This window comes from Oncorhynchus mykiss, chromosome 7, assembly GCF_013265735.2.
Source record: "Oncorhynchus mykiss isolate Arlee chromosome 7, USDA_OmykA_1.1, whole genome shotgun sequence".
NCBI classification, from domain to species: domain Eukaryota; kingdom Metazoa; phylum Chordata; class Actinopteri; order Salmoniformes; family Salmonidae; genus Oncorhynchus; species Oncorhynchus mykiss.
In genome coordinates, this window is record NC_048571.1 from 79,770,855 (window position 1) to 79,915,033 (window position 144,179).

At 42.0% G+C, this 144,179-nt stretch overlaps 2 protein-coding genes across 8 annotated transcripts; both read left to right on the forward strand.

Annotated features, from left to right (window-relative positions):
* Positions 1–15,615: 15,615 nt before the first annotated feature.
* LOC110528566 (nuclear factor of activated T-cells, cytoplasmic 2) lies at positions 15,616–50,749 on the forward strand. Of its 4 annotated transcripts, none has more exons than XM_021610697.2 (10): positions 15,616–16,167; positions 19,447–20,422; positions 22,689–22,860; positions 26,505–26,707; positions 26,948–27,120; positions 33,991–34,131; positions 37,656–37,711; positions 40,017–40,149; positions 40,394–41,083; positions 48,163–50,749. In XM_021610697.2, exons 1-10 carry the CDS (start codon positions 16,029–16,031, stop codon positions 48,210–48,212), a joined length of 2,733 nt encoding a protein of 910 aa, XP_021466372.2. In that variant the 5' UTR covers positions 15,616–16,028; the 3' UTR covers positions 48,213–50,749. The 4 variants fall into 4 exon arrangements, with proteins under 4 accessions (XP_021466372.2, XP_036840063.1, XP_036840064.1 ...); XM_021610699.2 differs by having other exon boundaries at positions 15,617–16,167; positions 49,950–50,749; XM_036984168.1 differs by lacking the exon at positions 48,163–50,749 and having other exon boundaries at positions 40,394–42,585.
* An 18,806-nt stretch (positions 50,750–69,555) lies between these two features.
* Positions 69,556–102,638, forward strand: LOC110529042 (proto-oncogene tyrosine-protein kinase Src). 4 transcript variants are annotated; one of them, XM_036984170.1, is made up of 13 exons: positions 69,556–70,019; positions 79,917–80,192; positions 87,910–88,009; positions 90,565–90,582; positions 91,041–91,139; positions 91,890–91,993; positions 92,463–92,612; positions 96,181–96,336; positions 96,569–96,748; positions 96,982–97,058; positions 97,295–97,448; positions 98,612–98,743; positions 101,375–102,638. In XM_036984170.1, exons 2-13 carry the CDS (start codon positions 79,925–79,927, stop codon positions 101,581–101,583), a joined length of 1,647 nt encoding a protein of 548 aa, XP_036840065.1. In that variant the 5' UTR covers positions 69,556–70,019; positions 79,917–79,924; the 3' UTR covers positions 101,584–102,638. The 4 variants fall into 4 exon arrangements, with proteins under 4 accessions (XP_036840065.1, XP_036840067.1, XP_036840066.1 ...); XM_036984172.1 differs by lacking the exon at positions 91,041–91,139; XM_036984171.1 differs by lacking the exon at positions 90,565–90,582.
* The last annotated feature ends 41,541 nt before the right edge of the window (positions 102,639–144,179 follow it).

Here is a 144,179-nt window from a genome sequence, read left to right on the forward strand (position 1 = left end):
ATGGCTATTGGTGGAATAGAAATTGGTGGAATGAAAATTCCATTTTGTTGAACAGACGTATGGAACATATAAGGCTTACTATAAATGATACTTTATTATAGGTGGTATTATTCACACTATGTACACATCTTGTTTAGGTAGTTTTTTCTTGTGGAGATTTAAAAAAAAAACTGAAGTCAATAGCAAAACAAAAGCTTTAAACGTAGACATCTCATAGAAACAAGACATCTCTATAAACATCTGGGCAATATTTACATCACCCTATACTGTCCATTCCAATCCAAATCAATTGTTTGGGGTTGAACAGGAGGTGAAAATATTATACTATGCTGTGAATGAAATACAATAATTTTTGTAACTACTGTGCATAGGATAGATTTATGATGGGGTCGTTTTTCTACATTTCTACAGGGGACCAGACTTGTGTTCAAATACTATTCGAAATAATTTCAAATACTTTAGCTGTGCTTGGTTGAGACAGGCCTGTTCCAATGGAACTGATAGAAAACTCCCTATTTGTCCCTAAAGCCCGTATTTGACCAATTTTACCAGCATCCAGGGTTGAATCCTTCAAGAATTATAAGATGAGTTTGGTCCCAGGTTTGATTCCAGTTGCCTATTGACTTCACTTTTATATTTGCACAGTAGGCCAATATGCTTTGGCATCTTGAGTGAATTATCTTGCTAAAGGTAGCATGCAAATGATAGGCTCATCAAAAACAAACCCGAAGACCTGAAGACAAGCACATCACTGCTCTACGCCATGTTGCTGCCCTACATTACCTGTGTAAACAGTTCAACAGATATAATCAGGTATAAACAGCAGTCACCAGGTTTGGGATCAATACCATTTCAATTCAGTCAATTCGGGAAGTAGGCTAAACTGAAAAGTCAAATTCCAATAGGCTTGGAAAGTGAAGACGTTACAAAACGTCACAAAAATAAACATTAGTGGAGACACAACTAGCGGTTTTTGAAATGTGTCCCGTTTGCTAGCGGTAGTGATGCGGTAGTAATAGACTATATATAAGTGATTTGCTTCACCCCACAGTTAGTCAAGATGCTTAGCTAGCCAGCAAATGTTGTTTACAGTTAATTAGCAACTGGTTCTACACTATTTTGCTACAGTAGCTACCGTAGCACTGCTGTGTCAATAGCATGTCTCCAAAAATGGCGAGGTGTCTGTCTTCAGTTGTGTTTACATATGTGAAGTCATCCTTTTTTCAAGTGTATTCTAAATTACCCTCATTGACAAAATGGAGGAAATGTTTAATTTCAATTTCAGTTCAGAACGGTTCAATACACATGTTGCATAAGATGTCATTTTGACAATTGGGTTTGAATCCTTGTAAATTCATTGCTTAGACTCTGTGAATTTTAGGCATTTGGCAATAGATCGCTCTTATCCAGAGTGACTTACAGGAGCAATTAGGGTTATAATAAGTGCCTTGCTCATTATCTGTGCTATCTAGGATCCTTGGGATATCCCTACCCCATTGAAGTAGAAAATGGTTAAGATAAGGGCACCAGATAGCACTGACTCAAGTGCACATCGACAGATTTTTCACCTAGTCGGCTCGGGGATTCAACCAAGCGACCTTTACTGGCCCAACTCTTTTAACCGCTAGGCTACCTGCCCGTTTTTCCCCCCTAAAACAATGATGTTTCGAGTCTTGAAGCAAACGAACAGCACATTTTTAATAGTTTGGGTTACGCCACTAACAGAATGCTGCGGAGGCATCAGTAGTAGATGGTTGATTGCATGAGGAACACCCATCAAACACTTTGCCCTTAATGACACTTTACCTCTGGCAAATGTGTTGAAGCTCTTGACCCCAGATAGACCCCTCTCTGGCAACATGGCCCAGTGGCCCCTCAACTTATCTTATCATGGCAGTAGTTGGCAAATAGTGGCTCTGTATGTCACTGTGTACCCCTGGTCATGTCGTCTGCTCTGATTGCAATAGGCCTTAGCAGAGGTGGTCACAGTGGAGTTAATCAAGGAGGGTTAAATGTCAGAGGTTATTTGGGTTTGGGTATGAGCTGATCTACTCACCGTTTTGGGAGTCAATATAGTCCTCTCAAAAAGAAGGTCCTGTAACAGTATGTATAGTATCCTTGAGATGGACGTCATCTGTTTATGTTGTGATCACACCATAGTTTTCTCTAAAGTAAAAGTCCTCCGCTACTACCGGGCTGCTAAAATGTTTCAGTTTATGTGACAAAACAAGCAATCTTAATGTTGAGAATAATTGAAACATCTAAACCGCTGTGAAATATATTTTCAATAACTGAACATTTTGTATTTTCAGCTGTTTGAAGTTGGTGTACAATACTGAAAGTAAAAAGACACAAAACATTGATCTTAAGGACGGGAAGCACAGAACTAGGACACAAATGGATCTACCCCTTATCAGACTTGCTTACAATGAGAATGACAGCTCTATAACTCACATCTCTATGTGAATTTGGTCGGGTCGCACACAATGCTACATATTGCGCCATTAAAAGTGGTATGGGACAAGGAATCAACTTGAGATTAGACCATTTTGTAGGTCTGAAAATGTCTGACATTTTTTAGAGTGAATTTTCACTTTATGTAGGCTTTATACTATTGGCTTTGAAATCCAAATGACTACATTGCTTCACTCTCAAACAACCAGGGCCTCATTTCCGAGTTGTGATGTAACTTAAGCTTTACGATGATTGTACCAGATGTAGCGTTTTTACAAGCCAACTTTCTAAGAGTGATTCCCAAACAAACACGTAGAGAGAATGTGTTGATACTGATAGGATTTAAAGAAAACAGCACTGCTCTTGGATCAGCTTTCTCCATTTGTATTTGTTATGGATCCCCATTAGTTGCTGCCAAGGCAGCAGCTACTCTTCCTGGGGTCCAACAAAATTAAGGCAGTTATAAAAATCGTAAAATATTACATTACATTTCACAACAGATTTCACAACACATTACGTGTGTGCTCTCAGGCCACTACTCTACAACCACATATCTACAACACAAAATCCATGTGTACGTGTGTGCATAGTGAGCATGTTATCATGTGTGTGTGTTTGCGTGTGTCTGTGCCTGTGTGGGTGTCTCTTCACAGTCCCCGCTCTTCAATAAGGTGTATTTTTATCTGTTTTTTTAAATCAAATTGTACTGCTTGCATGACTTATTTAATGTGTAACAGGGTTCCATGTAGTCATATATAGTACTGTGCGTCTCCTGTAGTCAATTGGTGACTGTGAAGAGACCTCTGGTGGCATGTCTTGTGGGGAATGCATGGGTGTCTGAGCTATGTGCCAGTGGTTTAAACAGACACCTCAGTGCATTCAACATGTCAATACCTCTCACAAATTAAAGTAGTGATGAAGTCAATCCCTCCTCTACTTTGAGCCAGGAGAGTCTGACATATTAATGTTAGCTCTCCATGTACATCCAAGGGCCAGCCGTGCTGCCTGGTTCTGAGCCAATTGTAATTTTCCTAAGTCCATGTTTGTGACACCTGACCACACGACTGAACAATAGTCCAGGTGCAACAAAACTAGGGCCTGTAGGACCTGTCTTGATGATAGCGTTGTTAAGAAGGCAGAGCAGTGCTTTATTATGGACAGACCTCTCTCCATCTTAGCTACTGCTGCATCAATATGTTTTGACAATGACTGTTTACAATCCAGGGTTACTCCAAACAGTTTATTCTCCTCAACTTGCTCAATTTCCACATTATTCATTACAATATTTAGTTTGTTTAGGGTTTAGTGAATGATTTCTCCCAAATACAATGGTTTTAGTTTTTTTTTTTAAATTTAGGACTAACTTATTTCTTGCCACCCATTCTAAAACTGACTTCAGCTCTTTGTTAAATGTTGCAGTGATTTCACTTGCTGTGGTTGCTGACATGTATAGTGTTGAGTCATCAGCATACATAGGCACTCAGAGCCACTGGCAGGTCATTAGCAAAGGGCAGGTCAAAAGTAAGGGGCCTAGTCAGCTGCCCTGGGGAACGCCTGACTCTATCTGGATTATCCAAAACAAAATCCTTACCCCAGGATTCTTTAACTGGTGATTATTCAACTGGACAATAAAGAAAAATGAGCACTTTGTTGCTGCATGAATCTGATAGATTATTGATGGAACAAGTAAACAATCGGCTTATGTTTCGGCGTGAATTGCCTTCATCAGAGCTGGAGAGGCTTCCATTAAAGAACACCCTCTGTGTTCTGTTAGACAGGTAATTCTCGATCCACAATACAGCAGGGCGTGTGAAGCCATAGCACTTAAGTTTATGATTGATAATGTCAAAAGCTGCACTGAAGTCTAACAAAACAACGCTCACAATCTTTTTATTATTAATTTCTCTCAGCCAATCATCAGTCAATTGTGTAAGTGATGTGCTTGTTGAATGCTCTTCCTTATAAGTGTGCTGAAAATCATAGCATTGCATCTGATCAAACACAATTATTTCCAACAGTGTTCTAGTTAGTAAGAGGCTGATTGGTTGGCTGTTTTAGCCAGTAAAGGGTGCTTTGCTATTATTTGGTAGTGGAATGACTTTTGCTTCCCTCCAGGCCTGAGGGCACACACTTTCCTGTAGGCTTAGATTGAAGCGATGGCAAATAGGAGTGGCAATAACGATATCCATCCATGTTGTCAGATCCAGGTGACTTGTCATTGTTGCTAGACATATTTTTTCACTTTACAGAATTCAAAATTAAGATGCTTGTCTTTCATAATATGGTCAGTTATGCATGGATGTGTAGTAGGATTAGAATTTGTTTTTGGCATGTCATGCCTAAATTTGCTAACCTTGCCAATGTAAAAATAATTAAAGTAGTTGGATTCGTGACAAATGAACCATTTGATTCAATGAATGATGGAGCCAAGTTAATCTTTTTTCCCAAAATTTCAAAGATTTTTAATACAATTCTTTATATAATTTATCTTCGTTTCATATTACAGTTTCTTCTTCTGTTGAGTCACATGATTTCTCAATTTACAGTATGTTTGCCAATCGGCTGTGCAGACAGATGTATTTACACATCACAGACCAGCAAATATTATTTACATCCTCAACATAGCAATCACTACAAAACATATTGTATAACCTCTTATATATCATATTAGGCCCAGCCTTTTGAACTTTGGTTTTCCTAGATATGGCTACATCTGATGGATTTGGATACTGCTTTAGAGCGGATTTCTGCAGCATTAGTAAAGATGTGATCAAAACATGTGGATTCCTGTGCTGTTTGTAAATAACCTGGTAGGTTAACTGATACGGTTGAAGGCACTGGTTAGAGTTAGGGTTAGCATTGAAATAATTCAAATCTTAGCATAGCAAAATACTGTATATTGAAGCAACATCTCAAGACATCAGTCAGGAGGTTAAAGCATGGTCGCAAATGGGTCTTCCAAATGGACAATGACCCCAAGCATACTTCCAAAGTTGTGGCAAAATGGCCATCACAAAGCCTTGACCTCAATCCTATAGAAAATTTGTGGGCAGAACTGAAAAAGCGTGTGCTAGCAAGGATGCCTACAAACCTGTCTCAGTTACACCAGCTCTGTCAGGAGGAATCGGCCAAAATTCACTCAACTTATTTTGGGAAGCTTGTGGAAGGATACCCAAAATGTTTGGCAATGCTAACAAATACTAATTGAGTGTATGTAAACTTCTGACCCACTGGGAATGTGATGAAAGAAATAAAAGCTTAAATAAATAATTCTCTCTACTATTATTTTGACGTTTCATATTCTTAAAATAAAGTGGTGATCTTAACTGACCTAAGACAGGCAATTTGTTACTAGGATTAAATGTCAGGTATTGTGAAAAACGGAGTTGAAATGTATTTGGCTAAGGTGTATATAAACCTCCGACTTCAACTGCATATCATTGGTTGTAGCTCCATAGAGATAAGATACATCACCCACTATTAATAAGCATTTCGCCGCCTGACTGATGAAACTAAATAGATCTCTGCCACCTGTTTTCCCGCAAGGGATATAACGTCACCTTTTGTGGGATGGCATACTTGTACAGTGCATGTTGTCTCAGATGTTTGGGAAGCACTCCCAGTTTCCCACGTTCCACACAGTCAATGGTCCATGGTGAAGGTGTGCTTTCTTCCTGGCTTTGAAGAGGTTCTTTGAACATATGCCAAAGAGGAAAAGAGATACACCATGAATGATATAGCCTGGGATCATCTCCAGGTAGAGACTAGTGATCATTGTTATGACAACTGGTGTACTGTGTATTAGTCCCAGTGTTAGAACAACTGGTGTACTGTGTATTAGTCCCAGTGTTAGAACAACTGGTGTACTGTGTATTAGTCCAGTGTTAGAACAACTGGTGTACTGTGTATTAGTCCCAGTGTTATGACAACTGGTGTACTGTGTATTAGTCCAGTGTTAGAACAACTGGTGTACTGTGTATTAGTCCAGTGTTAGAACAACTGGTGTACTGTGTATTAGTCCCAGTGTTATGACAACTTGTATACTGTGTATTAGTCCCAGTGTTATGACAACTGGTATACTGTGTATTAGTCCCAGTGTTATGACAACTGGTATACTGTGTAACATATTGCTAGCTTACTCTTCTCAATGAGCTGTGTGTTCAGATTCTTCTATGATATGTGTTTGGCGTCTCATTCATAAAGAGTTCAAATTTAATAAAGCAGCCACAAAAATACCAAAAGTGATGGACAAATATGACCAGATAATTTCTGTCACTCACTCGGTGAACAACATTCCTTGGTGTGTACAGTAATAATCTCAGGTTTAATTGGGGGAGATACATTTTGGGGGGCAATGTGGTAGTAAATACTCAGGATGCAGGAGACAATCCGTGGTGTTGTGACAATGTAGGGCGGGTAAACAAAAGATAGCCCTATTTGGTAAAAGACCAAGTCCATATTATGGCAAGAACAGCTCGAATAAGCAGAGAAATGACAGTCCATCATTACTTTAAGACATGAAGGTCAGTCAATCTGGAAAATGTAAGAGGACCACCACAGGAAAGGAAGACCCAGAGTGCTAAATCAGATGACCTGGTGACCCACAATCATCCGACCTCAACCCAATTGAGATGGTTTTGGGTGAGTTGCACCACAGAGTGAAGGAAAAGCAGTCAACAAGTGCTCAGACTATGTGGGTACTCCTTCAAGACTATTGGAAAGCATTCCAGGTGAAGCTGGTTGAGAGAATGCCAAGAGTGTGCAAAGCTGTCATCAAGGCAAAGGGTGGCTACTTTGTTAGCATAAACACACACCTGTTTTTCTTTAATTCTCCCTGTGTGTCTACAATCTCCTTTTACAATCTCCTCTGTGACCACTCACAGCACAGGTTGGTTACAACATCTGTCTGACTTTGGTGCCAGAGAATAGGTGATGCCAAGGCTGTGTTGACATAGCAAGCCCTCAGGTCATTCTGTTGATCAGATCAAAATGCGATTTCATGCTTTTTTAGTGACACTAGCTAGCCGTGACCTAGTTGTTTGTTTTATAGGCTACCTCTGACAGGCCACCTCTGCTCAACTCTACACACGCATTTGAGTTTGGGGAGGGCGGTAATGGAGACACTACTTTGTTATTAGGTCCTGTGTGTGACGGTGATGAGTGTGTGGCTGGGTGGGCGCCAGCACAGTGCCCCTAGTTCAGGAGCAATCAGATAAGGGAGGGTGAGGTGGTGCCAGATGTATTCTATATCCAGAGCAGGAGTACACCCTTTGAAAAAAGGGTTCTTTGGCCGTGCCCATAGGACAAGGTTCCCCATCGGCATCACACACAACCAATATGTCCCACTAAGTTTTCTGAGCAAAAAAAAAAAAAAAAAAAGACAGCAAATTATTTTAATTCTGAAAATCTGTTCCAAAGTATTCTCACGCATAATAAAGAGATTTATGTGATCGTATATAAATGTAAGCAAGGTTTTGATGATTATGTTTTAGTCAAATATTATATATGTTTGGGCTTAGTGCAGTCAATTTGCAGTGTACAAATTATGACCATCCGCTCAAGACAAAATTGTCCTGCGGCTGAATCCAAACACTCACTGTCAACTGCGTTTCTTTTCAGCAAACTAAACATATGTAAATATTTGTGTGAACATAACAAGATTCAACAACTGAGGGATAAACTGAACAAGTTCCACAGACATGTGACTAACAGAAATGGAATAATGTGTTCCTGAACAAAGGGGGGGTCAAAATCAAAAGTAACAGTCAGTATCTGGTGTGGCCACCAGCTGCATAAAGTACTGCAGTGCATCTCCTCCTCATGGACTGCACCAGATTTGCCCGTTCTTGCTGTGAGATGTTACCCTACTCTTCCACCAAGGCACCTGCAAGTTTCCAAACATTTCTGGGGGGAATGGCCCTAGCCCTCACCCTCCGATCCAACAGGTCCCAGACGTGGGATTGGGATCTGGGCTCTGCGCTGGCCATGGCAGAATACTGACATTCCTGTCTTGCAGGAAATCACGCACAGAACAAGCAGTATGGCTGGAGGCATTGTCATGCTTGAGGGTCATGTCAATATGAGCCTGCAGGAAGGGTGGCACATGAGGGAGGAGGATGTCTCCCCTGTAACGCACAGCGTTGCGATTGCCTGCAATGACAACAAGCTCAGTCCGATGACGCTGTGACACACCGCCCCAGACCGTGACAGACCCTCCACATCCAAATCGATCCCGCTCTAGAGTACAGGCCTCGGTGTAATGCTCATTCCTTTGACGATAAACGCGAATCCGACCATCAGCCCTGGTGAGACAAAACCGCGACTCGTCAGTGAAGAGCACTTTTTGCCAGTTCTGTCTGGTCCAGCGACAGTGAGTTTGTGCCCATAGGCGACATTGTTGCCGGAGATGTCTGGTGTCTCCTGACCCCTCCTGTCTCAGCCTCCAGTATTTATGCTGCAGTAGTTTATGTGTCGGGGGGCTAGGGTCAGTTTGTTATATCTGGAGTACTTCTCCTGTCCTATTCGGTGTCCAGTGTGAATTTAAGTGTGCTCTCTCTAATTCTCTCTTTCTTTCTCTCTCTCGGAGGACCTAGGACCATGCCTCAGGACTACCTGACATGATGACTCCTTGCTGTCCCCAGTCCACCTGGCCGTGCTGTTGCTCCAATTTCAACTGTTCTGCCTTATTATTATTGGACCATGCTGGTAATTTATGAACATTTGAACATCTTGGCCATGTTCTGTTATAATCTCTACCCGGCACAGCCAGAAGAGGACTGGCCACCCCACATAGCCTGGTTCCTCTCTAGGTTTCTTCCTAGGTTTTGGCCTTTCTAAGGAGTTTTTCCTAGCCACCGTGCTTCTACACCTGCATTGCTTGCTGTTTGGGGTTTTAGGCTGTGTTTCTGTACAGCACTTTGAGATATCAGCTGATGTACGAAGGGCTATATAAATACATTTGATTTGATTTGGTGAGGACCTGCCTTACAACAGGCCTACAAGCCCTCAGTCCAGCCTCTCTCAGCCCATTGCAGACAGTCTGAGCACTGATTGACGGATTATAAGTTCCTGGTGTAACTCAGGCAGTTGTTGTTGCCATCCTGTACCTGTCTCGCAGGTGTGATGTTTGGATGTACCGAAACTGTGCAGGTGTTGTTACATGTGGTCTGCCACTGCGAGGATGATCAGCTGTCTGTCCTGTCTCCCTGTAGCGCTGTCTTAGGATTCTCACAGTACGAACAATGCAATGTATTGCCCTGGCCACATCTGCAGTCCTCATGCCTCCTTGCAGCATGCCTAAGGCACGTTCACGCAAATGAGCAGGGACCCGGGTGTTTTTCAGAGTCAGTAGGAAGGTCTCTTTGGTGTCCTAACTTTTCATAACTGTGACCTTAATTGCATACCGTCTGTAAGCTGTTAGTGTCTTAACGACCGCTCCACAGGTGCATGTTCATTAATTGTTCATGGTTCATTGAACAAGCATGGGAAACATTGTTTAAACCCTTTACAATGAAGATCTGTGAAGTTATTTGGATTTTTACGAATGATCTTTGAAAGACAGGGTCCTGAAAAAGTGATATTTTTTTTGTTGCTGAGTTTAGTTGAAGAGCCCTGTCATAGGATAACCGTTTTTGCTTCCAGGTAGAACACTTTTGCATTACATGTAGACCCCTCTGTGTAAAGGGTTCTACATGGAACTCAAAAGGTTCTACCTGGAACCAAAAGGGTTCTACCTGGAAACGAAAAGGGTTCTTCAAAGGGTTACCCTATTGGGACAGCCGAAGAACCATGGTATCAGGTTCTACATAGCACCTTTTTTTCTAAGAGCGTAGTCATCCTCTGTGTTCCCCGATAGGAAAGTGTTGTTATGCGTAATTTGTGCCAATTGCTAACTAGCTAGACTATCACTAGTTATCAAATATCAAACCAGAACAGGGTTAACTTTGGAAAATACTGTCTCATTTAATAAAACAAGCATTGGGACCGCAGGCCGGTAGTTTGAGACCCTCTGATCTAGGCTAAGGATAGTTAACTAGGCTAATGGTGTGTTCAGATGGTTCATGGGATTTCGTCTCTACCAGTCGATGAAGTCATAACTACCACATAAATGTATTTGAGTGATTTTGAATTCAGAACAACTCTTCAACAAATGTGATTTGAGCTAAGCTACCTAATAAGAAGTTAATGTGCTTGCATTGACAATTTGTCAAACCATATTTTAGCAGACGCTCTTATCCAGAGCGACTTACAGAAACAATTAGTGTTAAATGCCTTGCTCAAGGGAACATTGGCCGATTATTCACCTAGTTGGCTCGGGGATTTGAACCAATGCTCTTTTGGTTACTGGCCCAATGCACTTAACTGCTAGGCTAGAAACAATTAGGGTTAAATGCCTTGCTCAAGGGCACATTGGCCGATTATTCACCTAGTTGGCTCGGGGATTTGAACCAATGCTCTTTTGGTTACTGGCCCAATGCACTTAACTGCTAGGCTAGCGGCTGCCCATATAGACCATATAGGTCAAACTAGCTTAAACATTTTGACAAGTGAAAAATCATGAAGATGACTGATAATAATAATAAAATCTTACTGAAAGCTTATGTTAATTGGTTTTATTGTAATGGCTCCATTGGGTGAACTATCCCTTTAATATTGCACAATTTAATTCCGTCTGTAATATCTTTCTCATTGCCATGTGGAATAAAACAAAAATACAGTATTCGATAATTCTCAGTTTGTTATTATACCGATAAACAAATGTTTTCATTTATATACTGTAATCTTGTGGATTTAAGTAGCAGCAATCTGATTGGTCGGTAAGAGGTGGATGGGTGCAGGACGTGAACAAGATAGATGAGTATAACCCTCGCAAGGCTGCCGGCCCAGACGGCATCCCCAGCTGCATCCTCAGAGCATGGCTGGAGTGTTTACGGACATATTCAATCTCTCCCTATCCCAGTCTGCTGTCCCCACTTGCTTCAAAATGTCCACCATTGTTCCTGTACCCAAGAAAGCAAAGGTAACTGAACTAAATGACTATCACCCCGTAGCACTCACTTCTGTCATCATGAAGTGCTTTGAGAGACTAGTCAAGGATCATATCACCTCTACCTTACCTGTCACCCTAGACCCACTTCAATTTGCTTACCACCCCAACAGATCCACAGACGATGCAATTGCCTTAACACTGCACACTGCCCTATCCCATCTGGACAAGAGGCATACCTATGTAAGAATGCTGTTCATTGACTATAGCTCAGCATTCAACCCCATACTGCCCTCCAAACGCATCATTAAGCTTTGGGCCCTGGGTCTGAACTCCACCTGTGCAACTGGGTCCTGAACTTCCTGAGGGGCCGCCCCCAGGTGGTGAAGGTAGAAAGCAACACCTCCGCTTTGCTGATCCTAAACACAGAGGCCCCACAAGGGTGCGTGCTCAGCCCCCTCCTGTGCTCCCTGTTCACTCATGACTGCGTGGCCATGCACGCCTCCAACTCAATCATCAAGTTTGCAGACGACACAACAGTAGTAGGCCTAATTACCAACAATGACGAGACAGCCTACCGGGTGCCCTGGGAGAGTGGTGCAAGGAAAACAACCTCTTACTCAACGTCAACAAAATAAAGGAGCTGATCGTGGACTTCAGGAAACAGCAGAGGGAGCACCGCCCCTATCCACATCAACAGGACCGCAGCGGAGAAGGTGGAAAGCTTCAAGTTCCTCGACATACACATCACTGACCCATCTGAAATGGTCCACCCACTTCAGTCTGGTGAAGAAGGTGCAACAGTGCCCCTTCAACCTCAGGAGGCTGAAGAATGTGGCTTGGCCCCTAAAACCCTCACAAACATTTACAGATGAACAATTGAGAACATGCTGTTGGGCTGTATCACCGCCTGGTACGGCAACAGCACTGCCCGCAATCGCAAGGCTCTCCAGAGAGTGGTGCGGTCTTCCCAATGCATAACCGGGAACAAACTACCTGCCCTCCATGACACCTACAGCAGCCAATGTCACAGGAAGGCCAAAAATATCAAGTACAACAACCACCCGAGCCACTGCCTGTTCACCCCGCTATCATCCAGAAGGCGAGGTCAGTACAGGTGCATCAAAGCCGGGACAGAGAGACTGAAAAACAGCTTCTATCTCAAGGCCATCAGCCTGTTAAATAGCCATCACAATCCGACTTACACCCGGTTACACAATCCTGCACCTTAGAGGCTGCTGTCCTATACACATAGAATTGGAATCACCTACCACTCTAATACTTGAATAGTAGTCACTTTAATAATGTTTACATACTGCTTCACTCATCTAGCATCTACCAAATACTAATTGAGTGTATGTAAACTTCTGACAAACTGGGAATGTGATTAAATAGTTTTAAGTTGAAATAAATCATTCTCTCTACTATTATTCTGACATTTCACATTCTTAAAATAAGGTGGTGATCTTAACTGACCTAAGACAGGGAATTTTTACTGGGATTAAATGTCAGAAATTGTGAAAAACTGAGTTTAACTATATTTGGCTAAGGTGTATGTAAACTTCTGACTTCAACTGTATATACTGTGTTCTATTCTACTGTATTTCTGTCATTGCTTTACATATTTCTTAATTTCATTATTTTACTTTTAGATTTGTGTGTATTTCTGTGAATTGTTGGATACTACAGAACTGTTGGAGACAGGAACACAAGCATTTCGCCACAGCCTGCTAAATAACATCTCCTAAATATGCGTATGTGACCAATACAATATGATTTGATTTCTAGCAGGGTTGATCTCTGAGTTTACAGAAGAGGCTCAAATGACCATCCCATGTCCAACTGGCCGCCCGTGTAGCTGGCTACCCTCCCAGGGGGCAGTGGGGCCATGGAGTGACTGACCTCCTATAGGTATTACACATTGATGTGTAATCATCGCTGATGGTTAACTGCTCGCTGCGTAATCACGGCAGCAAGGACACTGTCTCTTGAACCTATTTTGTGTACTGTATTACTATTTAGACTTTGTAGCCATAAACTTGTTATTCCGCAACGACCATGGATGACACATACCTGCAAAACAAACCCAGGGTGGGATATTTGAGTTTTGACATCTTGATTGGTCACCTTGATAGGATCCGGTTATTGTAAGGTTAATGGCATGACAAATAGGTCAGTTTTTGTGCAATCTACACTGTGGTGGGTCCTGGTGAAGACATGAATCTACACTGTGGTGGGTCCTGGTGAAGACATGAATCTACACTGTGGTGGGCCCAGTAGAAGACATGAATATATACTGTGGTGGGTCCTGGTGAAGACATTAATCTAGTATACACTGTGGTGGGTCCTGGTGCAGACATTAATCTAGTATACACTGTGGTGGGTCCTGGTGAAGACATGAATCTACACTGTGGTGGGTCCTGGTGAAGACATTAATCTACACTATGGTGGGACCTGGTGAAGACATGAATCTACACTGTTGTGGGTCCTGGTGAAGACATGAATCTACACTGTGGTGGGTCCTGGTGTGTGTGTGTGTGTGTGTGTGTGTGTGTGTGTGTGTGTGTGTGTGTGTGTGTGTGTGTGTGTGTGTGTGTGTGTGTGTGTGTGCGTGTGTGTGTGTGTGTGTGTGTGCGTGCGTGTGCGCGTGTGTGTGTGTGCGTGCGTGCATGCATGCATGCGTGTGTGTGTGTTTGTCATCTGATGATCCCTGTCAGGGTATCTTGTCATGTGATAATAGCTTCTCATGTCGTCTGAAACTAGAGTCATTATGCCTCCTACTGGTTAAAGGGCTGCTACCCATGCAGGGCCGTATTCATAAAATGTCTCAGAGTGAAGTTTGGGGGATGATCTACAAAACTAGAGTCATTATGCCTCCTACTGGTTACAGGGCTGTTAGCCTGTGCCGGGCGGTATTCACAAAATGTCATAAAGATTTGCCTTTTTAGCACCAGATTAGATGGGCAACGGGGACCTGATCCCAGATCAGCACCCCTATTCTGTGATGCTTCATGAATACGGGCCCTGGCTCAAAATAATACAATTTGGATTTAACATTCAAAGTATCCTTTGTCCCAAATGACAGATTCCACTCAAGACATATTGGCTGTTGGGTAGGCTGCGTGTAAAAGTAGCACCACCCAATGGATTAGTGGCCTATTCATTCCACTCAAGACATTTTGGCTGTTGGGTAGGCTACGTGTAACAGTAGCACCACCCAATGGATTAGTGGCCTATTCATTCCACTCAAGACATTTTGGCTGTTGGGTAGGCTACGTGTAACAGTAGCACCACCCAATGGATTAGTGGCCTATTCATTCCACTCAAGACATATTGGCTGTTGGGTAGGCTACGTGTAACAGTAGCACCACCCAATGGATTAGTGGCCTATTCATTCCACTCAAGACATATTGGCTGTTGGGTAGGCTACGTGTAACAGTAGCACCACCCAATGGATTAGTGGCCTATTCATTCCACTCAAGACATATTGGCTGTTGGGTAGGCTACGTGTAACAGTAGCACCACCCAATGGATTAGTGACCTATTCATTCCACTCAAGACATATTGGCTGTTGGGTAGGCTACGTGTAACAGTAGCGCCACCCAATGGATTAGTGGCCTATTCATTCCACTCAAGACATATTGGCTGTTGGGTAGGCTACGTGTAACAGTAGCGCCACCCAATGGATTAGTGGCCTATTCATTCCACTCAAGACATATTGGCTGTTGGGTAGGCTACGTGTAACAGTAGCACCACCCAATGGATTAGTGGCCTATTCATTCCACTTGTGACAGAAATCAGGCAAGTCACTAATACTATATTATGTTAACATGCTTTCAAAATTATACATTGTTTGTCCGGCTCAGTCAATTCTACAATTATTTCTTAAATATATATATATATATATATAAATGTAACCTTTATTTAACTAGGCAAGTCCGTTAAGAACAAGTTCTTATTTACAATGATGGCAAACCCGGACGACGCTGGGAAAATTGTGCGCAGCCCTATGGGACTCCCAATCACGACCGGTTGTGATATATCCTGGAATCGAACCAGGGTGTCTGTATTTAATTTTTTATAACCTTTATTTAACTAACTTTTATTTAACGAACTATTTAACTGTAGTGACGCCCTAGATGCAGTGCCTTAGACCGCTGCGCCACTCGTTAGCCTTATAATAGTGAAGTATGGCTTTGTTGCACCTTAAATACAACATGTCTTTTCTGTTTTTGTTCTCATTTCTGTTTCCTGTCTCTGTTACTTTATTGAGCAACAATCCAAATATATCATCAACAATTGCAGCCTCAAAACATTTGATACAAACTTACCCGACAGACACAGTTACATCATCACCACAGAATCACCCGCCTCAACTAGGCTATGCAACAGAATAGAAACAGGAAGCAATATCGACAGCCTGATTTCTTTTTATGTGGCTGTCATATTTCATTTGAACCATTAGACTTCCGTTGTTGCAATTGCCTGAAGTTAATACAGAATCGTCGTGAAAAGCCTAAAGTATAGCCTAACATCAGCTGTTGTTTTGTCTCTCTTTTCATTTTGATAAATAATTTACGTGCTTAAGATGACTTCCATCTACAAAGACAATGATCAACATTCTTTGGAGCTTGTGGAAGGTCTTGGTCAAGATAACAGTCAAGAGGAGTTGGACTTTTCTTACCTGTTTTTGTACAACCCATCTGACGACTTTCGCGTGATTGAAGGTAAGAGCATCTTCCTGAAGTGCCGTCAAAGGCAATCAATCAATAACGTATGTTTAAATAGGAGTTTACAACAATTAGATGTTTATTCAGGATAACAAAAATAACCAAGGTAGCCTAATCACATAATCAGATTTTGTACACTAGCCTACTCAGAAAAGATGGAAGATTTTAGAATATTCACATGAAAATCTGTCGCTTAAAGACTCAGGTAGTCCAGCGTCTCGTTGATTATGCCTGCACATCATGGTTTACCAGGAGCCCCAAACATCTAAAAAGAAAAGAAAGCTATCAGCCAATAAAGCTTTTAAGAATTCAAGTTAAGGTACTTATCTGGAGTTTGAGCATTTTCTTCGTCTCTATCTCTGTAACGTGTAATTGTATGTAATTGTAAGCGTATATATGTAAAAAATAGGGACCACAATGGAAATAAGTCCCAGACCCAATAAGTTCCAGACCCAATATATATATATATATATATTTTTTTTTTTAACTGACAGACAAAATCAATCAATCGATCAATCCTAACTGTGCAGAGCATCTTCCTGACGTGCCGTAAAGAGCAATCAATAATTTATGTTTAAATTGGAGTTTACAACAATTCGATGTTTATTCGTGATTTAAAAAACAAAGGTAGCATACCATATCACATAATCATATTGTGTACACTAGCCTAGTCAGAAAAGGCTACAGTCACAAATCGAAATGTGATAGAATATATTTCAATAGCTTTGACATGCTGGTCTGTGGTCTCCACTGTTCAAATTCATGCATGGCTTTCTGATTTAGTTTATATTTAGGGACAGATCATAATTTACTGTGAGGGGTGGTCCAAAATGGGGGAGGGCTGTCAAAAAATGTTTTTCGCTTTGGGGAGGGTTGTGTGATTTGGGGGGGGGGGGGGGGGGGGGGGGGGGGGGGCACAGGGGGGCTAGTGTGTTTTTCCCTAGTTTATTCGCTCTTCTGCTCATATTTTCCCTAAAAACAATGGCTTGGATCAGGTTATTGTAAGGCTAATGGCATGTCAATATTTTGATATTACCCTAATAAAGTTTAGAATAGTTTGTGAAGGTTTGGTAGGGTGTGGCTATTATTAAGCTTTAGCTACTGCAGGCCTATGATATGAAGGCAGTGAGCCCTGGCGCTCCAACTGACTCCAACAGTTGAATTTGAGGTGAGGAAGACCGTTTCAGGTCTACCAGAGATTCTCCTATAATCTAACAATATAATGCCTATCTTTAGAAAAATATTTCTGATAGAAAATGAACCAATTACCCTCTTTATTGTGCATTTACGTCTGTATAGCAGACACAGTAGACAATCTATCATAAAGAAATGTGTGGTGTGTCGTAGCATGTTACCAGCATCTCTCTCTCTCCTTCTGTCTGGGGTTAGGCCTAAACTTCTCTTCCTTTATATATTTATTTAAATATGAATATCATACAGTGGACACCTAACCCTATAGGCCTATGCATGCAATGCCCCTGACAGCTGAACCGTGGGGTGGACAATTATTGTTTTAGGAAAGTAACCAAAAACAAAATAGAAAAATAGGCTATAATAGTGTGTTTTGTAATTTGTTATAGGCTGTTTTTAAGGACACGTAAATGTGGCTCATTTGGGCAACGTCCCTTGTTTATTGATGGCGCTGGCTGCCCCAGGGTGGATCTGAATGCATATGGATGTACATTTTTCAAATGTTCGGTCATTTAAAATCTTCGCTGTCATGTTGTCCGCCTCCAAATTTTACGAAAGGAAACTCTGAAATGGCATATTCTTTTTGGAAGATTTTAGAATATTCACGTGAAAATCTGTCGCCAATTGGATGGAAACCTATAAACCCCCCAAAGACTCTGGCAAGTGCACTAGTTCAGTGTCTCTTTGATTATCTTGCACATCATCGTTCACAAGCAGCCCCAAATATCAGCCAAACCAGCGTGTAAGAACTGTACTTAAACTCCCCCCTCAAACTCATCTGGAGCATGTTTTCCTCTCTATCTATGTAATGTATCTGTATCTATGTAATGTGTCTGTAATGTGTCTGTATCTATGTAATGTGTCTGTATATATGTAAAGTATCTGTATCTCTGTAATGTGTCTGTATCTATGTAATGTGTCTCTCTATCTATGTAATGTGTCTGTAATGTGTCTGTATCTATGTAATGTGTCTATATCTATGTAAAGTATCTGTATCTCTGTAATGTGTCTGTATCTATATAATGTGTCTGTATCTCTGTAATGTGTCTGTATCTCTGTAATGTGTCTGTATCTCTGTAATGTGTCTGTATCTATGTAATGTGTCTGTACCTCTGTAATGTGTCTGTATCTCTGTAATGTGTCTGTATCTCTGTAATGTGTCTGTATCTCTGTAATGTGCCTGTAATGTGTCTGTGTCTCTGTAATGTGTCTGTATCTCTGTAATGTGTCTGTATCTCTGTAATGTGTCTGTATCTCTGTAATGTGCCTGTAATGTGTCTGTATCTCTGTAATGTGTCTGTATCTCTGTAATGTGTCTGTACTGTGTCTGTAATGTGTCTGTACAGTGGGGCAAAAAAGTATTTAGTCAGCCACCAATTGTGCAAGTTCTCCCACTTAAAAATATGAGAGAGGCCTGTAATTTTCATCATAGGTACCCTTCAACTATGACAGACAAAATGAGGGGAAAAAAATCCAGAAAATCACATTGTAGGATTTTTAATGAATTTATTTGCAAATTATGGTGGAAAATAAGTATTTGGTCAATAAAAAAAGTTTATCTCAATACTTTGTTATATACCCTTTGTTGGCAATGACAAAGGTCAAACGTTTTCTGTAAGTCTTCACAGGGTTTTCACACACTGTTGCTGGTATTTTGGCCCATTCCTCCATGCAGATCTCCTCTAGAGCAGTGATGTTTTGGGGCTGTTGCTGGGCAACAGCCCCTCCACCAGTAAATGTTGATGTGTCCCTTAGCCATTTTTAACCCCTGTTGAATTATGGACTATCCAATAATAGAGGAACAGCCATCTCAGCTATCAAACGCTTATGTTGTAAAATCCTCGACCCAGTGTAACTCTATGTCTATTTCACATGCCTGCTGTTTTAAGAACAAGTTTCCTATTATTGCTGGTAATTGCCTGATGTTCATTAAAAAAATACTTGGTAACAAAATCTCTAAGAACAAAAAATATAGTCACTGAAATGGCAGGTGTGAGAGTTTAGAAGAAATCACCATTCTGATCCTGAAATGTTGCAATACATAATGCCTAAATGAGTACTCTCTTCATCCTGCCATATTCTTAGCAGACAACTCAGGGGTTCCCCCTCGCGGAGATCACAACCCCTCATCTGTGGTGAACTACCCTTGTGACGGAAGCTCCAGTAACGCCCCTACAACCTCCAGCCAGTCCTCTTACCACCATGGGCCTGTCCCTGACAGCCTGTCTGGGCCTGGGTTTAACTCACTGGATCTCCCCTCCAGGCCAAGGGGTGCTCCCTCTCCCAGCCCCAGGATTGAGATCACCCCATCAGGGGACCCTCACCAGACTCATCCCCTGGACGCCAGCCCCAGAACCACGGCCCTGACTGTGCCTGGCTATGAGAACACGGCCTACCGAGAGCCCCAGAGCCCTGCCAGCAGCAACTCCTCCACGGGTTGGCTGTCTGAGGCCTACTCGCCCTGGATCTCGCCTTGTGTATCTCCCAGTGGTGGTGGGGGCATGGTTGGCTTGACCGCCTTGGACCTCCTCCCTGGCCTCCAGGGCATCCATACGTCCTCGGCCCACTCCTCCCCTGGGACCTCCCCGCGAACCAGCATCACAGAGGAGACTTTCCTGGTACCGCAGAGTCAGCGGTCTTCCTCGCCACACTCCAACGATTACCCCCGCTCTCGCTCCGCCTCTCCTCAGGGAAAACGCACCTACGACCAGTACAGCGGCCCCAATCTGGGGACCACCAGCCAGCAGCAGCGCTCCCGGAGCCCAAGCCCCAGCCCCTCGCCTCACCACCCCCAAGGACGACCCTTGGCCCAAGCTGACCCACAGGGCAATGCCCCTCAGCAGATGCCCAGCGTTGAAGAGGTGTTGAGCAGCCTCAACTCCAGCCTCAGCTCCAGCATGTCCAGGGCGGTCCCCTCCAAGATGGTGCGGCCCAGTGTTGAGTGCTATACGTATGGAGAGAGCCAGGGGGAGCATGGGCGGAGAGGCAGAGCTGGGGCTGAGACCTTCTACATCCTCCCTACATCTTTCTGGCCGGCTTCACTAGCCCATGGAGCCTTCAGGTATAATGTGCAATGTGCTAGGATAATGATGATCCCTCATAAGAATGAAAAGTAATGACAGTCACATGAATCTGTAATGACAGGTAAAGAAGTAATGACAGTCACATGAATCTGTAATGACAGGTAAAGAAGTAATGACAGTCACATGAATCTGTAATGACAGGTAAAGAAGTAATGACAGTCACATGAATCTGTAATGGCAGGTAAAGAAGTAATGACAGTCACATGAATCTGTAATGACAGGTAAAGAAGTAATGACAGTCACATGAATCTGTAATGACAGGTAAAGAAGTAATGACAGTCACATGCATCTGTAATGACAGGTAAAGAAGTAATGACATTCACATGAATCTGTAATGACAGGTAAAGAAGTAATGACAGTCACATGAATCTGTAATGGCAGGTAAAGAAGTAATGACAGTCACATGAATCTGTAATGACAGGTAAAGAAGTAATGACAGTCACATGAATCTGTAATGACAGTCACATGAATCTGTAATGACAGGTAAAGAAGTAATGACAGTCACATGAATCTGTAATGACAGGTAAAGAAGTAATGACAGTCACATGAATCTGTAATGGCAGGTAAAGAAGTAATGACAGTCACATGAATCTGTAATGACAGGTAAAGAAGTAATGACAGTCACATGAATCTGTAATGACAGGTAAAGAAGTAATGACAGTCACATGAATCTGTAATGACAGGTAAAGAAGTAATGACAGTCACATGAATCTGTAACGACAGGTAAAGAAGTAATGACAGTCACATGCATCTGTAATGACAGGTAAAGAAGTAATGACAGTCACATGAATCTGTAATGACAGGTAAAGAAGTAATGACAGTCACATGAATCTGTAATGGCAGGTAAAGAAGTAATGACAGTCACATGAATCTGTAATGACAGGTAAAGAAGTAATGACAGTCACATGAATCTGTAATGACAGGTAAAGAAGTAATGACAGTCACATGAATCTGTAATGACAGGTAAAGAAGTAATGACAGTCACATGAATCTGTAATGGCAGGTAAAGAAGTAATGACAGTCACATGAATCTGTAATGACAGGTAAAGAAGTAATGACAGTCACATGAATCTGTAACGACAGGTAAAGAAGTAATGACAGTCACATGCATCTGTAATGACAGGTAAAGAAGTAATGACAGTCACATGAATCTGTAATGACAGGTAAAGAAGTAATGACAGTCACATGAATCTGTAATGGCAGGTAAAGAAGTAATGACAGTCACATGAATCTGTAATGACAGGTAAAGAAGTAATGACAGTCACATGAATCTGTAATGACAGGTAAAGAAGTAATGACAGTCACATGAATCTGTAATGACAGGTAAAGAAGTAATGAGAGTCACATGAATCTGTAATGGCAGGTAAAGAAGTAATGACAGTCACATGAATCTGTAATGACAGGTAAAGAAGTAATGACAGTCACATTAATCTGTAATGACAGGTAAAGAAGTAATGACAGTCACATGAATCTGTAATGGCAGGTAAAGAAGTAATGACAGTCACATGAATCTGTAATGACAGGTAAAGAAGTAATGACAGTCACATGAATCTGTAATGACAAGTAAAGAAGTAATGACAGTCACATGAATCTGTAATGGCAGGTAAAGAAGTAATGACAGTCACATGAATCTGTAATGACAGGTAAAGAAGTAATGACAGTCACATGAATCTGTAATGACAGGTAAAGAAGTAATGACAGTCACATGAATCTGTAATGACAGGTAAAGAAGTAATGACAGTCACATGAATCTGTAATGACAGGTAAAGAAGTAATGACAGTCACATGAATCTGTAATGACAGGTAAAGAAGTAATGACAGTCACATGCATCTGTAATGACAGGTAAAGAAGTAATGACAGTCACATGAATCTGTAATGGCAGGTAAAGAAGTAATGACAGTCACATGAATCTGTAATGACAGGTAAAGAAGTAATGACAGTCACATGAATCAGTAATGGCAGGTAAAGAAGTAATGACAGTCACATGAATCTGTAATGGCAGGTAAAGAAGTAATGACAGTCACATGAATCTGTAATGACAGGTAAAGAAGTAGTATTAAGAAAACCTTAGAGGAATTTCATTTGAAATTGTGATGTAATGTACTGATGTGTATTTTGTGTGTTATGGCAGGAAATGTTACGAGTGAAAACCCTCTCTCTTTCTCTCCCACACCCTTTCTCTCTATGTCTTACTCATCTCTCTCTATCTCTCTCTCCCTCTCTCCCTCTCTCTCTCTCATCAGTGGCATCCCTGTGCCATCTATGCCCCCTCTAGAGTGGCACTTGCCCAGTCACTCCGACCAGTATGAGCTCTGTTTGGAGCAGCAGCCTAAACAGCACCACCGGGCCCACTACGAGACAGAGGGCAGCAGGGGAGCAGTCAAAGCGGCCAGTGGAGGTCACACTGTGGTTCAGGTACTGGGTGTGGGATGGGGGAGTGTGTGTTTGTTTAACCTTTGGATGTATGTATGTATGTATGTATGTATGTATGTATGTATGTATGTATATACAGTGCCTTGCGAAAGTATTCGGCCCCCTTGAACTTTGGGACCTTTTGCCACATTTCAGGCTTCAAACATAAAGATATAAAACTGTATTTTTTTGTGAAGAATCAACAACAAGTGGGACACAATCATGAAGTGGAACAACATTTATTGGATATTTAAAACTTTTTTAACAAATCAAAAACTGAAAAATTGGACGTGCAAAATTATTCAGCCCCCTTAAGTTAATACTTTGTAGCGCCACCTTTTGCTGCGATTACAGCTGTAAGTCGCTTGGGGTATGTCTCTATCAGTTTTGCACATCGAGAGACTGACATTTTTTCCCATTCCTCCTTGCAAAACAGCTCGAGCTCAGTGAGGTTGGATGGAGAGCATTTGTGAACAGCAGTTGTCAGTTCTTTCCACAGATTCTCGATTGGATTCAGGTCTGGACTTTGACTTGGCCATTCTAACACCTGGATATGTTTAATTTTGAACCATTCCATTGTAGATTTTGCTTTATGTATTGGATCATTGTCTTGTTGGAAGACAAATCTCCGTCCCAGTCTCAGGTCTTTTGCAGACTCCATCAGGTTTTCTTCCAGAATTGTCCTGTATTTGGCTCCATCCATCTTCCCATCAATTTTAACCATCTTCCCTGTCCCTGCTGAAGAAAAGCAGGCCCAAACCATGATGCTGCCACCACCATGTTTGACAGTGGGGATGGTGTGTTCAGCTGTGTTGCTTTTACGCCAAACATGACGTTTTGCATTGTTGCCAAAAAGTTCAATTTTGGTTTCATCTGACCAGAGCACCTTCTTCCACATGTTTGGTGTGTCTCCCAGGTGGCTTGTGGCAAACTTTAAACAACACTTTTTATGGATATCTTTAAGAAATGGCTTTCTTCTTGCCACTCTTCCATAAAGGCCAAATTTGTGCAATATACGACTGACTGATTGTTGTCCTATGGACAGAGTCTCCCACCTCAGCTGTAGATATCTGCAGGTCATCCAGAGTGATCATGAGCCTCTTGGCTGCATCTCGGTACAGTCTTCTCCTTGTATGAGCTGAAAGTTTAGAGGGACGGCCAGGTCTTGGTAGATTTGCAGTGGTCTGATACTCCTTCCATTTCAATATTATCGCTTGCACAGTGCTCCTTGGGATGTTTAAAGCTTGGGAAATCTTTTTGTATCCAAATCTGGCTTTAAACTTCTTCACAACAGTATCTCGGACCTGCCTGGTGTGTTCCTTGTACTTCATGATGCTCTCTGCGCTTTTAACGGACCTCTGAGACTATCACAGTGCAGGTGCATTTATACGGAGACTTAATTACACACAGGTGGATTGTATTTATCATCATTAGTCATTTAGGTCAACATTGGATCATTCAGAGATCCTCACTGAACTTCTGGAGAGAGTTTGCTGCACTGAAAGTAAAGGGGCTGAATAATTTTGCACGCCCAATTTTTCAGTTTTTGATTTGTTAAAAAAGTTTGAAATATCCAATAAATGTCGTTCCACTTCATGATTGTGTCCCACTTGTTGTTCATTCTTCACAAAAGAATACAGTTTTATATCTTTATGTTTGAAGCCTGAAATGTGGCAAAAGGTCGCAAAGTTCAAGGGGGCCGAATACTTTCGCAAGGCACTGTATGTGTGTGTGTGTGTGTGTGTGTGTGTGTGTGTGTGTGTGTGGGTGGGTGGGTGGGTAGGTAGGTAGGTAGGTAAAAATTGTCAAAGACTCCAGCCACCCTAGTCATAGACAGAGTATCGCAAGGCAAACGATACTCTGTACCGGTACCCCCTGTATATAGTCTCGCTATTGTTATTTTACTGTTGCTCTTTAGTTACTTGTTCCTTTTATTTCGTATTCATATTTTTTAAACTGCATTGTAGGTTAGAGGCTCGTAAGTAAGCATTTCACTGTAAGATCTACTACACCTGTTGTATTCGGCGCATGTGACTAATACAATTGGATTTGATTTGATGTATGTATGTATGTATGTATGTATGTGTGTATGTATGTATGTGTGTATGTATATATGGGTGTTGACAAGTGGAATGCTTTCGACACCTTGTTGGAGATCATGCCCCGACAAATTTGGTATACTCAGTGTACAGTGCAGCTTTTACTCCTGTGTGTATGAATGCGTCTGTGGTGGTATTTCCTCGTCATTACATCACCATGTCTGTCTCAGGTGCCCAGCAACAATATGTAAATGAACAAATGTATCAGCCTGCATTATTATGACTAAACCCATTCAACCACAAAACCAGCACAGTTAAACCACCATAGGACGTTTTCATATGAAAATCGGTACGCTGGTTTGGTTTCCTGGAGCATTTGTGAGAATTACATTTTGCTTTCACATGACCTGATAATAACCGATTCAGGGTATGATTTGCGAGACGCAAATTCAACATGACATTAGCAAGCTAGCTTGTTTACAAGGGTGAAAACAGTTCCACGCGATTAACCCAATACCTGACACGCCAGTCCTGAATCCTGGAACTGCTACTGACGCAGGGTTCCAGGGTTCCTTTGTGTTTCACACACGCTACATAGAGCGGACCAGGGTACCAAACGCTCCCGGGACTTTACCAATTAAGCCTGGGATGGAGGTTAACTTTCGAGTGTATTTTAAATTATGGAAGATCCACCCATATGAAGTATAAAGTTCAGGGACATATTGACTAAGCCATGCTGGTTTTAATGTATAGTTACTAACGCAGTGAGCTGTCTTCTCATCTCAGGATGTGGAAGCCATTTCTGGGTCCAGGGCAACAGTAGTGATGCTATCCTTCTGCTAGCCATTAGCCATATGCAAATAATTATGTCGGGAGTTGGCCTTTCGTAACCAATGAGGTCATTTTCCTACATTATGTAACAGAATTCAACTGTGATATTGTTGAAGGTAGTTAACCCTTGATGTTCTCAAAGTAATTATGGACGTTCAACAGTTTTATCAGTTAATATTTTGATAAGTACATTTAGAAAAAAGGGTTCCAAGAAAAAGGGGTTCTCCTATGGGGACAGCCGAAGAACCCTTTAAGGTTCTAGATAGCACCTTTTTGTTCTAAGAGTGTAGAATGAATTATGGTCTCGTGGATTACATATTAGAAGGAGGTGCACAGTTCAACAGTAACACTTTTAGTTAGAGATGTGATTATTTACTGTCATGTTTAAAAGCTGTAAGATTAGTGTAGCTCTGCAGCACAGAGGACTTCAACAGTATCAAAAATGTTAAATGGATACACTCCAAGATCGAAGTGTGTCAGTTGTTTTTAGACCCAACATCCAATGTCATTGATTGCGTAGAGTCAGCTCTGCCTCAACCACAAATGAATGGAAAAGATAAGCAGCCAATAAGATTTGTATATTACATGGTGTTTATCTTTTCCATTCATTTGGAGTTTTGGCACATAGGTGATTCTACACAATAGATGTCTTGGGATGTGGACATATCTCAACACAAGACCACTATTGAGGTCTGAAAACGTTGGTTTTTGGAGTGTTGGAGTTTTGGAACGTCCCCTTAAAGGTAAAACGGTTTGTTTGGTTGTATCTCTCGACAGCTTCATGGGTATAGAGGCACTGCTCCACTGGGTCTGCTGGTGTTCATCGGAACGGCTGACGAGAGGGTCCTCAAACCCCATGCCTTCTACCAGGTGCACCGCATCACTGGGAAAACGGTCACCACACCAAGCCAAGAGAGAAAGGTCCATGGCACCAAGGTCCTGGAGATCCCTCTGGAGCCCAAGAACAACATGAGAGCAGTGTAAGGAGAGCAGTCAAGTTAGAGACAGTACACACACGCACACACACACACACGCACACACACACACACACACACACACGCACACACACACACACACACACACACACACACACACACACACACACACACACACACACACAAACAAACATACATATACATGCAGACACACACACACACATATGTTTTCAGAGCTAGGGTATAAAATAATTAATAAAACATTGTTTTACTTCTCTTGTAAAGGATTGACTGTGCTGGGATACTAAAGCTGAGAAATGCTGACATCGAGCTCAGGACAGGCGAGACAGACATGGGACGCAAAAACACCTGTGTCCGCCTTGTCTTTCGTGTCCATATTCCTCAACCAGGAGGACAGTATGTCTCTCTTCAAGTGGCCTCCCTTCCCATCGAGTGTTGTAAGTAAACTTTTGTTCCTGAAACCCAAAATTCTATTACTACTACAAATAATAATAATAAATATAGCTGCGAGCAGCAATGAACGGGGTTCACAGGATGACAGAAAGGACACAAGATCAGTTGAATATTAAAGCAAGCATGTGGGAACTATCTTCCTTTATGTGCAATCAGTGAAGGCATTACCATGATTATCTCTCAATACCACAAGGAGGAAGCAGGTGAAGCGTAGTCTAGTGCTGTAGGTTGGTTATCTTTGAATTTAAGTCATTAATTTATTGAGTTTATATATAAATATTAATATTTAGAATATATATACGCTGACTGCTCAAGCGGCACAACTTCTGGTTTCTAATTTTCCTAAATAAAATATCCACTTTTCACTACGTTCAGACCACATAATAGTGCAACACTGTGATTATACAGATACAGTGCATTCGGAAAGTATTCAGACCCCTTCCCTTTTTACACATTTTGTTATGTTATAAACTAATTCTAAAATTGATCCAATAATTTTTTCCTCATCAATTTACACACAATACCCCATAGTGACATCACAATCCCCCATAATGACAAAGTGAAAACTGGTTTTAAGATTTTTTTTGCACATTCATTAAAATGTTTAAAAAGAAATACCTTATTTACACAAGTATTCAGACCCTTTGCTATGAGCCTCGGAACTGGGCTCAGGCACATCCTGTTTCCTTTGATCATCCTTGAGATGTTTGCACAACTTTCGTGCAGTCCACCTGTGGTAAATTCAATTGATTGGACATGATTTGGAAAGGCACACACCTGTCTACAGTATATAAGGTCCCACAGTTGGCAGTGCATGTCAGAGCAAAAACCAAGCCATGAGGTCGAAGGAAATATCCGCAAAGCTCAGAGAGAGGGTTGTGTCAATGCACAGATCTGGGGAAGGCTACCAAATACTTTCTTGAAGGTCCCCAAGAATACAGTCGCCTCCATTATTCTTAAAAGGAAGAAGTTTGGAACCACCGAAACTCTTCCTAGAGCTCCCTGACCAAGAACCCAATGGTCACTCTGACAGAGCTCCAGAGAACCTCTGTGGAGATGGGAGAACCTTCCAAAAGGACAACCATCTCTGCAGCACACCACCAATCAGGCCTTTATGGTAGAGTGGCCAGACAGAAGCCAGCACACACATACCAATTGAATAATGGACTGCTCAATGTATATATGTTTTCTCTTGCTTTGTTTGCTATTTTCCAAATCTCTGATAAGCTACACAGGAAATGGCTGAAAATAGCCCATATTAATATATGTAGCCTTATAAATAAGGTTCATGAAACCAATAACTTGCTATATTAGCCAATTCTGAGACTCGCTTAGATAATTCCTTTGATGATACAGCAGTAGCAATATAACAATATACCATCTATAGAAGACACAGAAATGCTTATGGGGGAGGTGTTGCTGTATATATACAGTATATATGTTCAGAGCCATATTCCTGTAATGCTTAGAGAAAATCTCATGTCAAGTGTTATTGAAGTGTTGTGGTTGCAGGTTCACTTGCCACATCTAATGCCTTTTCTTTTGGGGTGTTGCTATAGGCGACCAAGTGCTAACAGTCAGTATCTAATTAATATGTGTGAAATGCTTGATAGTGTATGTGATGTAAACAGAGAGGTCTACTTTCTTGGGGACCTGAATATTGACCGGTTTTCATCAGGCTGTCTGCTCAAGAGGAAGCTTCTTTTTGTAACCAGTGCCTGTTATCTGGTTCAGGTCATTAATCAATTAAGCAACACCTCCCCCATCAACCTACCAGGGTGTTTACAAACACTACATGAACAAGATCATCCACATGCATCAATCACATTTTTACTAATACTGTAGAATCAAATCAAATCAAATCACATTTATTTATATAGCCCTTCGTACATCAGCTGATATCTCAAAGTGCTGTACAGAAACACAGCCTAAAACCCCAAACAGCAAGCAATGTAGGTGTAGAAGCACGGTGGCTAGGAAAAACTCCCTAGAAAGGCCAAAACCTAGGAAGAAACCTAGAAAGGAACCAGGCTATGTGGGGTGGCCAGTCCTCTTCTGGCTGTGCCGGGTGGAGATTATAACAGAACATGGCCAAGATGTTCAAATGTTCATAAATGACCAGCATGGTCGAATAATAATAAGGCAGAACAGTTGAAACTGGAGCAGCAGCACGGCCAGGTGGACTGGGGACAGCAAGGAGTCATCATGTCAGGTAGTCCTGGGGCATGGTCCTAGGGCTCAGGTCCTCCGAGAGAGAGAAAGAAAGAGAGAAGGAGAGAATTAGAGAACGCACACTTAGATTCACACAGGACACCGAATAGGACAGGAGAAGTACTCCAGATATAACAAACTGACCCTAGCCCCCTGACACATAAACTACTGCAGCATAAATACTGGAGGCTGAGAGGTAGAACTTTGTTCTTAATCTGTATCCGTACCCATTGGATGCAGTGATCACAGTATAGTGGCTATATCCAGGAAAGCCAAAGTCCCAAAAGCTGGGCCTAAAATAGTGTATTGGAGATCATACAAAATATTTAGCTGTGACTATTATGTGGATGATGTTACAAATATTTGTTGGTCTGATGTGATTAATAAGGTGCATCCAGACGCTGGATATAATAATAATTATTCAAGAAAAGCTTTGCAAGTTTGAATGTTGTAAAGTTGGTGTGGGAGAGGTGGAAGAATTATTGTCATTGATCAATAATGACAAACCTCCTGACATTGACATCTTAGATGGAAAGCTACTGAGGATGGCAGCTGAGTCTATAGCCACTCCTATCCGTCATATTTTTAATCTGAGCCTAGAGGAAAGTCTATGCTACCCAAGAGTGGTAAAGCTGCCTTTACTGGTTCTAACTGCATACCTATAAGCTTGCTGCCAGCTCTTAGCAAACTGTTGGAAAAAATTGTGTTCAACCGAATACTATGCTATTTCTCTGTAAACAAATGAACAATAGATTTTCAGCATGCTTATAGAGAAGGGCACTCAACATGTACTGCACTGACACAAATTACTTATGATTGGTTGAAGGAAATTGATAATAATAAGATTGCGGGAGTTGTACTGTTAGATTTCACTGCAGCCTTTGATATTATTGATTATAACCTGTTGTTGAAAAACTTTTCAACCTCTGCCATATCGTGGATTCAGAGCTATCTATCTAATTGAACTCAAAGGGCTTCCTTAATCTAAGCTTCTCTAATGTCAAACATGTAAAGTGTGGTCTACCACAGGGCAGCTCTCTAGGCCCTCTACTCTTTTCTATTTTTTACCAATAACCTGCCACAGGCATTAAACAAAGCATGTGTGTCCATGTATGCTGATGATTCAACCATATACGCATCAGCAACCACAGCTAATGAAGTCACTGAAACCCTTAACAAAGAGTTGCAGTCTGTTTTGGAATGGGTAGCCAGTAATAAGCTGGTCCTGAACATCTTTAAAAGAGCATTGTATTTGGTACAAATCATTCCCTAAGTTCTAGACCTCAGCTGAATCTGGTAATGAATGGTGTGGCTGTTGAACAAGCTGAAGAGACTAAATTACTTAGTGTTACCTTAGATTGTAAAAAAGCAAGTCCTGTAAGTTTTGTCTTATCTTGATTATTGTCCAGTTGTGTGGTCGAGTGCTGCAAGGAAATGCCTAGTTAAGCTGCAGCTGGCCCAGAACAAAGTGGCACATCTTGTTCTTCATTATAATCAGAGGGCTGATATAAATACTATGCATGCTAGTCTCTCTTAGTCAAGAGTTGAGGAGAGACTGATTGCATCGCTTCTTCTTTTAATAAGAAAAGTTAATGTGTGGAAAATCCCAAGTTGTTTGCATAGTCAACTTACACACATCTCTGACACACACACTTAGCCCACCAGACATGCCACCAGGGGTCTTTTCCCCAAATCCAGGACAAATTCAAGAAAGCGTACAGTATTATATAGAGCCATTATTACATGGAACTCCGTTCCATCTCATATTGCTCAAGTGAACAGCAAACCTGGTTTCAAAAAACAGATGAAGCTACACCTCACGGGACAAAGCCTCTCCCCTATTTGTTCTAGATAGTTTGTGTATATGTATTGATATGTAGGCTACGTGTGCCTTTTGTCATTTTTTATTTATGTAGTTCTGTCCTTGAGCTGTTGTCTATTAATGTTCTGTTTTATGTAATGTTTCATGTTTTGTGTGGACCCCAGGAAGAGTAGCTGCTGCTCTTGTAACAGTTAATGGGAATCCTAATAAAATACCAAATACCACTCCTCAGTAAAAGGCACGACAGCCCACAGTTTTCCAAAAAGGTACCTAAAGGACTCTCAGACCATGAGCGACAAGATTCTCTAGTCTGATGAAACCAAGATTGAACTCTTTGGCCTGAATGACAAGCGCCACATCTGTAGGAAACCTGAGACCATCCCTAAGGTGAAGCATGGTGGTGGCAGCAAAATGCTGTGGGGATGTTTTGTTAGTGGCAGGGACGGGGGACTAGTCAGGATCAAGGGAAAGATGAACGGAGCAAAGTACAGAGAGATCCTTGATGAAAACCTGCTCCAGAGTTCTCAGGACCTCAAACTGGGGCGAAGGTTCACCTTCCAACAGGACAACGACACTAAGCACACAGCCAAAACAATGCAGGAGTGGCTTTGGGACAAGTCTCTGAATGTCCTTGAGTGGCCCAGCCAGAACCCGATCAAACATCTCTGGAAAGACCTGAAAATAGCTATGCAGCGATGCTCCCCATCCAACTTGACAGAACTTGAGAGGATCTGCAGAGAAGAATGGGAGAAACTCAGGTGTCTCCCACAGGTGTGCCAAACTCGTAGCGTTATACCCAAGAAGACTCAAGGCTGTAATCGCTGCCAAAGGTGCTTCAACAAAGTACTGAGTAAAGGGTCTGAATACTTATATAAATGTAATATTTCCGTTTTTTTATACATTTGCTAAAATTTCTAAAAACCTCTTTTTGCTTTAGATGTGGGCTATTGTGTGTAGATTGATGAGGGAAAACAACTATTTTCATTCATTTTAGATTAAGGCTGTAACATAACAAAATGTGGAAAAAGTCAATGGGTCTGAATACTTTCTGAATGTAAGTATACAAATCACAATATCTTTACATTCTTCGTCTTCACAATTTAAATCTAATATTAATTTGCATTAAATCTAACATTAAAGTTCACTTGAGAAATAGTTATTGCTCTAGTATCCTATGATGCAACTGGTGCCAATGACATCTATAGTGCCACAAACTTTTCTGGTGCAGCCATCTAAAGTTGCAGTGGCTTTATATTCACACAGCTTCTAAGGACATCTACATAAGGTTAACATACCAAATTTCATGGCCCCATGTGCATCGGTTCAGTTCTTATAGTGTTGGTTTTGATATGGTACCATCTAGTGGTCTAGCATTGCCGACTTTGAATGCAGCAAATAATCATTCTTAAGTTCATTAGAAGCTAATTCATTGAGTTTATATACTAAATCTGGAGTCAATCTAACTCGTGGTTCATGAGTAGAAGATTTTTTAAGTATTTTTAGCATTAGCATATGTGCTAACGTGCATCTATAGGTACAGTGCAGCCATATTTAAATGCAGCAACAACAACAAAAATCTCAAAACCATTAAAGACTGATCTGGAGTGAATATGATGTATGGTTCATGAGGAGAAGATGAAGATGATTACCAAATTCAGTCAGGTTAATCTTTGGGACATCCCTGATAGCGATGACAGGTTTCAAGTTGATAGGCCACTGTGGAGTGGATTTACAGTGGTTCAAATGGACATGTAAAATCTGATGTTTGATTTGTCACTAACTCAAGCCATCTTTTGACCGATCCATTAGCTTTTCTCTAACTTTGTTAATTACATTCCAAATTTGGTGTCATTTGGTCATACGGCTCATGAGAAGAATATTCATTTGTTTGCATATTTTATGTGTGCTAATATTCATCTACTTCTATAGTGTGGCCAACTTTGAATGCATCAATGTTGTTTTCTCAAAACGTTATTTTTTCCAAAAATACAATTTGGAGCGAATCTGATTTTCAGTCCACGAGAAGAAGATATTTTATAATGATTTTTATCATAAGAATTATATAGTCAAAAAAGTGAATTGTTAAAGGGATACTTCGAGATTTTGGCAAAAATGCCTTTTATCTACTTCTGATCAACTCGTGTTTCTGTGTCCAGTATGAAGGAAGTTAGAGGTAGATTTGGAAGGCAATGCTAACTAGTATTAGCACAATGACTGGAAGTCTATGGGTATCTGCTAGCATGTCTTTCCACCCTCTGTGGAAAGGGTTCTACATGAAGGGTTCTACATGAAACCCAGAAGGGTTCTACCTGGAACCAAAAAGGGTTATTCAAAGGGTTCTCCTATTGGGACAGCCAAATAACTCTTTCAGGTTCTAGACAGCACCTTTTTTCTAAGAGTTGATTCTTGAGTTATTTGTCAAGAAAAAAAGAAACAAAGTAATACAGAGAATAACAATAAAGCTTCGCTATCAACCACAAAAAAATAATCTGCAGAGCGATTGAATTAGAAACTTTTTTTCATTGATGTGCGTTAAAAGGAGGGGATTATATAACTGGAATTTAGTAATCTACGTGATGATGAGTCATTTGCATTGGAATGGATAATATGCCTTCATGTCTTAGTTGAAATGGTTAAATGCGGAAAACACATTTCAGTTGAATGCATTCAGTTGTACAACTGACTAGGTCTCCCCCTTTCCCTTTCCCATTACACTTATTTTACTCACAGCTTGTGCAAAACGTTGCCCTCAGAATGTGACTCATGTTCTCCTATGGTTGTTCTAATGTTCTCCTAAAGACGTTCTACTGTCGTTCCACAGCCCAGAGGTCGGCCCACGAGCTTCCCACTGTAGAGCGCCAGGACGTGGAGCGCTGCTCGGTTCTAGGGGGACAGCAGGTGATACTGACAGGACAGAACTTCACCTCTGATTCCAAGGTGGTGTTCACAGAAAAGACACCTGGTGAGGACTTTACAATCAATCAATCAAATATATTTATGAAGCCCTTTTATATCACCAGTTGTACTTTACAGTAGCCTTGCCTAGACTCCTAAGAGCAAACAGAAGGGCAAAAGTAATTGTATCTAATAATGGCATACTGTACACTACCTTTAGTAATGTTCAGCATCATGGTAGTAAATTATAGACATGGGCTAAGCCTTTAAGTCTTTTCTTCATAGAGCAGTTAGTAAGTAGCCTTGGGTTGTGTGAGCCCGGAGCATAGCGTGAGGCAGATTGATGTACAAGTACACTCCCTGAACAGGATGCTACAGTCTATCTATAATCTATCACAGGGCCTTAACCCAAATGTAGGTTGAATGCCGGGAAACGGAACCACTCCCTATTCCCGGGATAAATAACTGCAAGCAAACTGTAAATGATAATAAATTATTTATATGAACAGCATGATGTGAATTGGAACTGTTAAATTATATGAGATGTCTAAATATGTTATTCTCAATGGCCTTCGCTCTGCTATCTGCATGATCAATGATAAACACTCAGGGTGGGGACAGACAGCTCATGTTTAATCTCAACATGGTCACTTTTTTTCTTGTGACAGGTAGGCCCTACATTTGCTCCAGCATTGCCTATGCGGCAGTAACATAAGGGCTGAATGTGCATCTAATTTACACATCTCCGTCTGGCTTTCGGGGGCCACCATATGTTTTTTAGTGTACCGTATTGTAGTTGTTTTAAATCAGTGCATACGGGAGCACTGTCTCTCTCACCCCAACAATTCCATTCAAATTCCAGCCAATACAAATAGACCCTTACAAAAAAAGTTTTGAAACTGCAGTAAATGTACAGTAAATTACTGTGGTATTTTGGACCCAGTAATTGCATAATAACTGCAGTGTTATTCCAACACTCTAACTGCACTTACACTACAAAATTACTGCGGTAAAAAAAACACAGTGTTATTGTCGATCTAGTATTTGCAGCATATTGCAGTTACACTGCACTCCGACTGCAGTTATACTGCACTCTAACTGCAATCTTTTTTTGTAAGGGGATCATTTGTTTCATATAGATGTCCTAGCCTACCCCTTTCAGACAATACATTCATCCAGTATTAGCCATTTATCTATTGAAGGATGGGTTATTCATAAGTGTATAATCTCTGTCTCTTGTGCTATACGAATTTTGGCGGGAAATACTGGGTTACCTGGGAGAAAAGGGATTTATTCTCGGGATGGAACATTTGTAAAATATTCAACCCTACTCCAAATCTATCTCCTTAAGGCTGGGTGCCAAGTAGAGATGCACCGGGTCGGATTCTTACGACTATCAAACTCCCACCCTTCCGATCTCAGGGCAGACACTCAAACCACAAGGCCTCTGAGTTCCTACAGCTCTAATTGATCATTATTAATAGTTGTCCTATTGAGATGACAATTGCCAGAACATTATTTATTTATGAATTCATTTTTTTTAACCTTTGGCTCGCTCTTTCTCTCGCAATTCTACTCTGTTGTGATCCAGAATTAATGTACTGCATGTTCTGAAACCAACCTGCTCCGCTTTGACCTGCTTAGATTTGTATAGATTACTGTTCTCAATGGACTGGTTTCAATGGACTCCAAGCTCTCAATCATCACCATGGCTGTATAATACAAAGATTTATTTCAGACCACCACTACTAGCCCAACATGGATATGATTATTATCGTCTAGTTTGTTTATTTGTATTCCCATCCAGTTTGCATATTGCCAAGGCAACTGTTAGCACTGGAGCCATAGTACAGGGCAGTGATATGTCTAGTTCCGTCCTAATAACATCCTGACTGCAATACAGGAAGGGAAACTAGATAATCGTTTTACAGTGATGCACTACTCCCAAAAGCTTGAAGTTGAAACAGTCACAAAACAGTTATGCACTGCACATGCTCAAAGAACACAAATCAATCAAATATGCCAGTTAGCAGACATTTTTTTCCTGTGGGAATGGAACCCATGATCTTAGCCTGGGAATGGAACCCATGATCTTAGCCTGGGAATGGAACCAATGATCTTAGCCTGGGAACATAGAGGTGTTAGGTAACAAGGTCTGGGGTTTCTAACATAGAGGTGTTAAGTAACAAGGTCTGGGTCTTCTAACATAGAGAGGTGTTAAGTAACAAGGTCTGGGTCTTCTAACATAGAGGTGTTAAGTAACAAGGTCTGGGTCTTCTAACATAGAGGTGTTAGGTAACAACACCTGGGTCTTCTAACATAGAGGTGTTAAGTAACAAGGTCTGGGTCTTCTAACATAGAGGTGTTAGGTAACAACATCTGGGTCTTCTAACATAGAGGTGTTAGCTAACAAGGCCTGGGTGCAGAATAAAGGCACTGTTATGAGCTTGTAAACTGCTCTCTTGTTTAGCATGTGGTTTAGTGCGAGAGGATGTGGTTAGACAAACATCGATACCATCTCCAAGCAGACAGACGTTTCTGTCTCACTTTACTCAAAACGTGGTCTCTAAGCAGGAGGTAAACGTTGAGATGGGAATATACTAAAACAGAGATCAATGGCAATCATTACTGATACTGCCTACGTACCAGTTTCTGAGAAGAACGTGGGGGTGGATATGGGGTTTTCATATAAACCCTCATCACCATTATAGGTTTACAGATGCTTGCTTAACATTGTGACAATTGTTTTTGTAATTGCTAAATTTGATGCTACCAACACAGACCTGTGTTTGTTGGTGAGTGTTTGTGGGATGTTAACGCTTCTATTTGACTGTAAATACACCAGCTAACTTGTTTTATATGCTTATATTTTAAATAATAACAATAAATTGTATTTCTAGTTTCTAGCTGCCTTCACATTCCTGACTTCACATTCCTGCCTTCACATTCCTGCCTTCACACTCCTGCCTTCACACTCCTGCCTTCACACTCCAGCCTTCACATTCCTGCCTTCACATTCCTGCCTTCACACTCCTGTCTTCACATTCCTGGCTTCACACTCCTGCCTTCACATTCCTGCCTTCACACTCCTGCCTTCACATTCCTGCCTTCACACTCCTGCCTTCACACTCCTGCCTTAACATTCCCTCCTTCACACTCCTTCCTTCACATTCCTGCCTTCACATTCCTGCCTTCACACTCCTTCCTTTCACATTCCTGTCTTCACACTCCTTCCTTCACACTCCTTCCTTCACATTCCTGCCTTCACACTCCTTCCTTCACATTCCTGCCTTCACATTCCTGCCTTCACACTCCTGCCTTCACACTCCTGCCTTCACATTCCTGCCTTCACATTCCTGCCTTCACACTCCTTCCTTCACACTCCTTCCTTCACATTCCTGCCTTCACATTCCTGCCTTCACACTCCTGCCTTCACATTCCTGCCTTCACACTCCTGCCTTCACATTCCTGCCTTCACACTCCCCCCTTCACATTCTTGCCTTCATATTCCTCTCTACTTATTGTATGGTTTGTTCATATCAATCTCTGCTCCCCTCCTGATTAAGGTACACTGCATTGTGTTTCTTTCAGACGGGGTGCAAATCTGGGAAGCAGAAGCTACAGTAGACCGAGACAAGAGCCAGAAAGTGAGTTACCGTCCTATCACCTTTACCAACAGTACTAGCTAACTCCTACACTGTAAAAATAGAAAGTCTCAGAACACCATGACTGTGTAGTGAAACCATGAGAAGTAGTGCACCTAAGCTGAAATCTGGTGTTTGGAGGGTGTTTCAATCTAAACCCAATATAAGAGTTATGATACACTGAATGTGTTTTAACGCTGTACTATGTAACTTTCTGGGGTGACCCGACCAAATTCACATAGAAATGTGAGTTAAAGATCTATCATTCCCATTGAACGCAACTCTAAGGAACGGTAGATCTGTTCTATGTGAGCTATTTCTATTCTTCCCATTCTTAAGTTTTTGTACACCAGCTTCAAACAGCTGTAAATACAATATTTGTGGTTATTGAAAATATATTTCACAGCAGTTTAGATGTTACAATGATTCTCTACACTATGCATTGCTTGTTTTGTCACATAAACTGAAATTAGGAAAACAATTACAATTTTAGCATCCAGGAAATGGCGGAGCCATTTCTGCATATTGCACCTTTAAAACAGAAATGAAGTACTCTGAAACACTCAAAGTGGTTCTTCAACCTGAATATTGGTGTTTTAAAGAGAGTGTTGTGAAAACACTTTTTGGGGTTTCAGTGCATGTAAAAGTCAGCATCAAAACACAAAAACTGTGTTTTCTCATACGATCAATGGTTTACAAATGCTACTAGTTTATAGCCTAAATATCAATATTTTTTTGTGAAATTCCACCTTTATTTGTTCAACGCTTTATTTAGACAGATTAGAAACAGGAGGGGCAGTAAGATGGTACATTTACTCAATCAACCACAGCCACAATGTAAGAAATTATTCTGGGGTGGATTTAAATGGACCAACATATAGGCCTACTTAATAAAAATGAATGCAAGTGGTGCAGAGCCTGTGGTCTAGCGGTAACACCTCCGGCATAGACACATCACCCGTTTCCACACTGAAGACCGGGGTTAAATTCCCTGCTACAACCCTTCAGTCTGTTTCTCCCACCTATCTGTATCCCCTCTGTCATTTCATAACTGCCTCAATGATTTTGTTAATTTAATTTTACCAAAATAATGTTAGAATATATCTAAATGAATATGTTGCTGTAAGGATCTGGGTGTAGCTGGTGCAGAGAGTCAGGCGCAGGACAGCAGAGATGAGTAACAAAAGGAATTTTACTCAAAATATCAAAATACATGAAGTAACACCAAGCCCACAAACATCAGACCGAACTTACAATAAACAAACACGCACAAAAACCATGGGGAAAACAGAGGGTTAAATAATGAACGTGTAATTGGGGAATTGAAACCAGGTGTGTAAAACAAAGACAAAACAAATGGAAAATTAAAAGTGGATCGGCGAAGGCTAGGAGGCCGGTGACGTTGAACCCCGAACGCCGCCGAACAAGGAGAGGGACCAACTTCGGCGGAAGTCATGACAGTTGCTCAATTTCTTTCATGAGGATAACCAAAGAGACTGAGAGAGAACATTGAGGGATTGAACTCATTGGAAGTCTTTGGTTTTAATCACCTTGCTTTTCCTATCTTGCCACATGATTGTGTGTAATAAAAAAAAAGTTGACTTTTTGATTCTTTCAAACAATGTTGTATGCATGTTTGAAAAAAAAAAAGTATATTAGTATGAAGCTTGTTGTGCCATGAGGTGTAATGGATCATGATGAACGCATATCAAAACCGTCAGTCAAATTGACATTATATTCTTGCAGTTCAACCTCCAGCTAGTGCTGGTTGTTTGAACACTGTACTTGACAATGCCGGCCAAAAATGTAAGCTTTAAGACACTTCATAAAAAAAGATCTAATTCTGCCATAAATGGGACTTAAAATATCATAATGGTGTTTAGAAGCTTTTAGAGAGTGGAAACAACACCAAAATAGAAGATATCTAATTCTGTACTAAACAGGACTCGAAACACCAAAATAGTGTTTTCAATGTTTTCTGTTAGTGCTGCCAGTCCCTGGCAAGGTGTTGCACAACACTTGATTAAGTGGTGTTACAACACACCATGTAATGTTTCAGAACATCTCAGGATGATGTGTTTCAATACTCCAGCAAAGATATGGTTTCGTCTCCTTCAAGTTGGTGGCAGCTCAGTTGCCACTAGTTGTGATGTCACAAAGCACTTTTTAACAGTGTACTTTTCCTTGTCAATGTTCTTCTACATGATGTCATACAGTCTCAGTATAGATATGTCCACACCGTCGCCCAGTGATACTCTCTATGACAAATGACTGATTGACGTTCATCTGCACCATATGTTATATCTAGAGCATGCTGTTTGTGGAGATCCCTCCGTATCGAGATCCCACCATTCATCACGCAGCTAAAGTCAACTTCTATGTGATCAACGGGAGGAGAAAACGCAGTCAGGCGCAGCACTTCACCTACACTCCTTTAACCGGTGAGACCATCCTTGCTCTACCCTTACATATTTTAGTCATCATTAGAACTGAATACGGCCACACCTTACATTGCACATTTCATCACTATCCCATTGATTACTAGTTGAAGGAATAATTCCGCCAAGTTACATATTGACAATGTGTCATTTTTTAAAATGTGTGTGAACTATCCCTTTAACTTGTTTTGAGCACCAACTGTTAATTATAATCCAAAATCTGATTTAGATTTCATGTCCTTTTCAGTTCCCGCCATTAAAACGGAACCCGTAGATGACTTCCAGTTTGGCCAGCTGGGCTGCGCTGTCTCCCAAATCCTAGGAATGTCATCCAAGTCCTACCACCACACCCCCAGTAGCCATCTCAACCCTAATAGCCACATAGTGGCTGGCATGACATCCTTGGCAACCTGCCAGCGTGCAAGCCATCACGATCCCAATGCCTATCAACCACAGGACCCATCTGTCTGTTACCCCAGTAAAAGCCGAAGCCTGGGTAGCACCCCTGTCCTGTATCAAGATATGAACCACCACCCAGTGATGATACACAGTGGTTCCCCATCTCAGATGTCCTATACCCAGCATTACTCCAGCCAAGTGTCCCAACCCTTCCACCCCTCCCGCTCGGCCACCAATCAGCGAGTTGTCAACGTAGCTGTCCCATTGGCCCAACACCAGCACGCCACGATGGTGGGTGATGGGTACCGGGCTGCAGCTTCATTATGGAAGGTTGGTGACTCGCCAGAGGCCTGTTCCTCAGAAGGCCAGTACCAGGGCTTCATGCACACGGTGGTGCCTGTCTTGAGCAGGTCTCCACCGCGACACAGCCACATCCTGACCCAGAGAGGTCCAGCCGCTACAGGGAGCCAGAGTGGGCCAGTCCCTGGGAAAGTGACAGCGAAGCAAGAAAACCTGAACCAAGCCTATCTGGATGATGGTGAGTTAGTACAAAACATATTGGATACTGCAGAAATGAACTGTACCCCAGGCTCCTCTAACTTGTTGTTTTGAATTCGTGTATGGTTAAATGGTTATTGATGCTGGAACTTGAGATGGACTATACTGATACACAGTGCACAGCAACATCTTCAAAGAGACTCTGATATGTTTGAAAGAGGAAACTAATTTAGTCGTATCCCTAAGCTTGACTACAGTTTGTACAAAAGAGATACAGATAAATTTGATTTGATGATGAACAAACAGAAACAGAACATATACATACACACACAAACAAACATTCTAAATAGTACCAGATATGGGTTCTTTTTCTTGTAACCATAGCGGAAGCCTGTTTTTAAGGTTCAATAAAGAACCATGCTCATAAGGTTCCAAATGGAACCTGTATGGTCCTGTAAAAAAACGTTTTCCTAAGGTTCTATAATGAACCATTAAAAGGGTTTTGCAATGGTTACAACCCTTTTCTATGATTATTTATAGAACCTTTATGGAGAACTGATCTATAAATAACCACAAGACACCATCACTGGCCACAGTCATATATAATATGTAATGGCATAACACAACACTTTAGGTAAACTGGAATGACACTCTCATTCGAGGTTGCACAAAAAGAGCTGTGAGCAAACCATGCAACAAAATATTCAAGTAAGCCACCTCCCATACCACCTTATCACTAAAAGAGCAAACAACCCTTTTATGAACTTTAAAGAACCATTGAAGTGCAACGAGGGTTCCACATAGAACCATCACCCTTCCCAAAGAACCCTTGAGGAACCTTCATTTTTTTTGTGTGTAGAGCACATGTGTCAGTATGTGAATGTGTGCCAGCAGTAGCCTCCCATTATAAACTGCCCTAGCATTTGGGCCTCTTCTACTCTGAATCCCTCAGCATCAAATCAATTCTTAGACCCAACACTAGATTCTGGGTTTTGGCAATGAGGCCCTTTATCTACTTCCTAAGAGTCAGATGAACTTATGTATACCATTTTTATGTCTTTGCGTACAAGTTTGAAGTTATGTTAGCATAGATACCCATAGACTTCCAGTCATTTCGTTAACGGTAGTTATCAAAACTATCTCTAACTTCCTTCATACTGGACACAGAGACATAATGGTATCCATGAGTTCATCTGACTTTGGGGAAGTAGATAAATGACCTTATTGCCAAAATCCCGAAGTATCCCTTTGAAAGATTGGATAGCTATGAGTAACCACATTTCCATCCACAGTTCGTATGTGAGTAAAGTCACAACGTATAAAAAAATCATGACAGCTGTGATGGAAACAGGAAGTTTCATTTCATTCATTTTTGAAATGCAGAGAGATCATTAGTTCGTTCGACATGGTGTGATCTTTTTGTTTCGGTAAAATGTTGCATCCATTATGCAAGAAATGGTGGTGGAAATGCCTTCATGCTAAATATTGATATAATAACCATCATATCGAAGTAAACTTGGAGTCATGCAATGATTTGGTGTGTGGTCCTCCCACTACGACTCGGGAAACTATGCAGTTTATTAGGCTACATACAGTGCCTTGCAAAAGTATTTATCCCACTTGGCATTTTTCCTATTTTGTTGCATTACAACCTTTAATTGAAATTGATTTTATTTGGATTTCATGTAATGGACATACACAAAATAGTCCAAATTGGTGAAGTGAAATGAAAAAAATAACTTGTTTCAAAGAATTCTAAAAATGGAAAAGTGGTGCCTGCATATGTATTCACCCCTTTGCTAAATAAGATCTGGTGCAACCAATTACCTTCAGAAGTCACATAATTAGTTAAATAAAGTCCACCTGTGTGCAATCTAAGTGTCACATGATCTGTCACATGATCTCAGTATATATACACCTGTTCTGAAAGGCCCCAGAGTCTGCAACACCACTAAGCAAGGGGTACCACCAAGCAAGTAAGCGACACCATGAAGACCAAGGAGCTCTCCAAACAGGTCAGGGACAAAGTTATGGAGAAGTACAGATCAGGGTTGGGTTATAAAAAATATCAGAAACTTTGAACATCCCACGAAGCACCATTAAATCCATTATTAAAAAATGGAAAAAATATGTCACCACAACAAACCTGCCAAGAGAGGGCCGCCCACCAAAACTCACGGACCAGGCAAGGAGGGCATTAATCAGAGAGGCAACAAAGAGACCAAAGATAACCCTGAAGGAGAGAAAAGCTCCACAGCGGAGATTGGAGTATCTGTCCATAGGACCAGTTTAAGCCATACACTCCACAGAGCTGAGCTTTACAGAAGAGTGTCCAGAAAAAAAGCCATTGCTTAAAGAATAAAATAAGCAAACACGCTATGTCTGGTGCAAACCCAACACCTTTCATCACCCCGAGAACAACATCCCCACAGTGAAGCATGATGGTGGCAGCATCATGCTGTGGGGATGTTTTTCAATGGTGCTACTGAACTGAACTGAAGGAATGATGGATGGCACTAAAATACAGGGAAATTCTTGATGGAAACCCGTTTCAGTCTTCCAGAGATTTGAGACTGGGAAAGAGGTTCACCTTCCAGCAGGACAATGGCCCTAAGCATACTGCTAAAGCAACACTCGAGTGGTTTAAGGGGAAACATTTAAATGTCTTGGAATGGCCTAGTCAAAGCCCAGACCTTAATCCAATTGAGAATCTGTGGTGTGACTTAAAGATTGCTGTACACCAGCGGAACCCATCCAACTTGAAGGAGCTAGAGCAGTTTTGCCTTGAAGAATGGGCAAATATCCCAGTGGCTAGATGTGCCAAGCTTATAGAGGCATACCCCAAGAGACTTGCAGCTGTAATTGCTGCAAAAGGTGGCTCTACAAAGTGTTGACTTTGGGAGGGTGAATAGTTATGCGCGCTCAAGTTCTCTGTTTTTTTGTCTTATTTCTTGTTTGTTTCACAGTAAAAATATATATTGCATCTTCAAAGTGGTAAGCATGTTGTGTAAATCAAATGATAGAAGCCCCCCAAAAAATCTGTTTTAATTCCAGGTTGTAAGACATCAAAATAGGAAAAATGCCAAGGGGGGTGAATACTTTCGCAAGCCACTGTATTAATTAAGTTATGATGAACTTCACAGGGTGTTAAAAGTCCACAGTGATCTTGATGCTCCTTTCCAATAAATATCAAGGGTTTGATTCTGATGACATATTCGATGCTTGACTGCCATTTGACAAATAAAAATATTCCATAATTATCCATAATAGTCTCATCATGTAGACTAGCCTACCCACACTGCATCTGTGAGCTGTTGGCTAGAGAGCACGTGCCAAAACCAGAGTAGACACATTTGCTATTTAACACAATAGTTTGTGACAGAATGTGATGGAAACACATTGAACTTCAGATTTCTATTTGGTACTTGAAGACTTAAGCGAAAAAGTAAATTTTGACTATGTACTATGTACTATGTCATCACACGCTGATTTTTATACACAACAAATCCGCTTGGTGGGAACAAACCACTGGTGGGAAAATGCGCATATTTTCTTTATGCAGATGTTTGATATTCACATGAAAATCTGTTGCCAATTGGATGGAAACCTAGCTAGCAATATGGTAACAATTCCACTTAGTAGAGGGCAAAGAGGGAGTTACCAGGGTGTTGCATACACCTATTCAGTTCTCTCAAATCTACAAGTACCTAGACTGGGGTGTCTGAAGGTTTTAGATTTTTCCTTTCAATTAAAACCTAAACAACCAGGTGACAGGAGTTCCTTACTAATGTTACGTTCCCATAAGACAAACTCAATGTCGCTCACAACAAAGGGAACTAACAAAGAAAAATACGAGTTGGACAAACCAGCACAGGTGAAATACCTTCCGGCTAACGAGATGGACAAACCAGCACAGGTGAAACACCTTCCGGCTAACGAGATGGACAAACCAGCACAGGTGAAACACCTTCTGACTAACGAGATGGACAAACCAGCACAGGTGAAACACCTTCCGGCTAACGAGATGGACAAACCAGCACAGGTGAAATACCTTCCGGCTAACGAGATGGACAAACCAGCACAGGTGAAACACCTTCCGGCTAACGAGATGGACAAACCAGCACAGGTGAAACACATTCTTACTAACAAGGTGACACAAATCAGTGCTCCCTACGTGCTAATAAGCTACCTCGAAAACAGAAAAAAACGAAACCTGTAACACCAATTAGCGTGTCAAGTACAAGGGTGGAGCGAAAACCCGAAGACACTCGGCCTGCCGTGGAATGAGTTTGACACATATGACCCAGGAGGCAGGGTGGAAGGGTGTAGGGGTTGATGTGGGATTCAGAGTAACACTTTTTTTTGTGGATGCTCCCTTTCCTTGCTTGTCCAGCTATGTGGGTCAAAGCTTTAAATAGTCCCCAGCTAAAAGCCAGCTGAAGTTGTTTATCTATGTGTGAACCGACACTAAGCCTGGCAAGGTCAATGAGAGTACACGGTATCGATCATTTCAGAATGGATACAATTAGACTCCCCTAGTCGCTAAATGTGCTTTGGCATCCAAATAATGACGATTTAGTAAGCCTTCGTCATGACTGAACTCTCTCTACATGTTGTGTCGAAGTCTGCTATTACATCTAGTTATTTGTGTATTGTGTTGATTATTGCAGAGGCTTGTTACCTTGTGTGTTCATTTATGATTCATTGCTTATCAGAGGTAAATAAAATGAAGTTGAGCATGTGATCTGGACAGAATTGACATGCAGTTCTCACCATATATATTTGGACAGTGAGGCTAACATTTTACATTTTGGCTCCATATTCCAGTATTTTGGATTTGAAATCAAGAGTGTCGCCTTTTATTTGAGGCAATTTTCATAAATATCTGATTTACCGTATAGAAGTAAAAGCACTTCATGTATCTAGTTCTCCCATTTGGAGAAGTCATAAGTACATGGACAAATTCACTTAAAGAAGTAGTCAGAAGTATATTTGATCCCAATTCCATTGCACGCAATCACTATACCAAGTACAAACGTGTACTGTGACCTCATATTCATCATTTCATCTCAAATCCAAAATGCTGGAGAGTAAAAAAGTATTAGTTGTTAGTATTAAAATGTTTGCTTTACTGTTCAAATATGGTGAGGACTGTGTTAGGGAAAAAGAAAAATACAATATAATATATATAGTACAATATAATACATTACAGTATAATACATTACAGTATAGTACATTACAGTATAATACATTACAGTATAATACATTACAGTATAATACATTACAGTATAGTACATTACAGTATAATACATTACAGTATAATACATTACAGTATAGTACATTACAGTATAATACATTACAGTATAGTACATTACAGTATAGTACATTACAGTATAATACATTACAGTATAGTACATTACAGTATAATACATTACAGTATAGTACATTACAGTATAGTACATTACAGTATAATACATTACAGTATAATACATTACAGTATAGTACATTACAGTATAATACATTACAGTATAGTACATTACAGTATAGTACATTACAGTATAGTACATTACAGTATAGTACATTACAGTATAATACATTACAGTATAGTACATTACAGTATAATACATTACAGTATAGTACATTACAGTATAATACATTACAGTATAATACATTACAGTATAGTACATTACAGTATAGTACATTACAGTATAATACATTACAGTATAGTACATTACAGTATAGTACATTACAGTATAATACATTACAGTATAGTACATTACAGTATAGTACATTACAGTATAATACATTACAGTATAGTACATTACAGTATAATACATTACAGTATAGTACATTACAGTATAGTACATTACAGTATAATACATTACAGTATAATACATTACAGTATAGTACATTACAGTATAATACATTACAGTATAGTACATTACAGTATAATACATTACAGTATAATACATTACAGTATAGTACATTACAGTATAGTACATTACAGTATAATACATTACAGTATAGTACATTACAGTATAGTACATTACAGTATAATACATTACAGTATAATACATTACAGTATAGTACATTACAGTATAATACATTACAGTATAATACATTACAGTATAGTACATTACAGTACAATACATTACAGTATAATACATTACAGTATAATACATTACAGTATAGTACATAACAGTATAATACATTACAGTATAATACATTACAGTATAATACATTACAGTATAGTACATTACAGTACAATACATTACAGTATAATACATTACAGTATAATACATTACAGTATAGTACATAACAGTATAATACATTACAGTATAATACATTACAGTATAATACATTACAGTATAATACATTACAGTATAGTACATTACAGTATAATACATTAAAGTATAATTTATTCATTCTGTTTTATTAACAGATCAAGGACAATATATAACCATTAAAATTCATTAAAAAGAAACCAATAAAAATAAAAATTCTGTCAATGTTTTTGGAAATACACTTTCACTTATTTGAAAATACTAAAATATACTGACCCAAATACACTCCCATGCATTTAACCCAGGTATTTGAAAAAAAGCATTTGAAAATACTCTCAAATACAAATTGGTAGACTATTTCGTTTTTACAAATTACCATTCCAATACTCAAAGAATAGTACTTGTTTTGGACTGCTCAAATACACAGAAAAAAAGTTTTTTAAATACCAGATACTCATATACATGTGTATTTGAACCCAGGGCTGATACATTATAATAGTTAGTTTGCTACAGAATGTGGTTTACCATGGAAACAATGCCCTTGGATAGCTTATACTGTAGGTGTCGGAAAACACATATACACCTCTGTGCATTCTAGAGAAAAGTTTCCATTTGATCTTATGTAGTACAGAAACAGGAAGCACTACCAAATAAAGTGAGTGCCTGTTGCAAAGATGATCTCTGCCTGTGGTTGCTAGGAAAAAACAGTGATATGACACCTTGTGGAGCATAAGTGTCAATGCGATTTGTAAACTGGCAGTACACCATTAGTACACAACAGGCCTATGTGTTACATACTGTCCTAACCATTATCTCACACTTTCTTGTTCTTCAGTGAATGACATCATAAGGAATGATCTGACTGTCCGCAGTAACGAGCAGTAAAGAGCATCTATATTGTGACCAACAATCACACAGGCTCCAGAAATGCCATGACGTCATTCTACTGTCTGATTGCCCCCCTTCATATGTACTGTATATAGGGTGTTATTTAAGTCGAAATCGCATCTTTTGACAAATGGGTAGAATATTATGTTAATTGTGTAGATAATCCTCTAAGAAAACAAATGGTCCAAACTTCATGTTTTTATCATAATTTGTTCACAAGTTATTGGAGTTTTTACCCTTGAAGGATGGTCAGAATTACGGTGACTAAATCAATGGATGCCAGAGAAAAACATCTCAAAAGTTATAAATTTAGGAAAATTGCATTGGATCAGCTAGGTTGGACTCTGGGCTACCGGCTACCTGACAGGCTCACTTTCCCATTGGGACAAAAAAAAACAATTTAGAGGTAAGATGGATATCGATTTTGAGAAGACATATTGTATTTTCATATTTTAGTATATGCTTTTCAGATTCATTTGAATTTAATATTATTTTTTGAAGATTTCACTGAGCGTGTACCAGGAGCCGTGAGTGTGTAAAATCTCTGAGCAAACCAAGAAAGTAAAAAAGTCATATTACAACCTACGTTTTGATAATTGCGTTGTTTGCTCTATAACCCATTCGTTCATACGCCACCGTGATATACAATAAGGCCTTGACAACAAAAAGACAACAGTCACACAGTGGTGGAATAAATTAAACTACACATAAGTTTGTTTCATCACAAAACCGGAGAGCAACATCTGTCTAGTGAAGTCCACAAAGAAAATATTGCATGCAACAAACAGTTATAAACAGTTATATCACCTGCAGCATAGTCAAGCAAGTTAATGTTTTCTACTGATTTAGAACCACAGAGTTACCACAAGTCAGCACAAAGACAAAAAGAGCCCTGCCTCTGCTATTTCAGCACCATTTCAACTTAAACATTTAAACATCATCAAATCAACAAGGCTATATACAGTATGCTTAGTTTAATACACTGAAAACAAACTTAAAGATACCAAAAACGATTTAGTCCAATCAATGTTGCTAAATATCATGTCCATGGTATTGATTTCTGTCAGTCTGTGTATATGTATGTGTGTGTGCGCATGCAAGTAAAACAAAAAATGTGGACTCCCCCTACTGGTAGACTAGTTGAACGCCAATGCCATCCTCCTCGCTTTCATGTTGGCACAACGGTCTAGGGCTCTGCCATACAGTACACTTTTAGTTTTGTTGTCATAGGCTACCTAGCTAAAATGCTTGCTAGCCTAACTTCCTCGCATGGGCAACAATGAAACAGCTAAGTTAGCTCGCTAGTTAATGTGAGCCTACTAGACTACATCTAGGCTACATATTGAACTTCAATCATCTCAGGCCAGTGGTACAACATATTTATTTATGGTTAGATCAGAATCGCTGTCATTGGCATGTACAGAGAATTAAGTCAAAACCACAAGTCTAAATCCACATCTCCATCCATGGCTTAGGAAAGGGCCAATTTAGCAAGCTAGTTACTGCAGTACATCAACACAAGCAATCCAGAAGATCTCATTTGATTGGTGTGAAGCCAAATCTAAACTGGCCTCCCTTGGCGGGTGTTTTGCTGCACCAGGACAACCCACAGTTGAGCTTAGCTCAACGATGATTGGCTAATTATTACATGTTTTAATCAAGGGAGGCCAAATGCTTGCTGGTATCAATTAATCAATTGCTACAGCGTCTACATGCTATACTCTTTTGTTCCAGACAGCATCAGATACATGGGCGATACATACTGAGACAGAGGGGGCGCTGTTTCCCTCACTCAGATGAGATTTCTCCGGTGAGATTCAGCCACTTGCGAATTGAAGGAAAATTATGAAAACACAGAGAGAAGAAAGATGTATTGGTCAAATATTTGGGGAAGCCTGGCTTCCCTTGGCATTCATGAATACACGCCACTGAGCGTATACCAAACATTTTATATTCAAAGCCTTTTAACATTTAATTCAGTTTGTGTCATGCTAATTTAGATTTTTGTGACCCGCGGAAACAACTTTAAAGATGATGACCACAAAATGTAAAATCCTCAAAAGTTGTTAAAAGAAACCTGCACGGCTATGCCAACATAGCTCGGTGCTCATTATCGAATGTATTACGTAGAAATCCAACTTTTTTGATATAATGCTAAGGGTATGTTACATTTCATCACCAAAGAGCCAAAGTGCGTTTTCACCAACATCATACTGTATATACTGTATTGTGGATGCAGATGATACCCAGTTAGGGGCATGCAGTGCCAGATTTCAATAAGTGTGTTGACCATGGGCTACCTTTTAAACAGTTTTATTATTTTATCATGTGTAATCATGTATGTGGCCTCAATGTAAGCTTTTGTAATTGTAAATAAAAACAACTTCATGAAAATGTCTGTAATTACTAAGACAATTATGAAAAAAACTGATTGATGATTGAGGAACATATTTTTTCTGTCATGATGTTGGCAATTTCATTATTTTTTTATTTTATTATTTTATTTAGTCTGCCTGTCATTAAAATATATATTTAAAATCGTATTGTTTGTTGATTAAATGGATCTCGAAATGAATCAATGTCTATATGTCATGAGTTTAAATGTCCAAAAATGGATGTAGCAATCACAGATTTCCATTGATTTGTAATACCAATGCAGTCAATCTAATTGGACATAACCCAACCCTACCAAAGGTACCATACCTCTTCTGGATGATGACTTTTTAATGTTATCTAATATACCAAATATGGTATGCAACTTTGCTCCGCCCCATTGGTCTCCAGGTCGCAGTCGGCTGCGACAGAGCCTGGACTCAAACCAGGATCTCTAGTGGCATAGCTAGCACTGCAATGCAGTACCTTAGACAACTGCGCCACTTGGGAGGTGTCAGATAAATGTTGTCACAGCTGTACATTTCATTGTATTTTCTATAAGACTTCTAACGATTGTTGGGTGTAGTTTAATATTACACCCCTTATTTATGAGGAAATAGTGCACGCTTTTCATTGATGAAAAATAAATACACAAATAACTAACATTTGTTCAATTAAAAAGGGTCTGTCCAATGAACATCAAGGTGAGGCTGTCTAAACAGGGCTGAACCATGAGGGGCTCTCCAATGAACATCAAGGTGAGGCTGTCTAAACAGGGCTGAACCCCGAGGGGCTTTCCAATGAAAATCAAGGTGAGGCTGTCTAAACAGGGCTGAACCACGAGGGTCTCTCCAATGAACATCAAGGCGAGGCTGTCTAAACAGGGCTGAACCAATGAGGGGCTCTCCAATGAACATCAAGGTGAGGCTGTCTAAACAGGGCTGAACCACGAGGGGTGATCAGATGCAGTAGGTTGAAAGGAAGGTATTTTCCCCTTGGCTGAGAACGTCTACGTTCCCCTCTGCCTTCTAGTGGCTGCTTCTTGCAGGTACCTGCACCATCGCTCAGCTCATCCTTGGCTGAGAACGTCTACGTTCCCCTCTGCCTTCTAGTGGCTGCTTCTTGCAGGTACCTGCACCATCGCTCAGCTCATCCTTGGGTTTGTATGCTTTATGTGCTGGAAGGTACTTCTCCTGTTTAAAAAAGGTTCAAAAAGATTATAAACAAACAAAAACTTAAATCTAGCTAATACAAATCTCGTGAGCAACAATTGAGTAATGGCCTAGAGTAATAGTAGTGAATAACAGCATAGTAGGCTATTATTGTGTTTTTCTATCCCTATACAAATAGTCTCCAGAGGCCTTGGAAGCAGACTGTCTCTTGCTCTCTTGCCGTGTGATATGAACATAAATGGGGGAACCGTTGTTCTTGACGTCCGTTGCATTTACCTGCCTGTGTGGTTCTGGTGAGGTGGTAATCAGAAATGATGGACAAACTATCCTTCCGTCGAGGTTTGAATTCCTCATCAAAATCAAATTATAGCTCAGAGACCAGGTCACTAGTAAATGAGGCGTCCATTTTTATTGAATGCCAAAGAGATGTTTCCATAGGCAGGAGATGGTGGAGGCACTGGGCTCCCAATCTGTACAGGAGATGGAAGGAGCCTCAACTGATGCATATTCCACATATACTGTAGCTCAAGCATAAAACAATCATTCAATATGTAGGCTATTTTGTATTTGGTTAAATTGCTAAGTAATGACATCCTACAGTGACTATGTCTATAGGCCTGATTTAGCACCTTGATATCTCTTTCTACACAAAATGAACTGATGCACAATCCTTACCAGCACAGAGCAGGGTGGAAACAGCAGTCATTATGGGCATCACAGCCCATGTTTAGGTTCTGAGTCAGGCCACTTGAAAGCTGTTTCAGCACTGGGCTTGACGGCTTCATCTTTCAGGTCCTTCAGGAGGAACTGTATGGCAGAGGGACAACCAATACAGTTGATTGGCTCCCACACATTCATCTCATCAACCAATGGAGAGATGTTATTAGATGCTTGGGAATATCTACCTATCTATCTATCTATCTATCTATCTATCTATCTATCTATCTATCTATCTATCTATCTATCTATCTATCTATCTATCTATCTATCTATCTATCTATCTATCTATCTATCTATCTATCTATCTATCTATCTACAATGCCTTCGGAAAGTATTCAGACCCCTTGACTTTTCCCACAATTCGTTAGGTTACAGCCTTATTCTAAAAAGTATTTAAAAAAATGTTTTCCCTCATCAATCTACACACAATACCCCATAATGACAAAGCAAAAACAGTTTTTTTGAATTTTTGCTAATTTATTAAAAATAAAAACCTGAAATATCATATTTACATAAGTATTCAGACCCTTTACTCAATACTTTGTTGAAGCAACTTTGGCAGCGATTACAGCTACAAGCTTGGCACACTTGTATTTCGAGAGTTTCTCCCATTCTTCTCTGCAGATTCTCGCAAGCTCTGTCAGGTTGGATGGGGAGAGTTGCTGCACAGCAATTTTCAGGTCTCTCCAGAGATGTTCGATCGGGCTCAAGTCCAGGCTCTGACTGGGCCACACAAGGATATTCAAAGACTTGTCCCGAAGCCACTCCTGCGTTGTCTTGGCTATGTGATTAGGGTCATTGTCCTGTTGTAAGGTGAAACTTTGCTCCAGTCTGAGGTCCTGAGTGCTGTGAAGCAGATTTTCATCAAGGATCTCTCTGTACTTTGCTCCGTTCATCTTTGCCTCAATCCTGACTAGTCACCCAGTCCCTGCCGCTGAAAAACATCCCCACAGTATGATGCTGCCACCACCATTCTCCGTTCTCCATATTTGCTTTTTTTAATGCAATATAATATTGATATTACAATTTAGAAACGGATTAACGTGGTGTCCTGGCTGTTTGCTAAACCATGAATAATTTTATCTAGAGGATTCTGTGAATTCTGAAAATGATGATGATGCATTGGTGTCACAGACAGAAGGGGAAACCCAGACACTTCACAGGGGCTATGAAGCTGAAGCATCCGTTTAGAACCTTTTCTCACCATCAAATATGGTAGTGAGAGGAAGTCAATTCGCGGGTAATGGGAGAGGATGGAACTAGGTGAAACTGGGCTGACAGTCTTCTAATTTTATCATCGATGAAACATCTGATCTCAATCCATTTTTATTTTCCCAAAACTAAACTCTGTTACGAACACAGTATACTAACATTTATAATCTTGACGATCTACCAAAGTTTTACAAAAATGCGTTGGTTAGAAGGGAGTGCAAGGGCGAATTGTTTGTGCACACGAGCACTCTACAGATGAGAGGTCCCCTGACAGAAACTTGCAAATACACGCTACAACGCGCCAATAGGATCTTGCTAGCTCGTGCTTGGCTTTGCCCACCTCCTTGCTTGTTCTGCCCACTATGCTTAATTTGTTCCCACTGTAAACGACACAGATGAACTATCTTGAGGTAGTTATAAATATCTTTGTTTTGTATTGTGACCCTGTATTGTTTAATCGGCATGGAATTCTAATTACAATCAAGTGTTGGAGATCTGTAAAGTTCTGTTTGTTGAAGAAAAATATAATGATGTCTCTTGTAGGATCATTTGATCATTTGAATTTACTGGGCTATTCGTTATATTTTTGTATCACATATAATCGACCATGTTTTATACAGTGTAACTGTTTATCTAATCCTTCATTTAACCACATGTCTTCATGTGACTTTCGTTTCTAATATTGTGATTTTTTGCATGTTATAAATATAAATATAATTTACAACTTCTTTCCACTGTCTCAATTTTTTCATCTGTCAACTCATTTGGCAGAATCTTTCCACTGTCTCAATTGTTTCATCTGTTATCTCATTTGTCAGAATCTTTCCACTCTCTAATTTTTCTTCTTCTCTTATCTCATTTTTGCATGTTATATGCCTTAATATCATTTCCAACTTCATTCCATTGTCTCATTTTTTGTAATCTCTCATCTCATTTTGGTTAGATTATCTCTTGGTAAAAACATTTTCATGCTCTACAACATCCTTAGAGCACAACCTTTCCTCACACAGGAAGCGGTGCAGGTCCTAATCCAGGCATTTGTAATCTCCCGTATATACTACTGCAAATCTCTGTTGGCTGGGCTCCCCGCATGTGCCATCAAACCCCTGCAATGTATCCAGAATGGCGCAGCCATCATGTTCAACCTTCCTAACCCCCCCCCCCCCCCCCATGTTACCCCGTCAAAGCTTGCATCATCTTCAGGTGCTTGCCTGCGGTGCAGAACGGGAAACTGCCCCTCTTTACCGTCAGACCATGCTCAAACCCTACATCCCAACTCGAGCACTCCGTTTCGCCTCCTCTGGTTTCTTGGCCCACCCATCCCTGCGGGAGGGCAGCTCCTGCCCAGTCGAGTCAAAGCTCTTCTCTTTCCTGGGACCCCAATTGTGGAACAAGCTTTCTCCTATCTTCAGCGCCCTGACAACCCCCCAATGTATGTATTTATTTTAAAGAATACAAACAAAGTACTTGTCCCTTTTCCACTAACACTGACTTTGTTGATAAATACTTTGTTGTCTCACCTAGTTATGTTAAAATGAATGCACTAAGTGTCTACCTCTGGATAAGAGCGTCTGTTAATTAAATTACTCAAATGTAAATTGTAAAATATAAATTACAGTAGAGGGCGACGTTTCCCAGGGTTGGCCCTACTGTAGTTAGTAGAGCCACACAGTCATAAACCCCGCCTATTTCTACAATTTCTCTTCCTAAAATCTTATTTCAAACCTATCCCTAATCGTAACCATGCTGCTAACCATATGCATAACACCAACCTTAAATCAAGACAAAAAATAACCTTTTTGTTTCAACAGCCAATTTTGACTCTGTAGTTATGGTTACTAGTGGAAACCCTTTATCGGGAATTCACATTAAATTAAGAAAGGAAGCGGATTCGACCCACAATGACTTGACTTCCGATTGCAAATGTTAGCGCTGTATCATAATTTTTGCCCTGATACAAATTACATTGAACTCACGAATACTCAATGTTGTTTTTGGTTCTGTAAAAAGAACGAATGACGAATTGTAAAGTGCAATGCCCTAGTAAGCTTTTCTTTGAAATTGTATGGTTTGATTCGCCGAATTAGTGATGGGCATTCCGGCTCCTTTCATTAAGCCTGCTCGTTCGGCTCAGCTCACAAAAAAAGAGTCGGCTCTTTTGGCTCCCAAACGGCTCTTTAAAAAAAAAAGATTTGTAATTTTTTCAAGTCAAACAGTTTGCGATAGTTTGACAATGATTGGTGTTAAAACAATTCTAATTAAATTATTAAATGAAATCATACTCTACCTTAATCACAATGTATTTAAAAATGCATTGGTTTGTTATGAAAAAAGAATGCTATTAAACATTTGCATTTAAAGTATAACTTTATATATATAGTGCATATTTATATAGTGCATATAAATCTAACCATTCAAAACGAATACAATCTGTCTGAACAGCATAATAGAATATTGCACCATATCAAAGAAAAATAAATAACATTTTGCAAAACTGCAGCATCCAACAAATTGAAATAAATGTCAAAAAGAAGGATGCTATTACACATGTGCAATTAAAGTATAACTTTTTTAATGTATATAAACGTACATATAAATGTAAAAATTCAAAACTAATACAATCTGAACAACATAATAATATAATATTGCACCATATCAAAGAAAAAGAAATAACAATGTGCAAACTGCAGCATCCCAGTTAAAAAATTAAACTGGTCCCTCTTTTCTCTCTCTTCTTTATTGCCATGTTATAACCAGCAGCACACAGCAATGCTGACCATCTTTTATTTTTATGAGAGATTTGCATTCAGAAATACAAGCTGCCTCACTTGAGGGGCTGATGCAGTTTCTTCTCTCAGTAATTATTTGTCCCGTTTTCGAGAAGACCCTCTCAGAGGGAACGGATGTGACCACTATGCAGTCTCCCTGTCTTGACTTTAGTAAGCCATGGGTAGACAGAGGCCTTGTTCTTCCACCAGCTCAGAGGATCTTCAGATCTTTGGGGGAGGGGCTCCTCCAAATAGGATCGGACCTCCATTATGGCATCTGCTGAGGGATACCCTCGTGCTGCATCCCCAGTTGCTCTCTCGTCAAACAGCATCCAAACAGCAGATGTTTGTGGCACTACTGCTGGTGCTTCTGCTCCATCTTATCCCTCTTCTTCCTGATGCCCTGGTGCCTGAGCCAGCTGATTGCTGGGGCTGTCCCTCCCTGCTGCTGAGGTTATTCTTTGAAGAGCCTCATCAATCGCTCTGGCATCACTGAAGGCTAACTTCTTAAACCTGGGGGCAAGTGCAGCAGTTTCTGATAGCACGTGATTATATTCCATTCTGTGGAACTTTCTGTCCATTGATGAACATTGGGTGTCCATCAACTCTGTCACATGTCCTGTGGTTACATTTGCTTCTCTCTGGCGGCTGGCTTTGATTCGCTGCAGACCCTTACACAGGAGTATCATTTTTGACGCTGTCACATAGCTGGAAAGAGAGAACAGTTACTTATTAGTTCAGGTTCATGTTTTTTCAACTGATACTACATTCTCATCTACTGCTCATATACATATATAATACTGGATTAAATAATATGTAGTAATAACTGCTTACTGTACCTCTTTCCACTGATCTCCACAGTGACCCCTCCTCCACCACCTCCCATTCCTCTTGAGTCAGAGCATCAACAGGTGCATTGACAATGGCCAGGGTAGAGATGATGGCATCCTTTGACTCAAGAAACCCCTTCAACATATAACATTTTGAATTCCACCTTGTAGTGCAGTCTTGTTTAGGCCTCAGCTCAGGCATCCCCATCTGGTGTTGTGTGGACTTTAATTTGCTTATGTGGAAGTATTCCACAGCTGCTTTCACTTTGTCCACAGTGGGCTTCATCACCTTCATCTCTTACAATCAGGTTGATTGTGTAGGAAAGACATTGATGATGGGTCCATTTTAAAATGTTCATGGCTTTGGTTATGTGAGCGGCATTGTCGCTAACACAACATAACACTTTTCCATCTACTTGCCAGAGAAGGCCACTCTCAACAGTTCCTCTGCCAAGTTCTCTGCGGTGTGTCTGTCACTGAACTCAAAGCAGTCCAGAAGACAGCTAGACATCTTAAATCTTCAATGAAGTGACATGTAACCGACATGTAAGAAGTGGTTATCCCTGATGTCCAGCAGTCAGTGGTAAGGCAAACTGCAGTAGCTTTTTGGACTCTTTCCCGCACTGAAGCTTGTGTGCTCTCGTACAGTTGTGGAATAAGTGATTTTGAAAGGCTTTTCCTGCCTCTGCCCTCCATCTAAAATGGCTGGAAATCAGTGGCAATCATTTTAGCCAATGCAATATCAATTTGGCCTTGTTTTGCTACAGACATAGACATTGGCATAAACTGGTCCATAGAAGACTGCGTTGCTGTGGGTCGCGGAGTAGGCCTACTTGACTGAGTGGATACATCTCCACGTGTGGAGGTGCTGGCTCCACCACTATCAATAGCAGGCCCGCTAGCTTCTCGAAGCTCCGCTACAGCTAGCTTCACAGTTGGGTGCACAGTTTGCATATGCCGGTGTAGGTTGTGCGTAGAACCAGCTTTATATGAGATTTTGTTTTGGCAAATTCTACACTGTGCTCTAACATTGTCTACATTATTAAAATGCATCCAAATGCTACTATGCTTCAGATTCATTTTCCAGCTTTTGTTTTCACAGCTGTCCTTCCTCTCTCTCCTCGGCTGCTAAGTGTGTGACTGTGAATGAGTTTGCTCGGCCCTCCCTCACGCATCTTAGGTTCATTGGTTGGCACTGCGTGTCTGATTGACAGGAACAACAGGTGAGGCTGTTAGTCTGAGCAGACAGTTAGAACGAATGTGGGCGCTTGAGCATTTAGGCATATATTATTATATTTATTTTTTCATTCTTTGAATTAGTTAATTCTATTCATTTAAATATTTTGATTATTCATATCTTAATTTTAAAAGTATTTTTATAAATAGATAAGGCTCTTCTGATATGCGAGCCAGCTCCCAACGTTCACCTACAAGAGCTCGCACTTAGAGCCGACTCGTTCGCGAACGACCCATCAATCACTAAGCCGAACAGCAAATTGTTCTTGGTGTTGTACCGAGACTGAGAGATGCGTGTCAACATGGTTGTAGCCACTGTTACATTGCAGCTGTTGTAAACAGCAACGTGGGCAAAAGTACTGCGTGTATTACAGTATGGTCTTTGATGATTTTGCAAATATAGTTTTGAGTTTTGTAGCCAAACAATGTAAAATCACGAAAGCATTGCAGGCTAATCCTTGTTTTCACAAATGTACAGAAGGTAAATTCACAGAACGTAGGCTACTATGTCCACAGAACTAGACCTTTCACCTCCAGAGGTACCTGACCCCACCTTGCTCCAGAGCCTCCTGGACAATGGACTCTTTCTGGGAGCTACTGTCCAACTCCTCTGCATCTTGGCTGTCATAATACCCACCCCCAACTGGTATGAACAGGTACAGTAGACGGTTCTTCTGTTGGCAGTTAACATTTTGTAATAATAACAATAATAATAATAGCGATAATAATAATAATATTGTAATTGTTTAATGTAGGTTTACTTATGGCATTATGTATGAAAGCCGTAGACCTATAGGGCTGATCGTTTGTATTTTTCCCTTTTGTCTTATTGTAACCTCGTTCCCAGGCTCGAATTGCTGGCACATAGAGCCTGGTAACACTGTGTCACAAAGTGGGACTTGAAAGAGGTTTGCCTAAACAGCAGACTGCTACCATGGTTACCCCATGGCTATTCAGTCTGAAAGAAGTCAGACTAAAAAAGACAAGAGTCTCTACAAGCCAGAATGTTGAATAAAATGATATTCACACTTTACCGGCTGTCTGTCCTTTTGATGGTAGGAGGTGAAGATCCACGGGAAAGTGTTGTTTACCCTACTTTTTGAGGCGCCGGGAGGTTCTGTCGCTTGTGATTTCAATCTCTTGAAGCATTGCATGTGATGGACAATATGTAAACAATAGCCGAATGTGACCGAATGTAGTCGACCAAAACACTTTTCCTAGCAATCAGCTGGAAGTGTTTGTGAAATTTGCCAGCTGATGATGGGAGAATATTCAATCTGTGGTTCGGTTAGGCCATATTGTGAAAGTGTTTGTCTGGTGCGAATTGTGTCAGTATTGAAAATAGAAAACCGGAAATACAAGTGGATTCAGGGATCAAGTGTAGCTGGAGCTGGGCCCAGTGTTGCCAACTCCTCAGTAAGGAAAGCAGCTATTGGCTATCCTAAAAGTCGCTAGAAGTCGCTAAATGACACCATCACCTAATTTGCATAATTGGCCATGTGCATGTAATTGTGATGGAAGCTGTAGGAGAGAGGAATAACGTTGTGGGAGAGATAAAAAGTGAGTAAAAAACACTCAAAATATGTTTAGAACTACAAATGATTTTTTTTCTGTCGATTCTTGTTTTTTTTTATGTCACAATTCCAACCCTCCTTTATCCGGGCTTGGGACCGGCAAAAGTGACCCAAAAAGAGACACTCTGGCGGAGTTACTTCGTTTAAAAAAATATATATATATTTTATTTTTCTTAATTTGGTTTGGTTTTAACCTTATGGTCCTATTAGGAGCCTACAACAAATCACAGTAAAACACGAACATTTTTAAACATAACATTTTGTATACAATCTACATTAACAATCTAAATGGACCAAAAAGAGACAATAGAAAAAACTGTCAATGTGAGAAAATTATGGTAACTAGTCTGGCCCTAATTCAGGTTAATTGATTTTTTTGAATGTAAGCCAGGGTGGGATCAGCCAACCATGCGTGATTCATTTGCAGTCTGGATGCGGAGGGGTGAACATCTCCTGCACTGACTGCAGCTGGGAGGGACTGCTGCGCGAGGACTGGGCTGCCTGTGAGTGCTTTGAGACTGGGGTGGGGCTATGTGCTTTCAAGTCAGAGTCTCCAAAAAAACCCAGAAAAAGTCACTAGATTTGTCGCTAGTCTCTTTTTTGAAAATGTTTCGCTAGAGTGGTCTGAATACTCGCTAAATATAGCGACAAAGTCGCTAAGTTGGCAACACTGGCTGGGCCTAGCTTATGCTGGATGCTAACAGAGGTGAAAGAAATGCCACACACTTTCCCTCTTTCAATACAGTGTTTAAAAGGGGTATACCGGGTGTACTCTCTGCCTGAAATAAATCAATTATGCCAACAAAGGGTATCATGCTCTGCTGGCACATTGTAGAACAGATGCCCACAGGCAGAAAGTGTACAATGTAATAACGTGCAGTGTAGCCCAAAGATATTGCTTTTGTTGTGTTGAACTTGACAGTAACACTTTTGGGTGAGTGAGGGGGGATTATTCAATTTTTACTCAGTGAACGTTATTTTTGCACACATGTAGCCTTGTGCACTTGATCGATGTCTAATATTGTAGCCACTATAATAGAGCGAAAATAGAATGCCTGTTTGTTTCATTCTATTTCTACTTTAAGAAGTTTTTTCCCAAGTGCAATATTTAGATCAAGCGTTCTATTATAAAGACTGTCATGGCTAACTGCAATATTAGTGTATTGTTTTTCCTCAAGACTTGAGTGTCATTTGCAGTAAAGTCTAGGCAACAAATAACATTGGATTGTTTTCTCTACATGTTTTATCTGTGAGTTAGGTTTACATGAACCACTTTTTACACACAGAGACTGATCATGTAGATCATATTCTTTGTTGTTTAATTAGTTAAAAACACTGGGCTCCCAAGTGGTGCAGTCACTGCAGACACTGCATTTCAATGTAAGAGCTGTCACTATAGTCCCTGGTTCAAATCCAGGCTGCATGTGATTGGGTCCCATAGAGCAGTGCACAATTGGCCCAGTGTCGTCTGGGTTTGGCTGGAGAAGGTTGTTATTGTAAATAAGCATTTGTTCTTAACGGACCTATCTGGTTAATTAAAAAAATGTAAACTTGCGTTTCCCCCTGGCAGATTTTTTTGTTGTTGCAAGTTTCAGTGTCACCTTTTTGGGCCCTCAACAGTTTGCATCCCTGACTGAAGATCATAACCCTTCCCTGTGGATATTTTGTATCAGATTACATCCGACAGGTATAGTACGTTGAAATTAAGATTCTTCAACATTCGGACTTGTAATGGGACTGTTTGGGAATGCTGAGCCTACATGTTAGAGACAAGTGTAAGTCTTTAATTCTCTGTTTCTGAAAGTGGCTAGATAGGGGTGTGGTTAAAATTCATGCGGGAGAGGGAACAAACCCTACTATTTGATGGGACAAATGGTAAAAATCTACAATAAAAAATACAACAAAATACCACATTGTTTTTGGGGTGCCCAATTGAGTTCGGTCATATAACGTTTATATATGAGCTCACTTCCTTGGAAGTCCACATGTGTTGTAGTGGGGAGGTTCTAAGGGTTATCCTAGATGGTGATGGACAGAGAGATCATCCAATTAAAACCGATGGCTGTTTTAGCCGCTCCTGTCATATAGAGGATTCGATGAATCTCTGAAAGTTGATTGCATTCGATTTGGAGCCTGGCTGCCTTTAGGGGTAAGCCAAGTGCCCCTTTCAATGCCCACAGCGAAGTCAGCTCTAAACAAAAGTGACATATTAAAGTAAGTGGAGTAATGAGTAGGATTCTGTGTTTTCATATGCAAAGGTGATTGCTTTTCATCCCAATGAAAACTAGTTTGAAATTTCAAACATTAATTTTCTGGAAAATGCTCCATGTTGCCTTGTTGACAACATGATCGAGCGGGTCAGATTACTGTACCATTTGAGAAGGGCGCTCCTCCCTCCCCGCTTTCGCCCGATGTACCCCAGGCCAGATTCATTTAATCCGCCTGTAAACTCCCAGTCAAATTCCATTCTGAGTCGCTGTGAATCCAGACGTCCAAGACGGCTGGTGGGTGAGAATAGTCCGATTGTAGTCTGCTTATTGAACTTTTGCTACTGTTACTGTTTCACATGTTTCTAAACCATCCATAGATGCTAACTACCTTTAGTGCCTATTGATGAAGATATCAAATCAAATTTATTTATAAAGCCCTTCTTACATCAGCTGATATCTCAAAGTGCTGTACAGAAACCCAGCCTAGAACCCCAAACAGCCAGCAATGCAGGTATAGAAGCACGGTGGCTAGGAAAAACTCACTAGAAAGGCCAGAACCTAGGAAGAAACCTAGAGAGGAACCAGGCTATGAGGGGTGGCCAGTCCTCTTCTGGCTGTGCCTGGTGGAGATTATAACAGAACATGGCCAAGATGTTCAAATGTTCATAGATGACCAGCAGGGTCAAATAATAATAATCACAGTGGTTGTCGAGGGTGCAACAGGGCAGCACCTCAGGAGTAAATGTCAGTTGGCTTTTCATAGCCGATCAATCAGAGTATCTCTACTGTTCCTGCTGCCTCTAGAGAGTTGAAAACAGCAAGTCTGGGACAGGTAGCACGTCCGGTGAACAGGTCAGGGTTCCATAGCCGCAGGCAGAACAGTTGAAACTGGAGCAGCAGCACGGCCAGGTGGACTGGGGACAGCAAGGAGTCATCAGGCCAGGTAGTCCCGAGGCATGGTCGTAGGGCCCAGGTCCTTCTCGGAGAGAGAGAGAAAGAAACAGAGAGATATAGAGAGAGCATACTTAAATTCACACAAGACACCGGATAAGACAGGAGAAATACTCCAGATATAACAGGCTGACCCTAGTCCCCCGACACATAAACTACTGCAGCATAAATACTGGAGGCTGAGACAGGAGGGGTTAGGAGACATTGTGGCCCCACCCGACGACACCCCCGGACAGGGCCAAACAGGCAGGATATAACCCCACCCACTTTGCCAAAGCACAGCCCCCACACCACTAGAGGGATATCTTCAACCACCAACTTCCTGAGACAACTTCCTGAGACAACATCCTGAGACCATCCTGAGACAAAGCCGAGTATAGCCCACAAAGATCTCCGCCACGGCACAACCCAAGGGGGGCACCAACCCAGACAGAAAGATCACGTCAGTGACTCAACCCACTCAAGTGACGCACCCCTCCTAGGGACGGCATGGAAGAGCACCAGTAAGCCAGTCACTCAGCCCCTGTAATAGGATTAGAGGCAGAGAATCCCAGTGGAGAGAGGGGAACCGGCCAGGCAGAGACAGCAAGGGCGGTTCATTGCTCCAGAGCCTTTCCGTTCATCTTCACACTCATGGGCCAGACTACTCTCAATCATTGGACCTATTGAAGAGATGAGTCTTCAATAACGACTTAAAGGTGGAGACCGAGTCTGCGTCTCTCACATGGGTAGGCAGACCATTCCATAAAAATGGAGCACTGTAGGAGAAAGCCCTTCCTAAGCATTCCTACAGCATTTCCCTCCAGTAGCCATGAGAAAGTTGTCTGGCTGCGGGGACTGTGCGAGGGGATTGACTGAAATTAGAAGGCATAATGTTAATGTTACTACTTAGCTTCGGCTGGTAGAGGTCCTGACGAACCACGTCCAGATAAAGCGTCTGAAGTGAAAAAGTTGAATGAAAAAATGTTGAGCGAGGGAACTAGTAAAAATATAAACAGTAACAGTAAAAACCGTAAAGTTGTCAGGTAGCAAAGTAAGGTTAGCAACAAAACGCACAGCAGCACGTAAACAAGTCTGCAAGTTGTGCCTGGAAATGACGATCTAGGTGATTGACATCTGTCTCTTGCCAGGGGACTTCTGTTAAGAGACCCAACGTTCGGTGTGAACGTTAACACGCATCGCTTGCGGTACGGTTTTGGAAACATAAGAAAGTAACTTTCATATCAGCGAGGAATCATTTTCCCAAAAGCAAAAAGTCAAATTACTACACACCTTTTTATAGAGTTAGGGTTCCCACGTGGCCATATCTCGATGTTAGAGCGCTTGTTTACCGAAGACTAATTAGCTAATTAGCTATCTAGCGTGCTCTGAACACCTGTGTGTAAGCTAACTGGGGAGGAAGTGTAGGTAGCGGAAGTGTAGTTTGTCAACTGGAGACACGCAGCGTATCGATCTGTGCAAATCTGCTACAGTAAGTGTATATTTTTTTATTTGAAAGGGTCTTTCTCACTGATATGAAAGATTTCAAAAACCGTAACGCAAGCGATGATTATTGACATTTCTAAATGTTAAAACACAGTGTCGGGATTGTAGTTCACATGGAGCCAGCCATGAGCGATGCGAACCGCTGAAAACCCTGGGGAGAAGGCAGAATGCTGCTTTGAGTTTCTGAGAGCTAATGTGTCTCTTGAGTGTCACTGGGACAGTGAGACTCAGTCTGTTTTATCTTCAGGAGGAGACGGAGCCAAATGACTTTCAATTGAAGCCTGCTGACCTGAATAAGAAGTCCAAAGGACCTGTGCCTGAGATTTGTCAGAAACTAAAGAATGAGAGCAAGAAGAAGAGATAGGTGTGGTGTGTTTGTGTAGGATTGGGTGCTGTGCGTGCAGTTCATCCAAGATTATTGTAACATTTCAAATGATGTAGACAGAATCATTTTTGTTTCATCAAATGCAATCAATGGGTGTCTCTACCTTGATTTATGAAAGAAGAGAAGCACACTGTTTATTCAACTACTCAGCTATCAATTGTAATTTTCCAAGGCCTAAACACAACAATAAACATTTGGGGACCTATGTAATCATTTTTTTTATTATTTCATTTTGTGTGCATTTTATAACCAACATTTCTGTAAAAAAAAACAAATAAGAACCTTATGATTTTGTATTTATTTAACCTTTGTTTAACTAGACAAGTCAGTTAAGAACAAATTCCTATTTGCAACGACAGCCTAGGAACAGTGGGTAGAACAACCTTTTACCTTGTCAGGTCGGGAAGTCAATCTAGCAACCTTTCGGTTTCTGGCCCAATGCTCTAACCACTAGGCTACCTGCCTCCCCAGGGAGAATGCAGTTTTGGGTTTTTGAAAGCTAATGTGTCTCTTGAGTGTCAGTGGGACAGTGAGACTCAGTCTGTTTTATCTTCAGGAGGAGACACAACCAAATTAATTACAATTGAAGCCTGCTGACCTGAATAAGAAGTCCAAAGGAACCCTGCCTGAGATTCGTCAGAAACAAAAGAAAAAGACCAAGAAGAAGCGATAGGTGTCGCTCTCAAATAGTGCTCTGTTATATCAATATGAAGTTTCAAAAAATAAATACAGCTGTACTTTTTTCATCTTTCAATTTCTCATTCTGCCTTATACAGTGCCTTCAGAAAGTATTCACACCCCTTGACTTTTCCCACATTTTGTTGTGTTGCAGCCTAAATTAAACATTGATTAAATGGAGATTTTATTTTGTCACTGACTTAAACAACATAGGCACTAATGTCAAAATGGATTACATTTTTTTATTTATTGTTACTAATTAATAAAAAATGAAATGCTGAAATGTCTTGAGTCAGTAAATATTCAACCCCTTTGTTATGGCAAGCCTAAATAAGTTCAGGATTAAACATTCGCTTAACAAGTTACATAAGTTGCATGGACTGTGTGCAATAGTGTTTAACATGATTTTTGAACGACTACCTCATCTCTGTACCCCACACATACAATTATCTGTAAGGTCTCTCAGTCAAGCAGTGAATTTCACACACAGATTCATACAACCACAAAGACCAGGGAGGTTTTCAAATGCCTCACAAAGAAGGTCACCTATTGGTAGATGGGTAGAAGAAGAAGAGAAAAGAGAAAAGCAGATGTTGAATATCCCTTTCAGCATGGTGAAGTTATTAATTACACTTTGGAGGGTGTATCAATACACCCAGTCACTACAAACATACAGGCGTTACCATGGGGACTTTAAACAGTTACATGACAGGAGAAAACTGAGGATGGATCAACAACATCATAGTTACTCCACAATACTAACCTGAAAAGAAGGAAGCCTGTACAGAATAAAAAGTATTCCCAAACATACATCCTGTTTGCAACAAGGTGATTTAAGTTATACTGCAAAAAAATATTGGCAAAGCAATTCACTTTTTGTCCTAAATACAAAGCATTATGTTAAAAAAATCCAATACAACACAATGAGTATCACTCCATTATTTTCAAGCATAGTGTCTATATGTTATGGGTATGCTTATCATCATTAAGGACTGGAGAGTTTTTGAGGATAAAAAAAGAAATGGAATGGAGCTAAGCACAGGCAAAATCCTAGAGGAAAATCTGGTTTTGTTTGCTTTCCACTAGACACTGGGAGATTAATTCACCTTTCAGCAGGACAATAACCTAAAACACAAGGCCAAAGCTACACTGGAGTTGCTTACAAAGAAGACAGTGAATGTTCCTGAGTGGCTGAGTTAGAGTTTTGACTTAAATCTACTTGAAAATCTATGGCAAGATCTGAAAATCGTTGTCTAGCTTGAAGAATTTTGGGCAAATGTTGCACAATCCCGGTGTTCAAAGTTCTTAGAGGCTTACCCAGAAATACTCACAGCTTTAATCACTGCCAAAGGTGCTTCTACAAATTATTGACACAGGGGTGTGAATACTTATCTAAGTGTATGTAAAAAAACTGTTGGTCACTAAATCCGGCTATAAGGACCATGTAAAAACAGTTGACTGGTATGCCCTCACCCATCTGAGCTGCCGGCTGTGAATGCCCTCACCTGCTATATACTAGCTGATATAGCTGATTGGTTTGGTTCTGTCCTCTATAGTGCTGTCCTGTTAGAACATGATGTTCAGGCCCATCACTGTAGTCTTGATAGTCACCACCACACACACACAGACACAGCTGTTTCCATTTGAAGATGTTAGTATGATTTTGGTAATCCGAATGACTTGGAATGTTATTGTTGTGGTTCTATAAGACAAAGATATGCACACATGTAAACAGTATTAGTTAATGATTATAACTATACAATATACATACAGCACTAGTCAAAAGTTTGGACACACCTACTCATTCCAGGGTTTTTCTTTATTTTTACTATTTTCTACATTGTATAATAATAGTGAAGACATCAAAACTCTGAAATAACACTTATCGAATCAAGTAGTAACCGAACAGGTGTTTAATTTTTTTTAAATATATTTTATATTTGAGATTCTTCAAAGTAGCCACCCTTTGCCTTGATGACAGCTTTGCACACTCTTGGCATTCTCTCAACCGGCTTCATGAGGTAGTCACCTGGAATACATGAAGGAGTTCCCACATATGCTGAGCACTTGTTGGCTGCTTTTCCTTCACTCTGCGGACCAACTCATCCCAAACCATCTCAATTGGGTTGAGGTTTTGTTATTGTGGAGACCAGGTCATCTGATGCAGCACTCCATCACTCTCCTTCTTGGTCAAATAGCCCTTACACAGCCTGGAGGTGTGTTTTGGGTCATTGTCCTGTTGATAAACAAATGATAGTCCCACTAAGCGCAAACCAGATGGAATGGCGTATCACTACAGAAGTCGTGAACTGGGCCTTTACTAGTATTAGCGTACTGATATAGCTCAGTCCAAAACATATTTTCAGCATCTCTACTTTGGCAAAAAAAAAAAAAGGTAGTTGTAAAATGAAGAACAGTATCTTGCAGGATTCAATAGTTGGAAATGTAAGAGTTGTTGCCCTGTCCCCTTCTCTGTGATGTCATTCTAACGGAATCCAGAAAGAACAAAACGGTGTCCTCAAACATTTACATCAAAAGGTGCAAAGTTATGGGCAAAGACACAAAACATCCACATCAAATTAAATATTTTTCTTGATCAAATAACATGGCAGAAAAAAAACAACTTTTGTGCAGTATTAATTTAACATCCTTAAAAACCACTTAATGTAAATGTACATTACTATATTGTACATAGGCTGGTCATCTAGGTTCGTACCTGTAGACCTTCTATCACCATGACGATAAACAATGCACAATACAGTATTTGAGTGCATTGACACATCAAGTGGTTTGTGATGATGTGGCTCAGTTGGTAGATCATGGTGTTTGCAATGATAGGGTTGTGGGTTTGATTCCCACAGGGGACCAGTATGATTTGCTCTGGATAAAAACTCAACTAAAATGGAAAAGGAATGAATAGACCATTTAAGTTTTCAAATAGAAATAAATAGCATTTGCCAAGTATTTCAAGAAAGCGTAAAACATATATCAAGCAAGTATTTTTATTTTCCACAAGTATTATCAGATTAACTGTTTTGTACAGATAATTATCAAACTCAAGTTACAAATACAGGTAAACACTCAAATACATTTATATACATTTTTTTCAGAAAAGTAGTGCACAGGGCCTTTACCATTCATGTATTATTAGGAATTAAAGCGTTTCCACCGGTATTTTTCGCCTAATTATTTTTTACCGACACAACAAGATGCAACGTTGTCTAGTGTATTTTGTTTTGTCGACATTTGCAACGTTTACCGAGAAAATGTGCTGTTTCCATCAGGCCTGTCATGACATGTTTTATCCAACATGTACTTTACTTGCATAAAAGTTTTAATGGAAACCTGGTTAGAGACTCACTTTTCAGTTTTTAATCCAACTAAAAGTAATCAAACGTAAAATTAGATACAGATAGTACAGTAATATCAAATGGGAAATGGATGGCAGAACGTGTTCCCTTGTCTTTCACAAACGAGCCCTAACCTAATACAGTATCTATTCCAAGATATAAGGACAGGTTTCCCAGACACAGATTAAACGTCCTATACTAAAAGCATGATCAATGAGCATAACATTTGTATTTAGTCCACGACTAGGCTAAACCTGTGTCCGGGAAACTGTCCCTAAATGGTTGTGTTTAAAAAATATGTTGATATTGGAATTGTCTACGTGAACTAAATTATTCAACGGAGCTACGCTGTATTCCTGACTCCATCCAATTGCGCAAAAAACGTAATTCATTCTCCCCTATCATACATAGTGTGCTGTCCTGTTTCGTCAGTGATGCATAGTGATCTTGCTTTTTTTCCCTACAAGGCATGTTTTCACTATATCCCTCGTATATGGCTCCGGGATTAATTTCATAGCCCTAATTTATCACTTCGCATTTCATTAAGCCTACTTAATTTTACTGATATCCTAAACGGATGGATGTCCATTCCCACCGCCTACTTGCGTTTATTTTAGCGAATTGGGATCGCCACCGCAATCTGAGTTGTGCCCTCTGCTCAAGGCAATTCCCGTCATGACCTGTCTATTCTTTCAAATTCGCTAAATGGCATTTTCCTTCGGTACTAGTGTTCTCAAAGAAGTTGGACATAATTCGTTTTCGAATCCTTTTCATCAAATGAAGACTACTGTGGGGATTTGATTAGGTTCTTCACGCACTCTTCTGTGCCTTGCGTAAACCTCAAGACGCTTGCTTCAAAGGTAAGTGTTGATTAGCCTAAAATATTTAGCTTTCACCGGGTGAAGGAATGTCAACACATTTTAGTAGAATACATTTTCTTGACGTTACACAAAGGATTCTTAATTCGACAGCGTTTCTATTGCTGGTTTCACATTGTTCCCACCCCACAATGTTTTATGTTGACAGTAGAATGTTAGTCTATTTCATAAAATGTGTACGCTTCCATTTATAGTGACTGTCGTTGACAGATTTAATTTCCCGCACAGCCTACATGGGCTACTATAGTATCATGTATGTCCGACACCTCGATTGAAATGAAGGTATAACAATAATCAATAAACACACACAGGCCATTGAAATTCAAAATGGAGTTGTAACAGCACCTGATTTGATTCATACAGTCCTATTATAGCCTACAAAGCACGTATTAATAGTAGTATGCATAAGAATGACCTGCACTAAAATACACCCTAGCCAATATCCATTTACAGTCTCGAAATTATGTTGGGTTTTCCTATCAAAGGCGTGACCCATCTTTCACCAATGGTGTTACAATACTGCATAGGACAACGTGCGTAAATAGTGACCGGCTGTGAGGAACATAATTTCTTTCGGGATTTTTGGTTATACACTTATTATTATTATTATGATTTGGACAGAGACAACCCATACAATGTATCACCCCCCCCCCCCCCCCCCCCCAACCTCTTATTTTAGCTACAGCCTATATTTACTGGTTTGAATGAAACAGGTGTGCATCCCTGGGAATTTTGGCGTGGACTGTTCCCAAGTGTCAGCGTATCTGAATGGAGCCTATTGTTCCAGCCTGGCTGAACCACACCATTACATTATAATAGAATAACACAGCCGTATTGATATGCTCCCAACATAAGAATAACATTTGCAAGTTGGCATATTTCTAATGTCAGAGGTGCAGCCTGTACTGCATGGCAATCTATTAATGTGCTGTTGAGTCTTTCTTTGTTGTTCGGCTCTTGTTGATGTGCGTTCCCTAAGGATTTATCCAAGGACTGAGATGGTTTCAATATAACCTATATAATGTGTCTATTAAAAGGGAACAGAAGCCCAGTTCCTATTTCAGTCAGTTTTTATGGCTCATTGTCTGTCAATGGTTGATACTGTGTATCTACTTCCTGTTCTTACTGTGCAGAACATGGCTTGTTGGTTTAGGGACAGTACCGTACTAAGTGACGGACAGAGAAGGAAGTGGATCCAGCGCTGAGTTTATCACCTGGGTTTTCCCCTGGCCGCACTCCTCCTGTACCCCACCCCGCTCCCCCTCTCCTCCATTGTCTTTGCACAGCAATGGAGGAGAGAAGATTAGATGGGACAGGCCGATAAAACCTTGTTTTCTGGAGAGCTGAGGACTCTGGGACTGCGGAGACAGACACTACCATCTCCTGTGGAGCTTTTTTTTATTCTTCCTTTAACGGGGACCACGAGACGACATTAAGGTGATTCTTGGTCCATTCTTAGCCTGCATCTTAAATGGCATTCTATTCCCTATGTAGTGCGCTAATTTTGACCAGAGCCCTGTGCCTTAGCCTATACGGAATAGGGTACCATTTGAGATAAACCCTGGCACATGCAAGCATTATTGCAATTGTTTATCACTGCCATATTACTGCAATTTTCTATGAACTAAGCCTTAATTTGGTTGGCCAGGCTATATTTAGCAGAATTGTGGATTGTTCTGAGGATTGTGGGTCTATTCGCCGTAGAGTAGTTGGGTAGGGGGTCTAAATATATCCCCATTTAGTGTTTGTTTTCGCTCCAAGGAACCGGGTAGACCTATGTCAGAATGAGGTGCACACACCTTTCTTTGTTTCAGATTAGTCTCTTTTGATTTTACCATCAGTCTCAAGTGAAAGTCCCAACTGATTTCCTCAATGGAGCAGCAGGACATGTTGCAACCAAAGTAACCATAATTCCACATAACCATTGTACATGGGGCTTTTTTTTTTTTTTTTTTTTTTTTTTTTTTTTTACAGAATGTGCCTGGGCGTGTGCAGCACCTTACAATGCCTAGTGAAAGTCTACACACCCCTTTACACTGTCAGATTTCCCTGCCTTCCATTCAATCTAAAAAGGGATTCACTTAGATATTTTTTCCCTACAGATCTACACATTTTAAAAGTGAAAGAAAATAATTTGAAACATTTCTAAATGATTAAAAGTGAATACTTGGTGGAGGCGTCTGAAAATCCTGGGATATTCTACAGTGGGACAGTTATACATTTTGAATGCAAAAGACACCAGAGACAAGGTGTGAATATTGCTGTCTAGCAATGATTCCCAACCAAATTTACTGAGCTTGAGGGCAATTCCACGGTAAAAAATGTTGAGACTCAGATGTTTCACTTTAAAATGTGTGTCAGGCAAAAACTATCGATTGCAAAGTTAAACAGACCATACAACGCTATGCACAAAGAATACTTTAACACTTTTCCACACAAACAGGGGTTAAAATGTCTTCACCCTCAGGTGCCTGTTGGAGGATTCTGATTTTCCCACATTCTTACAGTCTTATGGTGAAAGTTCTGAGACTCAGGATTACAATCCCCTCTCCTTTCTCTCCCCTCTTTCCCCCTGTTTCTCTCTTCTTTCTTTCTCCTTCCTCACCCTCTCCCATCTCTCCTACCCCCTTCCCGCCCTCTCAATCTCTCTGAATGTGGGAACTAGGAACAAATCACACAGTCACAGATCCTGACGTTCAAGCACTCTGGCTCCATATTAGGGGAAGGCGCTACTGGTTGCATTAGTTCCGTTGTTTACACACTGTGACAGGCTGCTAAGGGTGTGCTGTTCACAGTTTCCTCCTGGCAAAGAGCAGTCCTAGTCCCTTAAGAGATTTCAACAGTCTCTCAGAACTCCTAAATGGCTTCCATCCCTCTTCTCCTCAAAACCCTCATTGCTAATGATTGATGCCAGCAGAGCACAATATTGTAGAACTTTCAGATATAAATATTTCTTTATTTTATTTAACCTTTATTTAACTAGGCAAGTCAGTTAAGATCAAATTCTTATTTACAATGACGGCCTAACCTGGACGACGCTGGGCCAATTGTGCGGCGCCCTATGGGACTCCCAATCACGGCCAGTTGTGATACAGCCTCAAATCGAACCAGGGTCTGTAGTGACGGTTCTAGCACTGAGATGCGGTGTCCTAGACCGCTGTGCCACTTGAGAGCCCAAATACATTATGTAGAACAAACACGCTTCCCTTACATGTAAACAAAGGAATCACGTACGCTCTGTTTATGCCTACGCGGCCCAGGTGATGGCACTGAACAGGAGCATGGTTTTGTCCTGCTTCTCTACCCAATGCCCTTGCACAATCCCTCTCATTAATCTAAAGGGAATGGACTGGTGTAGGAACAATGGTGGGAACCCTCCAACTAATTATTGCACCAGCCCAAAGTTTTTAAATCCATGACAAAGGAGTGTGCAAGTACACACCCAGGGAGAAGGGTATAGAATCGCAATACAACAACCAATGGGGTCTTGGAAGAGGTTGTTTGAGGCTGCTGAGTACATTCTGTACCGCAGACTGCTCCAGCATTTCAGGTTGAAGTCGAAAGGGAAGAAACTCCATCTTGAGCCTTCACCGTGGTCTCTCGTCTTCTAGTTACTTTTCAATAGATTTGTATGATAATGTGCTTGACTTTTGTCACAGGTCACTGAGCAATAATGCACTCAGGCTAAATTGTTTGAAGGCAAGTTTAGGGGTAAGAAAAATGTCCAGGAGTTATCCATAGAGAGAAACCTTTTGAGGGACCAAACTTGTAACCATGGAAACTAGAGGTCGACCGATTATGATTTTTCAATACCGATACCGATTATTGGAGGACCAAAAAAGCAGATACCGATTAATTGGCAGATTAAATGTTTTAATTTTTTTTGTAATAATGACAATTACAACAATACTGAATTAACACTTATTTTAACTTAATATAATACATCAATAAAATCAATTTAGCCTCAAATAAATAATGAAACATGTTCAATTTTGTTTAAATAATGCAAAAACTAAGTGTTGGAGAAGAAAGTAAAAGTGCAATATGTGCCATGTAAGAAAGCTAACGTTTAAGTTCCTTGCTCAGAACATGAGAACATATGAAAGCTGGTGGTTCCTTTTAACATGAGTCTTCAATATTCCCAGGTAAGAAGTTTTAGGTTGTAGTTATTATAGGAATTATAGGACTATTTCCCTCTATACCATTTGTATTTCATTAACCTTTGACTATTGGATGTTCTTATAGGCACTTTAGTATTGCCAGTGTAACAGTATAGCTTCCGTCCCTCTCCTCGCTCCTCCTTGGGCTCGAACCAGAAACACAACGACAACAGCCACCCTCGAAGCAGCATTACCCATGCAGAGCAAGGGAAACAACCACAGGCTCAGAGCGAGTGACGTTTGAAAACGCTATTAGCACGTTCTAACTAGCCAGCCATTTCACTTCGGTTACACCAGCCTAATCTCGGGAGTTGATAGGCTTGAAGTCATAAACAGGGCAATGCTTGACGCACAACGAAGAGCTGCTGGCAAAACACACGAAAGTGCTGTTTGAATGAATGTTTACGCGCCTGCTTCTGCCTACCACTGCTCAGTTAGATACTTAAATACTTGTATCAGTCAGATACAAGTATCAGTCAGATTATACGCAACGCAGGACACGCAAGATAATATCTAGTAATATCATCAACCATGTGTAGTTAACTAGTGTTTATGATTGATTGATTGTTTTTTATAAGATAAGTTTAATGCTAGCTAGCAACTTACCTTGGCTTACTGCATTCGCGTAACAGGCAGTCTCCTTGTGGAGTGCAACAAGAGGCAGGTCGTTATTGCGTTGGACTAGTTAACTGTAAGGTTGCAAGATTGGATCCCCGAGCTGACAAGGTGAAAATCTGTCGTTCTGCCCCTGAAGGAGGCAGTTAACCCACCGTTCCTAGGACGTCATTGAAAATAAGAATGTGTTCTTAACTGACTTGCCTAGTGAAATAAAGATGAAATAAAAGGTAAATAAATAAAAATCGGCAAAATCAATGTCCAAAAATACAGATTTCCGATTGTTATGAAAACTTGAAATCGGCCCTAATTAATCGCCCATTCCGATTAATCGGTCGACCTCTAATGGAAACCCATCGTTTTCTGATTAGTAGCATGGGCCAAAGGTTCATTGGAGTGTTCTTTGAATTAGGCCATGCAAAAGGAATTAGGGTTGTAGGGTTTTCTATATAAAATAAGTTGCATGCTGTGCTAATTTAGAAGCCATGCTGGTATTCTGTACCACACTCCCACCAGCATTCTGCTCTCCGAAGTAAATGTCAGCAGAAGGTCTACTGCAGAGGAGGCTGGCGGGAGTGGCTATAGGAGGACGGGCTCATTGGAATGGCTGGGATGGCATCAATGGAACGGTATCAAACACATCAAACATATGGAAACCACATGTTGGACTTCCATTTATTACATTCTAGCCATTACAATGAGCCCATGCTCCTATAGCTCCTCCCACCAGCCTCCACTGCCCTACTGGTATACTTCTAAAACATCAGGACAGGAGCTTTTTGAAACACAAAAAAAAAACTGAAATTGAGCATTCCCCTGTTTCAAAACGTTTTCTCCCAATTTTGTTCTGAACGTAATGAGCCAGGTCAGGTGATGTCACTGTTTGAGCTAGCTACATTTCCACCGTTCTAGGACATTGGTACAGATTTTGGCCCTGAATGTTTTGTTCCAAATCCAGACCTGTACACGAGCTAGCTAAGCTAGTTTACACCAATTAGTCCATTGGTACAGGCTTTTGCCCTGGGTGCTGTTTGGTCCAGGGCCCGGGCAATGCGCCGAGCTATCTTAACTAGTTAGCTACCACTATGCTAAGCTATTACATTGGTACAGACTTTTGACCCCAGCTGATGGTATTTTGTCCAGGGCCAGGCATGTGTACAGTATTTGTCCTTTTTGTCCCTCTGGTCCCATAATAACAGTGACTTACAGCGGGAAGACCAGTCAGTACTAATATAATATAGCCCAGGCTCTGGCCAGCCTCATCGAACGCCCACTAACATTGAGCAGTCATCTACCCCCCCAGGTCTCTCTCTGTGTGACTAAGCAGCATGAAACTGAGGGAGACGTTAACCCCTTCACTGGGCTGGCTTTCATTCTGGCTCCGGATGAATCAAAGACACTCACGTCCACGCTCACTCACACACATACAGTAGGCATGCACGCTAGGGCCGGGACGATACCAGTATCTCCATATTATTTATATTTCTTTGAACCTTTATTTAACTAGGCAAGTCAGAACAAATTCTTATTTACAATGACGGCTTACCAGAAGGCAAAAGGCCTCCTGTGGGGACGGGAGCTGGGATTTAAAAAAATTAAAAAATATATAGGACAAAAACACACACCACTACATAGAGACCTAAAATGACAACATAGCATGGCAGCAACACAACATGACAACAACATGGTAGCAACACAACATAGCAGCAGCACAACATGGTAGCAGCACAAAACATGGTACAAACATTATTGGGCACAGACAACAGCACAAAGGGCAAGAAGGTAGAGCCAACAATATATCACGCGAAGCAGCCACAACTGTCAGTAAGAGTGTCCATGATTGAGTCTTGGAATGAAGAGATTGAGATTAAACTGTCCAGTTTGAGTGTTTGTTGCAGCTCGTTCCAGTCGCTAGCTGCAGCAAACTGAAAAGACGAGCGACCCAGGGATGTGTGTGCTTTGAGGACCTTTAACAGAATGTGACTGGCAGAATGGGTGTATGTGGAGGATGAGGGCAGCAGTAGATATCTCAGATAGGGGGGAGTGAGGCCTAAGGGTTTTATAAATAAGCATCAACCAGTGGGTCTTTTTTTTAATATATATATATTTTTACCTTTATTTAACTAGGCAAGTCAGTTAAGAACAAATTCTTATTTTCAATGACGGCCTAGGAACAGTGGGTAGACTGCCTGTTCAGGGGCAGAACGACATATTTGTACCTTGTCAGCTCGGGGGTTTGAACTTGCAACCTTCCAGTTGCGACGGGTATACAGAGATGACCAGTTTACAGAGGAGCATAGAGTGCAGGGATGTGTCCTATAAGGAGCACTGGTGGCAAATCTGATGGACGAATTGTAAAGAGCATCTAGCCGCTCGAGAGCACCCTTACCTGCCGATCTATAAATTACGTCTGCGTAATCTAGCATGGGTAGAATGGTCATCTGAATCAGGGTTAGTTTGGCAGCTGGGGTGAAAGAGGAGCGATTACGATAGAGGAAACCAAATCTAGATTTAACTTTAGCCTGCATCCTGATATGTGCTGAGAGAAGGACAGTGCACCGTCTAGCCATACTCCCAAGTACTTGTATGAGGTGACTACCTCAATCTTTAAACCCACAGAGGTAGTAATCACACCTGTGGGTAGAGGGGCATTCTTCTTACCAAACCACATGACCTTTGTTTTGGAGATGTTCAGAACAAGGTCAAGGGCAGAGAAATCTTTGTTGTAGAGCGTTTAACACAAAATCCGCGGAGGGGCCAGCAGAGTTTAAGACAGAATCATGGCAAGGAAACAAAATACTTCTTTAGGAAATCAGCTCTTAATGTTGGGAACAAGCATCATTATGTTGTCATCCGGAGTTAAATATATTTATTTTCCAAGCTATAGCACCCAATATTTACACACAGCAGGTTTTTAAAGGACCATAGAGTTTTGCTTGCTTCGTGGTTTCATTTTTGCCATGGAAAAAATATTGCGATATCGTCCCGGCCCTAATGTGCACACACACACACACACACACACACACACACACACACACACACACACACACACACACACACACACACACACACACACACAGAGAGTGCACACTTGCACACATTCCCTTCCACATATACAGATGCACACAACAGATTTACATACACACTACTGAGTTGCACCCCCTTTTGCCCTCAGAACAGCCTCCATTCTCCGGGGCATGGACTCTACAAGGTGTTGAAAGCATTCCACAGGGATGCTGGCGCATGTTGTCTCCAATGCTTCCCACTGTTGTATCAAGTTGGCTGGATGTCCTTTGGTTGGTGGACCATTCTTGATACACACAGGAAACTGTTGAGCATGAAAAACCCAGCAGCGTTGCAGTTCTTGACCCACGGTATCAAACAGCAACACTCCCACATACTGTGCACACCAGACTCAACCCCAGATGCTACAGCACCTACCTTCTCTAGTCGTTTTTCAGCTATTCCTAGTTCCCCTGCTCCTTCCCCACCCACTGTTAGTCACACTCAGCCCTGTCTGTCTGTCAACACACACAAACGTTATGTTCTTCTATCCTCGTGGGGACCTGAAATGTATTTCCATTCAAAATTACCCCAACGCTAACTCCTAATCCTAACGCCCTAACCCTAATTATAAACCTGACCCCAATTATAACCCTTAAACCTAACCCCTAAGCTTAAAATAGCCTTTGTACTCATGGAGAATATTTCTTGTTTTACTACCCTTGTGAGGTAATTTGGGGATTTTAGGTCCACGCAAGGATAGAAGAAGCAACCCCCCCCCCACACACACACACAGTCACAGTGAGTGTGTTGGAAACGAGATGTGAGAGACACGGGGTGTGTGTCTGTGTCAGAGCTTCTGTTCTCAGGGACAGACGAACAGCTGCTCACACACACACTAACTGCCACACACAACGGAACAAGCCGTGTGTGCGCGCGTGTATCATCTAGCTTGTAATAGGTTTCCATTGTGACTCATTCTGTTGTACAGAGGGAAGAATTTAACTGGTGTTTGTGTCCATGATTGTAACAGAGTCTGTAAGAATAGGATTCAATTTGAAATATAGGGGCGATAAACCAAATACTGTAGAATTACCGACGATGATAAAATTACTGTTGTCAATGTCGGCCAGGGCCAAAGTTTCCGCTCAGAGCTGTCCTAAACTGTGTCTTATATTGTGTACATTGTAGATCTGTATTTATTTAATACCAGGTTGAATCAACATATTATATGACCTTGAATCTACAAACACCCGCCGCTGTCTGTTGACTTTTTCAAGGTGTCCTTTTAGAGTATTTGCCTTGTAAGCGGCTCCAGCAACTGAAACTGGAAGATCTCCAGGGAAACTCAATGAATGGACCCTGAATAGAGACTCAATAGCAGGGTCGTGTTCATAAGGTCACGTTTTAAAAATGTTTTGCAATGGAAAATGTGTGCCATATTGGACCAGGTAGTCCCTTTCAGACAGTTTTCTTCCATTTGGTTCCTAATGAACACCACCCTGCTGAATGATTCTACTGTTGCAGGGAAAGGGATGATATAGAACCAGACCTGGGTTCAAATACTATTTCAAATAACAATTACTTTTACATTATTGATTTTTTTGAAAATAAATATTTTAATGTATTTGGAAATACACTTGGAAAGTATTTTAAAATATACTGACCCAAATACACTCCCATGCATTTAACCCATGTATTTCAAAATAGTATTTTAAATACAATTTGGGAGAATGTTTGTTTTTTGTTTTACAAATAACCATTTAAATACTAAAATAAAAGTACTTATTTTGGGCTGTGTATTTGAAAATACTAAAAAAACACAGAAAAAACTATTTTAAATACCAGATACTCAAATACACATCAGGAAGAGATGGGTCTCTCCATCCAATCACCAGCTCGAGCTTGAGTGAATTCAATTCAGAGTTTGTATAGAATTGAATTGAGTGATTGTATTGAATCAAACAGGACTGAACTGCATTGAACTGCATTTGTATAGAATTGAATTGAGTGATTGAATTGAATCAAACAGGACTGAACTGCATTGAGCCAGATTGAAATGAATCCATTTGAGATTTTAATCATTGGTTATTTTTCTCAGGCCTGCTGATGGGGGCGGGCAAGAGCAAGCCCAAGGAGCCAGGCCAGCGCTCACTGAGTCTCGATGGCACCATTGGCACGGGCTCGGACAGTGGGCACCACCACCACCTCAACTCGACCCAGCAGACCCAGACCCCCAACAGGAGTCCCGCCGTAGGGGGCGCCAGGCATGGCCACCACCCCGGGAATGCTCCCACCAACACCCCTGAGCTGGCGCTGTTCGGTGGAGTAGACCACACGGCCAGTATCACCTCCCCTCACAGAGGACCACTGGCAGGTAGGTGGAGCAGGAAGTTCTTAGGCAGCATTCAGCAGGGGAAACGTTGTGGAACATTTAGATGGGCTGCATTCAGCAGGGGAAACATTGTGGAACTTTCAGCTGAGCTGCGATTAGCATGGCAAAGCATTGTGGAATGTTCAGATGGAAATATGTTATGTAAAACAAACATGTTATTGTTCCATATTTCTTTGAATTACTTTTCAATAATAATTTTGGATACATATTACAAGTGTATGCCACAAATACATCCCCCCAAAGTACAGTACCTTTCTATTGATTTTCTTTGAGGAGATCCAAAATGTCATTATTCATTCCGGCTAAGGGCTGTTCTTATGCACGACGTGACGCGGAGTGCCTGGATGCATTCCAGGTGACTACCACATGGAGGTGGTTGAGAGAATGCCAAGAGTGTGCAAAGCTGTAATTAAGGCAGAGGGTGGCTTCTTTGAAGAATCTTAAAAATAAAATACATTTGGATTTGTTTAACACTTTTTTTGGTTACATGATTTCATGCAGTGGCAAAAAAAAATGTGAACATAACATTTGATCTGATCTTCATCCAGGTCACAACAATAGACACACAGTCTGCTTAAACTAATAACACACAAACAATTATACGTTTTTCTTTATTGAACACACCGTGTAAACATTCACACTCGGGATGCAAAAAGTATGTGAACCCTTGGATTTATTAACTGGTTCACCCTCCTTTGGCAGCAATAATCTCAACCAAATGTTTTCTGTAGTTGCGGATCAGACCTGCACAACGGTCAGGAGGAATTTGACCATTCCTCTTTACAAAACTGTTTTAGTTCAGCAATATTCTTGGGATGTCTGGTGTGAACTGCTCTCTTGAGGTCATGCCACAGCATCTCAAATCGGGTTGAGATCAGGACTCTGACTGGGCCACTCCAGAAGTTGTATTTTCTTCTGTTGAAGCCATTCTGTTGTTGATTTACTTCTGTGTTTTGGGTCGTTGTCCTGTTGCATCACCCAACTTCTGTTGAGCTTCAATTGGTGGACAGATAGCCTTACATTCTCCTGCAAAATGTCGCAATAAACTTGGGAATTAACTTTTCTGTCGATGATAGCAAGCTGTCCAGGCCCTGAAGCAGCCCCAGGAAAAGCAGCCCCAAACCATGATGCTCCCTCCACCATATTTTACAGTTGGGGATGAGGTTTTGATGTTGGTGTGCTGTGCCTTTTTTTCCCTCCACACATAGTGTTGTGTGTTCCTTCCAAACAACTCAACTGTAGTTTCATCTGTCCACATAATATTTTGCCAGTAGCACTGTGGAACATACAGGTCCACTTTTGCAAACTTCACACGTGCAGCAATGTTTTGTTTGGACAGAAGTGGCTTCGTCCATGGTGTTCTCCCATGAACACCATTCTTGTTTAGTGTTTTACGTATCATTGACTCGTCAGAGATGTTAGCATGTTCCAGAGATTTATTTTACGTCTTTAGCTGACACTCTAGGATTCTTCTTAACCTCCATTGACCATTGAGCACTCCTAGGGAGAGTAGCAACAGTGCTATACAATTTTTCTTACCGTGGACTGATGAACATCAAGACTTTTAGAGATACTTTTGTAGCCCTTTCCAGCTTTATGCAAGTCAACAATTCTTAATCTTAGGTCTTCTGAGATCTCTTTTGTTTGAGGGATGGTTCACATCAGGCAATGCTCCTTGTGAATAACCAACTCAAATTTTGTGAGTTTTGTTTTAAAGGGCAAGGCAGCTCTAACCAACATCCCCAATCTCGTCGTATGTTTGTCTATTGTTGTGACTTCGATGAAGATCAGATAAAATTTGATGACCAGAAAATTTGATGCAGAATTCCAGGTAATTCCAAAGGGTTCACATACTTTTTCTTGCCACTGTATGTCATGAGGAGAACACACTGGAGTCATTTAGCCTTTGGTTGGAGTGGGCAATGTATACTGTAGTTGGAGCAAAACACCAGTCTCAACGTCAACAGTGAAGAGGCGACTCCGGGATGCTGGCCTTCTAGGCAGAGTTGCAAAAAAAAGCCATATCTCAGCCTGGACAATAAAAATAAAATATTAAGTTGGGCAAAAGAACACAGACACTGGACAGAAGAACTCTGCCTAGAAGGCCAGCATCCCGGAATCGCCTCTTGACCGTTGACGTTGAGACTGATGTTTTGCGGGTACTATTTAATTAAGCTGCCATCTGAGGACTTGTGAGGCATCTGTTTCTCAAACTAGACACTCTAATGTACTTGTCCTCTTGCTCAGTTGTGCACTGGGGCCTCCCACTCTTTCTATTCTGGTTAGAGCCAGTTTGCTCTGTTCTGTGAAGGGAGTAGTACACAGCGTTGTACGAGATCTTCTGTTTCTTGGCAATTTCTCGCATGGAATAGCCTTCATTTCTCAGAACAAGAATAGAAGAAGAGAGAAAGGTCATTGTTTCTTGCCATTTTAAGCCTGTAATCGAACCCACAAATGCTGATGCTCCAGATACTCAAATAGTCTAAAGAAGGCCAGTTTTATTGCTTCTTTAATCAGAACAACAGTTTTCAGCTGTGCTAACATAATTGCAAAAGGGTTTTCTAATGATCAATTAGCCTTTTAAAATGATAAACTTGGATTAGCCAACACAACGTGCCATTGGAACACAGGAGTGATGGTTGCTGATAATGGGCCGCTGTACCCCTCTGTACCCCTATGTAGATATTCCATAAAGAAAATTGGCCGTTTCCAGCTACAATAGTCATTAACAATGTCTACACCCTATTTCTGATCAATTTGATGTTATTTTAATGGACAAAAAATTCGCTTTTCTTTCAAAAACAAGGACATTTTCGAAGTGACCCCAAACTTTTGAATGGTAGTGTGTGTATATATAACAAAAATATAAACACATGTAGTGTTGGTCCCATGTTTCATGAGCTGAAATGAAAGATCCCAGAAATGTTCCATACGCACATAAAGCTTATTTCTCTCAAATGTTTGACACAAATTTGTTTACATCCCTGGTAGTGAGCAAAGGTAATCTGACAGGTGTGTCATATCAAGAAGCTGATTAAACAGCATGATCATTACACAGGTGCACCTTGTGCAGGGGACAATAAAAGGCCAATCTAAAATGTGCAGTTTTGTCACACAACACAATGCCACAGATGTCTGAAGTTTTGAGCAAGCTTGCAATTGGCATGCTGTTTGCAGGAATGTCCACCAGAGCTGTTGCCAGATAGTTTAATGTTTATTTCTCTACCATAAGCCTCCTCTAAAGTCGTTTTAGAGAATTTAGCAGTACGTCCAACCGGCTTCGCAACAGCAGACCACGTGTAACCACGTCAGCCCAGGTTCTCCACATCTGGCTTCTTCACCTACGGGATCACCTGAAACTGTGGGTTTGCACAACTGAAGAATTTCCCTGAGATGGTCAGAAACCCATCTGATTGCTGATAACAACATTGTGAACAGAGTGAACCATGGTGGGGTTATGGTATGGGCAGGCATAAGCTATGAGCAACGAACACAATTGCATTTTATCGATGGCAATTTGAATGCACAGAAATACCTTGACGAGATTTTGAGGCCCATTGTCGTGCCATTCATCTGCCGCCATCACCTCATGTTTCAGCATGATAATACACAGCCCCATGTGGCAAGGATCTGTACACAAAAATGTCCCAGTTCTTCCAGGGCCTGCAGGACCAGACATGTCACCCAATGAGCCTGTTTGGGATGCTCTGGATTGACGTATCCGACAGCGTGTTCCAGTTCCCGGCAACATCCAGCAACCTTGCACTTCCATTGAAGAGGAGTGGGACAACATTCCAGAGGCCACAATCAACAGCCTGATCAACTCTATGCGAAGGAGATGTGTCACACTGCATGTGGCAAAAGGTGGTCACACCAGGTACTGACTGGTTTTCTGAAGGTGGTCACACTTGATACTGACTGGTTTTCTGAAGGTGGTCACACTTGATACTGACTGGTTTTCTGATCCACGCCTAAACTTAAAAAAAGGTTATCTGTGACCAATAGATGCATATCTGTATTCCCAGCTATGTGAAATCCATAGATTAGGGCCTAATGGATTTATTTCAATTGACTGATTTCCTTATGAACTCAGTAAAATCTTTGAAATTGTTTCATGTTGATTTTATATTTTTGTTCAGTGTAAATCACACAGCTGACCAAATTACGCAGTATTTTAGTTCTGGGTTAACCACGATTATAAATAGCCAGGTTGTTCAGCTATATGTACAAGCCACAGGAGGTTGGTGGCACCTTAATTGGGGAGGACGGGCTTGTGGTAATGACTGGAGCGGAACCGGTGGAATGGTATCAAATAAATGGTTAACATGTGTTTGATGCCCTTCCATTTTCCCCGTTTCAGCCATTTATTATGAGCCGTCCTCCCCTCAGCAGCCCCCACTGGTACAAGCCTAGGAGGAGAACCCCAGGACCTCAACAAGGTCACATACAGCCACAACACAGTGGTCCTACCTGATTGGTATATTTGTACCTTTATTTAACTAGGCAAGTCAGTTAAGAACAAAATCTTATTTTCAATGACGGCCTAGGAACAGTGGAACTGCCTGTTCAGGGGCAGAATAACAGAATTGTACCTTGTCAGCTCGGGAATTTGAACTTGCAACCTTCCGGTTGCTAGTCCACCACTCTAACCACTAGGCTACCCTGCCGCCCCAATATAGTTAGCTATCCAGGCAGTTAACTGCAGTGCTCCAACCACCTGAATATCAGCTATAATGCCCAATATGTGAATGTTTGTTTGTTTTAGCTACTGTCACAATGCTGATTGCCTATGATGGTAAAGCTTTCCATTTGGCTATTACCGTTAAGTGTATATCATCTGTCTTGCTTAAAATTTAAGTAATTGACACAAATAGCCATGTGATCACATTCAAACATGTTCTCATGTGGCATCTGCATTCTGATGGCAACAGAGCTAGGAAGCAAGTGCTGCAAAAGTTCTGCAGTCTGCAACAACTACAAGGAGGGGATTCAGGGGTTTATCACCGAGCACCCGGGATTTGTGGCTAACTGCCTGATTCACTATGTCTAGTCCTCTGTAGCTAAGTTGGTAGAGAATGGTTCTTGCAATGCCTGGATAGTGGCTTTGACTCCCAGGGCCACCTATACCGAACAAATGTATGAACACATGACTTTAGGTTGCTTTGGATCAAAACGTCTCTGCCAAAATTACAGTAATATTATTATAATACCAGTTTTTATGAGTTGGTGCACTATGACGAGAAGGTGAAGTAACTATAAACGAGTACGCTGTCAGCAATCAGTGAACACATTTTATTTCCCCTAGCTTTATGCTATAGTTGCAATATAGTGTGCTTTCTGGACCGATGTGTGTTTTATTCTCTTTCAGCACCTTCTAGTGTACTGGCGGTTTGTGTAGACTACTTCCTTTGGCGCAGGTTAGGAAGAGGAAACGGGGGTACCTTTCCCTCAAAAACCATTCCATTTATTCCATTCCAATGAGCCCGTCCTCCTATAGCTCATCCCACCAGCCTCCGCTAGTGTATTTGCAGCATCTGTTGACAGCGACTATTGAATTACAATAAATATAATGTACTAAGTTAAATTTTTGTGAAGACTGAAAAACATACAGGTATTGTTGAGATGGGAATGGTATGATCATGGAAAAACCTTCTTTAAGCTACATCTGCTTGGAGTGCCAAGCCCGTCTCCAGGTAGTGCCAAGCCCGTCTCCAGGGAGTGCCAAGCCCGTCTCCAGGGAGTGCCAAGCCCGTGTCCAGGGAGTGCCAAGCCTGTCTCCAGGGAGTGCCAAGCCCGTCTCCAGGAGTGCCAAGCCCGTCTTCAGTTTGACTTTGAAGACTCTCACAGACCTGACATGACACTATAGTGTGTCTAGACCAGATGGTCAATCATTATTTTGCGTCTCCTGTAAAGTGATTGGTTGCACTTTCATTTCTGGGATTTTCTGCTGGCTAGAGTCCCCCCCCCCCCCCCCCCCCCCCGGCGTCTAATTAACCAATCAAAGATTGGGAAAGCTGAGAAACTATAGATGTTGTGACCGTCAAGGACATTAGGCAGCCCTAATGTCAATGCCGGTATCTCTTTCCAGGAAATGTACATTGGATTAGACAGCCCAATGTTTCCCGTAGTTGTTTTTATTTTGGCAGGGTGCAAAAGCCAACAATGTAATATTCTAAGATGTGAATGCCAAAACATTCAATTGAAATGAATTGAGACAAATATTTAGGTGTTGGCAACAGAGCTGATTATCCTACTGCCTATTTCAGTTGTTTCTCCCATTTTTCTCTGCAGATCCTTTCAAGCTCTGTCAGGCTAGATGGGGAGTGTCGCTGTACAGCTATTTTCAGGTCTCTCCAGAAATGCACGATCAGGTTCAAGTCTGGGATCTGGCTGGGCCACTCAAGGACATTCAGAGACTTGTCTCGAAGCCACTCATTGGCTGTGTGCTTAGCCTCGTTGTCCTATTGGAATGTGAACCTCCGTCCCAGTCTGAGGTCCTGAGCGCTCTGGAGCAGGTTTTCATCAAGGATCTCTCTGTACTTTGCTCCGTTCATCTTTCCCTCGATCCTGACTAGTCTCCCAGTCCGTGCCGCTGAAAAACCTCCCCACAGCATGTTGCTGCCACCGCCATGCTTCATTGTAGGGATGGTGCCAGGTTACCTCCAGACGCGACGCTTGGCATTCAGGCAAAGCGTTTCATCAGAACAGAGCATCTTGTTTCTCATGGTCTAAGGGTCCTTTAGGTGCCTTTTGGCAAACTCCAAGTGGGCTGTCATGTGCCTTTTTACTGAGGAGTGGCTTCCGCCATGACCACTCTACCACAAAGAAAGGCCTGATTGGTGGAGTGCTACAGAGATGGTTGCCCTTCTGGAAGGTTCTCCCGTCTCCACAGAGGAAGTCTGGAGCTCTGTCAGAGTGACCATCGGGTTCTTGGTCACCTCCCTGACCAAGGCCCTTCTCCCCCGATTGCTCAATTTGGCCGGGCGGCCAGCTCTAGGAAGAGTCTTGGTGGTTCCAAACTTCTTCCATTTAAGAGTGATGTAAGCCACTGTGTTCTTGGGGACCTTCAATGCTGCAGAAATGTTTTGGTACCCTTCCCCAGATCTGTGCCTCGGCACAATCCTGTCTCTGAGCTCTACGGGCAATTCTCTCAACCTCATGACTTTGGTTTTTGCTCTGACATGCACTGTCAACTGTGGGACCTAATATAGGTGTGTGTGTGTGTGTGTGTGTGTGTGTGTGTGTGTGTGTGTGTGTGTGTGTTCCTTTCCAAGTCATGTCCAATCAATTTAATTTAATACTGGTAGACTCCAGTCAAGTTGTAGAAACATCTCAAGGATGATCAATGGAAACAGGATGCACCTGAGCTCAATTTCGAGTCTCATAGTAAAGGGTCTGAATACTTATGTAAATAAGGTCTTTCTGTTTTTCACTTTGTCAGTATGGGGTATTGTGTGTAGATTGAGGAAAAAATATAATTTAATACATTTTAGAATAAGCCTGTAACGTAACAAAGTATGGAAAATATCAAGAGGTCTGATTACATTCTGAAGGTACTCGTAGTTCTATATGAATATAGTGTATTACAAAAAGAGGATACTGTACTTTGGCTTGAGAGATGCATGTGTGCTGCATGTGTGTTAGCCCAAAACTCTCCTATCTCTAACATTTTGTGTGTGTGTGTGTGTCCATCCTGTAGGAGGTGTCACTACATTTGTGGCACTCTATGATTATGAATCACGGACTGCCTCAGACCTGACCTTCAAGAAAGGCGAGCGGCTGCAGATCATCAACAACACGTAAGGAGATGCCCACTCCATCGTATCCCTGTTTAGATACTACATGTCCGCCATGTACTCTCACCTAGACACACACACTCATCCAGACGAAGACAAACCCAAACACACACCGTGTGGACACACAAGCATGCACACTGTACACACACAGTCACAGTGAGTGCCGACTTATTCATAATTCCTCGTTAGCCAAACAACACTGTCTGTCCCCTTTCTGTCACCCCATCTGCTGTGTACAACATTACTACTAATGTTTTCAGATCTTACAAGGGCAACCTTGTCAGGTCATGTTCATTAGGCACCAAACGAAAGAAAACAAACTGAAACAGCGAGGCACTACTGCTGTAAAAATGTTTTCTGTTGCGTGCCCTAATGAACGCAATCCTGACTCTAGCCCTTCTACTGTTGATTGGGTCTAATAGTTCAAGTTTGTCCTTTCCAAAAGCATCACTCTGACAGACACAAGCCAGTTTATTTCCCAAAAAGTATTTGTTCCATCACTGGGTATTTTGGATGCAACAGGAGAGAATACGTCATACCCAGATATGTCACCCAATGAGCCTATTTAGATACAACAGAGTTGGATTACAGGAAGACGGTTCACAGCTCACTATAGGAAGACATTTTAAAATGCACCGTTACAAAACATACATTTCAGGTCAGGCCATGTGGGAGTTAGGTACAGGATGGTCTCTGCCTGTTTTACACACACACACACACACACACACACAAAACACACACACACACACAAAACACACACATACAGTCGAAGTCGGAAGTTTACATACACTGAGGTTGGAGTCATTAAAACTAGTTTTTCAACCAGTCCACAAATTTCTTGTTAACAAACTATAGTTTTGGCAAGTCGGTTAGGAAGTAATTTTTCCAACAGTTGTTTACAGACAGATTATTTCACTTATAATTCACTGTATCACAATTCCAGTGGGTCAGAAGTTTACATACACTAAGTTGACTGGGCCTTTAAACAGCTTGGAAAATTACAGAAAATTATGTCATGGCTTTAGAAGCTTCTGATAGGCTAATTGACATCATTTGAGTCAATTGGAGGTGTACCTGTGGATGTATTTCAAGGCCTACCTTCAAACTCAGTGACTCTTTGCTTGACATCATGCAAAAATCAAAAGAAATCAGCCAAGGCCTCAGAAAAAATTGTAGACCTCCTTAAGTCTGGTTCATCCTTGGAGCAATTTCCAAATGCCTGAAGGTACCACGTTCCTCTGTACAAACAATAATACGCAAGTATAACCACCATGGGACCACGCAGCCATCACATCGCTCAGGAAGGAGACGTGTTCTGTCTCCTAGAGATGAAAGTACTTTGGTGTGAAAAATGCCAATCAATCCCAGAACAACAGCAAAGGACCTTGTGAAGATGCTGGAGGAAACGGGTACAAAAGTACCTATATCCAGAGTAAAACGAGTCCTATTTCGACATAACCTGAAAGGCCGCTCAGCAAGGAAGAAGCCACTGCTCCAAAACCGCCATAAAAAAAGCCAGACTACGGTTTGCAACTGCACATGGGGACAAAGATCGTACTTTTTGGAAAAATGTCCTCTGGTCTGATGAAACAAAAATAGAACTGTTTGGCCATAATGACCATCGTTATGTTTGGAGGAAAAAGGGGGAGGCTTGCAAGCCGAAGAACACCATCCCAACCGTGAAGCACTGGGGTAGCAGCATCATGTTCTGGGGGTGCTTTGCTGCAGGAGGGACTGGTGCACTTCACAAAGTAGATGGCATCATGAGGGGGAAAAAAGGATGTGGATATATTAAAGCAACATCTCAAGACATCAGTCAGGAAGTTAAAGCTTGGTCACAAATGGGTCTTCCAAATGGACAATGACCCCAAGCATACTTCCAAAGTTGTGGCAAAGTGGCTTAAGGACAACAAGGTCAAGGTATTGGAGTGGCCATCACAAAGCCCTGACCTCAATCCTATAGAAACTTTGTGGGCAGAACTGAAAGTATGCGAGCAAGGAGGCCTACAAACCTGTCTCAGTTACACCATCTCTGTCAGGAGGAATGGGCCAAAATTCACCGGACTTATTGTGGGAAGCTTGTGGAAGGATACTCGAAACGTTTGACCCAAGTTAAACAATATTAAAGGCAATGCTACCAAATACTAATTGAGTGTATGTAAACTTCTGACCCACTGGGAATGTGATGAAAGAAATAAATGCTGAATAAATAAATAAAAACTGAAAAGCTTAAATAAATCATTCTCTCTACTATTATTCTGACATTTCATATTCTTAAAATAAAGTGGTGATCCTAACTGAACCAAGACAGAGATTTTTTACTTGGATTAAATGTCAGGAATTGTGAAAAACTGATTTTAAATGTATTTGGCTCAGGTGTATGTAAACTTCTTACTTCAACTGTGAGTGTGTATATATATAATCACACACATAGTTGTTGCTACTGTTCTATGGTCTGGTCTTGTGTGCTCTGCTGTTTGCTGCATTTCTTTCTGTGTGTTTTTGATGTTCTCTGCTGTCTGTTATTTCCCTCTCTCATGCTTCATGGTTTCTCTTAGGAGAAAGTACAGCTTCAGGTCAGTGAACTAATCCTTTCTGATCCCCCCCCTGTCTTAACTTCTCGTCACCTTTCCTCTTCCCGATCAACCCCGTTTTTCCTCAGTGTGCACTGAGGTGATGTGTGTCAGCTCAACCTACAACAAACCAAACCATTTGTGCTGATGAACTCAAAGGCAAAATGACAGTTTGTGAAGTACGTTTTGTCATTGTTTTCACTTGGTTTCCCTGTTTTTTAAATGATTATTTAGTCAAGAGAGGTTAAGATCTTTTTTGATCCTATGAATGTCATGGTGTGAGCACACAGTGTCCTCCACTGGTTTTACTCCCAGGGCTGTTTTTAGGCTTCAACCACGGTCAAATGTGTCTATCTGATGTGAGTGACCAGTTAGTACTCTGAATGAACCCAGGGAGGGCTTCTGGTTGTCCAAGTCAATAACCCTGTCATCACCTCCTTCTCTCCTGTGTCTCGCTGCAGGGAAGGGGACTGGTGGCTGGCTCGGTCTCTGACTACCGGAGAAAGCGGTTACATCCCCAGCAACTATGTGGCCCCCTCTGACTCCATTCAAGCAGAAGAGTACATCAACTTTTTTTTTTGTTTTTTTTTATCTCGATCTTTCCTGTTTTTATCGAGTTATAAAATGTAGACTTTTTTTGGAAACAGCCGTGGGTTTAGAATGCTGAGATGGAGCTAGGGTTGCAAAATGCTGGTAACTTTGCCTATTCCTGGAATCAGAAAGAAATGTGGAATCCTCCAACCAGGATTTCTGGAAAAAACTGGGAATTTTGTTACTAGAATGTTGCAACCCTAGAAGAAGCAGCATGGCGTCCAGCTTTAATAACATTGGCCAAACTCTCTCTAAGATGTATGACTATGGACAAACCCATCTGGATAGTAAAATACCCTGGTCTCAGATGTACTTCAGATGTACTTCAGATGTACTTCAGATGTACTTCAGTAGTGCTCCATAAGGATATTAAAGGGACAGTTTCCCTCCAAAATCACAGTTTGTTAGGCCTTTTCATTTCTCAAAAGTGGCCTTCTGATGGCATAACTCCATGTCCCAGGCCATCTGTTTTGTAGATCCACCTATATGCCACAATCAAAAATATGTTGGAAAAGATAAGCACTGCATAATTTCCCCACAAAATGTATGTGCTAATAAAGCTGGATCGACACAATACCACTGGAGCGTGGACTCGTCGACGTGACACTTGTTTTGAGGTCTGAATACGTGACCCCACTATGATTTTGGAGTGCAATGCCACTTTGCTCAGTGGCAGGTTCTCACTGTTCTTTCTCACTCACTCTGGCCCACTTTCACAGGTGGTATTTTGGGAAAATAACTCGGCGCGACTCAGAGAGGCTCCTTTTGAGTTTACAGAACCGACGAGGCACCTTCCTGGTCCGAGAGAGCGAGACCACCAAGGGTGAGAAGAACCCCTCAGAGAGCGACAGACATTTTAGACGTGGAGTAGAAGCACTGTTAGATTATTGTCAAATTCCTTGTTGAAGTTTCCTCTTTTTATTGTGAAGTAGTAAATTTGAACACGGAATGAACCCACCAAACGGTTGAAGAGGCACTTTGTCCCTCTCCCCCAAACAATGACATAAATGCAGTGAAACGGACTTGTAGGTCCAGAGTTGAGTTTGAGGATAATGAGGTCATGTGGTGTAGCTTATGCTGTGAACATGTAGTGTGCTAATGTGTGTAGTGTGGAACACTAGATGCGTAACTAGCTTGATTGGAGTATGACTACTACAGATGTCCAGGTGATCCATTCACACTTGAAGTTAACTGGTTTTGACCCACACATTACTCCTTCCACACACACAGAAGCATAGAGATGAATGCAGACAATGTATCAAATCATTTTGTAATTCTATTTTTCTGCACAGGAGCCTACTGCCTGTCCGTGTTGGACTACGACAACACCAAAGGTCTCAACGTCAAACATTACAAGATACGCAAGCTAGACAGCGGTGGTTTCTACATCACCTCACGCACCCAGTTCAGCAGCCTGCAGCAGCTGGTCTACCACTATCATAGTGAGTAAACCGCTCGTCTGTTACTGTCGCGGAGAGTAACCAGCTGATCTATTACTGTCACGGTGAGTAACCAGCTGGTCTGTTACTGTCGCAGTGAGTAACCAGCTGGTCTGTTACTGTCGCAGTGAGTAACCAGCTGGTCTGTTACTGTCGCAGTGAGTAACCAACTGGTCTATTACTGTCGCAGTGAGTAACCAGCTGGTCTGTTACTGTCGCAGTGAGTAACCAACTGGTCTATTACTGTCGCAGTGAGTAACCAGCTGGTCTATTACTGTCGCAGTGAGTAACCAGCTGGTCTGTTACTGTAGCAGTGAGTAACCAGCTGGTCTGTTACTGTAGCAGTGAGTAACCAGCTGGTCTGTTACTGTCGCAGTGAGTAACTAGCTGGTCTGTTACTGTCGCAGTGAGTAACCAACTGGTCTATTACTGTCGCAGTGAGTAACCAACTGGTCTATTACTGTCACAGTGAGTAACCAGCTGGTCTGTTACTGTCGCAGTGAGTAACCAGCTGGTCTGTTACTGTCACGGTGAGTAACCCGCTGGTCTGTTACTGTCGCAGTGAGTAACCAGCTGGTCTGTTACTGTCATGGTGAGTAACCAGCTGGTCTGTTACTGTCGCAGTGAGTAACCAACTGGTCTGTTACTGTCGCGGTGAGTAACCAACTGGTCTATTACTGTCGCAGTGAGTAACCAGCTGGTCTGTTACTGTCACGGTGAGTAACCAGCTGGTATGTTACTGTCACAGTGAGTAACCCGCTGGTCTGTTACTGTCACGGTGAGTAACCCCCTGGTATGTTACTGTCACGGTGAGTAACCCTCTGGTCTGTTACTGTCACGGTGAGTAACCCACTGGTATGTTACTGTCACGGTGAGTAACCCGCTGGTCTGTTACTGTCACGGTGAGGAACCCGCTGGTCTGTTACTGTCACGGTGAGGAACCCGCTGGTCTGTTACTGTCACGGTGAGTAACCCCCTGGTATGTTACTGTCACGGTGAGTAACCCTCTGGTCTGTTACTGTCACGGTGAGTAACCCCCTGGTATGTTACTGTCACGATGAGTAACCAGCTGGTCTGTTACTGTAGCAGTGAGTAACCCCCTGGTATGTTACTGTCACGGTGAGTAACCAGCTGGTCTGTTACTGTAGCAGTGAGTAACCCCCTGGTATGTTACTGTCACGGTGAGTAACCAGCTGGTCTGTTACTGTAGCAGTGAGTAACCCCCTGGTATGTTACTGTCACGGTGAGTAACCCTTTGGTATGTTACTGTCACGGTGAGTAACCCCCTGGTATGTTACTGTCACGGTGAGTAACCCCCTGGTATGTTACTGTCACGGTGAGTAACCCCCTGGTATGTTACTGTCACGGTGAGTAACCAGCTGGTATGTTACTGTCACGGTGAGTAACCCCCTGGTATGTTACTGTCACGGTGAGTAACCAGCTGGTCTGTTACTGTAGCAGTGAGTAACCCCCTGGTATGTTACTGTCACGGTGAGTAACCAGCTGGTCTGTTACTGTAGCAGTGAGTAACCCCCTGGTATGTTACTGTCACGGTGAGTAACCAGCTGGTCTGTTACTGTAGCAGTGAGTAACCCCCTGGTATGTTACTGTCACGGTGAGTAACCCTTTGGTATGTTACTGTCACGGTGAGTAACCCCCTGGTATGTTACTGTCACGGTGAGTAACCCCCTGGTATGTTACTGTCACGGTGAGTAACCCCCTGGTATGTTACTGTCACGGTGAGTAACCAGCTGGTCTGTTACTGTAGCAGTGAGTAACCCCCTGGTATGTTACTGTCACGGTGAGTAACCCCCTGGTATGTTACTGTCACGGTGAGTAACCAGCTGGTCTGTTACTGTAGCAGTGAGTAACCCCCTGGTATGTTACTGTCACGGTGAGTAACCAGCTGGTCTGTTACTGTAGCAGTGAGTAACCCCCTGGTATGTTACTGTCACGGTGAGTAACCAGCTGGTCTGTTACTGTAGCAGTGAGTAACCCCCTGGTATGTTACTGTCACGGTGAGTAACCCTTTGGTATGTTACTGTCACGGTGAGTAACCCCCTGGTATGTTACTGTCACGGTGAGTAACCCCCTGGTATGTTACTGTCACGGTGAGTAACCCCCTGGTATGTTACTGTCACGGTGAGTAACCAGCTGGTCTGTTACTGTAGCAGTGAGTAACCCCCTGGTATGTTACTGTCACGGTGAGTAACCCCCTGGTCTGTTACTGTCACGGTGAGTAACACGCTGGCCCGTTACTGTCTGTCGCAGTGAGTAACGTATTATAAGCACATCATTAGCACCTTATATGTTAATAGATGCTTACAAGCATGATTATTATACAGCCAGTAACACCAAACTTGAAGTGAATGTTTTGGTGTTTATTTGTTCATGTACTGTAATATGGTGTAAAGTCAAGGGCATGGTTTGAGCAATTCAGTCGTTCTGTTTCACAACCGTTTCCAATTAGTGTAAAGTGCAATGGCTATCTGTCTCCGGACTTGAACCCCATTGAAAACCTGTGGTTTGGATTGAAGAGGTACAGACTAAGGATATCAAGGTTCTGGAAAGAATCTGTATGGTGGAATGGTCCAAGATCTCTCCGAATGTGTTCTCCATCCTTAAACATTTTAGAAAAAGGCTCAGTTTTGTCATTCTTGCAAGGAGAGGTATTGTTTATATGTTAAACAATATATTTTTCTATGATCAATTGTATTAATAAATATAATTCCCAAGGTTTTTTGCAAACAATATAGCTGAGTATTTTAATTATTTATTTTGTATTGTGATTTTTGCTCATTTTTATCAAGGCTGTCAATAATTTCCGACCCAACTGTATATTTAAAATATATAATTGTTGTTACATGGTATGCAGTGTCTTTGTCAATAATATATCAAAGTGAAACCGAATACAGACGACACAGACAGAATAACTCAATAAGAATATTGAACACTCTTTATTTGAAACGTTTTACCCCTTTTTCTCCCCAATTTCATGGTATCCAATTGGTAGTTAGTCTTGCCCATCGCTGCAACTCCGATACGGACTCGGGAGAGACAAAGGTCAAGAGTCATGCGTGCGCCAAAACACGAAACTGACAAGCCGCACTGCTTCTTGACACATTGCTCGCTTAACCCGGAAGCCAGCCGCACCAATGTGTCGGAGGAAACACCGTACACCTGGTGACCGATGTCAGCGTGCATGCGCCCGGGCCCGCCACGAGTTGCTAGGGCTTGATGGGGACATCCCGGCCGGCCAAACCCTCCCCTAACCCGGATGACGCTGGGCCAATTGTGCGCCGCCTCATGGGTCTACCGATCGCGGCCGGCTGCGACACAGCCTGGGATCGAACCCGGGTCTGTAGTGACGCCTCTAGCACTGCGATGCAGTGCCTTAAGACAGCAGCGCCACTCGGGAGGCCAAACACATTTCTGACACTTGTCAGATGTGCCAATCTCTCAGAAAACCCAAAACAACTGTCTAGGTGGATAGTGTTAACAAGGGTGAACAGTTCCAGTTGTCTAGGCGGTGACCGTATGCCTCGCTCTGTCTTCCCGTACCGAACCACAGAGCATGCAGATGGACTGTGCCACTGTCTGACAGAGGTGTGTCCGATGCTGAAGCCTCAGACCCAGGGCCTGGCCCGCGACGCCTGGGAGATATCCCGGGAGTCCCTCCACCTCGACCTCAAACTGGGCCAGGGCTGCTTCGGAGAGGTCTGGATGGGTAAGACACACACACACACACTGTTTTTTGAAGTATAGATGAATAATACATCGTTTTTTAACAGACACCTTTATTCCAACTTCATGTATTTCAACTATAACTTCATATAAGGACTGTGTAGTTAGTTGTGGCAGAAACGTGGGTCTGTTCCATGGGCTGTCCTGTGTACTCCTTTAGCTTCGTTGGCTAGGTACTCTGGGTACTCTGACCCATGGCTATTGTGTTTCTAAAGGGACATGGAATGGTACAACGCGGGTGGCCATCAAGACCCTGAAGACGGGTACCATGTCCCCAGAAGCCTTCCTCCAGGAAGCACAGGTCATGAAGAAGCTGAGACATGAGAAACTGGTGCAGCTCTACGCCGTGGTGTCTGAGGAACCCATCTACATCGTCACCGAGTACATGAGCCAAGGTAACAGTAGAGCAATCATCATCATCATCATCATCATCATCATCATCATCATCGCTGACTACATGGGCTGTGGTCCAGGCTGGTCTTCACGTGTGTATGCGCACACACACACACACACACACACACACACACACACACACACACACACACACACACACGTTGTTCTTGTGTTCCCTTTCTCCTGCCTTCTCTCTCTTTCTCTCAGTATTCTGATAACACTGTCGCTCCCATAGGTAGCCTGTTGGACTTCCTGAAAGGTGACACGGGCAAGCTGCTACGTCTACCCCAGTTAGTGGATATGGCATCTCAGGTGGGACAAACGCTACAATGTTCAATACCTTTTGGCATAATGGTCTTATTTCAGTTGATTTTAAGTTTTTCTCCTCTTTTGTTCATTTTTACTCAGAATTTTCTTTCTCTCTCTCGCTGTGTCTCTCTCTCTTGCTGTCTCTCTCTCTCTCTCCGTCTCTCTCTCTCTCCCCGTGTCTCTCTCTCTCCGTCTCTCTCTCTCCCCGTGTCTCTCTCCGTGTCTCTGTGTGTGTATAGATTGCAGCAGGGATGGCATACGTAGAGAGAATGAACTACGTCCACAGAGACCTCAGGGCTGCCAACATCCTGGTCGGGGACAACCTGGCATGTAAAGTGGCCGACTTCGGCTTGGCCCGCCTCATAGAGGACAACGAGTACACTGCTAGACAGGGTAAGGCTTCAGTCAACGAGTACACTGCTAGACAGGGTAAGGCTTCAGTCAACGAGTACACTTCTAGACAGGGTAAGGCTTCAGTCAACGAGTACACTGCTAGACAGGGTAAGGCTTCAGTCAACGAGTACACTGCTAGACAGGGCAAGGCTTCAGTACACTGCTAGACAGGGCAAGGCTTCAGTACACTGCTAGACAGGGTAAGGCTTCAGTCAACGAGTACACTGACAGACAGGGTAAGGCTTCAGTCAACGAGTACACTGACAGACAGGGTAAGGCTTCAGTACACTGCTAGACAGGGTAAGGCTTCAGTACACTGCTAGACAGGGTAAGGCTTCAGTCAACGAGTACACTGACAGACAGGGTAAGGCTTCAGTCAACGAGTACACTGACAGACAGGGTAAGGCTTCAGTACACTGCTAGACAGGGTAAGGCTTCAGTACACTGCTAGACAGGGTAAGGCTTCAGTACACTGCTAGACAGGGTAAGGCTTCAGTACACTGCTAGACAGGGTAAGGCTTCAGTACACTGCTAGACAGGGTAAGGCTTCAGTACACTGACAGACAGGGCAAGGCTGCAGGCAAGGCCAAATCTGTAGTTGTGTGTCCTAAACCTGGTCTTGGAGGACCCCTATTATCCTGGTCTTGGAGGACCCCTGTTTATCCTGGTCTTGGAGGACCCCTGTTTATCCTGGTCTTGGAGGACCCCTGTTTATCCTGGTTTTCTTTCCAACTGGTCTCGGTGTGTTTAGCCTGCCGCCCCCTCCTCATAGAAGGTCATGTGTACATCGCCAGACAGGGTTCTGCTCTGGTCTGGGTCCAATATCTTTGTGTAATGTATGTCCTAGGCCTGTTTTTGGAGGACCCCTGCTTAACCTGGTCTCTTGATTACTTGTGTTTATTGTTTTTGAAGTTTTTAGATGCAGACTTTGTGACTTCAGGGATTGTAATAAAGGGGCTAAATAACTTCAGGAAAATGTACTAATTCTGACTCTGTGAAAGGTTAAGTTTTCCATTTGGTGGACTGTAGCCTTGTAGGCTCAACTCTAGCCTTGTTTTTAGGAAAATAGGCTTGTATTGATGTATTCTAGTTAAAACAGTGACATTTTGGCTACCATGGTCTTTTATCAGAGTGTGTCATCAATCAGGGTTTTGTTTCCCCAGGTGCCAAGTTCCCCATTAAGTGGACCGCGCCAGAGGCTGCACTCTACGGACGCTTCACCATCAAGTCAGATGTCTGGTCATTCGGGGTCCTGCTCACTGAACTGGCCACTAAAGGCAGAGTCCCATATCCAGGTACCGGTGACTTTTCTTCATGAAAACATTAAGACAAGTAGTTACGCACTCTGCTGACAATAGGTATAAAACACCAACGTGTTGACACACAATGCCTCTTCAGGTTTACATCGACGGTGTACTTCAAATCTAATTTTATTTGTCACATACACATGGTCAGCAGGTGTTAATGCGAGTGTAGCGAAATGCTTGTGCTTCTAGTTCCGACAATGCAGTAATAACCCACGAGTAATCTAACCTAACAATTTCACAACTACTACCTTATACACGCACACACACAAGTGTAACGGGATAAAGAATATGTACATAAAGATATATGAATGAGTGATGGTACAGAACGGCATAGGCAAGATGCAGTAGATGGTATAGAGTACAGTATATACATATGAGATGAGTAATGTAGGGTATGTAAACATAAAGTGGCATAGTTTAAAGTGGCTAATGATACATGTATTACATAAAGATGTCAAGATGCAGTAGATTATATACAGTGCCTTGCAAAAGTATTCAGCCCCCTTGAACTTTGCGACCTTTTGCCACATTTCAGGCTTCAAACATAAAGATATAAAACGGTATTTTTTTGTGAAGAATCAACAACAAGTGGGACACAATCATGAAGTGGAACGACATTTATTGGATATTTCAAACTTTTTTAACAAATCAAAAACTGAAAAATTGGGCGTGCAAAATTATTCAGCCCCTTTAAGTTAATACTTTGTAGCGCCACCTTTTGCTGCGATTACAGCTGTAAGTCGCTTGGGGTATGTCTCTATCAGTTTTGCACATCGAGAGACTGAAATTCTTTCCCATTCCTCATTGCAAAACAGCTCGAGCTCAGTGAGATTGGATGGAGAGCATTTGTGAACAGCAGTTTTCGGTTCTTTCCACAGATTCTCGATTGGATTCAGGTCTGGACTTTGACTTGGCCATTCTAACACCTGGATATGTTTATTTTTGAACCATTCCATTGTAGATTTTGCTTTATGTTTTGGATCATTGTCTTGTTGGAAGACAAATCTCCGTCCCAGTCTCAGGTCTTTTGCAGACTCCATCAGGTTTTCTTCCAGAATGGTCCTGTATTTGGCTCCATCCATCTTCCCATCAATTTTAACCATCTTCCCTGTCCCTGCTGAAGAAAAGCAGGCCCAAACCATGATGCTGCCACCACCATGTTTGACAGTGGGGATGGTGTGTTCAGCTGTGTTGTTTTTACGCCAAACATAACGTTTTGCATTGTTGCCAAAAAGTTCAATTTTGGTTTCATCTGACCAGAGCACCTTCTTCCACATGTTTGGTGTGTCTCCCAGGTGGCTTGTGGCAAACTTTAAACAACACTTTTTATGGATATCTTTAAGAAATGGCTTTCTTCTTGCCACTCTTCCCTAAAGGCCAGATTTGTGCAATATACGACTGATTGCTGTCCTATGGACAGAGTCTCCCACCTCAGCTGTAGATCTCTGCAGTTCATCCAGAGTGATCATGGGCCTCTTGGCTGCATCTCTGATCAGTCTTCTCCTTGTATGAGCTGAAAGTTTAGAGGGACGGCCAGGTCTTGGTAGATTTGCAGTGGTCTGATACACCTTCCATTTCAATATTATCGCTTGCACAGTGCTCCTTGGGATGTTTAAAGCTTGGGAAATCTTTTTGTATCCAAATCCGGCTTTAAACTTCTTCACAACAGTATCTCGGACCTGCCTGGTGTGTTCCTTGTTCTTCATGATGCTCTCTGCGCTTTTAACGGACCTCTGAGACTATCACAGTGCAGGTGCATTTATACGGAGACTTGATTACACACAGGTGGATTGTATTTATCATCATTAGTCATTTAGGTCAACATTGGATCATTCAGAGATCCTCACTGAACTTCTGGAGAGAGTTTGCTGCACTGAAAGTAAAGGGGCTGAATAATTTTGCACGCCCAATTTTTCAGTTTTTGATTTGTTAAAAAAGTTTGAAATATCCAATAAATGTCGTTCCACTTCATGATTGTGTCCCACTTGTTGTTGATTCTTCACAAAAAAATACAGTTTTATATCTTTATGTTTGAAGCCTGAAATGTGGCAAAAGGTCGCAAAGTTCAAGGGGGCCGAATACTTTCGCAAGGCACTGTAGAGTACAGTATATACATATGAGATAAGTAATGTATACTTTGATTACATATACAGTGTACTTTGTTTACATATACAGTATACTTTGTTTACATATACAGTATACTTTGTTTACATATACAGTGTACTTTGTTTACATATACAGTATACTTTGATTACATATACAGTATACTTTGTTTACATATACAGTATACTTTGTTTACATATACAGTATACTTTGTTTACATATACAGTGTACTTTGACTAAACAGTCGTCCAAGATGAGGAGTTGCATACAATTGCACTTAGAAGGAAGTGAAGGGTTGGTGTTTTTTCTGTGTGTTTATTTTTAATATAAATTAGAGGAGGGCTGTTGGATTGAATGCTATGTTATTTTCAGCTATTATTTGATTTCCTAGTGGAATCATGTGCAGTACAAAAGTTGAACAGGTTTTATAGAAAAACACTGTCGAACGTGTTTCTCTCTCTTCTCTCCCTCTATTTCTTTATTTATTTATCTGTCCCTTCCATACACTGTCTTCAGGCATGGTGAACCGGGAGGTGTTGGATCAGGTGGAGCGTGGCTACCGGATGCCCTGCCCTGCTGAGTGCCCAGCCTCCATGCACGAGCTCATGCTCACCTGCTGGAGGAAGGACGCAGAGGAGCGGCCCACCTTCGAGTACCTGCAGGGCTTCCTGGAGGACTACTTCACCTCCACTGAGCCCCAGTACCAGCCTGGGGAGAACCTATAAGGCTCAGGGACATCACCCCCCCCCCCGGGCCTTATGGATGGACTTTCCCACCCCCCTGCCCAATGCCCACCCATGTCGCTGCCCACCCTCACTGCACCCTGATCATGGGTCAGGTTTGTGTTATTTCCCCACTGTAATGGACTATGGTTAAGGTTGGTTTAGGAGTGGGAAGAAAAGAGGAGCTGATCCTAGACCTGTTGTTATGAGTGACTTCTAACCTGGAGCTACAAAGACAGGTTTTGTGGGGACTGTCATAGTGGTTGAGGGTTGGACTGATGTGAAAGGTGCTGATCCTAGATCTGTGGAGGAAAGATGGTAAGTGTCCTAAGGTGGAGTAGGGTGCAGTTGCCCCTGGATGCTGATCTTGGGTCAGTTTAGCATTTTCTCCACTAATGGTTAAGATCAGGGGAAGGGAAGCTGATCCTAGATCTGTAGCTAGGACAAACTTCAACCCGAAGTATCCTAAGGAAGGACGGAGGATAGTGAGATGGAACATGGCCACTGTTTTGACCCTCCCTCTCTGTCCTCGTCCCTTTCTCATCAAAGGCTTTGCCCGGAATCCGTTCAAAGTTATCCCAAAGTGTGCACTTGTGCACTACCTGTCAAGCATTGGATTAGTGTAAGCATTGGCTATACTAGAGGAAATCTCCCTCTTTGTTGAAATCCGCCCTCATTGTTGAAATCCTCAAGGGGGAGTGTGCAAGTGCACACTTGCAAGTTTGGAAAAATTAGAAGCAGCCATAGCATCTGACCTCTCCACCTCCTCTCCTCTTGCAGAGCGCTGCCAACGTGGCACCGGTGCCGAAGGAACGTCCGTCTGTTTTTCCTCTCTTGTGCATACCAAATGGCTCCCTATTCCCTACATACATGTAGTGCACTACTTTTGACCAGAGCCCTATGGGAATAGGGTCAGATATAGGACCCTAGGGCTCAGGTCAAAAAATGGTGCACTATGTAGGGAATAGGGAGCCATTAGGGATGTAACTTCTGTGGGTCTGTCTTTCTGTCTCCCTTTCTTTGTCTATTTCCTCCTCTCTCTCTCCCTTTCTTTGTCTATTTCCTCCTCTCTCTCTCTCCCTTTCTTTGTCTATTTCCTCCTCTCTCTCTTTCTCCCTTCCTTTGTCTATTTCCTCCTCTCTCTCCCTTTCTTTGTCTATTTCCTCCTCTCTCTCCCTTTCTTTGTCTATTTCCTCCTCTCTCTCCCTTTCTTTGTCTATTTCCTCCTCTCTCTCTCCCTTTCTTTGTCTATTTCCTCCTCTCTCTCCCTTTCTTTGTCTATTTCCTCCTCTCTCTCTCTCCCTTTCTTTGTCTATTTCCTCCTCTCTCTCTCTCCCTTTCTTTGTCTATTTCCTCCTCTCTCTCCCTTTCTTTGTCTATTTCCTCCTCTCTCTCTCTCCCTTTCTTTGTCTATTTCCTCCTCTCTCTCTCTCCCTTTCTTTGTCTATTTCCTCCTCTCTCTCCCTTTCTTTGTCTATTTCCTCCTCTCTCTCTCTCCCTTTCTTTGTCTATTTCCTCCTCTCTCTCTTTCTCCCTTCCTTTGTCTATTTCCTCCTCTCTCTCCCTTTCTTTGTCTATTTCCTCCTCTCTCTCTCCCTTTCTTTGTCTATTTCCTCCTCTCTCTCCCTTTCTTTGTCTATTTCCTCCTCTCTCTCTCTCCCTTTCTTTGTCTATTTCCTCCTCTCTCTCTCTCCCTTTCTTTGTCTATTTCCTCCTCTCTCTCCCTTTCTTTGTCTATTTCCTCCTCTCTCTCTCTCCCTTTCTTTGTCTATTTCCTCCTCTCTCTCCCTTTCTTTGTCTATTTCCTCCTCTCTCTCTCCCTTTCTTTGTCTATTTCCTCCTCTCTCTCCCTTTCTTTGTCTATTTCCTCCTCTCTCTCTCCCTTTCTTTGTCTATTTCCTCCTCTCTCTCCCTTTCTTTGTCTATTTCCTCCTCTCTCTCTCTCCCTTTCTTTGTCTATTTCCTCCTCTCTCTCCCTTTCTTTGTCTATTTCCTCCTCTCTCTCCCTTTCTTTGTCTATTTCCTCCTCTCTCCCTTTCTTTGTCTATTTCCTCCTCTCTCTCTCTCCCTTTCTTTGTCTATTTCCTCCTCTCTCTCTCCCTATCTTTGTCTATTTCCTCCTCTCTCATTTTCTTTGTCTATTTCCTCCTCTCTCTCTCCCTTTCTTTGTCTATTTCCTCCTCTCTCTCCCCCTTTCTTTGTCTATTTCCTCATCTCTCTTTCCCTTTCTTTGTCTATTTCCTCCTCTCTCTCTCCCTTTCTTTGTCTATTTCCTCCTCCTCTCTCTCTCTCTCTCTCCCTTTCTTTGTCTATTTCCTCCTCTCTCTCTCTCCCTTTCTTTGTCTATTTCCTCATCTCTCTCCTTTTCTTTGTCTATTTCCTCCTCTCTCTCTCTCCCTTTCTTTGTCTATTTCCTCCTCTCTCTCTCTCTCTCTCCCTTTCTTTGTCTATTTCCTCTCTCTCTCCCTTTCTTTGTCTATTTCCTCCTCTCTCTCCCTTTCTTTGTCTATTTCCTCCTCTCTCTCTCTCCCTTTCTTTGTCTATTTCCTCCTCTCTCTCCCTTTCTTTGTCTATTTCCTCCTCTCTCTCTCTCCCTTTCTTTGTCTATTTCCTCCTCTCTCTCTCTCCCTTTCTTTGTCTATTTCCTCCTCTCTCTCTCTCCCTTTGTCTATTTCCTCCTCTCTCTCCCTTTCTTTGTCTATTTCCTCCTCTCTCTCTCTCCCTTTCTTTGTCTATTTCCTCCTCTCTCTCTCCCTTTCTTTGTCTATTTCCTCCTCTCTCTCTCTCCCTTTCTTTGTCTATTTCCTCCTCTCTCTCCCTTTCTTTGTCTATTTCCTCCTCTCTCTCTCCCTTCTTTGTCTATTTCCTCCTCTCTCTCCAGTATTATCTAGTGCTGCTTCTTCCAGGTCTCCAACTCTCACATTGCATTTTTTGAATGTTTTTATTTGTTTTGTTGTCTAAAGATGCTGCTTCTTTCTTTCCTCCTCTGTCAATAAAACTGAAACGTTGTAAAGCTCCCAGACAGTTTCACATGAAATGTATCGGATGACAGCATTGTATACTCATAGAAGTGATGTCAAGCGTACTGTGTGCTAATAGACTCCCTGCTAGTACAATTGCACTTGGGTCATGTTCGCGATTTAAAAACATTTTGCAACAGAAAATGAAAATGTAGGGTTTGTTATTAGATAAGCCCTCTTTGTTCATGCCTTTTTCCATCCGTTGAATTCCATCGGGTGCCTATTGAACACAGCTCTGTTTGTTGTTGTTGTGTGCAATCACCCTGAGATTAGTGTGACTTAGTTGTACAATCATTAGAAAGGCTTATTGAGGACCCCAAAACTTTAATTCTTAAATGCATTCCTTTTAACGTGGTTTGTGAAATAAGCAGGGTACTGAGAGCCAGTCAAATATGAAGGATTGCAAACGTGCACAATGAGTTAAATGCTGTGTGAATTCCTGTGTGTGGGTCAATTCAATCCCTAAATCTTTGCTAATCAAATCTGGCACTAGAAGCTATGCATCTTTAAATAATAACCCCTTTCATCCCTTATTGGGATTTAGGTGGCTTTTTTATCCCCAATGATCAGTACTTATGTAATGAACCACAACAATCACAACAGTGATTTGGTGTTCTGAACTGACAATGAGAGGGACCTGCAGGGGGCGGTGCTGTCATTTTAGGTTCTAGTGCAGATATCACTGATCTAACACGGTAAGATTGGTGAAAGCAATGGAGTGGAAACCATGTCTTCACCAATCCACTCACTTACAGATCAGTGATTACCTCAAATAAGGGAGGAAGGTAGGAAGGATGCATTTTATAGATATCCGAACAGGGCCTAGGACTATTTCAATGGATCTGGAGGACATTAGTATGATGTATATACAGTCAATTCTGCCATCTAACCTCAGCCAGTAGAATGCATGTATTAGTGATATATTGTAACTAATACATATCCTAGCAACACAACATTAAGGGCTAGTTTCCCAGACCTAGATTAAAGCTGGAATCCAGTTGAAACTGCCACGGCCGTTTGTGATATTACAACAAAGAAGTTACTGCAAACAACGAACTCACCCCCCCCCCCCCCCCCCCCCTTGGACATCATTGCACGTGATAGAACAGCAGTAATATGCACGTTTTGTATATTTATTTTCACCACGGCCACTGTTATTGGTTTTGTTTTGTTGACGAAGTGGAGCGATGCTCCCCAGCTCTGCATCGGCGACAAAACAAAAACCAGAACAACGACTGGAGGGGCAGGCAGACGGCGCTGTTTCCCTTGCAGCAAATTCCACCTTTAAGCCTAGTCCTGGACCAAAGGGCATGTTAAAAAAAAAGTGTTTCTTAGTGAGAAACTAGGCTTAATCTGTGTCTGGGGAAACCAGCCCTAAGTGAGTGTCTCCAAATTTTCTTCTGCTCCCTCTTGAAACTGTAGTACCAGTTAATTTCTTCCTTGCGATGCCTTGTGTTTTCACGAGGTGAAAAGCATCTGGGCTGCAGAGAGTAGCTTTCTGTGTTTTTGCTTGAACCCCTTACCTTGGGTTTTCACGAGGTGAAAAGCATCTGGGCTGCAGAGAGTAGCTTTCTGTGTTTTCCAACCGGTACATTTTGATCAACCTTGATTTAACTGGAATGTAGCGTGATCTGAGAGTGACACGTGACAAATCTATTTCTTGAGAGACGCTGCAAAGGGTTCCGTCTCAAAGTAGAAAGACACGGGAACTTAAAACTAGGTTTGTACAACTCCAGTAACTTTCCCTAAATTCCCAGGTTTTCCAGAAATCCTAGTTGGAGGATTACGGATTTTCTGCTTACTCCCTCTGAATTTTGGGAATATTTCTGGAATTTTGCAATCCTAAACCTCTACTGCTAAAGACAACCAAAAGACCTCGAAAGAAGAAACCGAATTGGTCCACACTTGGTCTTATGTGAAATGGCTACTGATTTGCATTGTTCAGTTCAACTGATTGCACTGGCCCTGGAAGCCTACTGCATTTTGTGCCAATGAAAGCCATATATATATATTTGTACTGCTGTCCATGTACATAGTGTACTTTTGTTACGCCTGAACTCACTGTAGTTCAATGGGCAACCAATCAACCTGATGTACTAGTCTTTAACTACCAGTGGTACAGACTGTGTTAACGGTTCATTGGCATTAACAGTTCGGCCTACGATTTTTCAACTGACTATCTTCCACCCCGACACAGTATGCTACCAAGTCGGCGAAACCTGTATAGCGAGGATTTTAATCATTTAAACTGTAGCTAATTCTAGAGCTATTTAGCATGCTGTTGTATTTAGTCAAATAAGGATGATCTTGATCATTGGCTAGTCTGTATTTGTACTGTACCTTGAGAATGCGTGTTTACTTTTGGATTAGGGACGGGGAGGTGACTCTGGGGGAGAATAATCTTCCAAATGTTTGTGCTATCAACTGATACTGCTCTTTTGTATTGATTCGACAATGTCAGATGGTCTTTTTCAACCGCAGGTGTCACATACTGTATATTTACCCCCAGTAGGAGGCATTTTGTATCGTCCCTTTTTCAAGAAACCAATCTGCATAGTGTATTCATTGCTGTTTGTTTGTGTAGGAGTAGTTTGGTCCCAGGGTAGAAGCAGTAGTACCATTTTGAAGCTATGATGAACTGCCTACTTGATCATGCATTAGATTTCTCTGGTCTAGATGGGTCATATGAGTGCACTGAGGTGAGACCCTGGCCCTTGTTTTTAAATACTTCAGAAATGAACATCTCCTTCCTACCTTCTTTTGAAGTAATCACAGATCAGAATTGGTGGGATTGTTGAAAGTGGTAATCTTGCTTACACCTATCCAGTCTGACCTGTGCTTAACTGGAGGAAACAAGCAAGGATGCATTTCTACAGAATTTGAACAGGGCCCTAGCCCCTACTCCATAGCAGTGATGGAAAAAGTACCCAAAAGTAAAGAGTAAAAGTAAATGTACCTTAATAGAAAATGGCTCAAGTGAACGTCTAAAAGTATTTGGTTTTAAATATACCTAAGTATCAAAAGTGAATGTAATTGCTAAAATATACATAAGTATCAAAAGTAAAAGTACAAATTATTCCAAATTCCTTATATTAAGCAAACCAGACGGCACAATTTTTTAAAATGTATTTACAGATAGCCAGGGGCACACTCCAACACTCAGACATCATTTACAAACAAAGCCCTTGTGTTTAGTGAGTCCGCCAGATCAGAGGCAGTAGGGATGACCAGGGATGGTCTCTTGATAAGTGTGTGATTTGGACCATTTTCCTGTCCTGCTAATCATTCAAAATCTAACGAGTACTTTTGGGTGTAAAGGAAAATGTATGGAGTAAAGAGTACATTATTTTCTTTAGGAATGTAGGGAAGTCAAAGTTGTCAAATATAAACTAGTACAGATACCCCCCCCCCCCCCCCCAACAACTTCAGTACTTCACACCACTCTTCCATAGGCACTCCTGTAGATCTAAAAGAATCAGATAAGTTTTACAATATGGCAATTGCTTCACCGTGTGGTCTGAATTTTCGCCATATTGTTTATAGTTATACGGATCTTATCATTTCAGATCTGCATTAAGCGTAATTCAGTGTAAAGACACAAAGACGTGACAGTCCGGCGTCCATTGTGCGTCAGCGGGGGACGCTCAGCCCGGACCACCCCAAGTCCTCTATTCATTTGAATGTGTTGACAGTTGGAGAAATAGCTTGAGCCGTGCTGAGAATTTGAAAAAGTATGAAAGCCAACGGTCCAATATTCTAGAACACTGCTGTGCGTACAAGCACACGTTTTGGACTCTGATAGGCGCTTAAGTGCCTAGGGGTTGTGAAGGGCATCACTGGTATGTTGATGCCCTTCACCCACCAGGAATAAAAGTACAGAAGAGTTAATTGAGTATTCAGGCGAACTGCTGTAGACTTTAGATTACAGTTAAAGTTATTGAAGACCTTACACAAACAAGATGACTTGTGACCTGGCAATAAGAAAGCAGTGCTGTCCATGGTTTGCTTTGAAATCAAGAACTTCCTCACTGAGAAACAAACAGTGTTCAACAATCTTGATCAATATGATGATGACATGTATACTTAAAAATGAGTCCCAGTATCTAATAATAGAAGTACGAAATGTGTGGTAGTGATGTAGGTGTAAATATTTCAAAAATTAACGACTGACGATCCTGTTATTTGATTGTTTATTTTCCCTAAATCTGCCATTTTCTTTCACCCAACATGATGCAATGACACAAATTTTCTGGGGAAATGCCAGATGGGCCAGTCAATTGTTTTGCCCAGTGGGCCTATCTAACTTTGGTTTCTTGCGCAAAATGATCATCTGGCCAATAATGGGGGCATTGAGGAACAAAATGTGCCAGTATGGTGGCCTCAAGTTAGAAAAAAATAATAATAAAAAAAATGTAGAAATGCCTGGGCTGATTTGTGGCCCCTTGATACTGTAAATAGGGTACATTTACACCCCCCCTCCTCCCACATTAACTTATTTTGGGGGGTTGAATAATCTGTATGTAGCTTTTTGTCCTTTGAGTGAGGGGTAGACAAACGTCAAAACATGGAAAAATTATGCATAGGCTTTTTTGTACTTTGAATTGAATATTTGATCCTGTCGGTACATTGACAAGGACAACTTGAGGCCATTGTACTGCAGGTAAAGCATTGGAATGTATTCTAATATATTTTGAAAAATGGACCACAACGTTTCTTTCAAATCTGTTGGACAAAAGAGGGGACACATTTTTCAAATAATTTCAAGCCACGGACTAGATTCTTGATTCCCTGTCCAACATGTTTTATAAACCTATGCAGTTTCTGGTTTACCATTCCTAAAATATTTATCATTTGAAATGGACAATATCAGAAGATTGAGGATTTTGTAAACAGTATTATTTTCTCTTTTTTTTTTGTGTGTATCAGAATTGGATTGAAATGGGTATTGTGCCACTTTATGTTATCTTTAAATGTGCAATAAATTATATTTCAAGAGCGTTTTCTTACAGTGTTTTCATATCTTAGTGTGTGTGTCCTTTTAATGGACTTTATTGCATTTCTGTGAAAGTGCCAGTTTTAGCCAGCTGGCTAAGTCTTAGTATGTGTATGTTGAGTGCACTGACTAAATTGCTCTGGATAAATGACCAACATTATAATTTAAAATGCAAGTTATTCTGATTGTCGTATTATCCTAAAAGAGTGATATCATGGGATGATTTATCCTATATTGTTGACACTTTAAATTTCCCCTCCATGCATATCGCCCAGTGAGAAGTGAGACGTTTGTTCTCCAGATGTCAATTTGTCTTTCTGCGAGTCCTTGCATCCTATCTCCTCAACCATTTTGGAAGACAAGGTCCAGGGTCACTCCTCTCTGACCTTATTCTCCTACAGATTTGGAGGAGGTAGCAAAGGAGTGAGGATGTGAGGGATCAAGGAAAGAGGAATTCAGAAAAAGCCCTGGAGTGAAGTATTTTGATTCAAGTGAAGAGGGTATTGGATGACAAGATCTGAGTAGAATATTTTCTCCAATGCCCTTCTTGCTTCCCTCTGCTGTTGTGAGGAAGAGGAGGAGACTATTCAGATACAACACTTACAGGAAGTTACTGACGCAGCAGTTACACAGAGTGGTGATGTCCCAAATGCACTCTATTCCCTATAATTGGTGCACAATATAGGGAATAGGGTGCATTATTTTTAACTAGAGCCCTATGGGTCCTGGTAAAAGCAGCGCACTATATAGGGAATAGGGTGCCATTTGAGACACCCCACAGAACTCTCAAGATGTTCTTTTTAGTCAACCACAAGGAGGCAGCATTTGACTGTAGCATGGCCACTAGCTGTAAAGCGACGCCCTCATTAGCCTGCATAAATTATCCTAATCAAACCAGATTACAGTCCAGTAAAGACAGATCTAATCTACTTTCCTTCTGTTTCTTTGTTATATTTACTTATTTACAAACAAGAATGCAAAACTCAAAGGCATGGACGTATGACATGTTGTAGGCCTACTAATAAAGCATTGATCACTGGTAGTTTTTAAATGAAATAATCTCTCATCTCACTTTTTATCGAACCTATCCATGAACGCTTACATTTCATTAGTAGATTATAGATACTGGCTGTGTCTTTCACTGCGAAGTTCATACCCTAACAAACATGTATTTATTGAACTGTTAATTGACAACAGATGGGCTCTCTCCGCAAGAATCGGTCCATATTGAATCAATCTAGTGCTGAAACTACACGACTAACGAGTGTCTAAGTTGTTCTGCGGTCTACTGTTGTTCTGTAATTAGGGAGGAAAAATATATCCGAGGAGATGTAGGCAACACGTTTTTTATTTCATGCCATCCGTTGCAGAATACTAGTGTCTCTCTGATTCTTTTGTTGTGAGTAATGAGTGCACCTGAACTGTGACCTATTGTTTATTGGAGTTCTCCAATGTATGTGTGTATGTGTGCACTCATGTTTAAGCATGCACGTGTGTGGCACGTAGGTACTCATGCTGAGTGTGTGTGTGTGTGTGTGTGTGTGTGTGCGTGTGCGTGCGCAGCTGTTGTTTCCCCCCCATCTGCTGTTCTCGGGTGCTAGTCATTTATCTCAGTTACCCTGACAGTGTCAGAACTCCATCTGTGAAAACAGTAAACACACTGACTCACTCCCTGCACCACTCTTAGTAACTGCTATCGATACCAGGCATGGGAGCTTAGTGCAAGACCTGGACCCCAGCCGCACACACACTGAAGGCACATTCATGTTCCAGAGAATCGTAGCTTTCAGGAATGGGGTCATAATAGCAAAACGGTTCAAATGCTAGTGTCAAATTCATAGGAAGAAAATAAATTCAACATTGGCTTCAGAAACCACCAGCAGCTTCTGTTTACCACAAAGAGCATTTGATTCTATCTGTTCTCCTCTACCTTTCCTGGCTTGCAAAGTACCAGGATGTTGTTTTTGGTTTTGAATTAGAATTTAGAGAACTGAATCTGAATGCATCTGAGAAGTTATATATTAGAAACTTTAATAAAGTTGAAATTATAGTTTGTAAACTCGATACCAACAATGAATGCAATATTTACTTTATTGAAACGGGATATATAAATATTCAATTGGAATATTCAATTAAATGAATGTAAAAGTGAATTAAATATTCATTAAATAAATACAATGATTCTATTTATATCAATTATATTTGTGCATTACAAATAAAAAAAATATTAAATTCAAATTCAATATCCAAATACAATTTCTGTTAGCAATGAAAACGCAGTCTGGTCAGTCTGGTCTCAATTGTGATTTATGGCTAATAAATGGTGGGGAGAGGAAGGAGAAGAATGAGGGGAGAGGGAGAGGGATGCCAGAGCCAAAACGAATGACTGGATGACTGGGAATCAAGGAGGAAGAAGAAAGATGGAGGATGGGGGCAAAAAAGTACAGAGGGAAGCAGGCACTCGTTCCCATCTGGACTGTAACAGTGGAGAGCGGATACCAAGACTAACTAGCAGGGTATGTTTTTATGAGTCTGTAACCCTACCCTTTCTCTTCACCCAAAACCTACCTCTTCCTCCCTCCACCGTCTCCCCCTACCTCACCCTGGGGTTGCGACATCATAAGATCTTCAAATTGATGCTACGTAAAAAGTTAGCCGAGTGCCCATTGTGATTGAGAGTATTATGGACAAAAATGTCTGTTTTGTTAAGCTTGTTTTTACCATTAAGGATATGTTAATCAGCTTCTCTGTCTTTCTCGAAACATCAACCACAGTTTCCAATGCCTGTTCATCATCATGCCCACTGAGTTAAATAAATCACATTTATTTTCAAATCAAATGTTATGTTACTTTGAAAAGCTCTGACGAAGGCCGTGAGGCGGATACGTTAACTTATTAAAGATCAGCGATACTATCAAGAGCAGTGTGCGGTTTCTTTTTTCCCTCGCCTTGAAATGCTTACTTACAAAATAAATCAAATTTATTTCAAATCAAATGCAGTTCAAGAGATAGAATTAAGAAAATATTTACTAAATAAACTAAAGTACTTTTTTTTTTTAAGTAACGATAATGAGGCTAAAAACATGGAGGGGGTACAGGTTAGTCGAGGTAATTTGTACATGTAGGTAGGGTGTAAAGTGACCATGCATCGATAATAAACAGCGAGTAACAGCAGTGTAAAAACAGAGGGTGGGTTGTCAATGTAAATAGTCCAGATGGCCATTTGATTAATTATTCAGCAGTCTTAGGGGTAGACGCTATTAAGTAGCCTTTTGGACCTAGACTTGGCGCTTCAGTGTCATATCAGACGGTGATGCAACCGGTCAGGATGCTCTCGATGGTGCAGCTGCAGAACTTTTTGAGGGTCTGGGGAGCCATGCCAAATCTTTTCAGTCTCCTGAGGGGGAAAAGGCGTTGTTGTGCCCTCTTCACGACTGTCTTGGTGTGTTTGGACCATGATAGTTTGTTGTGAAGTGGACACCAAGGAACTTAACTCTACGACCCGCTCCACAACAGCCCCGTCGATCTGAATGGGGGTGTTTGGCCCTCCTTTTCCTGTAGTCCACGATCAGCTTATTTGCTCACATTGCTCACATTGAGGGAGAGGTTGTTGTCCTGGCACTACACTGCCAGGTCTCTGACCTCCTTATAGGCTGTCTCATCTTTGTCGGTGATCAGGCCAACCTTAATGATGGTGTTGGAGTCGTGCTTGGCCACACAGTCGTGGGTCAACAAGGAGTACAGGAGGGGACTGAGCACACACCCGGGAGGAGCCCCTGTGTTGAGGATCAGCGTGGCAGATGTGTTGTTGCCTACCCTTACTACCTGAGGGCGGCTCATCAGGAAGTCCAGGGAGGTGTTTAGTCCCAGGGTCCTTAGCTTAGTGATGATTTTTGTGGGCACTATGGTGTTGAATGCTGAGCTGTAGTCAATGAACAGCATTCTCACATAGGTGTTCCTTTTGTCCAGGTGGGAAAGGGCAGTGTGGAGTGTGATTGAGATTGCATCATCTGTGGATCTGTTGGGGTGGTATGTGAATTGGAGTGGGTCTAGGGTTTCTGGGATGATAGTGTTGATGAGAGCCATGACCAGCCTTTCAAAGCACTTATGCAGGTTACCTGCTTTCTTGGTCCGTGCATGCTTTGAGTACACGTCCTGGTAATTCATCTGGCCCTGTAGGCCTTGTGAATGTTGACCTATTTAAAGGTCTTTCTCATATCGGCTGTGGAAAGCGTGATCACACAGTCATCCAGAATAACTGGTGCTCTTATGCATGCTTCAGTGTTGCTTGCCTCAAAGCGAGCGTAAAAGGCATTTAGCCCATCTCGCGGCACCGGGCAGCTCATGGCTGGGTTTCCCTTTGTTGTTCCTAAGAGTTTGCAAGCCCTGCCACATCCGACGAGCGTCGGAGCCGGTGTAGTAGGATTCAATCTTAGTCCTGTATTCATTGATGCTTTGCCTGTTTGATGGTTTGTCCGAGGGCATAGCATCCAGATTAGTGTCCCGCTCCTCGAAAGCGGCAGCTCTAGCCTTTAGCTCGTTGCGGATGTTCCCTGTAATCCATGGCTTCTGGTTGGTCTATGTACGTACGGTCACAGTGGGGATGACGTCGTCGATGCACTAATTGATGAAGCCGGTGACTGAGGTAGTATACTCCTCAATGCCATTGGATGAATCCTGGAACATATTCAAGTCTGTGCTAGCAAAACAGTCCTGTACCGTAGCATCCGCGTCATCTGACCACTTCCGTATTGAGTGAGTGGTACTTCCTGCTTTAATTTTGGCTTGTAAGCAGGAATCAGGAGGATAGATTTATGGTCAGATTTGCCAAATGGAGTGTGAGGGAGAGCTGTATGCGTCTCTGTGTGTAGAGTAAAGGTGGTCTAAAGTTTTTTTCCTCTGGTTGCAAATGTGACATGCTGGTAGAAATGAGGTAAAACGGATTTAAGGTTCCATGCATGAAAGTCCCCGGCCACTAGGAGCGGCGCTTCTGGAAAAGCATTTTCTTGTTTACTTATGGCCTTATACAGCTCGTTGAGTGCGGTCTTAGTGCCATCATCGGTTTGGGGTGGTAGAAAGACAGCTACAAATAATATAGATGAAAACTTGGTAGATAGTGTGGTCTACAACTTATCATGAGGTACTCTACCTCAGGTGAGCAATACCTCGAGACTTCCTTAATATTAGACATTGTGTAACGATCGTTGTTGGAATGAGGTGAGGACCAAAGCGCAGCGTGTTGAGTGTTCATCAGGTATTTATTAAACTGAGAACACTAAACAAAAATAACAAAGGAGAAACAAAAAGAAACAGTTCTGAAAGGTGACATACACATAACAGAAAATAAACACCCACGAAACACAGGTGGAAAAAGGCTACCTAAGTATGATTCTCAATCAGAGACAACTAACGACACCTGCCTCTGATTGAGAACCATACCAGGCCAAACTCAAAAACCAACATAGAAAAACAAACATAGACTGCCCAACCCAACTCACGCCCTGACCATACTAAAACAAAGACAAAACAAAGGAACTAAGGTCAGAACGTGACACATTGCACACCAGCTGTTATTGACAAATAGACACATACCACCACCCCTCGTCTTACAGGACATAGCTGTTCTATCCAGCTGATGCACGGAAAACCCAGCCAACTGTATATTATCTGTGTCATCGTTCAGCCACTACACAGTGAAACATAAGATATTACAGTTTTTAATATTACGTAGCTCATCCAGTTTATTCTCCAGTGATTGCATGTTGGCCAATAGAACAGATTGTAGAGGCGGGTTACCCACCATCTAAGCCCCCTGTACCTCTGTCTTTTCTTCATGCAAATGATGGGGATTTGGGCCTGGTCTCGTAGAAACAGTATATCCTTCCAGTCAGACCTAATGGCCTGAAAAAGCTGTATTACTCAATCACTCTATAAAACATTTACAGTACAGTTTCAAAGACAAAAATAATATGAAGTTTTTTAAATTACTATTCAACATTCAATCTTAATTAAAGGGATAGTTCACTCAAATTACATATTGGTTTTCTTACTCTGTAAGCAGTCTATAGACAAGGTAAGACGGCAATCATGCTGTGGATTTCTTTACCTTGCTGTCTTATTATGTCCATAGACTTTTTTACATTGGTCAACTGTCCCTTTAACCCATTTCAGTTTATTTGGTTGAATTTAATTTAAATCTGGCATTTTTAAATATTCCCCAGATACACTCTGCTTACTTTCTTACTTTACTGTGCATTTCAGATTTCCTATTCTTATTTCTTGTGTTTTTTTCTAGTAATTGATTGTTGCATTGTTGGTTTTTGAGTTTGCAAGAAAGGCATTTCACTGTACTGCACGTGACATTAAAACTCAACTTCAAAGTCATCATGAGAAGATAGGAGAATTTCCACCCTTTATCTTTTGATTGAGCAGGTGTGTTACAAAATAAAACTGTAATCATATGCTCATTGTAGAGAGGCACGCACTGTGATTGTTGACAGATGGATTCCGTCGTTGTTTTTACCTGCCTGTCTCAAAGGTTTCCTGCTTGGCTTGTGGCGTGTGAGCTCATTGTGACATTGCTCTGCTCTGTGCCCGCTGGCTATTGTGTATATCAAAGCACACTGGCAAGAGTATTAAACCAGAAGAAGTCCTGACTTGTCAGTGTGCATGTCTCAAGATTATTATGATACACATGAAAAAGCATGCAAGAGACCTGGAAATATGTACCATGTTCTCAGCCCAACTTTGATGTTGTTCCAGCATGGATACGGTGTTTCACCTTTGTCTAGGTCAGGTTTTCAAGGAACGTTGTGGATTGATCTCTCTCTCTCTCACTTTAGCAGGCCATTTTGCTTGGAGGTTTTGAATAATACAAAAATCGTATGCCTATTCATCAGTGGAGACTGCCGAGGGGAGGACGGCTCATAATAATGGCTGGAATGGAGTGAATGGAATGGTACCAAACAAGTGGTTTCCATGTGGTTGATCCCATTCCATTAGCTCCATTCCAGACATTATTATGGGCTGTCCTCCCCTCAGCAGCCTCCACTACTATTCATATATTGTCTCTGGTCTTCATCTACAAATACGAAATGTCACAGTTTTACATTTTATTCAATAAACTGTGTTCGAATGCAATGCATTGTGAATAGGCCTACCATTGAGATCCTATTAAATTAGTATTCTAATTTCTAATTCTATGGAGCCTACTGAAACTTTCTCAGTGCTTACACGTCTAATTTTGTCTATTGTATTTAAATGCAGTTTATTCAGTGTGGGCAGTACTCTGACTTGAGATTCACACACAACTCTCCCATTGACCCTAATGAACAATTTGCGTTAAAGGGTAATTTCACCCGGGCTCTGCCACAGCCTTTAGTCATATTAACAACATTACGCTTTCATCATAAACATCACAATTATCCATTCCACAAGCTAGAACTAGCACATTTTCATTTCACTGTTAGAAATCGTGAAGTTTGGACTCCCTATGTATTTGTCTGCTCATAGTGAACCACAAAGTCTGGTATTCATAACGAATGCAATTTTTTTTAAACGTTTGTTTATCACTGTTTGTTATTGTTGTGTCTTTGGCTATGCCGGATTAAGTGATATGACATGCTATTCTATAAAATAATTCCTCCGTAATTAATATTACCTGATTGAGCTAATCATGTAAATGTAATTAACTAGAGAGTTGGGGCACCACAAAATAATATTTATAGAGCTGTTATCTTCCGAATAAACTCTTAAAGACCTAGTAATATTTTACATCAATAGCAGTCAATATTAATCGTCATCTTAATTCAGTCTCATCTGAAAGTTCTAAATTCTTGGTTATCTGCACGAACCCTGGCTAACAAGTTGAATCACAATACAAAATTGGGTTTAATTATTTATTTACTAAATACCTAACTAATCACACAGAATTACACATACACATAATTAATCAACTTGATTACAAATTACGTCATAAAGGAAAACGTCCCTAGCGGGCGGAACAGACATGACAGCTGGTTACACAAAAGAAAAGGGGCTGGGTTTGAGTGAAAGAGCGGGAAGACTGAGGAACAAAGGGCGAAGCTGTGCTATCGTAAATACAGTATCTTATGCATTCTAAATTACCGCCCATTTGGAAAAGGAAAATGCAATAAATATTTACTCTGAGCTGCGCTTCGGTAGGTTGGTGGTAGATGGAAGGCTGTGTTGCCAAACCGAGTCATTTGTCCTTTGAAGAATGTATCTGGTGGTCAATTGGAAACGTTGTAGTAACGTTGTTGTGTAATAGATGGGATACTCTGTCTGTTCCTTCCTAAGCCTCGTTTGCATTTGCTGTTGCTAACTCAATGGCTAGGAGGTATCACTTCTGTAGTGAATAAGAGTTCAAAGTTCATACCATTCACAACCAAAGCTCACGCTGGTGTTGGCCTCGTTCTGTAGTTATTATCTGTACCATTCTGACATTGGACCGTCGTCCTCACATCCTCGGAACAGGAGGTTACATTGTCGTTAAGGCTTTATATAGGAAGGGAGAAGAGGCGTGTTTGAAAAGTTTTATAGCCCATATCCCTTCACAGGGGCGGGCCACTGATTGAGCAGAGCCCTGAAAACCCAAATCTCACATTTTAGAAGCTAAAATCACATTTCATCCCATCATGAATAAATTCATATTCAAACATTTAAATTTAACAACAATTCCATGGGAATCTGATAACTCTGATGTGTAGACTTTCCACTGTAGAGTTTATGTCATCTTATCATTGATGAGAATGTCTCAGATCACAACCGAACTGACATCATATTCATTAAGTACCACCGCATATGTTCCATTGTTCGGATTACCAGAATATAGTTAATTTCCCCCCACCTTCTGATGTTCCCAGAATCTCTATGTTAACCAAGGGGTTTGCAAAGGTCACATCAGTAGGGTAGAGAGAGGAAAAAGGGGGAAAGAGGTATTTATGACTGTCATAAACCTACCCCCAGGCCAATGTCATGACATTATCATACTGTGTGGTGTTCTGTGCCTGGCTGTGCTAATTGCAAACAAGTGCAAAAATGTGTTATCTTTCACCGTTCTACCTACTAGAGATTCACCCCGATTCTGCCAGTGGCTTGCGGCTGTCAAGAATGATGCTGTGACCAAAGATTATCAGAGGGATTTTCAGGCTAAACTGATGGGGAATCCAATCCAATTTTGTCTATGCCATGGTACTCAATGCTAGACTTTCAGCAGAGTAAACCTGTTTGTTTGTTTGTTCTTTCTCTCTATCTTTGACTGACGTTGTCTAACGTAAGCTAGCTAATGTTACCAAATAAGAGTATCTCAATTTGCTAGCCATCTATTTCATCCTTGACTGGAAAACACTCCGTTACTAAAAATATAGTTGTTGATATAACTACCTAAATCTCTGTTTGTGTGTTGGCAGCAATGATGAATGTGTATAAATTATATATGGTTCTTTCTCAGCCAGTCTCTGCTGGCTAGCAATCTTGCTGCTAATTTAGTGACGCTAGTTAGCTAACAGCAAGCTGACAATATTAACATGTCCATGTTAACGATGCTTAGTTAGCCAGTCTAATAGAGATCAATACAATTAGTGTGGTTAAATTGTGTAATTGTTGTATATTTTGTTGTAGGTGGTACAGAATCTGAGTCCACCAACATGCGTTTCCAACCCCTAGCTCTGCACAAGGTGAAGGTAAATTGGCCAAAATCTGACAGCTAAGATAGCTCAATTTACAGTAAGCATGGTATAAACATGAATTGGGTAGTGTTGGTATGGTTTGGTGTTATGGGGTTAGGTAACAGGTGGTTAGAGGTAGCCTGAGGAACACAGAATACCTTCCAGACCATGTAATCAATTTAGTCTACTCCACTTCTCTTTTTGTCTTTTATTTTTGTAAATCTCTGGTTATCTGGAGTCATTCCACAGCGCCCTGCTGAAAAATACCCCAAAGCGGGGCATTCTGGGTACACAAGCATGAGGGAGCGACCACACCTTGTGGTTATGGAGCACAAAAACATTGTGGGATAGAAACCGGCAAGGGACTCTGAAAGGTATAAATCAAGACTACAACGGTAATGACACAACCACCTCATTCTTCTCTCGGCAGATTCTCAAAACACAATACAAAGACACCTCTACGAAATTCCCCTGCAAAGGGCTACTATTGACAAGAATGATCTGCCAAAGTCAATGGGGTGGGGTAGGTTTACATACCGTACTTTGAGATGAGGAAGGTGTTTTTGGTTGTGCAGGGTTGTGCTTAAACAGTAAATGTATTGTTTTGTATGAGAGCGATTGAGGTGCCATTTGTCTTCAATCTCCCACACACACAACAGTTCATACTGTGCAAGAACTGCCATTTTAAGACGTTTCACAGCTTCTTTGGCCCCCCGGCCCATTCCCTTTGTTGACTGATCATTCCTCTCAAAAGCAGCTCCCAATGTCCCCTCATTGTCCCTAAACAATACGCTAGCCAGTCCAGTTCTGTTGAAACCTTTACCAACAAAGGTGTGTTGCCCTACGTCCCTTCCACAAAAAGTGTCAAATGCTAACACTATAACCATGTCTTTCCAAGAGACGTGCAGTACCAGCAAATGTTCTGCAACAGGACCAAACAGCTGATGGTTAAGAAGCCCTACACCAGCCCTACACCACTTTCAGCAGAGTCTTATCCAGCTGGCCGTTCACTGCAGACAGGACAAGACCATTCGCTATAAGCACAAATAGTCTCAGCTTCCTCAGCCCACTATGCCAAACACCATTACCATTGTACCATTCCCGGATAAAGGACTATGGCTGCATTTACAGAGGTAGCCCAATTCTGATATTTATTTCACTAATTGGTATTTTGACCAATCAGATCAGTTCTGAAAAAGATCTGATGTGATTAAGACCAATTAGTGGAAAAAATATCAGAATTGGGCCGCCTGAGCAAACACAGACACTGTGGCTTAGCATAAGACCATGTAGAACAGGGGTCTCCAACCCTGTTCCTGGAGAGCTACCCTCCTGTACACTGAAAAAACGGGACAAGGTGGACTGTCAGATTTACGAAAACATATTATGTGTGATTTACTCAAACATGTTTTGTTTCTCAACGTGATTTCATTGCTTGCAATCAATGCAACACGAAGCAAAATGGGATCTACTAGTTTGAAGCATGTAGGGGGAGTGTGAACCAATAAAGTTAATTAATGACGAGTAATCAGGAACCATTCAAGCCGCGCAAGAGAAGAATCTTCCAGAAAGAACGCTGGCATGTTAGCAGAGAAGACACTACCTAGAATCTTGGTCAAGGTAAGCATGGTGATGGATTCTATTCAACGTTTGTCTGTGTGGTTGTAGTCAGGTTTGTAAAAGTAGTAATGTTATTAGTGATTGCTCCATATCCTCATTTTGTGCTCTTGAGTCTGAAACATATTGGCATGGCAGCTAAAGGTAAAAGACAATGTTGCTAGCTAGCTTCTATGAACAGTAACACAGGACTAGGTCAAGATTAACATTTTGCAAGAAGGTAAAGTTAGTTGGCAAAACACCATGATACGTACCTATTTTTCAAGAACTTCGAATTTACCAAGCCAAGAACTAATTAAGGTTTTCTGAGGAGTGCACACCGCTTGAGCCTACTAATATGCTAGCTAACTTGCTCGATAACTAATGCTTTGGTGCTTGTACACAACATCATCTGCAATCACTTTGCAGAAGCATTTAGTGCAGCTATATTTTTTTTCTTGTTTGAGGTAACAGTTAAAAATGATAAAAGTTCATGTATTTACATTTTTTTTAAATTTAAATTGTTTTTCATTACATATTTAAGATCAAACGATTATACACCTACTCCTATGAGATTGGTGCTTTAATGCAATTTAGCAGTTTGCCCATGGCTACCTTCATGTTGTAAAACTGTCTGCCTCCATGGTGCAAAGGTGACATACAGACTTATTGAAATGGGATGTGGAGTTCATTTTTGTAGTTGAACAGTGTTACTTTATATTATGGGTGTCCATTTATCAATACATTTAAAATTATTTGGCAAAAATACAAAACAATTCAACATATGTGCATATGAGTGGATGCATGCATAAATCAATCAAACATTTCATAATGACAAAAATATATATTTCATGAATAAAATGTATATTTACAAGTCCATGATATTTGCCTACTACATTTGTGCTGCTCTGTCTACCAATTCAAATGTTATATAGTGTTGGTGAGTACAGTTATCAGAGGTTGTTTTAATAACCCCCCCAAAAAATCGCTCCAAATGTCAGTCTTTAGGTCTTATGATGCTTCTGTTCTTTTTTCAGTGTCGTGTGAATGTGGACATGTAAGGGGTGTTCGAAATTGGTGTCAAGTAGGTCCAAACTGTTGCATAATTACAAGTTAAAGCACCCACATTACGGTCATGATGTCCGTTACCCATGTACATACACATGCTGTCCCCACATGCTTCAAGATGGCCACCATTGTTCCTGTTCCCAAGAAAGCTAAGGTAACTAAGCTAAACGACTACCGCCCTGTAGCACTCACTTCCGTCATCATGAAGTGCTTTGAGGGACTAGTCAAGGACCATATCACCTCCACCCTACCTGACACCCTAGACCCACTCCAATTTGCTTACCGCCCCAATAGGTCCACAGACGACGCAATCGCAACCACACTGCACACTGCCCTAACCCATCTGGACAAGAGGAATACCTATGTAAGAATGATGTTCATCGACTACAGCTCAGCATTTAACACCATAGTGCCCTCCAAACTCGTCATCAATCTCGAGACCCTGGGTCTCGACCCCGCCCTGTGCAACTGGGTACTGGAATTCCTGAAGGGCCGCCCCCAGGTGGTGAGGGTAGGTAACAACATCTCCACCCCGCTGATCCTCAACACTGGGTCTCCACAAGGGTGCATTCTGAGCCCTCTCCTGTACTCCCTGTTCACCCACGACTGCGTGGCCTTGCATACATCCAACTCAATCATTAAGTTTGCGGACGACACTACAGTGGTAGGCTTGATAACCAACAACGACGAGACGGCCGACAGGGAGGAGTGTGGTGTCAGGAAAATAACCTCACACTCAACGTCAACAAAACAAAGGAGATGATTGTGGACTTCAGGAAACAGCAGAGGGAGCACCTCCCTATCCACATCGAGGGGACAGTAGTGGAGAGGGTAGTACGTTTTAAGTTCCTCGGCGTACACATCATGGACAAACTGAATTGGTCCACACACACATGGACAGCGTGGTGAAGAAGACGCAGCAGCGCCTCTTCAACCTCAGGAGGCTGAAGAAATTTGGCTTGTCACCAAAAGCACTCACAAACTTGTACAGATGCACAATCGAGAGCATCCTGTCGGGCTGTATCACCGCCTGGTACGGCAACTGCTCCACCCACAACTGTAAGGCTCTCCAGAGGGTAGTGAGGTCTGCACAACGCATCACCGGGGGCAAACTACCTGCCCTCCAGGACACCTACACCGCCCGATGTCACAGGAAGGCCATAAAGATCATCAAGGACAACAACCACCCGAGCCACTGCCTGTTCACCCCACTATCATCCAGAAGGCGAGGTCAGTATAGGTGCATCAAAGCAGGGACCGAGAGACTGAAAAACAGCTTCTATCTCAAGGCCATCAGACTGTTAAACAGTCACCACCAACATTGAGTGGCTGCTGCCAACATACTCAACTCCAGCCACTTTAATAATGGAAATTGATGTAAAAATGTATCACTAGCCACTTTAAACAATGCTACTTAATATAATATAATGTTTACATACCCTACATTACTCATCTCATATGTATATACTGTACTCGATACCATCTACTGCATCTTGCCTATGCCGTTCTGTACCATCACTCATTCATATATCTTTATGTACATATTCTTTATCCCTTTACACTTGTGTGTATAAGGTAGTAGTTGTGGAATTGTTAGGTTAGATTACTCGTTGGTTATTACTGCATTGTCGGAACAAGAAGCACAAGCATTTCGCTACACTCGCATTAACATCTGCTAAATACATGATGAAAACAAGCCCGGATTCCCCCAGAGTGAAATTCCCCTTTAAGGGGAAAGTAATCAGATTACGTTACTGGGTTTGTTTAATTTTGGACAGGTAACTAGTAACAGTAACGGATTACATACAACTGAGAACCACTGATTGACTTCCTATTTTCTGTCTGACCACCTAGGACAAGAGGACAATAAAGTCTGTGATTGGCTAACAAAGTTTAGATAAGATGTAATACCATCCCATGATGTCTCGAGGGTAATTCAGATTAACTGTACATTGGTTGTCGCCTTACTGTACGTAGGCTGTGATACCCGGAACTCGACCAGCCGTATACCATTCTATTCAGCGGAATCTCTGTACTCAGTGGGAAAGACATGTACATTTCTAGCATTTACAGTTCCGAAAAATATTCATATGAATATAAACATTTTACATCACACACATGCATGCATGCATGCATGCACACAACACACCCACACAGATTCTAAAGTGTCCCTCTCTCCACACCCTACTGTGATTACAACCCTGCTCAACCCCATCCTCCTCTATGGTCTTTGTCCTCTCTCCTCCCTGCTCTTTGTCCTCTCTCCTCCCTTCACTTGCTCTCTCTCAACACACCATCTCCCTCTCTCTCACGCTCTTTTCACAACTTTGCGCTACATTCACTTTTCGGGCCTCACCTTGACCTCCACTTCCACAAATCCCACCCGTGGCATTCTATTGGCCCATTAATCATGGAGCAAGAAAGGGCTCTGTAGACAAGGCTACAGGGGCTAGCAAACATCCCCAGGAATTTAGTGTTGGAGTCAGATTCCTAATGCTTTGCAGCAGTGTACAGTATGTTTATAAGGGGGAAGAAGACGCCCTGAAGTATGATGAAGCACAATGTGATGAAAACCTGATAGTTCTTCCACTGAGAAGGAGTCATTTACAAAATGGCCACCTCATGCTCAACAGAAATGCAAGCAATGGAAGTTTCAGTTGATTTTGATTGGGTTTCAATGTTGACCAGCTTCAGGCATTTTGATATCCTACCATGTTGTAGGTAGGCTACAACGATTATATTGGAGGAAGAAGGGATATTTTGTTTGCACAGAAAAATGTATTTCATTTGGGGTCAACAAGAGGTTGAGTTTTAAAATAACTGTCCACTGACATCGTAGGCGGAGAAAAGGAGAAAAGTCTTGGACTTAGGAGCCGACTGACTATGACAGATACTGCAGACAAAAGATAAATGATAACAGACACACCCCCCAAATATTTGCTAGTGGTTAATGATTACAAACATACACACTGGGTGATTGTATGATATAAACGATTAGTCAGAACTTGTTCTGCATGCTAGTAGTTAGTGAATACCAATCTCCTCTCATGGTTGTGGTTGTGTCTCGAGAGAAAATAAAGCTGGACTTGAGCAGTAGCTCCTACAGTGCAGAGGTGAAAGCCTAACAGACGGTACAACAAAAGTCCAGGCCCCCGTGTAGAGGCAGTACAACGCTGTGTTATGGTTCTATATCTATGTCTGTACAGTGGCCATCAAACCTGGTCCCGGAGAGTTACAGGGTGTGGCCATCAAACCTGGTCCCTGAGAGTTACAGGGTGGTGACCATCCAACCTGGTCCCGGAGAGTTACAGGGTGGTGACCATCCAACCTGGTCCCGGAGAGTTACAGGGTGTGGCCATCAAACCTGGTCCCTGAGAGTTACAGGGTGGTGACCATCCAACCTGGTCCCGGAGCGTTACAGGGTGGTGACCATCCAACCTGGTCCCGGAGAGTTACAGGGTGGTGACCATCCAACCTGGTCCCGGAGAGTTACAGGGTGTGGCCATCAAACCTGGTCCCTGAGAGTTACAGGGTGGTGACCATCCAACCTGGTCCCGGAGCGTTACAGGGTGGTGACCATCAAACCTGGTCCCGGAGAGTTACAGGGTGGTGACCATCAAACCTGGTCCCGGAGAGTTACAGGGTGTGGCCATCAAACCTGGTCCCGGAGAGTTACAGGGTGGTGACCATCAAACCTGGTCCCGGAGAGTTACAGGGTGGTGACCATCAAACCTGGTCCCGGAGAGTTACAGGTGTGGCCATCAAACCTGGTCCCGGAGAGTTACAGGGTGGTGACCATCAAACCTGGTCCTGGAGAGTTACAGGGTGTGGCCATCAAACCTGGTCCCGGAGAGTTACAGGGTGGTGACCATCAAACCTAGTCCCGGAGAGTTACAGGGTGAGGCCATCAAACCTGGCCCTGGAGAGTTACAGGGTGTGGCCATCAAACCTGGTCCTGGAGAGTTACAGGGTGTGGCCATCAAACATGGTCCTGGAGAGTTACAGGGTGGTGACCATCAAACCTGGTCCTGGAGAGTTACAGGGTGGTGACCATCAAACCTAGTCCCAGAGAGTTACAGGGTGTGGCCATCAAACCTGGCCCTGGAGAGTTACAGGGAGTGGCCATCAAACCTGGTCTTGGAGAGTTACAGGGTGGTGACCATCAAACATGGTCCTGGAGAGTTACAGGGTCCTGGAGAGTTACAGGGTGGTGACCATCAAACCTGGTCCTGGAGAGTTACAGGGTGGTGACCATCAAACCTGGTCCTGGAGAGTTACAGGGAATGGCCATCAAACCTGGTCCCGGAGAGTTACAGGGAGTGGCCATCAAACCTGGTTCTAGAGAGTTACAGGGTGGTGACCATCAAACCTGGTCCTGGAGAGTTACAGGGAGTGACCATCAAACCTGGTCCTGGAGAGTTACAGGGAGTGACCATCAAACCTGGTCCTGGAGAGTTACAGGGTGGTGACCATCAAACCTGGTCCTGGAGAGTTACAGGGTGTGGCCATCAAACCTGGTCCCGGAGAGTTACAGGGTGGTGACCATCAAACGTGGTCCCGGAGAGTTACAGGGTGTGGCCATCAAACCTGGCCCTGGAGAGTTACAGGGTGTGGCCATCAAACCTGGCCCTGGAGAGTTACAGGGTGTGGCCATCAAACCTGGTCCTGGAGAGTTACAGGGTGTGGCCATCAAACATGGTCCTGGAGAGTTACAGGGTGGTGACCATCAAACCTGGTCCTGGAGAGTTACAGGGTGGTGACCATCAAACCTGGTCCCTGAGAGTTACAGGGTGGTGACCATCAAACCTGGTCCTGGAGAGTTACAGGGAGTGGCCATCAAACCTGGTCCTGGAGAGTTACAGGGTGGTGACCATCAAACATGGTCCTGGAGAGTTACAGGGTCCTGGAGAGTTACATGGTGGTGACCATCAAACCTGGTCCTGGAGAGTTACAGGGAGTGGCCATCAAACCTGGTCCTGGAGAGTTACAGGGTGGTGACCATCAAACCTGGTCCTGGAGAGTTACAGGGAGTGGCCATCAAACCTGGTCCTGGAGAGTTACAGGGAGTGGCCATCAAACCTGGTCCTAGAGAGTTACAGGGTGGTGACCATCAAACCTGGTCCTGGAGAGTTACAGGGAGTGACCATCAAACCTGGTCCTGGAGAGTTACAGGGTGTGGTCATTCTAACTAGGCCTTACCATCTCATGTTAGTGGGCATGATTGAAATCCAAAAACAACCCTGAATTATCCAAGGATCTATATTGTTCAGTGTATTATCTAATTTGAAAGGAATTAATGCATTCATGGAATTTCTTTTCTACAATAATTTTACAAATGCTTACCGGTGCCTACCGATGCTAACCGGTGCTTACTGGTGCTAACCGGTGCTTTCCGGTGCTAACTGGTGCTTACCGGTGCTAACCTGTGTTTGTGCTGTATGTGGCATTTTGAGCTCTTTTCAAGGGAAGTGTTCCAATTTCTTATAGGATCAATGTGAAGATCAAAAAAATGCTACCCAAGGGAAGTGGTAGCACCATTGGAGGTAATTTAGTTTATTTTGAATAGCCTTTCGCTTGGGCTTGGTAATGTCTTTAAAGTACAGTATGAACAAAACAATATATAAAGACTGTGTTGAAAAACAACACGACCAACGGAACAAATAAAAGTACAATTGTAGCTGCATGCAGTGTTGCCAGGATGCAGGTATTGTTTTTCATTGTTGGGAAATGTTAAATTGAGTTGAGCAGTTGTTATAAGATGACAAAAGTGTTCGTACTACCTGAAGAGGTGCGTTAGGAGTATTGATAGCGTTTCACAGTGAAACGTTTCACATACGTAAATGCACATAGTCAAGCATAAATACACAATTATTTGACAGAATTCCAATCTTGTTTAGGATTATTTGGTTGAAATATGGCACGAGTCCGTTTGCATCAGTTTCTGTGAGGGACTTTTATTTTGAAAGTAATCCGTAAAATCAACTATTGTGGCTACCTTTACATAGGTCAGTTCTTAGTATTACAGCATGTTGACAGCAGTCTCTTTTAACCCACTGTAAATGTTATGCGTGAAACTGTACACTAGTTTCTAAACCTAACTTTAATTAGATTAGTGCCCTATGGCTAGATGAAGTTTAGTGGTCTGTTGCAAATACACTTAAAAACAGACTAGGCCTAAGCAACGTGAAGTAGCATAACGCAGCTAACGTTACTACACATGTCTAAGCGTAGCTAGCTAGCCAGCTAAGATTAAGTTAGCTAGCTACCACCTAACCAATTGAGCTCAACTTGTGGCACTGTCAAAGTCTCAAACACTAGTAGCAAACAAATAACTTAGATAAAAACACTTGCAAAAACGGCAATCAATTTAGCTAACTTGTTGTAGACTCAGTGATGTGACGATGATGCAGTATGTAAACTGCCAAATGGGTCAACTCAGAGTTTAGAGCAGGCCTGGGCAACTCCAGTCCTCGGGGGCCCGATTAGTGTCACACTTTTCCCCCAGCCCCAGCTAACACACATGACTCCAATAATCAACTAATCATGATCTTCAGTTGAAAATACTATTAGTTTAAATCAGGTGTGTTTGCTAGGGTTGGGGAAAGTCTAACACCAATCAGGCCCCCGAGGACTGGAGTTGCCCAAGCCTGGTTTAGAAGCATCAGGCTCAACTTCTCCATTGTAGTGGTCCTGTATCTCTCACATTGTAACTGTGTGAAGGGATGTGTGCACATGCGCAGATACTGTGTGTGACTGTGTGAGCGCTAAGTCTTGCATCGCTCTTATCGCAATATCTGTTGTGCTGCTCGTGCAACGTCACATCGCTGAGTATAGTTGTACAACACCCTTACTTAGCTAGCTATACTGAACAAAAATATAGCCTGAACATGTAAAGTGTTGGTCCCATGTTTCATGATTGTGACTGTGTGGTGAAGCTGTTGGTGCATTGTTGGTTCCATAGCACCGCCATCATGACAAATTGCACCCATTCCCGCAGGATGAAATACTTTGTAATTTATACCGTGTTTGCCAAATCGAACAGATCATACCAAATGCCTGTTTTGGACATTTTCCAATGATTTCAATTACTTTAAAAGTCGTCTTCTCAAGAATCGCTGGACTGATCAATACTCCATTTGGTATATAGCATCTATCCACAGTTGTCTTTAAACACAGGAATTTACAAGACTCTATCTCAAACATGGCCGCTACAAGCCAATGAGCTTGGGTGAAATGCTTTTCCTGTAAATAACACCACCATGTACCGAACTAAACCATACTTTACAACTTAGCTAGACTCTTATCCCTGAGCATGTGCAACAACTTTCATCAATCTGAGTCAAACAGATCAAGAGAAAAACACCTGCCTGTTATAGCGCAACCATGTGGTCAATCTAAATTTACTTAGATATTTTGAGTCTTGACCGTGTTTGGAACACAATATCAAGATCCTTGTCTGATTTGTAGGCATTTATGTGTGAGGCCACACCCACATGAATGTTCATTGGTCAATAGCTGCTAATATGAAAGTAAATATAAGACTAGAGAAATGCTTGACAGTTTGGAGATTTAATAATTCACTTCTACATGACAATGAATTTAAGAGTAGAATCAGGGCAACACTGAAACAATTGCTGTAAATAAATGATGATGGAGAGGTCTCCCCCATAATGGTATGGGAATGGGACAAAGCAGTGCTTCGAGGAGAGATAATATCATATGCTTCTTTTTTTGTTAAAGAGAAAGCAACATTTGATCTACAAAATACCTTGAACAGGTTACAAAGTCTAAATAAAAACCAATATTAAACTAAATAAAAAAAATAACTCTGGAACATATAGAAAAGCGTTGAAACAGCAATATTACGTTAGTGGGCCCAGAAATTACTTGCATTTAGACTGAGAAAACAACGCAAAAGTGAGTCAAGATCACTTTCGCAGTCAAAAGCAAGCTGAGATCTACTGAAAAAATGTAACATTAATCTAATAAAAACAGTTATGTAGGAATGAGGTTTGTGCAGTAGACCTAATACATGATCACAGCATAATGGCTATGTGCCTGGCATGCCAATATTGCTGGAAAACCAGCTTAAACAGGACCTAGAAAGATGGACAAGAGTTCCTTTAACAATAACAGAAACATTTAAAGCTATAAAAATGAATGTCCTCCAAAGACTTGGATTTCTGTTTCAGAATCTACCAATAACTATTACGCCAAATACTTTTAAACAGTGGGACAAGCTCCAAAATACATTTATCTGGGGAGGAAAAAGGATTGTCAAACTTAAAACAATCAAACAACGTAAACAACAGGGGGACTAGCATTACCAAAAACATAATGAATTGTTATATAGCCACCCAAATAAAATACATTTTTGTATCAACAAGTAAATGGAGAAAGATGTAAATCCAACAAATGGAAACACCAATAGGTACAACTATATTTATGAAGACAATCAGTACACACTCTAGGAAAATAGAAAATACTTGTATAAATAGCACCATGAAGGTCTGGACAAAGATAACAAAAAGCATCCAAACAAACCTGATCTACCTGCAAGCAATTGTAATGGATGGTGACTTTAAACCAAGTATGATTGGTGATACATTTCAATTATGGGATGAAAGAGGACTGACTAGGTATCACCAGGGGATAAATACATTTGAGAATCTATCAAAAAAAGTATCTCCAGAACTGTCAGTTTTAGATTTATTTACAAGTAAGAAGTTACACTACATGACAAAAAGCATGTGAACACCTGCTCGTTGAAAATCTAATTCCAAAATCATGGGATTTAATATGGAATTGGTCCCCACTTTGCTGCTGTAACAGCCTCTTCAGTGAAGGCTTTCCACTAGATTTTGGAACATTGACTTGTGTCCATTCAGCCTCGAGCATTAGTGAGCTCATGTTAGGCGATTAGGCCTGGCTCGCAGTCAGCGTTCCGATTCATCCCAAAGGTGTTCGATGGGGTTGAGGTCAAGGCTCTGTGCAGACCAGTCAAGTTCTTCCACACCAATATCAACAAACCATTTCTGTATGGACCTCGCTTTGTGCATGGGGGCATTGTCATGATGAAACAGGAAAGGACCTTCACCAAACTGTTGCCACAAAGTTGGAAGCACAGAATCGTCTAGAATCATCATTGTATGCTGTAGCGTTAACATTTCCCTTCACTGGAACTAAGGGGCCTAGCCCGAACTATGAAAAACTGCCCCAGACCATTATTCCTCCTTCACCAAACATTACAGTTGGCACTACACATTCGGGCAGGTAGCTTTCTCCTGGCATCCACCAAACCAAGATGCTACCTTGGCATGAACAAATGGAGATCCTTAATAAACCCAAGCAAGAGTAGCTGCTGCCCTGGCAGGAACTAATGGGGATTGGCTGCTCTTTCCCGCTCGGTAAAGCCAAACCTTTCGCCGCTCACTAGGGGTGCAGTCCAAGAGGATTGAGCATGTTTATCAAGAAAATAATGCACTGCTGATATGTTTCAGACACATTAAGAGGTATCCCAGTTACTGGGACACTCTCTCCCCCCCATTTGCAGCATGGTTGCACCCTGGGGTGTGCATGACAGAGGCCATGGTTGCACCCTGGGGTATTCCAGCCTCTAGAGCGCCCACTTCTCGAGTCTATCCAGACTGACACCCAGACTGTTAGTGACAACCCTGTGAGGGTTTTTGGAGACTCCATCCCCAAGTGGTGAAAACGCACCATTAGGGGTGGAAGCGTTAGCACACCCCTGGCAAGGTTGACACTTTTTCCTCCTCTATGCCTTATACTCTCCACTTTGGTAACCAAGGGAACAAGGCTTATCCCATACCTTAGAGCCCCTCCATGACCAGGGAAGCTGGGAGCTATCGTTACACAGGAATCTTTTGACCCAAGCCAAAGAGGACATTTTGGGCCTGGGAGTGAGAGGATGGATTTGAATGTGACAGGCTTGCAACTCTAGGTCATTGAGTATCCAGAGTGCCAGAGCCCCTTCTACATGCACAGTGTACGGAAACAAGTGGTGTGTTTTTGAGAAATGGTGCGACCTAAGGCAGATCATTCCTTACCAATGCTTTGTATTTTGAGGTTCTATGCTTTTTGTAGGACCTTCTTTGGACAGAGGGAAGATTCTCTGCTGTAAAGGTCTATTTAGCCACTATCTCGGCCTGTCATATAGGCCTCGACAATATCACGCCGATTCTCCAAGCCTTCAGCTCCATCTTGGGACCCGTCTATTGTTCACCCCGCTATCATCCAAGAGGCGAGGTCAGTACAGGTGCATCAAAGCTGGGACCGAGAGACTGAAAAACAGCTTCTATCTCAAGGCCATCAGGCTGTTAAACAGCCATCAATAGCACATTAGAGGCTTCTGCCTATAGGCATAAACTAGGAATCACTGGCCACTTTAAGGAATGGAACACTAGTCACTTAAATGTTTACATACCTGGCATTACTCATCTCATATGTATATACTCTATTCTGTACTATTCTACAGTATCACAGTCACATAATGTTTACATATCTGGCATTACTCCTCTCGTGTGTATATACTCTATTCTATACTATTCTATAGTATCACAGTCACATAATGTTTACATATCTGGCATTACTCCTCTCGTGTGTATATACTCTATTCAATACTATTCTACAGTATCTCAGTCACATAATGTTTACATACCTGGCATTACTCATCTCATATGTATATACTCTATTCTGTACTATTCTACAGTATCACAGTCACATAATGTTTACATATCTGGCATTACTCCTCTCGTGTGTATATACTCTATTCTATACTATTCTACAGTATCACAGTCACATAATGTTTACATTTCTGCCATTACTCATCTCATGTGTACATGTATATACTGTATTCTATACTATTATACGGTATCTCATTCACTTAACGATGCTTACATGTCTTTCATTACTCCTCTCATATGTACAGTATATACTGTTTTATCTATACTATTCTACTGTATCTTAGTCCTTTCCGCTCTGACATCGCTATGCAATGCTCACTTCAGTGGATTCTAATTGTAAGTGCCTGTGTAATTTTATTGCATTGAATTGACGTTTACTTTTTTGAGAACAAATGTTTTTATTTGAAATTGCACTAACCAGAGAAGCCATAAAATACCTGACATTTGATCATAGATTAAAAAACAAACATTAGATTGAGCTTTTCCAGGTCAGACACAATAATGACTATACAGTCAGGTATATACAGTAAATGGTATGTCATTTTTTTTAAATTTAACTATGCAAGTCAGTTAAGAACAAATTCTTATTTTCAATGATGGCCTAGAAACTGTGGGTTAACTGCCTGTTCAGAGGCAGAACAAGAGCACCTTGTCAGGTCAGGGACTTGAACTTGCAACCTTTCGGTTACTAGTCCAACACTCTAACCACTAGGCTACCCTGTCGTGTCAATACTGGACAATTGCAGAATTTTATATTTATTTATTTATTTATTTCACCTTTATTTAACCAGGTAGGCAAGTTGAGAACAAGTTCTCATTTACAATTGCGACCTGGCCAAGATAAAGCAAAGCAGTTCGACACATACAACGACACAGAGTTACACATGGAGTAAAACAAACATACAGTCAATAATACAGTATAAACAAGTCTATATACGATGTGAGCAAATGAGGTGAGATGAGGGAGGTAAAGGCAAAAAGGCCATGGTGGCAAAGTAGATACAATATAGCAAGTAAAACACTGGAATGGTAGATTTGCAATGGGAGAATGTGCAAAGTATAAATAAAAATAATGGGGGTGCAAAGGAGCAAAATAAATACATTAATTAAATACAGTAGGGAAAGAGGTAGTTGTTTGGGCTAAATTATAGGTGGGCTATGTACAGGTGCAGTAATCTGTGAGCTGCTCTGACAGTTGGTGCTTAAAGCTAGTGAGGGAGATAAGTGTTTCCAGTTTCAGAGATTTTTGTAGTTCGTTCCAGTCATTGGCAGCAGAGAACTGGAAGGAGAGGCGGCCAAAGAAAGAATTGGTTTTGGGGGTGACTAGAGAGATATACCTGCTGGAGCGTGTGCTACAGGTGGGAGATGCAATGGTGACCAGCGAGCTGAGATAAGGGGGGACTTTACCTAGCAGGGTCTTGTAGATGACATGGAACCAGTGGGTTTGGCGACGAGTATGAAGCGAGGGCCAGCCAACGAGAGCGTACAGGTCGCAATGGTGGGTAGTATATGGGGCTTTGGTGACAAAACGGATTGCACTGTGATAGACTGCATCCAATTTGTTGAGTAGGGTATTGGAGGCTATTTTGTAAATGACATCGCCAAAGTCGAGGATTGGTAGAATGGTCAGTTTTACAAGGGTATGTTTGGCAGCATGAGTGAAGGATGCTTTGTTGCGAAATAGGAAGCCAATTCTAGATTTAACTTTGGATTGGAGATGTTTGATATGGGTCTGGAAGGAGAGTTTACAGTCTAACCAGACACCTAAGTATTTGTAGTTGTCCACGTATTCTAAGTCGGAGCCGTCCAGAGTAGTAATGTTGGACAGGCGGGTAGGTACAGGTAGCGATCGGTTGAAGAGCATGCATTTAGTTTTACTTGTATTTAAGAGCAATTGGAGGCCACGGAAGGAGAGTTGTATGGCATTGAAGCTTGCCTGGAGGGTTGTTAACACAGTGTCCAAAGAAGGGCCAGAAGTATACAGAATGGTGTCGTCTGCGTAGAGGTGGATCAGAGACTCAACAGCAGCAAGAGCGACCTCATTGATGTATACAGAGAAGAGAGTCGGTCCAAGAATTGAACCCTGTGGCACCCCCATAGAGACTGCCAGAGGTCCGGACAGCAGACCCTCCGATTTGACACACTGAACTCTATCAGAGAAGTAGTTGGTGAACCAGGCGAGGCAATCATTTGAGAAACCAAGGCTGTCGAGTCTGCCGATGAGGATGTGGTGATTGACAGAGTCGAAAGCCTTGGCCAGATCAATGAATACGGCTGCACAGTAATGTTTCTTATCGATGGCGGTTAAGATATCATTTAGGACCTTGAGCGTGGCTGAGGTGCACCCATGACCAGCTCTGAAACCAGATTGCATAGCAGAGAAGGTATGGTGAGATTCGAAATGGTCGGTAATCTGTTTGTTGACTTGGCTTTCGAAGACCTTAGAAAGGCATGGTAGGATAGATATAGGTCTGTAGCAGTTTGGGTCAAGAGTGTCACCCCCTTTGAAGAGGGAGATGACCGCAGCTGCTTTCCAATCTTTGGGAATCTCAGACGACACGAAAGAGAGGTTGAACAGGCTAGTAATAGGGGTGGCAACAATTTTGGCAGATCATTTTAGAAAGAAAGGGTCCAGATTGTCTAGCCCGGCTGATTTGTAGGGGTCCAGATTTTGCAGCTCATTCAGAACATCAGCTGAGCAGATTTGGGAGAAGGAGAAATGGGGAAGGCTTGGGCGAGTTGTTGTGGGGGGTGCAGTGCTGTTGACCGGGGTAGGAGTAGCCAGGTGGAAAGCATGGCCAGCCGTAGAAAAATGCTTATTGAAATTCTCAATTATGGTGGATTTATCAGTGGTGACAGTGTTTCCTATCTTCAGTGCAGTGGGCAGCTGGGAGGAGGGGTTCTTATTCTCCATGGACTTTACAGTGTCCCAGAACTTTTTTGAGTTAGTGTTACAGGAAGCAAATTTCTGCTTGAAAAAGCTAGCCTTGGCTTTTCTAACTGCCTGTGTATAATGGTTTCTAGCTTCCCTGAACAGCTGCATATCACGGGGGCTGTTCGATGCTAATGCAGAACGCCATAGGATGTTTTTTTGTTGGTTAAGGGCAGTCAGGTCTGGGGAGAACCAAGGGCTATATCTATTCCTGGTTCTAAATTTCTTGAATGGGGCATGTTTATTTAAGATGGTTAGGAAGGCATTTAAAAAAAATATCCAGGCATCCTCTACTGACGGGATGAGATCAATATCCTTCCAGGATACCCCGGCCAGGTCGATTAGAAAGGCCTGCTCGCTGAAGTGTTTCAGGGAGCGTTTTACAGTGATGAGTGGAGGTCGTTTGACCGCTGACCCATTACGGATGCAGGCAATGAGGCAGTGATCGCTGAGATCTTGGTTGAAAACAGCAGAGGTGTATTTAGAGGGCAAGTTGGTTAGGATGATATCTATGAGGGTGCCCGTGTTTAAGGCTTTGGGGAGGTACCTGGTAGGTTCATTGATAATTTGTGTGAGGTTGAGGGCATCAAGTTTAGATTGTAGGATGGCTGGGGTGTTAAGCATGTTCCAATTTAGGTATCCTAGCAGCACAAGCTCTGAAGATAGATGGGGGGCAATCAGTTAACATATGGTGTCCAGAGCACAGCTGGGGGCAGAGGGTGGTCTATAGCAGGCGGCAACGGTGAGAGACTTGTTTTTAGAGAGGTGGATTTTTAAAAGTAGAAGTTCAAATTGTTTGGGTACAGACCTGGATAGTAGGACAGAACTCTGCAGGCTATCTTTGCAGTAGATTGCAACACCGCCCCCTTTGGCAGTTCTATCATGTCTGAAAATGTTGTAGTTTGGAATTAAAATGTCTGAATTTTTGGTGGTCTTCCTAAGCCAGGATTCAGACACAGCTAGAACATCCGGGTTGGCAGAGTGTGCTAAAGCAGTGAATAGAACAAACTTAGGGAGGAGGCTTCTAATGTTAACATGCATGAAACCAAGGCTATTACGGTTACAGAAGTCGTCAAAAGAGAGCGCCTGGGGAATAGGAGTGGAGCTAGGCACTGCAGGGCCTGGATTCACCTCTACATCGCCAGATGAACAGAGTAGGAGTAGAATAAGGGTGTGGCTAAAAGCAATAAGAATTGGTCGTTTAGAACGTCTGGAACAGAGAGTAAAAGGAGGTTTCTGGGGGCGATAAAATAGCATCAAGGTATAATGTACAGACAAAGGTAAGGTAGGATGTGAATACAGTGGAGGTAAACCTAGGTATTGAGTGATGAAGAGAGAGATATTGTCTCTAGAAACATCATTGAAACCAGGAGATGTCATTGCATGTGTGGGTGGTGGAACTAATAGGTTGGATAAGGTATAATGAGCAGGACTACAGTGAAATAAGCCAATAAACACTAACCAGAACAGCAATGGACAAGGCATATTGACATGAAGGAGAGGCATGCTCAGTCGAGTGATCAAAAGGGTCCAGTGAGTGGAGAGGTTGGTTGGGGGTCACGGCGATTTAGACAGCTAAATCGGTAGCAAGCTAGCATAGGAGCAAGCTAGCATAAGATGGAGGTCTGTTATTAGCCAACTCTTGCGTTCCGTCAGTAGATTAGTGGGTTTCCGTGTGGTAGAGGGGATGAATCCAAATCACACAACAACAACAAAAATAAAAACAATAGATATAGTTATGGAGGCCCAAGAAGAAAAATAAATAAATAAATAAATAAATAAAAATAAAATAAAAATTGTTCGATTGTCTATTCAGATAGCAGCCGATAAGATAGCCAACGGCTAGCAGGCCGCAGATGGGTGCCCAGGCAACGTTGCGCCGGAGGAGCCAGCCGGACAGTTCCCTCGGGTAGACAACGTCGGCAGTCTAGCCGTGAAGGCCCGGTGGGGCTCCGCGTAGGCAGCAAAACGGGTCCGGATAGGTGACTGCAGCCCAGGAGTGATTGATGGAACTCTTCAGCTGGCTAGCTCCGGAACAATTGATGTTAGCTCCGGAATCGACGAAAGCCGATAGTCACACGGATAGCAGCTAGCTAGCTGTGAGATCCAGGCATGGACGTCCAGAGCCAGCGGCCGAAATCCAGGGACATGGAGAGAAAAAATTGGTCCGATATGTTCCGCTCCGAGCCGCGCTGCACTGCACCGCGCCGTACAAAACTGGCGATAGATTCTCGAGCCAAAGGACAGCCGATGACCACAAACCGTGGTCAGCTGAGTACCAACGATTAGCCAGTAAATAAGCTAACTAGCTTCTGAACTAGCCCCTGAACCAGCTTCAGAGTAGCTTCTGGACCAGCTTCTGGCTAGCTCCCGGCTAGCTTCTGGCTAATTCCTGGCTAGCCTCTCGGAGGATCACAGATCTGAGATGATCCTCGTATGTGAAAAAAAAGTTGTAAATATATATATATATATATATATATACGGGACACGACAGGGACACGACAGGACGAGGACAAAAATACGTCTGAACTGCTATGCCATCTTGGGAGCTCCAGAATAACGAGCATCACTGTTCTCCTTCAATAGCTCAGATTGGGTGATTGCGATGGAATGTCCATTCCTGTATGCCCAGCCATACATCACGCGACCACACTTCCACTGGTGGTACGAGGGGGGCAGAGTGGCACAGCTGAAAGGTGATGCCCATGCTAATGAGGGGGTGCCAACCACCCGCAGTACCCCAACAGTTGCTTGCGGGGTGTGTGTGTGTGTGTGTGTGTGTGTGTGTGTGTGTGTGTGTGTGTGTGTGTGTGTGTGTGTGTGTGTGTAAACAAGTAACCCCTCAGACATGTGGTGCTCCCACATTCCTTCCACCCCAATCATAAATCACACAACCCCCCATCGCAGTCCCACATTCCTTCCACCACAATCATAAATCACACAACCCCCCCATCGCAGTCCCACATTCCTTCCACCACAATCATAAATCACACAACCCACCCATCGCAGTCCCACATTCCGTCCACCACAATCATAAATCACACAACCCCCCCATCGCAGTCCCACATTCCGTCCACCACAATCATAAATCACACAACCCCCCCATCGCAGTCCCACATTCCTTCCACCCCACACAACCCCCCATCACAGTCCCACATTCCTTCCACCCCACACAACCCCCCCATCACAGTCCCACATTCCTTCCACCCCACACAACCCCCCCATCACAGTGCCATATTCCTTCCACCACACTCATAAATCACACAACCCCCCCATCACAGTCCCACATTCCTTCCACCACACTCATAAATCACACAACCCCCCCATCACAGTCCCACATTCCTTCCAGTCAGCTGGGGTCCTTAGAGGGGGACGGTGGACACACACACACACACACACACACACACACACACACACACACACACACAGATGGATGGACGGTTAGTCTAACATTGCAGTTTTCCCTTCATCTGTTTATTTGGGCATATGTTATCTGGTGAGATGTAAAGCATTCTTTACGTGTGACTTACTTAGGAGATTTACCATATCAGTAAGATTTCTGGTTTCCCACCTGTGTGGTACTTTGTGATAATCGTACATGGTAGTAAGCCCTGCAGGGTTTTCATTACTATTACTATACATTATCCTCAATGGATTGCTCTAACAAAATGTTAGGCTTGTTCATTTGAAGTCATTGACAGACCCAACGTTGTGTCAAAAACCAAGGACATCTGTGAATATTGCATTATGGATACATGCAGTTTTTTGCTCCCCTCAGCCCCTTGAGCAACCTTTCAAACAACCCATAAAGCTATCCACAGTGGTGCGATATTATCCTTTATAAAAACATATTCATGGCTGTGGAAAATCAATCCCACGGAGCGTTGTGGGCTGGGAAAGCCTGTCCCTGACACGCACCGTATACCCGTCTAGTGACACTTACCATAGAGGGGTTACATAACATGCCAGGGAAGCTATGTGAAATTCCACATCGCTCAGCTACCTGGCCTGGCCTCAAATGCCACTGACAAAGAGCAAGCGAAGCCTGATTAGCAAGGTGCTAGAGACAGGCCGGAATCTCCACAGCTAATACACAGTGAAAGACACCACCACAGAGGACGAGTCAATGACAGTGTAAGGTGTAGTTCAACCTAGCTAGATAGTTGTTTTGCAGTGTGTGTGCGTGTGCTGTGCATGCATGCTTGCATCTGTCTGCCTGCCTGTCTGCCTGCCTGTCTGCCTGTCTGCCTATCTGCCTGTCTGCCTTCCTGTCTGCCTGTCTGCCTGTCTCTGTTTGTTTATTAGTACAGGCTTGGGTGTGTGAGAGTATGTGTACAGTATGTGAGACACACACTGAGCAAGGGAAGGCAAGTGGCCAATTTCCATAGCTAATTCCAAATGGAACCCTACTCCCTACATAGTGCACTCCTTTTGACCAGGGCCAAATGGCACCCTACTCCCTACATAGTGCACTCCTTTTGACCAGGGCCAAATGGCACCCTACTTTCTACATTGGGCTCTGGTCAAAGGTAATGCACTATATAGAGAATAGGGTGCCATTTGGGACACAGAGAGACTGAGGGTGAGGATGAGGGTGATAAATAATGGAGTATTCTCATCATCCATCCCTGCAGCAGAACTCATCATCCATCAATGCAGCAGAACTCATCATCCATCAATTCAGCAGAACTCATCATCCATCAATGCAGCAGAACTCATCATCCATCAATGCAGCAGAACTCATCATCCATCAATGCAGCAGAACTCATCATCCATCAATGCAGCAGAACTCATCATCCATCAATGCAGGAGAATTCATCATCCATCCCTGCAGCAGAATTCATCATCCATCCCTGCAGGAGAATTCATCATCCATCAATGCAGCAGAACTCATCATCCACCCCTGCAGCAGAACTCATCATCCATCCCTGCAGCAGAACAAAAGGCTTGAATACTGTGCAGGCAGACACACTGGACTTGGCCAGTACACAACACAAAAACGATTGAATCTGGCCCTGAACCTAGTCATAAACCCTGTTTATATCTGGTTCTAGCATGTATCGTTTGTCCTGATCTTGTCCATATTCTGATTATGCCCACATTTTCAGAAAGGTGTAGACTATTAAAAGATACATTATGATCTGATAGTGATCGGATATTGCAAGTGTAAACGGACAAGATCAGGACAAAGGATGCATGTTAGAACCATGTATAAACAGGGATTTTAAATAAGAATCATGTTCAATGGAAATTCACCAATGAAAGTGGTTCTTAGTCCAAAAGACTAGATTTAACCTGTGTCTGCGAATCCGTCTCGTACAGTTTAGGATTAAACTTTTTTCTTTTCAACAACATTGAAAACATTTCATTAAAACATTAGTTGGACATGAAAGCCCTATTATTAACGTACATATGAGAGAATTTACATTGAGCCAGACAATCCTTTGCCAAAAAAAGCATTAAATCATCTCCCTAAGATTGTTTGTTGACCAGAGTCTTATCAGCTTTTCAACTCAGTGATCTTTCACAAGGCCTACTTCTATACTCCCCTCTCTTTGGCTAAGTCCCCTCTCTTTGGTTAAGTCCCCTCTCTTTGGCTAAGTCCCCTCTCTTTGGCTAAGTCCCCTCTCTTTGGCTAAGTCCCCTCTCTTTGGCTAAGTCCCCTCTCTTTGGCTAAGTCCCAACTGCCATCCTATTCCCTTTATTGTGCACAATGTTTTACCCTGGCCCATAGTGCTCTGGTCAAGAGTAGTGCACTACAGATAAAGGATCTTGATCACCCTGTTGCAGGAGAACGTTCCTACAATGCAGGAAATTAAAAACTCCCACAACCCCATTGCTCTTTAAATCGACGGTTATCTTACAATGCAGACAATACAAGGGAATCCCATAGGCCCCGTACACACTCAGCTTGCACAACGGATGTACGTGCTTCTACACCTGCATTGCTTGCTGTTTGGGATTTTAGGCTGGGGTTTCTGTACAGCCCTTTGTGACATCAGCTGATGTAAGAAGGGATTTATAAATACATTTGATTGATTGATTGATGTACAACACATTTGACACAACTGTTTTGAAACAACAGAGAATTTGTATGCACAAAAATGAAAACAACGGTTGTCGAGACACCACAGGTGGTTGTGTAATCCTTCTTTTGTAGACAAACTCTCCATTACATCGCAAAATATCTGTTGTATAACAACTGTTGTGTCAAATGGGTTGTACATCAGTTGTACAAGCTGAGTGTGCACGGGGCCATAGGGTGGACACTTATTTTTTGGGGAGTGATGTAGGGGAGAGTGGGGTAAGTCGTGCCAAATGGTTAGTCGAGCAACCCCATTTCTAGGAAACCATATACAAAATGAATCATGTGACCAGATGTTTAGGAAGAGGTCATCATTTCATGGAGTAGTTGAAAGAATTAACCACATGGAAAAAGTGGTAAGCAAGGGATTACATTTTTTTACCGAATGACACTGAAGAGTTATATTGACAAAAAAACAACACAAACATGTACCTGTGCAAAAGAGGGGTTGTGCTGGAGAAGCGGAGGAACAAGCTCTTCTGTGACTCGTTTCAGGAAACTAGGTGTATGTCACAGGAGCGGAATTTAAACGTAAACATTTTTTTTTCAAATCAAAATGCTTTTTTTTTTGGCAGAAATGCCTTCTGGAACATGTGGACTTCAATGTGTCTTAGTAGCAAACTTGTATTCCATCCATAAACACGAATAAAAGTGTTAAATTACGAGCCTAGTTGGTTTAGCCACGGAAAAAGTCAGGAACCTTCCCGCTAGCCATGATTGGCTGAGATAATGGGCGGGCTGGACATGTCGGGAGATGAGTCTGGATTAGTCTGCCATGTAACATGCTTCCGTCTATAACGTGAGCTGTTCAGTATGTGTTGACAGTCATTTCTACTGCGCCGTTTTTGAAAGATATAATGTTAGCCATCGAGAAACTACAAAAGTTTTGCTACTGAGTTTAGCATCTGCGATTGACAGATCAGTTGAAAAAAGTGATGGGCTACTTACTGCACTTACAGTGTGAACTGGAGTGACTTGACACAATGCTGGCCAAACAAGATGTAGCTACAAACAAAACGGAGCAAATGGTTCCAGTCTGCCGTGAAGCGTTAATCGATGTATACGGGTAAAAGTCTAGCTACATTTTCAGTTATACGTTTCTTATTTTGTCAGAAAGTTGTTTTTTATTGCAAGTTAAAGCGTACTGTTAGATAGCTAGCAAACGTTAGCTTGCTGACTCGATGGCTAACGTTACGTTTTTGATCTGTGAAGTAATATTATTTGAATCAGAAATTTAAAAAAATGCTAGTTATAGCCTAATGTTACTTACTATGCAAGTACACAAGTACTATAACTATACTGTTTACACCTTCTGTATCCTGTGCATGTGACAAATAAACATGATTTGATATAGCGTGTGTTTACCACACGGCCGCACATATGAATCCTTAAAGAGATGAATGAGGCTAAGGCTTATGAGGGTGTGAACGGTGCTGAATGGATGGAGACAAAGAAGAGCTCTCCAGTAGGTGTACCAAAACATTCAAGGGCTATTTTCTCAAAAATGGGGTTTCAAAGCAGATTCCTCAACTGCAGTGCATGATATACCATTTCCTATCTCTGACACTTTGGACTCAGTGTCACCTTATTGATGAAAACAGATGGAAGTCATGAGCAAGTGTTCTTCCCTAGGAGGTCCATATTAGGATCGCCTTAGTCCCAGCAGTAATTGAAAGAATAGACTGAAGCTGTCCTAATATAGACAATGTACATCCAGGATTTGTAGCATTACAGATAAAGTGATTCTGTCTGAAGCCAACGAATGGGAATCATTAAGTGTGATTAGGAAGTTTGGCTCGGGTCGTCTCGTCTGCACCAAGCCTTATAAATGTCTGACATAACTATCTATTGAGTTTGATGAGACTCTTGGACAAGGCACTTGGCATCAGAAACACAAGCATATGACTTTTGTATTATTACATTGTCAGACATTGCGTGTGTTTCTGAATGAGTCTGTCGGTCTGTCAGAGAGCGAGAACAATTGCCTTGAGTTTTTGATAATGGGCTAAATATGTCGGCCAGGCTTACTTTACTCTGTTGTTAATATTGTGTCTGGCCTTTTCATTCTACCCCTCCCCTCCCCTCATATTTCCCCTCTCCTCCCTCACCCTAATCTCTGACCTCCCTCTTTCCCTCTCTCTTCATGCCGTCACCCCCTCTTTACGCCCCTCTCTTTAATCTTCCTCTCTTTAATCTTCCTCTCTTTAATCTTCCACTCTGTCTTGGCAAGCCTGTACTGGTTAAACTAAATTAGATGTTACTGCTGAGGGGTGTGTGTGTGTGTGTGTGTGTGTGTGTGTGTCAGAGGGGGATGGGTGGGATCCAGGGGGCAGAGGTCACAGCTGCCGTGTACAAAGCCACTGAGAATACTGTAAAACCACCCCTGGCTGTGAATACTGTACAGCCACGCCCGGTTGTGAATACTGTACAGCCACACTCGGTTATGAATACTGTGAATATACTCAGTGGTGGAAAAAGTACACAATTGTCATACTTGAGTAAAAGTAAAGATA

Bases quoted from the DNA above. Each gene is read 5' to 3' on its own strand.
- LOC110528566 (XM_036984168.1), top strand. From the start codon at position 16,029: ATGACTTCCATCTACAAAGACAATGATCAACATTCTTTGGAGCTTGTG. The intron at 34,132-37,655 runs GTGAGGACTTTA...TGTTTCTTTCAG, and splicing joins GTTCACAGAAAAGACACCTG to ACGGGGTGCAAATCTGGGAA. The intron at 40,150-40,393 runs GTGAGACCATCC...TGTCCTTTTCAG, and splicing joins CACCTACACTCCTTTAACCG to TTCCCGCCATTAAAACGGAA.
- LOC110529042 (XM_036984170.1), top strand. From the start codon at position 79,925: ATGGGGGCGGGCAAGAGCAAGCCCAAGGAGCCAGGCCAGCGCTCACTG. The intron at 91,140-91,889 runs GTACATCAACTT...CCACTTTCACAG, and splicing joins GACTCCATTCAAGCAGAAGA to GTGGTATTTTGGGAAAATAA. The intron at 92,613-96,180 runs GTGAGTAAACCG...ACCGAACCACAG, and splicing joins GCTGGTCTACCACTATCATA to AGCATGCAGATGGACTGTGC.